The sequence below is a fragment of the Emys orbicularis genome, chromosome 25 (assembly GCF_028017835.1).
Source record: "Emys orbicularis isolate rEmyOrb1 chromosome 25, rEmyOrb1.hap1, whole genome shotgun sequence".
Taxonomy (NCBI): Eukaryota; Metazoa; Chordata; order Testudines; family Emydidae; genus Emys; species Emys orbicularis.
The window spans coordinates 1022117-1157941 of record NC_088707.1 but is presented as its reverse complement, the minus strand read 5'-3'; the positions used below and the strand labels follow the sequence as shown (position 1 = coordinate 1157941).

General features: G+C 56.6%; 10 protein-coding genes across 13 annotated transcripts in view; 7 read left to right on the top strand and 3 right to left on the bottom strand.

Moving 5' to 3' along the window:
* EZH1 (enhancer of zeste 1 polycomb repressive complex 2 subunit) overlaps positions 1-21770 on the bottom strand; it is a 22411-nt gene extending 641 nt beyond the window's left edge. The window contains exons 1-19 of the mRNA XM_065422489.1: positions 21715-21770; positions 18501-18621; positions 17781-17909; positions 17335-17454; positions 14569-14689; positions 13675-13848; positions 12838-12940; positions 11488-11651; positions 10631-10722; positions 9819-9999; positions 9066-9262; positions 7559-7650; positions 6239-6279; positions 5604-5729; positions 3048-3226; positions 2330-2425; positions 1516-1597; positions 451-531; positions 37-121 (exon numbers count right to left, since the gene is read on the bottom strand). Of these exons, the coding sequence (XP_065278561.1) occupies positions 37-121; positions 451-531; positions 1516-1597; positions 2330-2425; positions 3048-3226; positions 5604-5729; positions 6239-6279; positions 7559-7650; positions 9066-9262; positions 9819-9999; positions 10631-10722; positions 11488-11651; positions 12838-12940; positions 13675-13848; positions 14569-14689; positions 17335-17454; positions 17781-17909; positions 18501-18621; positions 21715-21725 (2195 nt within the window). The 5' untranslated portion in view covers positions 21726-21770. The remainder of the gene's footprint in view (positions 1-36; positions 122-450; positions 532-1515; positions 1598-2329; positions 2426-3047; positions 3227-5603; positions 5730-6238; positions 6280-7558; positions 7651-9065; positions 9263-9818; positions 10000-10630; positions 10723-11487; positions 11652-12837; positions 12941-13674; positions 13849-14568; positions 14690-17334; positions 17455-17780; positions 17910-18500; positions 18622-21714) is intronic.
* A 12838-nt stretch (positions 21771-34608) lies between these two features.
* Positions 34609-41786, top strand: RAMP2 (receptor activity modifying protein 2). The gene is made up of 4 exons (XM_065422805.1): positions 34609-34675; positions 37600-37722; positions 39509-39611; positions 41531-41786. Exons 1-4 carry the CDS (start codon positions 34609-34611, stop codon positions 41784-41786), a joined length of 549 nt encoding a protein of 182 aa, XP_065278877.1.
* Positions 41787-46477: 4691 nt separating this feature from the next.
* On the top strand, positions 46478-55596 carry VPS25 (vacuolar protein sorting 25 homolog). The gene is made up of 6 exons (XM_065422613.1): positions 46478-46565; positions 48199-48344; positions 52959-53012; positions 53451-53539; positions 54224-54299; positions 54907-55596. The coding sequence occupies exons 1-6, from the start codon at positions 46519-46521 to the stop codon at positions 55020-55022; spliced, it is 528 nt and encodes a 175-aa protein (XP_065278685.1). The 5' UTR covers positions 46478-46518; the 3' UTR covers positions 55023-55596.
* Positions 55597-68543: 12947 nt separating this feature from the next.
* WNK4 (WNK lysine deficient protein kinase 4) lies at positions 68544-92711 on the top strand. Its single transcript, XM_065422595.1, has 20 exons — positions 68544-69162; positions 80565-80737; positions 81385-81605; positions 81854-82011; positions 82921-83009; positions 83317-83536; positions 83899-84229; positions 84548-84687; positions 84788-84861; positions 85076-85217; positions 85668-85784; positions 85864-86037; positions 86463-86520; positions 86837-86992; positions 87224-87801; positions 88236-88332; positions 88523-88958; positions 89192-89394; positions 91227-91327; positions 91638-92711. Exons 1-20 carry the CDS (start codon positions 68617-68619, stop codon positions 91638-91640), a joined length of 4017 nt encoding a protein of 1338 aa, XP_065278667.1. The 5' UTR covers positions 68544-68616; the 3' UTR covers positions 91641-92711.
* Positions 92712-93872: 1161 nt separating this feature from the next.
* LOC135894580 (cytochrome c oxidase assembly factor 3 homolog, mitochondrial) lies at positions 93873-95137 on the bottom strand. Its single transcript, XM_065422706.1, has 2 exons — positions 94930-95137; positions 93873-94708 (listed from the first exon to the last, which is right to left on the bottom strand). Exons 1-2 carry the CDS (start codon positions 95135-95137, stop codon positions 94605-94607), a joined length of 312 nt encoding a protein of 103 aa, XP_065278778.1. The 3' UTR covers positions 93873-94604.
* A 1236-nt stretch (positions 95138-96373) lies between these two features.
* CNTD1 (cyclin N-terminal domain containing 1) lies at positions 96374-101692 on the top strand. The gene is made up of 7 exons (XM_065422478.1): positions 96374-96545; positions 96877-96952; positions 97934-98108; positions 99035-99197; positions 99900-100044; positions 100793-100889; positions 101537-101692. The coding sequence occupies exons 1-7, from the start codon at positions 96374-96376 to the stop codon at positions 101690-101692; spliced, it is 984 nt and encodes a 327-aa protein (XP_065278550.1).
* BECN1 (beclin 1) lies at positions 100703-108176 on the bottom strand. 3 transcript variants are annotated; one of them, XM_065422475.1, is made up of 11 exons: positions 107966-108176; positions 107429-107496; positions 107152-107210; positions 106323-106413; positions 105909-106045; positions 105529-105723; positions 105094-105240; positions 104432-104581; positions 104287-104347; positions 103654-103796; positions 100703-100895 (listed from the first exon to the last, which is right to left on the bottom strand). In XM_065422475.1, exons 1-11 carry the CDS (start codon positions 108090-108092, stop codon positions 100886-100888), a joined length of 1188 nt encoding a protein of 395 aa, XP_065278547.1. In that variant the 5' UTR covers positions 108093-108176; the 3' UTR covers positions 100703-100885. The 3 variants fall into 3 exon arrangements, with proteins under 3 accessions (XP_065278547.1, XP_065278548.1, XP_065278546.1); XM_065422476.1 differs by having other exon boundaries at positions 100703-100892; XM_065422474.1 differs by lacking the exon at positions 100703-100895 and adding an exon at positions 102329-103109.
* A 1823-nt stretch (positions 108177-109999) lies between these two features.
* PSME3 (proteasome activator subunit 3) lies at positions 110000-123572 on the top strand. Of its 2 annotated transcripts, XM_065422586.1 has the most exons (11): positions 110000-110139; positions 113743-113775; positions 114195-114257; positions 114684-114788; positions 115090-115138; positions 115694-115806; positions 116432-116500; positions 117150-117217; positions 117392-117446; positions 119626-119712; positions 120278-123572. In XM_065422586.1, the coding sequence occupies exons 1-11, from the start codon at positions 110098-110100 to the stop codon at positions 120356-120358; spliced, it is 765 nt and encodes a 254-aa protein (XP_065278658.1). In that variant the 5' UTR covers positions 110000-110097; the 3' UTR covers positions 120359-123572. The 2 variants fall into 2 exon arrangements, with proteins under 2 accessions (XP_065278658.1, XP_065278659.1); XM_065422587.1 differs by lacking the exons at positions 110000-110139; positions 113743-113775 and adding an exon at positions 113972-114013.
* A 3140-nt stretch (positions 123573-126712) lies between these two features.
* LOC135894661 (amine oxidase [copper-containing] 3-like) lies at positions 126713-128778 on the top strand. Its single transcript, XM_065422799.1, has one exon. The coding sequence runs from the start codon at positions 126713-126715 to the stop codon at positions 128390-128392; it is 1680 nt and encodes a 559-aa protein (XP_065278871.1). The 3' UTR covers positions 128393-128778.
* Positions 128779-130767: 1989 nt separating this feature from the next.
* The window catches only part of AOC2 (amine oxidase copper containing 2), a 14344-nt gene continuing 9286 nt past the window's right edge, over positions 130768-135825 (top strand). The window contains exon 1 of the mRNA XM_065422798.1: positions 130768-132491. Within this exon, the coding sequence (XP_065278870.1) occupies positions 130922-132491 (1570 nt within the window). The 5' untranslated portion in view covers positions 130768-130921. The remainder of the gene's footprint in view (positions 132492-135825) is intronic.

The window sequence follows — 135825 nt, the reverse complement described above, 5'->3', positions numbered from 1 at the left end:
CCCACCACGCACCCGAGTAGCCAGGCCCCGGCTCACCTGTAATCAAAGAAGAGCTCCTCCCCAGCCTGGATGGCCCTCTTGGCAAAGATTCCTATCCGGTGGTCTCCGTTCACCATCACCACTGCGGCAGAGAAAGGGGTCAGGGCTCGGCTCCCAGCCCGGCTTCCCCCAGCACCACGGGAATCGCCCAGGGGTCTGGCTGGCCAGCAGGCTCTGCCCCGGGCGCTCAGCTCCCACTGAGCAGCAGGAGGGCCTGGCAGAGCAGAGAGGACCCAACTGCAGGGGAGTGCCTGGAAACCCAACACTCGGCCTTTCCTTTGGGGTTCGGCCCCCCCAGAGCTCACAGACCCCGAGGATGCTTCCAAGAGGCTCAGGAGACCCCGCGTCACCCAGGGCTCCATGGGCACTTCCCGGATTCCCTGTCTGGCTGCGGCTGGGCAGAGCTCTCACCTTTGGCATAGCAGTTGGGGTTCACAGAGTGGTTGGCAAAGCGGATTTTGTTTCCTTTGCGGGTGGCATCAACAACGAAATCTATTAGGAAAGGAAACCACAGAACCCTGAGATTCCCGGCAGACCAAGATCCCACTAGCTCCGGGGCTCGGCTCGCCCCCTCCCCCTCCCGACTAGCTCTGGGGCTTGGCTCGCCCCCTCCCCCTCCCGACTAGCTCCGGGGCTCGGCTCGCGCCCCCTCTCCCCCCCCCCGACTAGCTCCGGGGCTCGGCTCGCGCCCCCTCTCCCCCCCCCCCCGACTAGCTCCGGGGCTCGGCTCGCGCCCCCTCTCCCCCCCCCCCGACTAGCTCCGGGGCTCGGCGTCTCCCCCCTCACTCCCCACTAGCTCCGGGGCTCGGCTACACTCAGCGAGTCGGGAAGCTCTGCCCCAGAGCCAGAGCAGCACAATGGCCTCTGAACTCAGCTGCTCTTCAGAGCTGGGCACACAAAATCCTCCTGGGCTCTGGAGGGTCTTTGCCGTAAGGAATTTATTCCTCAGGAAAAGCCAACGGGGGCCAGATCCCCCAGCTCACCCAAAACCTGTCGTGGAGTCATGTCCCTTGGCTGCTCCTACACGGATCCCAGCACCGCCGGGGGCTGATTGCATTCGCTGCCTGTTTCCACAGCCCGGAGCCAAGCCGAGAGCTCAGGAAGCGAATCCCTCTGGCCTGGCTGCTCTCCAGCCCTGCTCGGGGCTCACAGCTTTGCCTTTCTAGAGTTTGATTCTGTCCTCAAAACCACGGGGCAGCCACTGAGCCCCCGGTGCTGCCAAGTGCCAGGCGGTTACAGGGAGCTCAGACGGTGGCGTCACAGAGCAGCCTGGCCCAGGACTGCAGAGGCAGGCGTCCAGCAGCTGTGGCAATGGGGAGACACCCCAGGTGATCCCGAAAGCACAGTGCCTGGGCCAAGCCAGTGTCGAGCCTGGGAGACTCCTCCAGGCGCGGCTGCTGTCGGCTCCTCCCCCCCCACAGCCAGGCACTGCCCTGAGTGACACTAAGGAACCCGGGTCCCCGGCTGGGAAGTTACCGTTGTTGAGGTTGAAGAGGAAGCTGGACATGTACTTGTCATAGACCTTCCCCCGCCGGTCGGCCTCGTCCTGAGAAATAAGCTGGGAAACGGGCAGGCGTTACGCTGTGTCCCGGGGGACGGGGCTCTCCAGGGCCAGGGAACAGTCCCTCTGCATTGGGGCAGAGCCTCCCTGTGCTCCGCCGGCCAGCACGCGTATCGTAGCCTCCCTCTGCAGATGGCCGACCACGTCGAACGAGGCCTGGCTCACACGCTACACTCCTGCCATGCCGGGCACTCAAACGACACGCGTCTTCCAAGAGGCCGAGTGCTTTCACCCACCGAGACAGGAGCAGCTTTCCTGTTCCCAGCCCTTGGGCCTGAGCTGCCGAGGACACCGAGCACCCACAGCTCCCAGCTGTTTCAATGGGCGGTCGCTCGGTCCCCTCCGCAGACCGGCTCAGGCTGGACTCCTGAAAACTCGTTTCCCCAAACCAAGGCCATTTTCACAATCTTCGCCCAAGATCACCCAGTGAGTCTGGGCCAGGACCCAGCCCTGCTCCATCCCAGCCCTTCCCCTTAGCCTTCGCTTGGCCCCTGGGCGGTTAACGGGTCTCACTCATTGTTATGCACCTTTGAGGGTGGGAAAAGCTGAGAAAATCTTCTAACGGTTTCCTCTAACTACGCACATGAACTGTGCCCCACAAGCATGAGGGCAGGGACTGCTTGTTAACCGGTGCTGTGAAACCCGTGGGGCTGCGGCCCCAAGAACGGTAGCTAGGCACGTCTGCGTCACCCCGGACGGTTGGGGACGGGCCGAGATGGCTTTACTAACCTCACCACAATATTCAGAGATAAATTCATTCTTCTGCACCGATTCCTTGATGAATGTCCCCCAGCCAGCAACATCTGATGGAGCCAGCAGCAAATGCTAGAGTGCAAGAGACTTCGGCTGAGTCTGCAGAGCTGCTGCCCAGCAGCGTGTGCAATGGAAGGAAAACGCCCCGACGACATGCAGACAAGCCCAGTGCCCCCTGGGAATCGGCTCCCCTGCCCCCAGTGCTCCTTTAGGCATTGCTGGGATTACCGCTGCGTCTAGGAGCTTCGACCCATCACACCAGGTGCAGCACGCCCAGGGGGACACAGTCCCAGCCTCAGGGAGTTACCATCCCAAACGACAAACGCCCCGGACGAGCTGTTACTGTGAGCAGTGGCCCCGGCTCCTTACAGCCACTTTCCTTGCAGCTCCATTAGTCCTGTTGAACCCTGGCCTGTTTTCTAAGGATCTCACCCCTTCCCCTGAGTTCTGTTCCTTCCTGTGCTTCCCCAGGCGGCTCCTGTTCCCGGGGCCTCCTCCTGTGTCACTGTTAGTTCAAACCCTGCCTTTGAATCTGAAAACCCTTCGGGAGCTAGGGAACAGCCCAGCCACCCCCCGCCCCCTTCAGCTCAGGCCTGATCTCCGGGGAGGCTGCGGCCAGGGGGGACAGAGCAGCAGGGGTGGATTTGCTCCAGCCAAGCTGCTCTGCACACTGGGGGAGGGGCACAGCAAATACCTTTTTGAGGCCCCGCTGGATGCTGCAGTTCTTACAGGAGACCACCTTGCAATCCCAGTGCTCCGACGCCCCGCAGGTCAGGCACAGGTCAGGGTCGCACTCCCGCACGGCCAGGTAGCATGGACACTGCTTGGTGTTGCACTGCGTCTTACAGCGGCAGCCCGGGAAGCGGTTCTGACCTGCAGCGAGACACCCCCAGATTACACAGGTCAAGCTAGAGGAGCCCTGCTGGCCTCAAACCCCGGGGACACCCCCCGCTGGAGAGGCTGCTCGCTGCGGTGTGGCCTGAAGAACCCCGCAGTGGGTTCGCTCTCCCGTCCCAGCACTGCCTATCAGGCCTGACAAACTCACTACAACTAACCCGCCGCTTTCACAGCAGTTATTCCAAAGGGCGTGGGAGGTGTCCAATGACCACTCACATCAGACTGAACCTCATTCTCATTGCGGGAGGTACAGCCGGGTGATATGGCAGGGGCTGTGCGCGCGCTGAAAATCCGTCCCGAACACGTGCTCCGGAGGCAGCGCCGACAAACGAGTTTGCTGCCAGGCATCGGATGCTGATTCACCTGCCTTGGTTCAGATGGACATTAACCATTCTAAGCCAAACACACGGAGCTACGTTTGCACCCCAAGTCAACAGGAAAGGAGCACACAGGAAACCAAGCAGTGGGGCAAAGAGTTTTTTCTGGGGGTGCACAACCAAAGGATGCACTTCAAATACTGGGGGGCCAAGTCAGCACCATCCCCCCATCACTGAGGAAGCAGGAAGGTGAGCGCTGGGTCCGGACTATGGGAGGTGAGAACTTACTACAGACAAGGAATTCAGCCTGTTCAAGTTAAAACTCCAAGAGGCCTGTTATACTCTCACGTGTTTCCAATATTCACACTCACTATTCACGAGTCTTTGAAACTCTGTTCTTTGTTAATAACCTGATCCTTGGATTTGATTTTAAATCCGTCTCAGTGCTGTGGTATTAAGTCAAATGTGAACCCTCAGCTGAATCAAACAAGCTGGTGCGTAGACTGCTCCCTTGGGACTAGGGAACCTGGTAATTACTGACAGGGTTGGATACTACAGGGGGGAGTTTTGGAGGATTTGGGGGACTGAGCGCATCAAGTGTTAACCTGCAAGGCAAAGTGGGGGCTGGCATAAGAACATAATGGCCAGACTGGGTCAGACCAAAGGTCCATCTAGCCCAGTATCCTGTCTTCCGACAGCGGCCAATGCCAGGTGCCCCAGAGGGAATGAACAGAACAGGGAATCATCAAGTGATCCTGGGGAGATTGTTTGGGGGTGTCAGAGAACCAAAGGGTTAGAAGAGACTGCAAGAGTCATCTAGTCTGACCCCCTGCCAAGATGCAGGATGTGTTGTGTCTGACCATCCAAGAGAGGTGGCTAGCCAGGGGGCTGACAAACCGTTTAGAACCCGTGAGAATCACGTGGTGAGGCGGGGGGGTAACACGCTGAGAAAGTATCCCATAGGCAGAGACAGGTCAGCCTGCCTTTGCCCAGAGCTGCCCTGCCAGCCCACCCGATGAGGGAACAAAGGGAAGCGGGCCTGGGGCTCTGCACCAGTAAACACAGGACATGGTTTTCAGGTTTCTCAGCCATAAGGAAGTAGAGACAGCACTGCAAAGGGAATAATGCAAACCCCCGGAGAGCACCATTGGCAGCAGGCAGGCAGTTCCCTGCTCCCCTCTCGCCACCCGCCAGCGCCCCCCGCAGCTCGCCAGCAGTTCCCTGCTCCCCTCTCGCCACCCGACAGCGCCCCCCACAGCTCGCCGGCAGTTCCCTGCTCCCCTCTCGCCACCCGACAGCGCCCCCCGCAGCTCGCCGGCAGTTCCCTGCTCCCCTCTCGCCACCCGACAGCGCCCCCCGCAGCTCGCCGGCAGTTCCCTGCTCCCCTCTCTCCACCCAACAGCGCCCCCCACAGCTCACTGGCAGTTCCCTGCTCCCCTCTCTCCACCTGACAGTACCCTCCCGCAGCTCGCTGGCAGTGCAAGAGAGCAAAGCTACACTGGGAAGTGTTTAGGGCACCCGAAGTTCTGTAAACAAAGGGGCGCATGAGCACTGCAGTATGTGGCGGGACCCCTGTGGCACGGCAGAACCCTGGCATAGCATGAAAGCCAGGGACATTTCTCTTCCCTCGATCCCACAGAGAGATTCCAAAGGCGGAGGACTGGCCCCAGGCGGGGGAGGAGGATATAAACAGCGCTCTGGGAACAGAACTGTAGCACCGTCGAGTGCTGGAGACTCACTCAGCACGTCGAGCTGCTAGTAGCACAGCAGGGGGCCTGCGGGGCACTGCACACGAAGGTGCAGATGTGAGTTTCACTATGGAAGTGTCATTCCCTGCTGACAGCCCACGATTTACCACAGAACACACCACTTCCCCTGACTTGGGCAGACTGCTAGCCAGGCCTCGTGCACTTAGATTCCAGCCACCCTGCGTAAGCTGCCTGGAGGCGGGAATGCGAGGGAGCCCCGGTAACGTCCCGCTAGCGCCTCTGTGCAGGTAGCAGGGTGCCTGGCTTTGTGCCCAGCTGTGTCCTTACAGTCAGGATTGCACTGGCAGAACTTTTCACAGAAATTCTGAGTCATGATGCAGGGGCAGGAGCTGTCGCAGGGGTGGTCGGGGTGGTCGCAGGGCTGGTAGTTGTACACCTGGGTAGGTGAATTATCTACAAGAAGAAGAGGGGAAATGCCATGGTTACAACCCATGCCCCGCAAACACCCATAGACGCGGAGTTACTGTGCACCAGGCTCTGGAGCATCAGAGCAGGCCATTTCCAGATCTGCCAGCAGAGGGCAGGCAGCCGGTAAGCATGAACGCCTTACAGACGCTGCACTGGGATCACAAGCACATGATCTGTTTACTTCGCTCCTGATCAGCCCCCATCATCCCCCGGCACTTGCCTCCGCCTGGAAACGAGAGGGTGCCCCGAATGCTACCGCCAGGACGAGGCGGATGGAAAAGTCCCACCACAAGCGGATGGGAACTTCACAGGCTTCCCACATCAGCCAGACAAGGTGCAGCCGGGGAGCCAACAATAGCACTGGTGCCTGTGGCTGCTGCTGGCCTGTCGCTCCCAGCTCGAGCTGGCCGGCTGGTGGAGAGACTCTCAGCACTACACAGCGCCCTGATGCTTCTCAAACCCAGCCCCAGATCACGGCCAGCAACGCACGGTACCTTTCTTCAGCTGGATCTTCCTGCAGTGCGCAGCCCACAGCCTGAAAGAGAAACACAGATGTGGGACTTGGGCGCCTACCTGAGGAAGGTCCAACAGCGTCTGTGCCTGGACGTGCAAGGCTCCCAGTCAGCTCAGCAACTGGAGAGGTGAGATTCCATCGGCAGCTGGGCTGCCAGCTTCGGGCACCAATAACCACCAGCTACTGGTCACAGAGGCGTGCACAGAACAGAGCCAGGCGTCTGGGAGAGACGCTCCTTAGGGCAAACCCTAGCGTCAGGCGAAACCCCACGGAAGACAAACAGCTCGGCAGGATGGATTAGAACAAGTGCATGAGAAGCTGGTTAGAAGCCAACCATCTTCCAACCGGGCCTTGAGGGGGCTGACTCTCACAGGCAGCTGTTCCCCAGTGGCTACCAAGCTGCTGCTAGCGGCATGGGTACCAGGGCCCATGGATCCCACAGCAGCGGCAGAGAGAAGGCTGGGGGCCAATTCCCAGCCACCAGCACAAGCAGCTGGGAGAACGGGGAGCTTGTGCAGATGTGGGGCAGACGGGGATTAGCAGGAACACGGGCAGGGTGCGCATGTGCAGATGTGGGGCAGACGGGGATGCAGGAACACGGGCAGGGTGCAGATGTGGGGCAGACGGGGATGCAGGAACACGGGCAGGGTGCGCATGTGCAGATGTGGGGCAGACGGGGATGCAGGAACACGGGCAGGGTGCAGATGTGGGGCAGACGGGGATGCAGGAACACGGGCAGGGTGCGCATGTGCAGATGTGGGGCAGATGGGGATGCAGGAACACGGGGAGGGTGCGCATGTGCAGATGTGGGGCAGACGGGGATGCAGGAACACGGGCAGGGTGCAGATGTGGGGCAGATGTGGGGCAGACGGGGATGCAGGAACACGGGCAGGGTGCGCATGTGCAGATGTGGGGCAGATGGGGATGCAGGAACACGGGGAGGGTGCAGATGTGGGGCAGATGTGGGGCAGATGTGGGTGCAGGAACACGGGCAGGGTGCAGATGTGGGGCAGATGTGGGGCAGACGGGGATGCAGGAACACGGGCAGGGTGCGCATGTGCAGATGTGGGGCAGATGGGGATGCAGGAACACGGGGAGGGTGCAGATGTGGGGCAGATGTGGGGCAGATGTGGGTGCAGGAACACGGGCAGGGTGCGCATGTGCAGATGTGGGGCAGATGGGGATGCAGGAACACGGGGAGGGTGCAGATGTGGGGCAGATGTGGGTGCAGGAACACGGGCAGGGGGCGCACAGGTTCTGGCTGCATGTTAAGAACAAAACCAGTTTGCTGAGCACTTGCCTGTGCTTCCGTTTTTTCTTCTGGGACGGAGTCAGGAGCTCGCTGGTCGGCAGTTTCATTATCAGGGATTCTTTCACCGCAAACTGGAAGACCTATGAAAGAGTTCAGCTCGTTCAGCTCGTACCCGGGAGGGCAGGCCCGGCTGCCAGGCCCGGCTCCCATCGTACCCGGGAGGGCAGGCCCGGCTGCCAGGCCCGGCTCCCATCGTACCCGGGAGGGCAGGCCCGGCTGCCAGGCCCGGCTCCCATCGTACCCGGGAGGGCAGGCCCGGCTGCCAGGCCCGGCTCCCATCGTACCCGGGAGGGCAGGCCCGGCTGCCAGGCCCGGCTCCCACAGACCAGGCGCCCAGGGGAGAGTGCTGCTGCTGCTGTTCGTTTGGAAAGCAAACCCCTCCCTTCGCTGCAGAGCTGGTCCTCTGGGGCCGATCAGAAGCACTGACCCTCGCAGCTCCAGCGTGACGGCAGGGCAGGGACAAGCTGCCGCTGGCTGGGCTGGGGGCTGCAGTGATTTTCACCGTACGGAGCGTGTGCCCGTCGTGCCTAGAGCGGAGCGATGAAAGCTCATCCTCGTTCCCACGCTACTTGGCTCTGCCCCTGGTTCCACACGTCGGTGTGAACCCAGCCAAGACGGATGCGTGACAGCGCGCGCACAACTAGTGGAATCCAGCACAGGGCCTGGGGTCCCTAATTCTTCAGACGGGAGATGGGAAAATCCCCAAAGGGCAGCAATAGGGATTCCAGGCTGGGAGAACACACACAGAGTGACTTTGCAGGTGCTAAAGGGCCTCCAAAAAACCCACCCCCAGCTTTCTGCACACAGGCAGGCTGGAGCCTGAGCCGCTGCAGGGAGCCGGCAGGTACTTTTCTACGCACGGCCCTCTGAAAGCCTGGCCTTGCCCAGGAAAGAGAAGAGTCAAGGGAAGCCCTGATCCAGGCCTTGTAAATCCCTTCCAGTTTACTTCGCACTCAAAGGAAGCGGAGCACACAGGCTGGGCTGAAACCAGAGCCAAGCACACAGGGCAGTGGGATGGTGGAGGCGGACTGAACAGCATCAGGACACATTGGTACGAGGCACCAAATCCTCAGCTCTGCAGTGGGTCGGAGGCAGGGGCAGAAGCCAGGGCCTTGTAGTGCTCTCCTTAGGACAAGCAAACTACTCTGCAGCCGCACCACTGCAGGCTCCTCCCTCGAGACCGTGACTGACACGTCAAACAGGAACGCTGGGTGTGCGGGACGCTACCAGACCGAAGAGGCAGCCGGCATCCTCCGAGGCGGAGCAGAGGGAATATCAGACCATGGCACTCCAAGGAAGCAATTCCTCGGGCACCAGCCACCCGCACAGCCTGAGCGGATAAACGACGCGGTTACCTCACTAGGCCCCTCAAGGCGGGTTTCCGCTGGTCTCTCTGTGGCACAGAAGGCAAAGCAAGAGAGAGCACTGTTCCCAAGGCTCCCTCCCCTCCCACCCGCCCGCCCAGGAGCGGCCCCGCGAGGATGCCAGGCCATACCTGCTTGCAGGTTTTCGTTCCCAGCAGCCTGGCTATCGAGCAGAAGTTGTTGAAGTAGGTGCCGTGGAGCACGCGGAAGAGCGACTCCTCGGCCCCCGTCCACTCGACGGGTTCTTGCGGCGCTTCCATCACAAAGAGCTGGGAGGAGGCAGGGCTGCCCTTCTGCTTGGTGGGGGTCTGGCTTCGGGAGTTGGCCTCTAACAAGACCCAGATGACAGGAAACACAGCAGTCAGGGCAGCCACAAATACAGACTCCCACGCTGGGGAGCCTGGGTCTGCCAGGAGCCAGCCCCTCACTCCCATGGCCCCCTCCTTAGTCCTGCCTTGAACTCCTCCCACCCGTGGCAATCTCCCCAGCAGAGCTCCCGCCAGGGCCCAGCACCACCCCCTGCGGGTCTGTCCGTGCAGGGCAGCAGAGAAGAACGTGAGCTGCTCCCTGTTCCAGACCAAGCCATGGGCACAGCCGGCAGGGGACCACCCTAGCCCAGAGGAGGCCTGACTTGCGGTGGCCAGACACACAGAGCCGTGGCAGAGGCCTGTGGATCGATCCGTGGACAGAAGGGGACGCTCTGATGAGCCCGTTTGCTCCTGCTCCCCCTGCCTACCGGGCCAAGCCAAGGAGCAGGAGGAGCCAGGCTACCCGGTGCAGCCAGGAAAACCTGCCTTGGCGACTCTCCAGTGCCAGCTCTGCAGCAGCCCAGATAGATGGAAGTGGGGAGAGTATGGAAATGCAAAGGCTCCGAGGCATCATACCTGAGGAACTCGAGGCCCAGTCGTTGCCTGTGTCTCGGTCGCTGTCTCCCTCCCTCGTCTCAGCGATGGAGGAGGACGAGGGGTTTGAGCTGGAAGCACTGACCACATGGTGCCTACGGCGCCGCCGACCTGAGCATTTGGACCTGGGATTGTGCAGCACTGCAAACTCCTTGGCTCCCTCCTGCAATCAGACAGCACATGGCACGTGACAGCCACGCAAGGGAGGCAGAGAGCTCCATTCCACAGGCCCAGGGCTCTGCACTGCAGCAGGGACCCTCAGCTCTCCGGGGGGGGGCGCCACAGTCCCTGCAGCCCCCGTCGCAGTGAGACTGCTCCTGGTGAGCCTCTCACGCTGTGACCTGCCCATCTCCACTGCCTTGTGCTGCCAGCAGCCCCCGGCCTCTCCTGCAGGGCAGCTCCCCTGCTCCAGCCAGTGCAGCGTCAGCCAGAGGGTGAGCTCCCAGGGGCAAAGACCACGTCCCCTTGTATGCATGTTCCCCAGCGGGCTGATCTCATCTGCTGCCGAGCCATGTGCTGCTTACCAGGGCCCTGGCTGTGGGGGTTGGGGACTGGTGGCTGGATGTAGGGAACACAGCCGGGTTATTTTAAATACAGTTTCCCATGCTGAGCACTGCACGGTCTTGTGGTACCACCCAGCATCGCACGGCCTCACCTGGTTGAGACCAGCCAACGCTCCATGGCGGGTCTCGAGTGAGGACTTGTGCTCACCAACTCCTGTATCTGACCTTGGAAGCCACTGGGACAGTACAAAGGGCCCTGCAGGTAAGGCAGGAGGGATCCCAGAAACCTACCAGCCAGAGGAAACAGTCTGTCCCGCAGGGATCTGGCTCGATCTTGATCTCTCTGTTCTTCCGTTTATAGACATTAGGAGTCGCATGGAAAGCTGAAAAATACAAGCCACCTTCATCATGTTAGCACCAGGCACCTTCCAATGGAGAGGTTCATTTGTCCCCACAGTGGAGGAGGCAGCTGACGGCCCAGCACGTGTGGCGAAAGGTGCTGAAGTGCAAGGCTGACCAGGCACCACGGGCACTGACCGGGAGTCCTACGCTACCAGGGAACTTAGCCACGTCCCCTGGCCACCCCGCGCTCACCAAGGAAGGAAACCTAGATCTGTGATGTTGGGACACCCGAACACCTCCCAATTCCTGGAAAAGAGACTTAACAGGAAGTTTTACTTTTAAACTGACACACACATACCGAAGCATGGTTGTATTCCAGTGTTTAACAACAGAGTCGAGCTGAAAAGACTCCTGTAACTCCGCAGCGACCACCAGGAATAGAAAGGCAAAGCAATGCTCACAAGGCTTTAGCACGACAAGCTGGAGGAATGGGCCCAGCGACTCGTTACGACAAAGCAGTCAAACGTGGAGACGGGACAGACCACAGTGAGGTGTCAGCGTAACGTGTGTCAGGTCTGTGCGGTGCAGAACGGGGGGGGGGGCTCACTCAGCAGGACCGAATGCCTTTGTCAATCTGGCTCTCCAGGACTGCAACACTACACAGTGCAGAGCATCAGGAAAAGACAACGGCACCCGCCCAGTATAGTCTGGAGTGGGGGCAGCAGAATCACTGTGTGGGGCAAGGTAAAGAAAGGGGTGGAAATGGTGGAACCTCCAGGGGAGTTTCCAGCTGAGTCTCAACTTACGATGCAGAAAACAGTCATATTTGAAGCACCGTCTGCAGAAGAGCGTATGGAAAGAGTGCAGGGACTGCTCCCGCTGGACTGACTTTGCACATGGCCCATCAATGTTTGGAGTGCACTGGGGGGGCAGCACGTTCGGATCCGACTGTTCAGTAAGTTCCCTGTACCTGTTTTAAAAGAAACCATGCATGTGTATTTTCCCACACTGCTGTATGTCACTGCAACTAGCCGCTCGGCTCTGCGCGCTGATCGACTTGGTACAACGGGGCCGAGTTCAGGGTGTTGAAACAGTCAGAACTTCCGTTTTCTCCTAGCAAGCTCCCATTAGGCTACTTTCATTCTATTCCCCGGAGGCCTTTGTTCAGTGTTTCCCCATCTCCCGTAGAGACCATTTGTGACAGACATGGCGATTTATTGCCATATCCTGGGAGACCTTACTGCATTAAGTTTATGCATCTTTGGGATCCACTGTATGAAATGAATGCTTTAATGGGCCAGGATTGTACGTAACCTCTCCAGGGGGGAGATGTGAGGCCCGGGGGCTCAATGGATTATACTGAACAATGGGCCAGACAAGCATGGACCCTTGCAACAGTGTGAAGTGGTTTTCCTGTGGGAGGTAAATGCAAATTCCCCACCTCTGGTTATGCCAAACCCCAGCCTTTGGAAGCTGCACCGAGGGGTGGGCCATTGTCAGCTGATCACCTGTGACGTGAGGCCAAGCTACATAAAGGAAAGACTGAACTATTCATGGCTGTTCTGGTTCTGAAAATGAGACTGGTAACCCAGGGGAAAACCCAGCTGTGAGTTTTGCAGGACTGACACTACCAGAGCCCAAGGCTGGAGTTGGTGTGACCTCTAGTAAGCTTTAGCCTGTGTCTAGGTTCTTTGATTGTTTTTAGCATGTCGTCTTTGTAACGCTTTCACCTTAAGAAGAAAGGTGCTTGCTTATAAAGAGTGTGGGAATCTGTAACTGTGGCAATTACGATGCTCACTGCCCCCGGAGAGAAAGCAAAGCACAGACGCTGGCCTTTTAGGCAGTCTGGCTTGCTGGGGAGGATTTCATAGCACAGGCAGGGAACTGTGCAGCCTGGGAGAACCCGTCAGGAGGGAGAGAGAGACATGGGTCTCGATCCAAGAGAGGTGACGGCTGAGGAGCCGGGAGCCTAGTGGAGATGCCTAGAGGGACCACGGCGGGGAAATGCAGGTGCTGTTTCCCTGAACTCTGACGCTGCCCATGGGCAGATTCCGGTCTACTGCACTAATCAGACCAGCATACTAGTATTTGCTGAAGTATCTTTGTTAAAAACTGGAACGGATTTGCTAGACACTTTAACCAGGAACGTCTCCTACCGCTCTTTCATGTCTTCCGGGAAGCCGCTCTCAGGAAACATTGAAGAAATAGCACTGAAGATCATGTCATTTGGGAACTGCTTCTTTGCACACTTGTTGTTGCCTACAGCAGAATGACAGAAGACTCTTGAGTTAAGCAGGACTCGGAAGCGCCTTCCCCTTTTAGGGGTGGAGTTACTCCAGGGATGCTTTGGATCCCATTTTAAAAGGCAGAGAGATAATCACACAGTCATCCAACAGAGAATCCTTCCTTACTCTGACAGCTAGGATAAGGAACATACCGTCCCAGTGGTGCCCCTTCAGCAACGCCATCAGCGAGACTCAATGATGATTCATAAGGGAAAAATTACTACTTTGTGCTGCAAGGGGACTGAGTGCACGAAAACCCTTCCCCAAATGCCGGAGGGGATTTAGAGAAGCAAGACTCTGCTTGGACTTGGGTTTTACTCTTGGATGTTTCATAACCAGACTAAAATATCAGCAAGAAGATGCGTTACCTGCGATCGCCAGGACCTTACACACAATACTTTGGAGTCTCTGCAGCTGAGAGAGAGAGATTCTCTGCTACTGGTATCACTCACTCATCACTCAGAGCAGTCCGAGATTAAATCCACCACTAAAGCTTCCTGAGATTACACAGCACACGTGAAAATCCCACTGTTCTTGCTTCCTCCCACTGAAACCCACCCCAAGGAAACACTCCAGCTAACATCCCAGGGGGAGCAAGGACAGGCCATGGAGCTTTCTAAGTGGCACTTCACTACCTTTATTAGCAATCAACACGATGGGAGGATGGAGGCCACCAGACACTGTCCCAGCTTCTGCTGCCAAACCCACCTTCCATTGTGGTTCGCTTTCTTTTTCTTGTGACTGGCAGCTCCTCCTTCCCATCCTCCTGTTTACCCTCAGAGTCGTTCAGCCCTTCCTCTTCCTCATCCGAGTACTGATTCAGAGCGTCAACAAGCTCCAGAAACACAGCATCGCTGATAAGGACGGACCCTGTAATCATCTCTAGAACACAGAAATATCAGCTGCTTCGTGGGCGTGCTGCAATCTTCCAGCCTGGGGTTTGGTGGTAAGCCTAAATCAGCCACGGGACAGACTGCTTGTTAGGAACAGCGCTTCCATGACAGAATTTGCCAAGGCAGGGTGTGTCTGGGGAGGTGGGGGAGATGTTGACTGTGCATCACTCTTAGTCACACCTGGCAGCCAACACATGGAGCAACAGAGCCAGCCCCTCTTCCCAGCTGAGTAGTAATTGCTATAGACACAGACACTCACTAATTAAGCCATTTGGGGCATGGGATGGGAGCCAGCTTTTCATGTCTCCTACCTCCAGGCAGGGCCTTGTGAGGGGCTAGGCAGCTCGGTGGGAAAACACACAGGCTTTTCACCACTGAAGAACTGATTCAAGTCTTGGCTCAGGTCACAAGTGAAAGGAGTTTGCTGGTCTCACCCTAACCCTTAATGGATATCTGCCATTGTTATACAAATGGCAGTGAGAGGCCCAGGGCTGGACCTGCCTGAGGTGCCTTGGCAGAGCTGAGGGCAGGGAGACAGGACCAGGCCAGCGGGGGCGCTCTTGCTTTACATGCTCCCTATTCTAGGAGACCCTCCCCAGCGGCTGGTTATTGCTACTGCTCTTTGCCTCCTCAGCTGCTCAGAAAGTCTGGTCACGCTCCCTGCTTGCAAGCCGTTCAGAAACGCAGAGCACCCCTCTGCCCAGGTTACCTTCCTCGCCGTGAACTTTCCCGTCGTAGTTATTAATTAGCTCTTCAATGAAGGTTTCGTCTTCCTCCTTCACCTCATCTCCCATGTAGGGGATATTGCACAGCACAGTCTCATCCTCCACCTGCAAACAGGTCAGGCAGCCAGCGCTCACCGACAGCCAGCCAGAGGGCAGCCTCGCGGCTGCTGCTTCCCGTTCACACACGGTTCTGCAAGGACTCGCCCTTCCCAGACTTCACGGCTACCCTGCACACTGTGAGGCGCTCTGTTCATAACACCCCCCCTGCCCCAACAGAAGGGTCGTGTCTCCAGGGCCCAGAGGCATTCAGAGACACAGGAGAGAGCCGAGCAGGTATCGGGGGCTCATGAGCGGGGCAGAACTGGGCTGGCACCCAACGAAGAGCACACGGTAACTCATCCCTGTCTGAAGTACAGCGTACACTAGAGGAGCGTGCTCTCCTTACACACAGCGGGGACAAAGGCACTCGGAATACTCCAGGGCTACACTCAGTGTTCTGACAACTGCCGTCACTCCGTTCTGCCATAGCTGCTCCCCACTGGCCTTAGCGAGGTATTGCAGCAGGCAGATCTGTACACTCTTGCAGCAAGCAAACGGCCAGTAGGAAATAGCTGCAGATTGACGTTTGTTTCTTAAATAATTTTAACCAAGAAGCCAAGAAGGTCACAGCATTAATGCTGTGCCAGAAAGTGTATTTTAATCATTCTGTGCCGTCCTGTTCTCTCAACAGCAGCACCGTTGGGGTGGGGTGGGGTGGGGGGGTCAGTCACAAAGGTAGGCGCTGCCTAACTTATTTGTTGAATATTTAATTATTTTAAACTAGGGCTGTCAAGTGATTAAAAAAGTTAATCGCAATTAATCGCACTGTTAAACAATAACAGAATGCCATTTATTTAAATGTTTTTGGATGTTTTCTACATTTTCAAATATATTGATTTCAATTACAACACAGAATACAAAGTGTACAGTGCTCACTTTATATTTATTTTTTATTACAAATATTTGCACTGTAAGAAAAGAAATAGTATTTTTCAATTCACCTAATACAAGTACTGCAATCTCTTTATCATGAAAGTGCAACTAACAAATGTAGAATTATGTAAAAAAAAAAAAAAAAAAAAAAAAAGGGATTTAAAAATAAAACAATGTAAAACTTTAGAGCCTACAAGTCCATTCAGTCCTATTTCTTGTTCAGCCAATCGCTCAGACATACAAGTTTGTTTACATCTGAAGGAGATAATGCTGCCTGCTTCTTGCTTACAATGTCACCTGAAAGTGAGACTAGGTGTTCACATGGCACTGTTGTAGCTGGCATTGCAACATATTTACGTGCCAGATGCGCTAAAGATTCATATGTCTCTTCATGCTTCAACCATCATTCCAGGGGGACATGCGTCTCTGCTGATGACAGGTTCTGCTCGATAACAATCCAAAGCAGAGCGGACCGACGCATGTTCATTTTCATCATCTGAGTCAGATGCCACCAGCATTTTCTTTTTTGGTGGTTCGGGTTCTGTAATTCCTGCATCGAAGTGTTGCTCTTTTAAGACTTCTAAAAGCATGCTCCACACCTCGTCCCTCTCAGATTTTGGAAGGCACTTCAGATTCTTAAACCTTGGGTCGAGTGCTGTAGCTATCTTTAGAAATCTCACATTGGTACCATCTTTGTGTTTTGTCAAATCTGCAGTGAAAGTGTTCTTAAAACGAACATGTGCTGGGTCATCATCCGAGACTGCTATAATATGAAATATATGGCAGAATGCAGGTAAAACAGAACAGGAGACATACAGTTCTTCCACAAGGAGTTCAGTCACAAATTTAATTGACACATTTTTTTAATGAGCATCATCAGCATGGAAGCATGTCCTCTGGAATGATGGCTGAAGCATGAAGGGGCATACGAATGTTTAGCATATCTGGCCCATAAATACCTTGCAATTCAGGCTACAACACTGCCAAGCAAACGCCTGTTCTCACTTTCAGGTGACATTGTAAATAAGAAGCAGTCAGCATTATCTCCCATAAATGTAAACAAACTTGTTTGTCTGAGCGATTGGCTGAAGTAGGACCGAGTGGACTTGTAGGCTCTAAAGTTTTACATTGTTGTTTTCGTTTTGAGTGCAGTTATGGAACCAAAAAAAAATCTACATTTGTAAGTTACACTTTCACAATAAAGAGATCGCACAGTACTTGTATAAGGTGGACTGAAAAATACTATTTCTTTTGTTTATCATTTTTACAGTGCAAATATTTGTAATAAAAAATAATAATATTAAGTGATCGCTGTACACTTTGTAATAGAAATTAATATTCGAAAATGTAGAAAAATATTTAATAAATTTAAATTGATATTCTATTGTTTAATAGTGCGATTAATCACAGTTAACTCACGCGATTAACAAAAAAATTAATTGTGATTTAAAAAAATTAATTGTGATTAATCAACAGCCCTATTTTAAACAGAAACAATTCCACAGTTTAAAAGAAATCAGCCACTAAATCCAGGCACTAAATCCTGCAAAGGCAGCAGTCAGACTTGGCCAGCCCTCGGGATGTCAGGGGAACCGGCGAGCCAGCTCGGCTATTAGGGGATACAGCATCACACGAGACGAAAACGTTCCCTTCCAACGTCTCGGGAGCAGCGGGAGACTCAAAGGGAGCAGCTGAGGAAGGTATCTGCAACCTCAAACACGTAGGGATGACGCATTAATCGTCTCAAAAGTCTCACACTACAATGCGCTCTCACATACCATGAAATTCTGCTGAAGAGGGGACCAGGAATACATAATAGGCACCAACGCTACTGTGTTTAGGGACCTCATGAAGATGGTCTGGTTTGGGAATCCAGGGAAATTGCTCTCGACGGTACACTGGAGAACAAGCAAACACAGGGACAGTAAGGAAAGGGCAGCTCACACACAGCGACTGCAGGACAGAAACACACTTTGATCCCATCCCACAGGTACAGCTACTGATCTGCTGAGCTTTCCAGTCACTCACAGACTTCCCTGGACATTAGCCCCAGGCTTTTCTTTTTGCCCCCATTTCTGCAGCCTGGGGGGAGTACAAGGCACAGTAAGAGACTGACACGCAGAGAGCGGAGAAAGGTACAGCCCTCTTCAGCCTCCCCTGCAAAGCCCTGGGCTGTACTCAGCTCGTGTGGCTGCCCTGCCATTTCCACCTCCTTCTCCTGTACCTGTTTCAGGAAAGGGTGACCAGTGCCAGGCTTCATTAGCGGGACTGGCTGAACTCGAAGCTGCTTCCAGTCTTCATTCAGAATTTGAGTTTTTTCTTGAACCTTTGCAAAATTGGCCACAAACAGAGCCTGAAATTAGAAAGAGGAGTGCTTACAATCCTCAAAGCAAGTTTAGACTCAGATTGCTGAAATCCCTGCTGGGAATGTGTGACACACAGCAGGCTGTAGAGTCAACACAACTGCCACTTTCAGCAAAGGCAAGGAAGGATATTATTCCCATTTTACAGACAAGGAACTGAGCTTCAGAGGGACTAAGTGACTTGCCCAAGGTCATACAGAAAGTCTGTGGCAGAGCAGGGACCTGAACCTAGGCTCTCCAGTCCCAGGCTAGTGCCCTGATCACCAGATCACTCTGTCACAAGGAACACCAAAGAAAGATTCTCTACGTCCCACACAGACACTGATCACAGCCTAGTCTAACAGCAGAATGTGAACAATTAAAAAAACTCCACAGATTATAAAGCCTGAAGGGTCCATTCCCATGGCTCTTCTCTGAACCCTCTCCAATTTTTAAACATACTTCATGAATTACGGACACCAGAACTGGACACAGTGTTCCAGCAGCCGTCACAACAGTGCCAAATACATGTAATCTCCCTACTCCTACTTGATATTCCCCTGCTTATACATACGAGGACTGGCCCCAGAAAATACGTCTACCTTCGCTCCCATGTTTGCCTGAAACCTCTTGAGTTGCCGAAGACGCATATATTCAGACTTGACTTTCCTTTTCCAGTAAATGATGCACTTAGACGTTGGAGGAGGTGGGATTTCCATTTTCCTGAAAAACATCACAGAAAGGTAGCACCCAAACCACAGAGCGCTTCTTCGCAAACACAAGGGGGTTCCGAACACAACCGGTGTGCTGGGATTCTCAGCGCATCACCACGTTTATCAGGCAAAAGAAGTAACTGCATGCGCAGGCCACGTTGGTTCTGTTTGTTTAGGGAATAATTATGGTGCAGACCGTACCTAGGAGAGGCACAGAAAGTTCTTAGAGCCCAGAGGACAGAGCATTCATTGGCAGGGGTCTCACCTATCTGTGCCCCTAGCATGGCTGGTCCCAACAGCATGAGCCTGGGGGACCTCCTGTTTGACTAAATATTCTGAGCAGCTCCTCTGTTCCATTTGCCCTGGGCAGCAACAGACTGAAGGCAAAGGTGACACTGGCTTCATTATACACAGACTGGAATCACAGCTTGTGCGTCCAAGGTGACCCTCTTAGGTCGGCTGGGATCTTTCCCCCACTAGCATATTCCTCACAGCACAGAGCAGGCCACAAGTCTTTGCTTCTCCTCCTCAGGAGTGCACAGCAACGGGTTATTTATTAAAGATGCCAAACATTCTCTGAGGCAGCAAAAAATCAAAACTAAGAGCCAATCGCACACACCAAGAGGCGGCTCCGGGGCTGTTCCCAGGGACTGCAGGGTTACAAAACATACTTCTGCAGGGTTAAACCTCCTTAAAGTTCACCCAGTGCCAACCACGCACATTTCCTCTGGACCTAGTCTTAGGGGTGGGAGACATGATCACAACATGCATCTGACAATGGAAGAAGAGGTGTGTGTGTGTCTCTCTCTCTATATAACACACACAATGCAGCAACACTATACGAGACTCTGAACTCACGCAAACTATAGGTGCAAGCCTGATTGTCCCAGGGAGTCAGGTTAGCCTTTGCAGGGAGTTACAGTCCATTCCGGTTCATCATTTAACCCTTCTGTTTGCATTATTGTTGTTCCAGTTCACCCAAGAGCCTGGAGACATAGGTAGGGATCTGATCCCCTCACTTCCAAGCAGACCGGATCCCGTTGTAACAGTATGGAAGTCTTTGGACAATTAGGATTCTGAGACATACAAGTAAATTTTCAGGATTATACTTTTGTTTTCCTTTCATCTGCTGGGATTTAACTGTCTGATTCCCCTTGGGGTACAGTTTCAAAGTTCCAGAGGGGTAGCCGTGTTAGTCTGAATCTGTAAAAAGCAACAGAGGGTCCTGTGGCACCTTTAAGACTAACAGAAGTATTGGGAGCATAAGCTTTCGTTTCAAAGTTTCGTTTCAAACTTAAGTTTCAAAGTTATAGTTCCCCAGCATTCAAACATCTCTTTTACAAGAGGTACTGCTATTCAAACCTAAGAAACCAGACCCCCTCAGAAGCACCCTGGGCAGCTTTCCCTACTGCCTGGAATAAGCCTCCTGTGGGCGATGGGGTTAAAATAAACTACACGGCACAAACCACAGAGTTAGGCTGAGAAAAACATGTTCAAAGGGGCATTTAACTGTAATTAAGAGTCAGCAGCAGCATCAGCCACAAGCACAGTAGGGTGTTATGTGCGTCTGTGACAGAGGGGAGCATCATTCGGCTTCAGCCCATGTTCTAGCCCCAGTAAGTCAGGGAGCGAAGGAACAATGTCAAAAGCAGAACAAACACCTATTGCTCAGACACACGTTTTAGCTACAGATTGCAAATAAAGGAAATACGACGTGTGATGGTGCCGCCCCATTAGCTGTTGGCAAAACGATGGCACGCAGCAATCTGACCCCCAGCTCACCAACTCCCCAATACCCCCCCAATTGCAGACACCCCCTATTCCAGCACCCACTACCCCAAGCCTCCCATCCCAGATATCCTTAAACAAACCCCACAGATGAACCCCAAACCAATCCACCCCACATACTCCCCATACCCCAGCCAGACCTGCCTCTGCCAGTGCTCCCCACAGCCAGAGGCCCCCCAACCCCCTCTCCCACAGGGTGGTCAGCCCATATACCTGCTTCCCACACTACAGGAGACCCCAAGACAGAGCACCCCTCCCCCCAGGAGAGGGCAAGACCCAGAGCACCCCCCATCCCACGCCCCTCCCCCCAGGAGGGGACCAGCCCCAGAGCCCCCCTGGCCCACGCCCCTCCCCCCAGGAGGGGGCCAGCCCCAGCGCCCCCCCCCCCCCGCCCACACCCCTCCCCCAGGAGCGGGCCAGCCCCAGCGCCCCCCCCCGCCCACACCCCTCCCCCCAGGAGGGGGCCAGCCCCAGAGCCCCCCCCCGTCCCACGCCCCTCCCCCAGGAGCGGGCCAGCCCCAGAGCCCCCCCCCCCCCGTCCCACGCCCCTCCCCCAGGAGCGGGCCAGCCCCAGAGCCCCCCCCCGTCCCTCCCCCCAGGAGGGGGCCAGCCCCAGAGCCCCCCCCGTCCCTCCCCCCAGGAGGGGGTCAGCCCCAGAGCCCCCCCCCGTCCCTCCCCCCGGAGGGGGCCAGCCCCAGAGCCCCCCCCCGTCCCTCCCCCCAGGAGGGGGCCAGCCCCAGAGCCCCCCCCGTCCCTCCCCCCAGGAGGGGGCCAGCCCCAGAGCCCCCCCAGGAGGGGGCCAGCCCCAGAGCCCCCCCCGTCCCTCCCCCCAGGAGGGGGCCAGCCCCAGAGCCCCCCCAGGAGGGGGCCAGCCCCAGAGCCCCCCCAGGAGGGGGCCAGCCCCAGAACCCCCCCCCCGGCCCACGCCCCTCCCCCCAGGAGTGGGCCAGCCCCAGAGCCCCCCCCCCGGCCCACGCCCCTCCCCCAGGAGCGGGCCAGCCCCAGAGCCCCCCCCCGGCCCACGCCCCTCCCCCAGGAGCGGGCCAGCCCCAGAGCCCCCCCCCGGCCCACGCCCCTCCCCCAGGAGCGGGCCAGCCCCAGAGCCCCCCCCCGGCCCACGCCCCTCCCCCAGGAGCGGGCCAGCCCCAGAGCCCCCCCCCCGGCCCACGCCCCTCCCCCCAGGAGCGGGCCAGCCCCAGAGCCCCCCGGCCCACGTCCCTCCCCCCAGGAGTGGGCCAGCCCCAGAGCCCCCCCCGGCCCACGCCCCTCCCCCAGGAGTGGGCCAGCCCCAGAGCCCCCCGGCCCCGTTACTCACGCCTCATCCATCGCGCTCAGGTGACCTGGAGGCCGCAGCACCCCCCCCCCGCGTGCTCTGCGCCTGCGCCAACCAGTTCGCCCCGCCCTCGCCGCTCACATGCCCTGCCCCCTTCCAGGAGGCTCCTCCCCTCAGAGCCGTACCCGTGCTCAAAGCCCTGCCCACTTCCTAAGACTCCGCCCACAAGTCCGCCGCAACCCAGGGTCCCGCCCACGGAAAGAGACTCCGCCCCCTGCAGCGAACGTCCTCTTCTCAGCGCCTTGGGATGTACCAAGCGAGGGGAGGGGGGAAGGGATCGTACCACTAGGATCGGGAGGGGAGCTTGGGCTGTACCACTGCGGGCAGGACCCATGACAAACATTAGAAACAATCCCCAGAGTGTCCTGATCTCAGTGTCTCCCAGCCTCCTGCTCTAACCCACTAGACACCCCCAGCGGGGGAAAGAACCCAGGAGTCCTGGCTCCCACCCCACCCCCACTGGGGTCCTAGCTCACAGCCCCCATCCCCTCACTGGGGGAAAGAACCCAGGAGTCCTGGCTCCCACCCCACTCCCACTGGGGTCCTAGCTCACAGCCCCCATCCCCCCACTGGGGAACAGAACCCAGGAGTCCTGGCTCCCACCCCACTCCCACTGGGGGATAGAACCCAGGAGTCCTGGCTCCCACCCCACCCCCACTGGGGTCCTAGCTCACAGCCCCCATCCCCCAACTGGGGAACAGAACCCAGGAGTCCTGGCTCCCAGTCCCACCCCACCCCAACTGGGGTCCTAGCTCACAGCCCCCATCCCCTCACTGGGGGATAGAACCCAGGAGTCCTGGCTCCCTGCTCTAACCCATCTCAAAGTCCCAATCTTGCTGATGACCCACATGGGGTCAGTTAGGTTCCACGTGATGAAATTTCTGTTTTTTTATTATTATTATTATTATTATTTTAATTTGCAAATTACATACAAATAGTACGTTAGCAGAATGTTACGCTGGCAAAGCCAAGCACTCACACGTTGGGAAATGCCAGAATTCAAGATTGCTTGTGCAATCTTACCTCGGCCCCCATGTGCATTGTAATTCCTGTTACAGCCTTTAATGACATGATCACGTATTATTTTTTCCAGGGCTTGACTTTGCAGCTTTAGCATGCTTTGAAGCTAGTTATTGGGGATGTAATAGGGTATGTCCAGCCTCAAACCATGCAGAGGACAGTTTTTTTGGAACTAATGGGAGCCGTAGGAAATATAGTTTAGATTTTAGAAACCCTGGTTTGGGTGACTTCGGTACATTATTTCCAATCTGTGGGGCAGTTTCTATGGGCCTGACAACTACCTGCCTGGAAGATTCACAGGTGAAGGACTCGCAAAGTTTTTCTGCTCTTGTTTTTAATTCCTGTAGAGCAAGCTCTTGTTGAGACAAAGAGGGGATTTAAAGCCTTTCCCGGTTGCTGGCTGTGTGAGAGACAGACAATCTCATGATGTTATGGTAACACCAAATGCTTGGATTAACTCCAGTGACAACATGCACCTTTGTTAGAGTTCACTCTGGCCCCTGTGGAGGATGGAGCTCATCTCGTTTTTCTCATGTGTGCTGCCCTTCTGGTTGGTAGCATTAGAGGGCACATTGCACCAACTTGTTCCTGGCTTCCTCTTAGGGTGACCAGATGTCCCGATTTTATAGGCACACTCCCGATTTTGGGGTCTTTTTCTTATATAGGCTCCTACTACCCCCAATTTTTCACACTTGGTGTCTGGTCACCCTACTTCCTCTTGGCTTCCAGGTGCTGCCTTTCATCAACAAAGCCTGATGTGGCTTGTGCGCTGGCTATCTGAGAGACTCCTCTGATTAGGAGCCAGATCAGCCAGGACACTCGAGCGAACAGCCCCCAGAATCAAGCATCTGGGGGCTGGATGCAGGTTGTTCTGGTGGTTGCCAGGCTTGGCTCTGGAGTGCACTTCCTCCAGGGGTCTGACAGAGCCGAGTTTGTTGATCTTTCGGGCATGGTCAAGGGCCCATCTGTTTCCTTTGGCTTGTGTGGGAGGAGCGGAAGGGTTGGCCGGGCTGCTGTGTCAGGGATTCTTTTCCTGATAGGTTTTTGTTCCTAAGCTTCTATACTGCACGTTGCCCTCATGCCTGGAGATGGGGTATTGGGAGCATCCGACACACACAGTAATAACTATGCCAGGAAAAGGAATCGCACATCAAATCTGCTCACCCCCACCCCCACCCTTCACATGTCAGGTCAGAGTCACAGCTCAGCTATTGGGAATGCAGTTAGGGTGACCAGATGTCCCGATTTTATAGGGACAGTCCCGATTTTGGGGTCTTTTTCTTATATAGGCTCCTATTACCCCTCACCCCCATCCCGATTTTTCACATTTGCTGTCTGGTCACCCTAAATGCAGCTGAAGGCCGACGCCTCCTCTCCATACTCCTCATTCTGCTCCTTGTTAACTTCAGCCTCTGCCCGGCAGGAGCTGGATATTGCACTGAGTATCACTCCTGGCCTGTGCTGCACTGCTCTGTGTATTTCAAGACCCCTGTGGCCCATGCTCAGCACTCGACATGCACCTGACACATGCTAAGCTTTCCCCAAACCTAACCCATAGGGCTGCAGCAGGACTTAAGGGATGAGGGGCGGGGGGGGGGGGGGGGTACCAAGGCCTTGTGCTGGCCCCGCTCAGGGGTGAATTTCCCCCTGAATTAGGAGGTGAGAGAACCGGGCACTAGGGCAGGGTGTCAGCCATTCAGTTGCTGGGTAGCGAGAACTGCCCTTCTTACCTGGATCCCGCAGGGGGAAGTCAGGAACTGTCTCAAGTTTTGTAATCTGCCATTAAGAGACTCCTACTGGGAAACCTGAGCAGCCAGCGCTGAGCAAGCAGACAGGACGATTTCATCCTGGAGGAACCTGGCTCCCACTCAGAGTAATAATCCCCTGCCTTTCCTTGCAGAAACACTACACTCAGTTTGCTTTGGGGTTGGGTTTCCAGCCCGGTGGGCTGGGGCTGCGTTAGCAGCAGAACAAATGCTGATTAGCATCAGCTCTCCCAGGGAAACAGGAATTATTTGTGCTACGGTATCTCCAACAAAAATCTCCTGTTGTTTATATTTTGCTTTATCTTTATTGGCTTCAAAGCCCTGTTTTTCTTATGACCAGTTTGATATGGCTGAGCAGGGGGAATGTTTGTGCCCCTTAGCACGTTCCCGCTGCCTCGGAGAGCGAGAACTAGGCACAGCACTAGTAATGCTGCCGTGGCGCCGTGCTGTGCTGCCCTCGCGGCTCCCCAGTCTGCTCGGAAGTCAATGGGAGCTTCTGCCTTTGACTTCAGTGGGGACAGGAGTAAGATTGCAGACCTGCCGCATGCAGGGGCAGGGGGTTGGAGCCACACACACGTCCCTCCCATAAACCAAACAATCCTACAGGCTCTAGCTGTTCCTGAGGCCCCCAGCCTGGCTGGTGCCTAGTGACTTGTCATCCCATCTGCACATCTGTTCCTCCTGTGAGAGAGCTCTGCATCTAAAGCAGATCCTAGCTCCGTATTCTGCCAGCAGCAGGGATCTAAATGAGAACTGACTCAAGATTAAACAGCAGGCACTGCCCGAGCAAGCAGCTAAACACAGCTGCTGAAAGGGAAACAAAGGGATTGTGACTCCCAGCCAGAGGCCACCCCTGTATTCCAAAATCATCGGCGCTGCAGCAGCCTGCAAGGGTGGCCCTGGCTTTGGTGGTGGTGCCAGGGGCCTCTGGACAGGATCCAACCTGCATGTGGAGCCTTTTGGGGAATTCCATGGTGTGAGAGGAGCTCTTTGTGCTACCCTGGGCTGAGACAAACCCTCTTGTGCAGGGCAGGGAGTCCCAATGTCCTGTGTCGTGTCGCCCCCCCCCCCCCCCGTATCTCAGGGGTTGGTTGTGCTTGGAAATGTACCACAACAGCTATTCTGGACTGAGCACTCGTGTGGACACCCTTATTCTAGAATAGCTCCGTTAGTAAATTCCCAAGTGTGGACAGGTTCTCGGTGCAAGTGATCAGAGAGCGGGCGAGTGGGGGGGGGGTGCTGGAGGGAAATGGAGAGATCATTGTGTTTGCAGGGCCTCCGGGGGCTTGGGGCACGGCTGGTTAGAACCTCAAAGATAAGAATGGGGCTATGTGATCCCTGTCCAGTGTGAGGTGGCGGCTCAGAGCGGCAGGAGCAATGAACGGCTGTGGGGCTGGGACAGGCTGGCTGCACCGGCTGGCTGCGGCTTTTCTCATGAGCTGAGTGGGAGGCTGGGCTGGGGCTTGGCTTAACCAACCTTTGCAAGAACGGCCCCACGGTTCCTCTTCGGCCCCGCAAGTGGCGCCAGCGCAGGAAGCGCTCTGTGTGTGTGTGCGTGTGTGTGTGTGTGTGTGTGTGTGTGTGTGTGTGTGTGTGTGTGTGTGTGTGTGTGTGTGTGTGTGTGTGTGTGTGTGTGTGTGTGTGTCCGAGCAGGGAACATGGTCCCTGCCTCCCTGGGAAAGCCTCTGATCTCATGGAGCCGCTCCTGCCCTGCTGCTGGGCTGGGCTGAAGGTCACAATCATGCCGGGCTGAGATTCCAATCACAGCAAACTGGGTCGGATAAGAGCCTGGCTCAGGATGCAGATAAGAGCTAGAGAAGTTAATGGAGGACAGGTCCATCAATGGCTATTAGCCAGGCTGGGCAGGGATGGTGGCCCTAGCCTCTGTTTGCCAGAAGCTGGGAATGGGCGACAGGGGATGGGTCACTGGATGATTCTCTGTTCTGTTCATTCCCTCTGGGGCGCCTGGCATTGGCCACTGTCGGCAGACAGGACACTGGGCTAGATGGACCAGGGGGGAGGGATAGCTCAGTGGTTTGAGCATTGGCCTGCTAAACTCAGGGTTGTGAGTTCAATCCTTGAGGGGGCCATTTGTGGATTTAGTTGGGGATTGGTCCTGCTTTGAGCAGGGAGTTGGACTAGATACCTCCTGAGGTACCTTCCAACCCTGATATTCTATGAGTGAGACCACTCCCTTCTCCTAGACCATATGTGAAGGCTGGATTCTCATCTGCCGTGAGTGGCCGTGTTCCTCTGGTGACGTGGGTGGCCCTGAGCCACTTCACTCCAGCCAAGGGTCTGGCCCCCTGGGTTTGTTTCCTTGCTCTCCCCTCTTATCCCTGTACTGGTTTGTCATCACCCTTCTTTGTATGTTTTGTTTGGACTTTCCCTTCCTCTCTGGAGTGAATCAGGGCCCTGCTGATGGTCTCAGCTTTACCTGCTGGAGCTGGTTGCTTTTGTTTGCGCTGCCCGGGATTTCTCCCACAGGGAAGGGGAGGCGCTCCCAGCTGCTGACATGGATGGAATCCTACCTCTGAGCTGGCCCCTCTCCCCGCTCGGTGGCGCATGCAGCTGCCCGGTCAGCAGTTTCAGGGCATAGCTGTAAGGCATTGCGGGCTGCAGCTAACGGAGAGCGAACTCCCCTCCCGCCCGATCCCTGACTTATCGTGATGCCCGTTCCCAGGAGCTGGAGAGAATCCTGGCCCAGCCCAGTTAGGTTCTGGTGCCGCACATCACCGCAGTATTAAGCACCCCTATATAACGTGTGTAGCTGGGGGTGGGGGGCAGAGGGGTCCAAGCATCAGTTTGAACTACCTGGAGCCCGAGTCTCACCTACCCTCCGGCCCTCCTATGCTGCTCTGGCAGAGTCCTGGGGCATTAAAGTGGGGAGAAATGGCTCCCCCACTCGCAGCACCTGGGCTCTGCATGCCCCTGCTCACAGCCCTGATGTAAGGGGCATGTTGGGGGCACTGCCAGAACACATCACACTGCGGCTCTCCGAGGGCATTCCAGGGGCAGGGCCCTCGACTAGAGAGAGTGCAAATGGGGCTAGACAACTCCCCATCCCCGCCCCAGGTGCAAGAACCCGGTCCCAAAACATTGTGTAACGACCAGCTGAAATCCCAGTAGGGCCAGCCCAGCTCTGTGTCTTCCCGCGTAGGGTGACCAGACAGCAAGTGTGAAAAATCGGGATGGGGGTGGGGGGTAATAGGAGCCTATCTAAGAAAAAGACCCCAAAATCGAGACATTTGGTCACCCTATTCCCGTGGGAGACAGATTTGGTATTGGGAGATTTTCCGTGGGTGGGTTTCTCACCCCCCAATTGTCTTTGCTCTGTGGGGCTGCTCTGCTGCCCTCAGCCAGTGCCCCAGCTCTCCAGGGGCTGGGGCTGTTTTCCTAACAAAATCCATCCAGCAAAGAAGAGGCAAAGCTAGGAAGACCTTGGAGCGGGTGAGCAGAAATGCCTGGCACCAGTCAGCCATCAGCCTGTCCCCCAGTCCCGGAGCCTGGAGCGCTCCCTTGCCAGCCCCCCAGACCCCTGCCCCATCCCAAGCAGAGGAACCGGCTCCCTCCCTCCCTGTACAGTTACCCGCAGCCTGGAGATCTCACTTGACCTCTTATCTGATGACTTTGGAGGCTGGAAGATCCAGCCCCTGGGAGAGCGGATGTTTTCCCTGCCCTCTTCCCTCCCATTGGCTGGGTGGCCGCCAATCGCCCAGGTGCTAGATGGGGCGATAAGTGGCTGGGGGATATCTGGGGAAGGGCCCTGCTGTTCCTCTCCTGGGGAACTCTGCGCCCTGGCCCCACAGGTGGGGAGAATGCCTGTCCAGCCCCGGTGCCTCTGCTACTGGCTGCTAATCCCGCTCCTGCAGTGGGGTAAGGGTCCTGCTTGTGGGGCCAGATTTCCCAAAGAGCCCAGGCCTGGCAGCTCCCGCTGGGCCCCTGCGGTCTGATCCCCAGCGGGTTGGATGCCGAGCCTGGCTCCAGGCCTGACATGCTGCCCGGGCAGAGAGAGGCCGACCTGCCAAACCACCCCGGCTCCAGCTGCTGCATTTGTCTCGTCTCCCTCGCCCAGGGCAGGTGCTGCTGCTTTGTGACCCACCTGCTACTGCTCGGCCCTGCTGGCGGGGATGGACTGAAGGGAGACGTGTCCCCTAGGCTGGCACCCCCTGGGGACGGTCCAGCTGCCTGGCATTGCCAGCATGAAGAGCCCAGCTCCTTGGGGAGCCGGTCCCCATCCCAGCACCCTGGCTGGTCGCCAGCCCTCCCTGCTGCTCCGGGGGCACAGGTGCCCAGTGGGGTCCCTGGCGCAGGCCCGGGGTTCATGCAGCACCCGGCCGTGTGCACAGACCATGGAGTCAGACGAGGCAATGTAAGGGCGCGTCCCTCGGCCCATCGCTGCCTCCCGCACAGGCAGCCCCCGCCCGGCTCCTCTGACGCCCTCAGCACCCAGCTGGGAGGTCCGAGCGGGGGGCACGAGCGCTCTCCTTGTGTCCCGTCCCTAGGGCCCCAAAGGGCTGGGCGGGGGGTCGGCTGCGTCGGGCTGACGCCTGTCCTGAGGGCTTGTTACCGTTTGGGAGGGGGTACAGCCCATCTTCCCCCCCTGCCCCTAGCAGGGCGCTCCTGGCTCTCGCGTCTCCCGTGGGTTTGGGTTCCTTTCTGCCGGGCTGTCCCGTGGGACCCCTCCCCACCCCAGGAGCCCTGAGCAGAGCGGGTGCCAAGCAGCTCTGAGGTGATTTGCGGCCAGTCGGAGGCCCCGGGGGACGATCAGCATTTCATGCTCCCAGCCAGGGCCTCTCTTGCAGTGCTGAGTAAGCCCGTCCCGGGCCAAGGCACCGAGAGCCACTGGGGCTGCGCTGGGGGCCCTGGTGGGCTAGGGCTGGGCTCAGTGCATCCAAAGTCCTTGGGGGTGGATGGGAATGGCCCCCAGGGGTATGAGTGGGCGTGTGCCAGGGAGGGACACGCCAGCTCCTCCTGTGGCACGGTCAGTCCCTGGGCATTTCCATCCTCTGCCTCCATCTCCGCCCTGCTAGACCCTCGCCCCGGCTCCGCCCCACCCCCGGGCCTCGGAGCCGAGTTCGAGGTGATATTTGCTGCACACCTTCCTCCGCCCAGAAAATCAATCTGTCTGCTCAGGAACCAGCCTGTCGGTGCCAGCGCCCCTGATGTTGGAGCCCGGCCCCCGCAGACAGCCCGGCTACAGCCGCGGGAGGTGCATCGCCTGAGCGCATGGGCCCTGCTCCCCACGGGGGGGTCTCCCCAGGGCCCAGGGGGAAGCCCCAGCCCGTCCCCTTCGGCATCTCCCTCCAAAGCCGGGGCCTCCCCTCCGCTTGGGCAAGCGACAGGGCTGGGTATGGCATGGCCTGTGGGGGCCCAAGCCTAGCTCTACTGTAACCGCTCTCATCTCCTGCTGCAGGGCACGGGGAGCTGACCTACGGAGACCTCGAGGATGAAAGTAAGAGTCCCCTGTATTCGCCTCCCAAGGCGGGACCCCGGGAACAATTCTGGGGGCCTGATCCTGAGCTCCCCTCCTTCACCCTGTGCCACAAATAGCACCTCCCCCCTCACACCCTCCCGGTGCCCCCCCTCCTGCCCCTGAGGTGGGCGCTGTCAGGGATGCTGAAGTGCAGGCACCTGGGGGGTCTCCCCCCAGCAGTAACCTGTTTCCCCAGAGCTCCCACCCAGTGCTGAGGGCACCCAGCTCTGTGGGGACCCCCTGCTCCTGGGGTGCCTTCCTGGAGGATTCCCCAAGGTCTTGGCTAGCGGGTAGAGCAGCCTGGGCTGGGGTGGAGGGAGACGGTGCCCAGCACTGCTGATGGTGCCCACACAGCTGAGACGGGGGCTGGACAGATTCACCCCGGCCAGGCCCCGCTGGCTCGCCCCCTCCCTGCTCTGATCCTTCCCCTTTGCTCTTGCAGGTCATTACCTGTATTTGGAGGAGGAAGGTGAGTGACGCCCCCCTGCACCCATCATGCCCAGGTGTCGGTCCCCCCAACAGGACTGGGGGGCTCTGCACGGGGGCACCATGCACCACAGAGACACCCACTGCTGCTAGAGAGCAGCCGATGGTGCCTGGAGCTAACGGGCTCTGGCTCAGCCTGGGGGCAGGCCCCCGACCCACGAGCTGCTGTCACAGCCCCGTGCCAGCAGCCAGCTCACACTGAGACTTGTTCTCCGGGCCCCAGCCCTGCTAGGAGGCAAGGGACAAAGGCACTTTCCTGGATCCACCCAGCCCAGCCCAGCCCGGACTGTGGGAGCTGAGTGTCTGGCCAGGCCTCTGGGATCTCGTGTCTTAGCTGGGGCTCTCAGAACAGCCTCTCCGGGGAGCCAGGGGCTGGTTCTGATGCTGCCGGGCCGAGGCGAGGGGCACGCTCTGGACTCCGCTGGGCTGTGGGAGGGGACGGGAGCTGCACTGCAGGGGCAGAGCTAGTGGACGGAGCTGCGGGTTGGGGTCCTTCATTCCCCCAGCCTATGTGCCTTGCCAGGAGCCGGGGTAGAGCAGGCTAGGCCGGCATGGCAGTGCCGGGGCCTCCGCCCCGCCCAGAGCTCTGTCCCGGCTCCTCCGGGGTGACTAACGGGCAGATCTCTCTCCCTAGGCCCCTTTGCCGAGGAGGGCGGGTCGGCCCACTGCAGGGACACCTACCTGGAGTGGATCACCCTGTACTGCTGGACCACCTTCCACGCCACAGTCATGGCCACGCCAGAGTGGAGCCGGTGTCAGTGGGAGCAGATCGGCAGGTCTGGATGCCTGTCCGCCCCCGACAGATCCATGCTTCTGAGGCACTCTGGGGCTGGGAGCCGAGTGCATGCAGTGCTGGGGCACGGGCAGGCGCCGGGGGAGAGCATCGCCTCGCTGGGGTTAGCTCTTAGACGGGCTCCGGGACCCCGAGCACCCCGGCTCGGTAACGATCCCGTGGGGGACGGGGATTTTCAAACGAGTCAGCGCTGCCGTGTGTCCTGTTTCCCTGCGCGCAGCTGTCAGCATGCTGAGAGCAGGGCGCATGGTGCAGTGCCTCTGGCGCGTGTGGCCTCCCGCATGCGGGGGGTGTGCAGCGCACCATCGGCGTCCCACGTGCAGGGAGGTGTGCGGCGCACCATCGGCTGCGTGCAGCGTCCCGCGTGCGGGGGAGGGGGTGCGGCGCACCATCGGCTGTGTGCGGCACAGGCTGCGGGCTGGTGGCTGCTCAGCTCCCAGCAGTGGCTGCATTGCAGGGTGCTCAGTGCATGCGGTTTGCGGCGCATGAGGACCCTGCGGGTGAACGGTGCCCCTGTCACTGCCGTTACCGGATGCACAGTCAGTGCCCGGCTTGGGGCTTGTTTGGGCCACCTCGCTGGCTGCTGCTGAGCCCGGCCAGGCTCAGCCTCACGTCCCCTCTTCTCCCTCCCCAGGATCTACAGTGACCTCTCCAACTGCACCGTGCTGATGGCCGAGGCTCTGTCCTGCCCCTGGCCCAGCCCTGCTCTTGACTCCTTCTTCCTGCAGATCCACATGGAGTATTTCACCAACTGCACCGTGCCTGCCAGCTCCCAGCCCAGCCAGCCACCTCTGGGGCCCGTCCTAGCCATGGCCGCCGTGCCTGCCTGCCTGACCCCTCTCGTGGTTGCTCTCACGCTCCGCAAGGCCAGGGAGGCTGAGCCAAAGCCAGACCGGCCCCTCCCTGCGGCACCATCAGTGCTCAGCAGACAAAGGGCTTCTTCTCGCACGGTCCTGGGCATCAACTGGAAAGGGAGAGAGAGTGTCTAGTGTTTGGGGGGGGGGAGGTGCTGGGAGCCAGGCCTCCTGGGTTCTATCCCTGGATCGGGGAGGGGAGTGGGGTCTAGTGGTTGGGGGGGTGCTGGGAGCCAGGACTCCTGGGTTCTATCCCTGGATCGGGGAGGGGAGTGGGGTCTAGTGGTGGTGGTGGGGTGCTGGGAGCCAGGACTCCTGGGTTCTATCCCTGGATCAGGGAGGGGAGTGGGGTCTAGTGGTTAGAGTGGGGTGGGGCTGGGAGCCAGGACTCCTGAGTTCTGTCCCAGCTCTGGGAGGGGAATGGGGTCTAGTGGTTAGAGTGGGGGGGCTGGGAGCCAGGACTCCTGGGTTCTATCCCAGCTCTGGGAGGGGAATGGGGACTAGTGGTTAGAGTGGGGGGAGGCTGGGAGCCAGGACTCCTGGGTTCTATCCCAGCTCTGGGAGGGGAATGGGGACTAGTGGTTAGAGTAGGGGGGCTGGGAGTTCTGTTCCCAGCTCTGCCCTGGACTCCCTGAGCCCCTCGCCTCGCTGTAACAGGGGCAAGCAATGCTGCCCGGCCCAGGGGGCGGCTGGGCTGGGGAGGGGGAGTACTCAGGGCCCTGCGGGGGGAGGGGCGGAGGGACAGTGGGAATGTTGGTTGCTTTCCAGGCCCAGGGGTGATTAGAGGAGCTGAACCCAGACCCCTGCAGCCTTGGCCTGTCCAGAGCACTCAGCCAGTGCGGACACACCTGGAGCAGGTCCCAAGTTCAGTGAAGCAGCGATCGCAGGCTCTGCCCCACTCCCACAAGCTGGCTTCTCCTCAGCAGCCTCCAGCCCCTGCTACAGCCGTCCGCGTGCCCTGCCCGGACTCGAATCCCCCGGGGCAGGAGCCAGAACAGGCTTTGGCTGGCAGAATGTGGGGGAGCGAGGGGGAGCTCCGGAGGAGAATCACATGAGCAAGTGACAGCATGGCCCTGTCTAAACTCCAGCACTACAGCTGACATCAGTGGGTGTTTCCTTGGCAGGGAAGCTATCCGCCGAACTCCAGCCTCGGCTCCAGACAACAAAGAACAGGATCCAGGGGCTCTAACCCTGAATCCACCCCGGGCAGCTTCATGCGCTGGGGCGTTATCCGTTCCAGATGTGGCTGCTTTCCAGTGAACGGCTGGGAGCTTCCTGGAACGAGCTCCGATGGTGCAGCCCAGCACTAATTGGCCAGTGACTCAAGGACATTTCCAATGAAAGCCTAATGCACAGAGTGATAGGATCTTCCTAACCGCGAGCCTTTTGCCCTGTGATTTACACACAGTATGGGAGTTCCAGAGACTGACTTTTAAAGGGGAAACGTTGGAATCAAATGCTGTCTTAGGCCACAAGTGACATGAGTTTGGCTGGTCTCAGCCTGATCCCTGCAGGAGTGCATCACAGACCTACCGCACCATGTGGTGTCATTCTGAAGTGTTCACTTCTGCTTGGGGGTGCCCAGGGCTGGGCTAGCAGGGGGGCTGCAGGTCGGGAGTGAGGGGCACTGGCAGAGCTGTGGGGAGCCCAGGGCTGGGATAGCAGGGGGGGGCTGCGGGTCGGGATTGAGGGGCACTAGCAGAGCTGTGTGTGGAGGGAGCCCAGGGCTGGGATAGCAGGGGGGGGGCTGCAGGTCGGGATTGAGGGGCACCGACACAGCACATTTGTCTTCACTAAGCAGCTGTTAGCACCCCACCCCCATTTTGGTAACTTCCCTTGGAGGCCCCGGTGGTGCTGTGAGGCCTCCTGGCACCCCGGGAAGGTGTCCCAGTGCTGCCCCATCTCGCCCCTTTCCGCAGGGCGGTGGGGGGACTGGCTCTTCCCCAGGCTGATGGGGCGTGGGCAGGTGGTGTTTGGAAGGGCTGGGCACATTAGCCAGGCCGTGCCCGCGGCCCCACAGCTCGCTAATGGCAGTGCCCATCCTGGGCTAGTGCACGTTTTGTATTCGCTCCTTGGAGCCAATGGATTTCACAACCCAGCCCAGACGGGATTAAAGGGAAATATACAAGTAAACAAACAGCAGGCCTCGTAAACGCTGCTGGGCGGTGGAGGGAGCAGAGCCTCTCCCACCGGCCCCAGCTGCGAGGGGTGACGCGGGGAGCTGTCCGGGGCTGGCGAAGGCTCGGTGCCCCCGAGGAGCCATGCCCAGCTGGTGCAGCACACACCTAGCGGAGCCGGGTCCGGCAGGCGGACTGTTCTGACGGGCGTCCCACGGGGAGGTCTGGTTTAAGGCAGCACTGAGTAATCTCATTTTTCACACGTCTCCTGTAGTCACTACCAGCCCTGTCAGAGGAAAGGAGTTGCTTCCTGTTATTTCCGTTGAAATAGCTGTCCTGGCCATTAGCAGGCAGGCTTTGCGGGATGGCACTTTGCAGACAGACCGGCTCTGGCAGGCTCTGCCCCGGGCTCCTGCTGCTGCTGCTCTGGGGTAAGTGCTGCAGGCAGGCTGGGTTTGCTCCAGCTCCAGGAGTTTGGGGGTGGGGAGGCTGCAGATTTGGGCCACTTGGCAAAGCAAGACTTGGCTCCAACTTCTGCAAGCCAGACCCCTCTGGAGCCCCAGGGTGCTCTGTGTGCTGTGGGGGGGGATCCAAAGGGGCTCATAGCTAGCACTAACCCAGCCCCCAAGGTCTAGCTCCCTAATGCACACGAGGTCCCGGGGCAGGAAGTGGCTATTGGGCTCAGAGTGACCCCTCCGCCCTGGACTGTGTGAAAGGGGGGGCTTGAAGGGAGGGCTCTGCAGCCTGTGCGGAGGATGAGGCCTTAGGGACCCCTCCCTGCCGTGCTGGGCGCCCAGGCTCCTGGCTCCATTCCCAGCTCTGGCCCTGGCTGCCTCTGCATCCTCGGGCAGATCCCTGCCCTTTCTGTGCCTCAGTGTCCCTGTGGGTGTGATGGAGGTTGGGGTCCAGGAGGGACTGGGGGATTGGTAGCTGGGTTTTGTGCAGCGCTGTTATAATGCACGTGACTGTGCCCGGGACCCTGCTCTTGGAGGGGCAGGCGCGTGTCTGCGAGGAGATGCAGCTCCCTGGGAACGGCTGGGATGCCCCTCGCTATTCCGCGCCCCTGGCTCTGGTCAGCGCTGCACTGGCACATGGCGGCGGCGCGTCACCACCGGACGGTTCTCTTGGCTCAAGGCCTTTGGTTCTTCCCTGCTAATTAGTGGCACAAACACACACGGACCTTAACGAAGCTCAGACTGGCAGAGATTCCCAGTCAAAGCGGGAAAGGCCCCATGACGGACGAGCCAAAGGGGCTGCATGAAACGGCTGCCCGTGGCCTGGCCCGAGAGGTGCTGGAGACAAGTGCGACAGGGCTCCTCGCCGGCCGGCTGCCCAGCGCTGTCGCTGGGCTGGACTTGCTCCTACACCAACATGCTGACGGGAGCAAGAGCCGCTTGCTGTGAGATCCTGCAACTGCAGGAACAGATGGAGAGACAGCAAGGGGCCAGTCCCAGCCCCACAGACCAGTCCCCAGCCCTGCTGAGCTCTGGACCAGCCCCATTGTCCCACGGACCAGCCCCACTGAGCCCCAGACTAGCCCCCAGCCCCACTGAGCCCCGGACCAGCCCCATGGACCAGCCCCCGAGCCCCATTGTCCCATGGACCAGCCCCCAGTCCCATTGTCCCATGGACCAGCCCCACTGAGCCCCAGACTAGCCCCCAGCCCCACTGAGCCCCGGACCAGCCCCATGGACCAGCCCCCGAGCCCCATTGTCCCACGGACCAGCCCCCAGTCCCATTGTCCCATGGACCAGCCCCACTGAGCCCCAGACTAGCCCCCAGCCCCACTGACCCCCGGACCAGCCCCCCAGCCCCATGGACCAGCCCCAGTGAGCCCCAGGCCAGCCCCATTGTCCCATGGACCAGCCCCCCAGCCCCACTGAGCCCCAGACCAGCCCCCAGTCCCACAGACCAGCCCCCAGACACACTGAGCCCCAGCTCAGACCCTTAGCTCTGCTGAGCCCCAGTCCAGCCCCACGGACCAGCCCCACTGAGCCATGGACCAGCTCCAGCAAATCCCAGACCAACCTCCAGCCCCACTGAGCCCTCGACCAGTCCCCAGCCCTGCCATGCCACAGCCCAGAGCCCCTCCTCTTGCAGTCTGTGAACCCCTGGCCAGACTCTCGTCTTGCCCTGGGGACGAGCTGGGGTGACTCCAGGTTCTCCCCGGGGGTCACCACACTCCCAGCCTGGCCCCAGACGGTCCGGGAGTCATCAGCACTGGGTGCCACAGGCTCACAGAGCCCCTCTGAGTCGAGGTATTTACTGCCCTGCCCAAGGACACGGACTCAGCCCCATAGTCCCTGTCCCAGTCAAGAAGGGGTGGGGGGAGGGGGAGCAGCTGGGAAATTGAGGGGGGCCAAAGGGGAAGCCGAGCAGGTCGGCCTACGGAGTGAAGTCTCTTGTTTGGGGCCCCAGGCCCTTAGCACCCTCAGTGGAGCCCCCCAACGCCGCAGGGACTCGGAGATCCCCAGCCACAGCCAGCCCTATGGAAGCCGCTACCAAACTGGTCACTGGGGCCGTCTATACATCACCCAAGCTGGAACTGCAGGGGCACCAGCCCCCGCCCCACTCCCCACCCCCAGACCAAGGGGGAGGCTCCTCCACCCCACGCCATGGCAGCTGGCACCATGGGCAGCCTCCACGGAGAAGCCACGGACTGCACAGGCCACTGAGACCAGCTCCCCGCTGGCCCCAGGGGTCCCAGGGGAGGCACTGATGGGGCAGTGCGTGGGGAGCTGGCAGCCAGGGCAGAGAGCAGGGGGGCAGGGCCCCTGAGCCCTCTGCAGTGGGGTGGGGTGATCCCCGCCTGGGGAGCTGGGCTAACCCATGTGCAAAGAGGAGAGGCGCTGGTGGGAGGCACCGCCCTGCCGGTGGCTCCAGCCCGCACCCCCTTCGCTTCCCCTTTCTGCTCCCACGCCCACCCCTGCTGCAGCTGCCTGGCTGGGCTGTGGGCGTGTGGCGGGTGCTCAGGCCAGCGCACTGACAGGGCTGTTCCTCCTAGCCCTGTGGCCTTGCCGCCCTGGCTGCTTCCTAGCCAGGAAGCCCTGGGGGGTCCCAGGGGGCGTTGGGCTGAGCGATGGAGCCGCCAGAGGTGGGAGGGGTGGGAGCCGAGGTGTGTCGGGCTCAGACCTGCTTCTAGCCCACACAGATCACCCCAGCGCTGCCCCTTCTCTGGTGTCTCCTCTAGAATCGAAAACCCCTCACGCCCCATCCTGATTCCTGGTTAAAGGGACCCAGGGACCAGCCCAGGGATGTCGCTGCCCCCTGCGAGCAGCCAGTTCGGGGCAGGGCACCTGGCCGGGCAGCAGCAAACCCGTGGGCTGTGTCTCACTGAGGTTCCCCCCTCCTGCAGCGGCTCTCGGGAGCGGGCTCCATCCCGCAGGCACTGCCACGCCAGGAGCCAACGAGTCTCTGGCTGAGCGCCAGAACTGGACAGTGATTGAGCCTGAGAACCTGCTCCTCAACCTGACTGCGGGTAAGTGTCAGGAGTGCCCGGCCGCGGGCGGGGCAGTGAGACGGAGCTCGCCGTGCTGGGACCAAGCCGGGACTCCAGGGATTCCTCTCCTGGCGCTGGCTAGTAAGTCTCCGCCCGGCACCCGTCTCCCTTTGTCAACAAACGGGCAGCGCAGCTGGGCCATCGCCCCGGGCGTCTCCTGGCTCCGTCAGCGCTGGTGAGGGGCTGGGAACCACTGACCCGTGTCGACTCAATGGCTTGTGTGTCCTGCCCCACCCCACGCCCTGCAGGCCTGAGAGCCCCCAGGGAGGAGACGCTACAAGGGCGGGACCGGGGACTTGCACGTGGCACCTGGAGACAGCGGGGATGGGCACAGTAACATGCCCTGAGAATGCCAGGGTCCCTGGGCACATAAGTGCTGCTGAATCCCTCCAGCCCTCGCAGGCCCCCTCCCCAGCCCACCGCCTGGTGCCATCCAGCCAGTCCCTCAGGCTGGGGCTTTGCCACCGGGCAAGGTCCATACTGCACCGCCCTGCGCCAGGGCCCACCCTCAGCCCTGTCTGATGGAGAGCCTCAAGCTGCCTGCAGTGACTCCGGGGCACGAGCACCAGCCTCAGGGCACCGCGCCGGATTGGCTGAGCTCCATGCTTAGATCTCACCAGCCTATTCTCCAGTGTAGCTCCTCCGGCACCATAACAACCTTAACGGGGAGTCACAGACAGTCCCCTGGGGTACCCCTTGTCTGGCCACCCAGGGGCACCTGCCTGTGGGAGAGATGGTCCCTTGCACCAAGAATCATAGCAATATTCAGTTCACTTACCACCTCAGATCTCACACCAAAGACAACGCTTGTAGCCAATCCGATAAGAAACTACATGAAGTAGTTCTTATAACTAGGAAAAAGGAAACACGAGAGTTATTCACAAGGTTAAAGCAGGTAAACACACATGCACAAGCTTATGTTTCAAAGGGTACTAGACGCTTCTATAATAAGCAAGCTCTGTATGTTCTTTAGGACTAATCCAGGCTAAGCAGCTGGGGAAGCCCATGCTTCTGCCTAGAAAATTTGCCCCAGAGTCCAAGCAGCATGGAGACCCAGTTCCTTCTTGTCAGGGGTTTTTATTCCCCTCTTCCCCTGTGCTCTGAGCTGCAAACTCAGCTGATGGGAGGAATCCACTTGCACGACTCATCTCCATGGGGGTCAAGAGCAGAGCCACAAAGTCTTCTGTCCTCTTTAACATCCCACAATAGTGCGTCTGGGGTCGCTGGACCTGCCCTGCCGGGCAGAATGTAACCCCCGTGCTACAGATCAGCACGTGGCACTAGTGAAAGTCTCTCTCCTGGCTGGGGATTTACACGGTCAGAGAGGCTCTCCACATGGCGGCTCAGCTATTCCCTTACAGACGTACGTGAGATCGGTGCCGAGAGCCGCTCACGAGCATCCAATAAACACAAACCCCCATTCTTATAGCTCTACTGCCTGCTTGAACCCTACGAACCCCCAGGGGAGCCCCGCTGTGTATTTGTCAGTGGTCAGTTGAGACATGGGGACCTTGGCATGAGCTGGCACCTGGCCTGCCAGCATCACAGAGGGGGTCCCTAGAGCCACCCCTGCTGGGAGTTGGTGTGCGAGCAATGGGGAGGGGTAGCTGGGAAGGGGGGAGCTGCTTGAATCAGTCAGAGACCAGCCTTGCCAGCTTTGTCCCGGTCGCTGCCTGTCCCAAGGGGTGGGTGCTCTGCCCAGCGGGTAGCACTGGGCTCCAAGGCCCAAGCCAGCTGCCAAGAGCTTTGGTTTTCTTCTTTCCAGATGAGATGTATAGTCTGAAAGCCTTCATGTGCTGGGCCAATTTCAGTGACTGGATGATGAACGTGACCAGGGTGCAGCTGTGTGAATGGAGAGTCATCAGCAGGTACCGCCGGGGCCGGGGCATTGGCCAGCCCCGGGCATGAAGCCGCAGGGTGGCGTTTGCTTGTTGGTTCCCAGCAAAGCCCTTTCCACCATGCACCAGCCTGTGAGCTGCAGAGAGCCCCAAGCAGCCCAGCAGAGGCACAGGGGGCAAAGCACACAGGGCTCTCAGACCCGGGAGGCTGGGAACCCAGCAGAGGGCAGCTGCCTCTGGGTGATGCCATGTGGGGTGGCAGGGGTGTGCGTCCCACTGGCTGTACCGGGCCCCACTGAGCCCGACACCTGGCTGGGGCTGGGGATTGTTTTCTGTGGGGAACAATGAATGAAAGGAAAAGGCTGGTTTTGTTCCCGATTTCCGATGCGCCGGCGCTAACCGAGCGGAACTGTTAGTCTCCAGCCGTGTGGCCACCGGGACGTGCCAAAGGGGCATGAGGTATTTGGGGAACAGGCGCAGCTGGTTTGAAAAGCCCGAAATCCCCAGCAGCCCCACCCGAGCAGCCCGAGGGTCCAAGGTGCTGGAGCCTCTTTCCCCAGGCTGGGGCCAGCTGCCCTGCCTCCTGCCTGGCACCCGTGACCCGCTGGCCGCTTGGACCTGTGAGTTTGCCGAGCACTCGGGTGTGTTAATGGACACTGATTTCCAGAGCCGTGTGGAGCACCTAGCACCACAGGGAGGGGGCGAGGAAGGGGGGGTCGGGATGGCAGGGGACGGGGAGGGGACGTTGGGATGGGGACGAGGAAGAGGAGAGGGAGGGGGCGAGGAAGGGGGGGTCGGGATGGAGAGGGTCAGGATGGAAGGGGGATGGGGAGGGGAAGTTGGGATGGGGACGAGGAAGAGGAGAGGGAGGGGGTAAGGAAAGGGGGGTCGGGATGGGGATGGAGAGGGTCAGGATGGAAGGGAGACGGGGAGGGGACGTTGGGATGGGGACGAAGAAGAGGAGAGGGAGGGGGACTCCATCTGGCAGGCAAAGCTGAAACACAGGGTGGGTGTCCTTGTAGCTAGTTCCCAAGGCGGGCAGCACTTCGGCTGTGTCTGCCTCCCAACAAGCCCAGCCCCGGCGGAGCCCAGAGCTGTCAACTGTAACCTGCTCCCCAGGGGCCTGCTGGCCCTCGGCCCGGCCCACCGAGGAACCCAACCCACCTGCTGCTTTGCTCAGCGCAGGTCTGGCGTCAGCATGGCCTGTGGAGAGCCGGGCGTGGCTGAAACATGCGGCACTTGCGTGTTCCCTGCCCCCTGCTGCCCCCCAGCTCCTCTCCAGCCCCCCACGCGCTCCCACGGCACAGCTTGAAGGCGTGTGCCTGGCTTTGTGCGTGCCCTGTGGGCAGGGCTGGGGTGGGGTGTGGTTCTAGTGGGCAAGGAACCACACCAGGACTCGGGTCCTGGGTTAATTCCCAGCTCTGCTGCATGATCTTGGGCAAGCCATGGCCCTTCCCGTGCCTCAGTTTCCCCATCTGTACAAGGGGGCTAATGAGGCTGCCTCCTTTATGCAGCTCAGTGGGTGAGAGGAGCCAGGCTCTAGTATTATTATCCACACACCCTGCCCAGCCAGCCCCTGGCAGTACAACCCAACAGGCCAGTCAGGGAGTCTCACACATGATAACTGATGGGCTCAGTTCCCTGCGTTCCCCATTTCCACCCGTGCAAAGCAGCTTCAAAGAGCTGCCGGAGCACGCAGCAGCATCCTGCCCACGTTGCCTGGTGCCCGTGGCTGTGTGAGGTGCAGGGTAGCGGGGAGTTGGGAACGAGGCGATTGTATGCTGGGGGGCAGGGCAAAGCAGCCAGCCCTGCGGAAAGGGACCGTCCTGGCACAGTGAGCCAACCCGGCTCCTCAGCTGCGATTCTTGCTGGTCCACAGCCAGTTTGCAGCACCGGATAACGCCTCAGTCCCGTAGGAAACTCCCCAGCTTGTCCCCTCTCCCCCCCAGGCCATACAGCGACCTCCGCCACTGCCTGGAGACCTTCGCAGAAAAACAGAATTACGGTTACCCCAACAGCATCGCCGAGGAGTGCATCGTCCAGAGCCACTACACTTACTTCCTGAACTGCACCCAGGAGCACCCCGTCTTCCTCGACCCACCCGAGGACGTGCTGCTGGCCCTCATCGTCACCCCCATCTGCCTCATCCCTTTCCTGGTCACCCTGGTGGTGTGGAGGAGCAAGGATGGCAAGATGCAGTCCTGAGCGCCGCAGGGCTCCGGGGGTGCCAGAGGCATCGCCAATGTGTTAGAGAACCAGACCTGGCTCGAACCTCTGACCCGACCTGACCTTGCCCCACGGGAGCCAGCCCCGGGCCTTCGCCTGCTGGCTGAGCTCCAGCGCTGGAGAGGCTGGGAGGCCCGAGTGCTCCACCCCTACCTCTGCAGCACTCGCTTCCGGCTGGGACTGGAACCACTGCTTCGCTCCCGCCGCTTCCAACCTGGCCACAAGCAGGAGCCGGCAGAGGCCCCATCGCGCAGGCCCTACAGTTCGGAGACGCTTGGAGAACCAGCCTGGAGCAGCCCCCTCCGAGCCCCTGGAGCATCCTCCATCTCTGGCTGAACGCCCAGGGTTTGTACCACGCTGTGCCCGCTCAAATGAGGTTACAGCGCTGGGCTTCCAATCCCAGGCCTCTAGACCCCGCCGACGCCGGCAGGAGGAGAGAGCCCCGTGGGCAATTCTGCTCTGGATCTCACCCCTACGTAACCCACTGCCGGGGTCCCACTCGCAGCTCACCGCAGCTTAACAAGTGCAAACCCCCTCCAGGAAACGGGCTCTGCTGAGTCCCGGCAGTCCCAGCGCCATGGAGAGTTCGCCCTCCTGTGTCGGTCCCTGATCTGCACTGAGCAGCGGGCGGGGGAAGCCCGGGGGGACTGACTTACAGAGCGGCTCCAGTTCCATGCGGAGAGGGGTCACGTCCTCCAGAGAAACCCCCTCCCCTCACACGGTTGCTTTGCCTTCTAGGCCCCACCAGCAAGCAGAGGTTACTATGCCAGGGCTGGCGTCATGGGTGCATGAAGGGGGCCCCTCGCCTTGCATTGCTGAGAAAGCCTTGTGTTTCGGGACAGGACGTCGTGCCAGGGCAGCGGGTTTCCCCTGCCCTGTTTATGGGGCTCTGAGGCCTGGGGCAGGCTCCCTCGCCATGTGACACCAGAGGCTGCGTGCCTCTTTTACTGTCTTTTTCTGATCCCCTTTGCAAACAGGCTCCCTGGTTAACCAGCTGGAGATTAAAGACCTTCCCTTCCCGAGCCCCGGCGCTTCCTTTCGCCGTTCGGTTTCTTGCCTTGGCTGCTGCAGACACGTGGGAGTTAGAGACAAACCCCAGTCCTTCCCCCCCTGCCAGCTGGGCAGTGCCCCCCTTGGTGCCCGGGGCCACAGTCCCACCGGGAGTTGGCTGGAACTAGATTCTGTCTCCCCTTCAATTTGTGGCACTGAGCAGGGACTCGGGGCCGGTCATAGGCTCCTCCGGGGCCAGCTGGTGGCTTACAGGCCTCTTGGCCCATGGCACGTTGCTGGGTGACATGTGGGCCCCGCGATTCCCTCTCTTGGATAATGACACTGAGTCCAGCGACCTGCCCCGTGAGCTGCCAATGACCTCGTCGTGCAGGGGCTCCCTGATTGCCTTGGCCTGGGTCCCTCAAACAAAGCAGCACCGGGAAAGTGCTAGGGGAGCTGGCTCCCCTCCCATCAGGGCTGGAGCCAGGCAGACTCCGGGGTCAGGGTGGGACCAGGTTCCCTTGGAGCAGTGCAGAGAGCAGGGCTGGGAGAGAATCGGTGCCGGCTGAGGCCTGCGCAGGTTACTTGTGGGCAGGTCTGTGTTTGTGCAGGACTCGGTCACGCCTGCGTCTGGGCACATCTCGTTTGCTAAGACAGGAGAGAGAGAGAGAGAGAGAGTGTGTGTGTGCGTGTGTGTGTGTGCACGCGCGTGCACCCAGCCTGTCGGATAGCTGCACTATACCTGGCTCTCCAGTCTGGGGAGCCGTGGCCGGTAGCCCAGACCGGACCTCTTCTCTCTTGCCAGCCCTGCTGCTCTCCCTGGCCTAGTTGCTGGGCGGCCTATGCCCTGAAAATGCTGCTGGTTTAAATGTCAATGCCTCCTCCATGCTGAGCATGGGACGTGTGGCTTAGCGGGCCCCTCCTGTCCGCCTGGGCTGCTGCCAGTCCGGGTGGCACCCGGAGCCAAGGGGGAGGGGAGCGCCTCCGCAGCAGCGTTGCTCTCAGATCCAGACCGAGAGTCAGTCCCATTCCGGCGCGCAGCCTGGCCCCAGTTTGCCACAGGCCCTCGAACGTGTGGGTGGTGGCTCCAGGCAGGAGCGTCACAGAGACTGGGAAGCACCCACGGGGGTCCTGCCCCAGCTGGGCCGCTTATCTGCCTGCATCCACCCGGTGAGGTGGGGTGCACCCACAGTCAGCTCCCCCCGGGTTCAACCCCACTTCGCTCCCTTTGTGGGGCCAGGCGGTAGCTCGTTCTTGCTGGGGTTAGTGTGTAGGGTGGGCCGTGACTCCCTGACTTTGTTCCCTAATGCTCCCAGCCTCACCAGGCTCCCAGTACTGTCCCCTACTGTCTGGGCTTGGACAACCCTTGACCAGGAGTCGCTCCCGAGGGCTCTGGGTGGGCACCAGGCCTCCCTCCTGCCCAGCAAGGCAGCAGCACGTGTGCAGGAGGGAGATGAGCCTGCCGCTGCAGTTCCCTTTCCTGCCCAGACAGTCGGGGAACAAAGCCCCCAGGCCCTCTCCGCTGGCTCCTTCCTTCCTCCTCTCGCCCACCGGCCGCTCCTCGCAGTGAACAGAAGTGCTCTGGGATGCGACACTGGGGTCTGGCCAGGTCTCTGCAGCTCCCAGGAACACCCTGCGCTGTGTCCCTCTGGGAGAGCCTCTGCTTAGCTGACAGCAGGGGCCCAACATGGCCTCAGAATGACCCCTCGGGCAGAGGAGGGGGGAAGGACCCAGTGAGCATTTCCAGAGGGCCCTCAACAGCTCTGCCGCCCAGCAGTCAGGGCACAGTCTGCCACAGGGGATGGAGGCTCTCCAGGCTGGGCCCAGCCTGTGTCACCCCATGTCCCACTCTGTTCTGATCTGAGAGCAGGGCTCCCTGCTGGCACCTGGCTCCTCCCAGAGCCGCGGGCCAAGGTGATGAGGGGAGTAAACGCTGCTGCTGTCAACCCTTGTGCATGAAGCTCACTCTGGGATGTGCAGGCCTGCAGTGACGGCAGCGTGCAGGGGCCCAGACAGGGCAGAACGGGCCAGGTACTGGCTGCTCTGCCCTCCTCATCGGGCACATGGACTGCCCCCCCCCCCGAAGGAGCCCGGGCTCCGAGCACTGCCGGCATGGCCACTGCACTGAGGATGGGGACAGGCTCCAGCTCCCAGGCAGCTGCAGCCTGGATGGACCATTTGGAGAGTCACCATTCGCCTCGCTGCAGTGTCCCAGCCCAGCCGCGGCCCTCAGACAGTGCCATGCAGGGTCAGTCACCTCATCCCCCACCCCGTCTGCCAATGCACCATGCTCCGGCTGGGAGGGCAAGGCTGCCCCTAGTGACCAGTACACCCCAGTGCTGCCAACTGTCCCTGACGGGGGAGAGCAGCTCCCTGGATTCCTGCCCCTGCTGTACTCCCCACCCCAGGGGTGATCTGGAGGCCTGGTGGGGGCAGGAAGGGAGCCAGGGACAGCGAGGCGCCGGAGGCTGTGGGGAAGAAGCAGGGTGACTCTGCAACCACCCAGGGGAATCCTAGGTCTGCGCAGCAGCCTTTGCGGCACCCGGTCAGGGATGAGGCCACGCTGGGATGGTGCAGGGAGCGTGGGGACTTGCCCCATTCCAAGCACCTGGAGGGGCCATCTCTCCCAATGCCAGTCGCTGAGAGCAGCGGGTGCCCCTCCCGCAGAGCACCAGGGGACTTTGTGAGAGGGAATGAAGCAGCCGTGGCTTCACGAGAAGAAGGCTGGGAAGGAACAGCGAACAGGCAAGGGGCTCAAGGGCACCTGGATGGGTGTGGGCAGAACTGGCGGGATCAGTTTGAAAAGTGCCCACCTGTGACCCTGCCATTCCTCCTCCCCAGGATGGCAGCAGTCCTGTCACATGGGATAGGGCAGTTCAGAGAGACAGTAAACACCCAATAGAGACCGGTCTGCCAGGAATGGGATTGCTGTGCAGCTGGGCACATAGGCCCCAGCCCTGCCCCTGCAGACAGGCCTCTGGGATGGGGCTGGGAGCTGCTGCAGCTGCATTTCCAACCTGGCCAGGACGAGAGAAAAAACTGATGAGAAACCCTCTTCCCAGGATATTCACAAGCTGGTTTCTAACCCCAGGATACTCGTCGGTTCATTGATCTGCCAGGCCAAGGCCCACGTGCCGGGATCCAGCTGCCTCTCCCAAGCTATGAGACTGATGCTTGGCACAGTCACCCCACATGCACACAGCTAGGGCCCCTCTCCTCGCCTGCAGCTCTGGAGTACCCTGGCTGATCTGAAGCCAGAGGCACATGTCCAAGTGCCCCCCAAGGCCGAGCCGCTTTATGGCCTTTCCAGGGCAGCTTTAGGAGCGGATCTTAATGCTCTGCGCAAACATTCGTGTATCCTCACACTGCCCCCGAGCAGTCAGTCCCGTCCACGCTGTGCAGCCGGGGAAACTGAGGCAGCGAGAGGCACTGGGACGTGCCCAAGATCACAGAGCATGGCAGAGACCCCTGACGTCCTGGCTACCAGAGTGGGGCGTACCCCACAACTAAATAAAGCTTTGTACTGACCATGCCACCCACCTCCTGCAGCCATAGCTCACGCTCCCCGCAGCCTCCCCAGGCAGACGGGGCGGAATGGACCCTGCCCGGAACCTTCCTTCCAGGCTGAGGGCGGGACGGAAACCGATGACGCGGACCGGAAGTCAGTGCAGAGGACCGGAAGTCGGTGAGGCGGCGGTTCCGGGTTCGCTGGGTGGCGGAGATGAGCTTTGAGTGGCCCTGGCAGTACCGCTTCCCCCCGTTCTTCACGTGAGTCCCCGGACCGGCCGCCGGACCGCCCCCGCCGGAGCCCCCCCGCCCCCTCGGAACCGCCCCCGCCCCCACAGGAGCCCCCCGCCCCCACAGAGCCGCCCCCGCCCCGACGGGGTCCCCCTGAATCTCCCCTGCCAGCCCCGCTCTGGGCAGGCCCCTCCCACCCTTTGAGCCCCCCCGCCGCGCCCCCTTCCTCCTGTCACCCCAAGGCCCCCCGTGCCGGGGCCCCGCGCTCTGCCTCCCGCACCGAGGCGCTACGCGCCCCTCTGGCGTCTGCATGGACCCGGGGCCGAACTTGCATTTTGGTGCCCATGGGCTCTCCGGCCTCCCGTCCCCCCAACCCCTTCCCCTCCCTCCTGCACCCCAGCCCCTGCACTGTGCCCCGTCACTCCTACCCCTGCACCCCTCTCCTGAGCCCCTAACCCTGCATTCCCCTCCTGCACCCCCCTGGGGAAACTGACCCACCTGGCACTGCTGCTCCTCTGCCCCGGGCACCCCCTGGGCTGCATACGGAGAGGGCAGGAGAGCAGCAGCTGCTGATGTCTCAGCACAGCCCAGGTGGGGAAGTGACCTGAATGCAGGAAGCCCTGGTGTTGTGTGTGTTGTGGGGAGTGTGTGTGTGTGTGTGTGTGTGACAGTGTGTATTGTGTTGAGGGGAATGTGTGTGTGCCTGAGTGTATGATTGCGCTGTCTCTTTAAGAAAGCACTCAGAGTCAGGAGGGAGGGATAGCTCAGTGGTTTGAGCATTGGCCTGCTACACCCAGGGTTGTGAGTTCAATCTTTGAGGGGGCTACTTAGGGATCTGGGGCAAAAATCAGTACTTGGTCCTGCTAGTGAAGGCAGGAGGCTGGACTCAATGACCTTTCAGGGGCCCTTCCAGTTCTAGGAGTTAGGATATCTCCATAAATTATTATAATTATTATTATTAAGGCTTATGTTCAGACACAAGCAGCCTCAGGACCCATATAGGCAGCAGCATACACAGATTCCCCCTGTCCCGTCACTCCAGATCAGTGGAAATCAGGTGCATGGGTGAGGGGGACACCCTGACAGCACCCCCCCCTAGCAGACAGGACACTGCTCCCAGTCTGGAGTGGCCTGGGGTGGCTCTGGGGAGGAAGTGGGGGACAGGAACAGCAGTGGCTGCACATGTGGAGGGGGGGAACCCCTGCTCCAGAGGAGTCACCTGGCTTGGACGGCTGGTTGTCCGGTTGTCCAACTGCCCCCTGCAGCTCCAGTGTCTCCCCCCTGCCCTGTCCTGCCCCCTCTCCAGCGCAGCTGCTCTCCTGCCTGCCACCTTTGTCAGCCCAGCTGGCCTTCAGCAGGTCAGGTGGGAATCCAAACCCTGCGCATGGTGCCCTCTTTGGTGGCCCATCCTGGTATTCCGCCCAGGTGGCATCTGGAGTGGGGGCAGGTGTCAGGAGCACTGCTGGAGGTTTGCCTCGGGATTCATCTGTTGATGTAGCCGCTGTTTGCTGAAGCTTCAGGTTCCACTGACATTATGGTGAGGTTTGCCTGGAGGAGTGGCTTGTCTGACTGCATTTGTCACCCCCTTAAACCTCTTTAAGCCCAGATCCTGCTGTGCCTGGAATCAGATGTTGATCAGAAGCACCTCTGTGTTTGTTTCTAGATTGCAGCCCAATGTGGACACCCGGCAGAAGCAGATGACAGCCTGGTGCTCCTTGGTGCTGTCGTACTGTCGCCTCAACAAGCAGTACACGATGACGGTCATGGAGGCCCAAGAAAGCCCACTGTTCAACAACAGGAAGCTACAGCGTATCCTTCACTCCCATGCTGTTTCGTTGCCCAGGTTGCTGTGGTGGCTTTAATCCAAACTAGGGCTGTCAATTAATCGCAGTTAACTCACGCGATTCACTCAAAAAAATTAATTGCGATTAAAAAAATTAATTGGGATTAATCACATTTTTAATCACACTGTTAAACAATAGAATACCCGATTGAAATTTATTAAATATTTTGGATGTTTTTCTACGTGTTCATATATAGTGTATTCTGTGTTGTAATTGAAATCCAAGTGTATACAATTTTTTATTACAAATATGTGCACTGTAAAAATGATAAACAGAAGAAATAGTATTTTTCAATTCACCTCATACACGTTCTGTAGTGCAATCTCTTTATTGTGAAAGTGAAACTTACAAATATAGATTTTTTTTTTTGGTTACATAACTGCACTCAAAACCAAAGCAATGTAAAACTTTAGAGCCTACAAGTCCACTCAGTCCTACTTCTTGTTCAGCCAATCGCTAAGACAAACAAGTCTGTTTACATTTGCAGGAGATAATGCTGCCCTCTTCTTATTTACAATGTCATCTGAAAGTGAGAACAGGCGTTCGCATGGCACTTTTGTAGCCGGCATTGCAAGGTATTTATGTGCCAGATATGCTAAACATTCGTATGCCCCTTCATGCGTCAGCCACCATTCCAGAGGACATGCTTCCATGCTAATGATGCTCATTTAAAAAAATAATGCATTAATTAAATTTGTGACTGAACTACTTTGGGAGAATTATATGTCCCCTGCTCTGTTTTACATGCATTCTGCATATATTTCATGTTATAGCAGTCTCGGATGATGACCCAGCACATGTTCATTTTAACAACACTGTCACTGCAGATTTCACAAAACACAAAGAAGGTACCGATGTGAGATTTCTAAAGATAGCTACAGCACTCGACCCGAGATTTAAGATCTGAAGTGCCATCCAAATCTGAAAGGGACGAGATGTGGAGAATGCTTTCAGAAGTTTTAAAAGAGCAACACTCTGATGCGGAAACTACAGAACCTGAACCACCAAAAAAGAAAATCAACCTTCTGCTGGTGGCATCTGACTCAGCTGATGAAAATGAACATGCGTCAGTCCACACTGCTTTGGAGTCTTATCAAGCAGAACCTGTCATCAGCATGGATGCATGACCCCTGGAATGGTGGTTGAAGCATGAAGGGACATATGAATCTTTAGTGCGTCTGGCACATAAATATTTTGCAATGCCGGCTACAACAGTGCCACAAGAACGCCTGTTCTCACTTTCAGGTGACATTGTAAACAAGAAATGGGCAGCATTATCTCCTGCAAATGTAAACAAAGTTGTTTAAGCGATTGGCTGAACAAGAAGTAGGCCTGAGTGGACTTGCAGGCTCTAAAATTTTACACTGTTTTATTTTTGAATGCAGTTTTTTTGTACATAATTCTACATTTGTAAGTCCAACTTTCATGATAAAGAGATTGCACTACAGTGCTTGTATTAGGTGAATTGAAAAATACTATTTCTTTTGTTTTTTTTACAGTGCAAATACTTTGTAATCAAAATAAAATAGAATAAAGTGAGCACTGTACACTTCGTATTCTGTGTTGTAATTGAAATCAATGTATTTGAAAATGTAGAAAACATCCAAAATATTTAAATAAATGGCATTCTATTACTGTTTAACAATGCGATTAATCACAATTAATTTTTTTAATCACGTGATTAATCACAATTAATTTTTTTAATCACTTGACAGCCCTAATCCAAAGCAATAATTTGAGGTGGATTTTACTGTCTCTGTAAAGCAATCGGTAACCACTGGAGGGAATCCTGGAGAACCGTTTGGGTTGGGACCAGGGTGTGCTGAGTGGCACAGTTCCCTACAGCAGTAGATGGCTGCTGTGTCCAGGACTCCATGAATACAGCGCAGGGACTCTCAGTTACTTCTGGCAGTTACAGAGCAGAACTGTTTGCAAGATACACATTCTTCCAGGTCAACAGCTCTGCTCCTTGGCCCCAGACCAGCAGGCTCATTCCTGCAGTGTTAGGCAGTAAATAACATTGTATCATCAGGGGCAGGGTGTTCTGCGTTGTAATCCTCCTTTGAGGAGTCGTGTCTCTGTGCTGCTGTCTGCATGGACATTAAACTTCACAAGGACTCCATGTAAAAAGAGGGATTTTTCTAAGTGTCATTGGCCAAAATTCCCCCTTCCAGGGCCAGCTTTAGGGAAAATGGCGCCCTGGGTGGACTTGAATTTTGGAGTCCCTGGCGCCCATGGGCGCCCCCCCCCCCCCACCACCATTGCTCCGGCCCCCATAGGTGCCCCATCACTCCTGGGCTCTCACCTCCGGGCCCTGTAGCCTCTCCCCAGTGCTTAATTTGTTTTGAAAGAGGTAAGCGCTAGCTGAGTGGCCAGAGTGCAGCAGCTGCTGGCTGGGTGCCCAGCTCTGAAGGCAACGCCACTGTCAGCAGTAAGGCAGAAGTAAGGGTGACATGGTGTATGGTGTGTTGCCACCCTTACTTCTGCACTGCTGCTGTGGCCCATGGCGCCTAGCACTCAGCCTGTGGCTCAAGGTGGGCTTCGCGCTATCACATAGGGGCTGCATCTTGCTGGAGCCCACAGCCATCCTGCAGCCTTCTGGCCACTCCTGGCTCACCAACAGATTTTGGTGGGAGGGGCAACTTTAACCGTGATTCCAGGGCCTACTTAGGCACCTTAAAACTCTAGGGTTTTTTCCCCCCCCAGATAATAACAGTGCTTCTGTCAGCTAATTTCGATCTAATTCCTATATAAAGAAAGAAAAAAATATACAAACACCGATTAAAGCCATATTTTCAGTTTAGAACAATCAGGAGATAATACAGCAAGATATTCCCAATCCCTACCCTAGAGGTATCAGTTCTGGAGCTTCAGAAACAAGTTTGATACTTTGTACACTATCTTTAGTAGAGAGAAATAAAAAATACATAAAATCTGCTTAAAATTTGCTTACTTTCTCTAACAGACAAACTCTGTGTTACTGCCATTATCTACTCTGTTTCAGTCAATTGTTTTTCACTCCACTAAAAACATATTTACTTAATTTTAACAAACGTGATTGCCGATTTCTTTTCTATTTTATTAAGAACGGGAATTTATTTTTCTAATTATTTTGGCATTTATATTTACCGATCGCAGTCACGTATGTGACTTACTAACATTTGACTCCATCATGACTATTAGTATCAGACTTGGAACCACATTTATTTTCGTACAAATTTTAAGTTATTTTACAGATATAACTAAAAGTACAATTTGAAAATAAGCGACTTTCATCTGCCCAGTGTCTGAAGTTGTGTTTAGCTAATTGTTTTTAAACTGGCACTGCTACGGTGAGTAAAAGCAAAATTTACATTCTAGAAGGATACTGTTATTTGATTGTAGCACTGTAAATAATGAATGACAAAGCACAATATGCTAATAATAGAAATAATAATTACTCCAGCCAGGACAGGTTAGGCATTTTAGAACTCGCTACTCAAAGAATTAAATTTAAGCATAAGAAAAAGAAAATGATGAAATGCACAGACCAGTCAAAAAACTAAAATAACAGCACAGTAATCTTTAACGAACTTTGAAAGAATAAAATGACAGAGAATATATGTGCATTGTGCATTTTGACGGGAAGTACCAAGAAGTAACAACAATAATAATAGAAGTGTGTGTGTGTGTGAGTGTGTGTGTCAGTGTGCTGTCTCTTTAAGCAGAGCCCTCACCAACCTGAACGCTTGTTCAGACAGCAGCAGCCACCGGCAGCAGCCACTCCTGACCCAGAGGCAGCGGCACAGACAGGGTTCCCTTGTCCCCCCTCCCCAGCTCATTGGAGACCGGGTACATGGGCGGGGAGACACCCCGACATCAGTGCTCTATGCAGCAGACAGGAGGCAGGCTCTTGATTCCGAGCAGCTTGGCCAGAGACGGCTACAGGGGGGGGGCCAGGAGCAGCAGAGTCTGCAGATGGCAATGGAGCAGGAAGGGGGAGGAGGGGCTCCCCTGTTCCGGAGCAGTTACTTGGCTGGTCCAGCTGCCCCCCTGCAGCCCACGTTGTCAGTCCGCCCTCGCTAGATGCTGCCGCTCACCTGCCTGGCTGCCTCCATAATCCCAGCTGGCTCTCAGCAGGTCAGGTGAGCGAGACCACGCAATGCACCTCTGTGCTGTGCAGGGTGCCCCGCTGAGCACGGCGCCCTGGGTGATGTCCTCCTTTGCCCACCCCTAAGGCTGGCCCTGCCCCCTTCCCCCACTTTCATCCAGCCTGTTCTGTATTTGTCATGTGCTGCCATCCACCCCAGAGGTGGCTGCATTTTGATGGGAATGTGGTTTTTGGCTTGTATGCGGTTTGTGAGGCGCGATGGAATCCTCAGTGCTGAAAGGTGCCTGGAAATGTTACATGGATTTATTATTTTAGAGCTTTGCTTATTTCCGTTATTTAGGACTGTCAGGGCATGCCTTGCGTTCGGTTCCTTCCCCCAGCCAGTTTCTGCTGTGAGCCATGTTAGAGATGGTCACACATCTAACATCATCCTCTGAGCTTTGCCTGTGCTGCTAAATCGCACTGAATGTTTCCTTAACCCAGAACCAGGGAAACTCCCCATGGAATCCATACAAGTTGTGTTAGAAGAACTCAGGAAAAAAGGTGGGTGAAAATCTCTGCCGAATTGTCTGTGACTGTTCATGTTGCCTGTGCTGGGTGTGTCAGCAAGACCTGTGTCTAATTTCCCTCCTAGTGCTGAGAGTCGGGCTGTGCGACTGTCCCAAAACAGTCTGGGCACGGATGTACCACTCCTATTGGACTCTCCCTGAGTTCCAGTTGTTTTTCAGTGTTGTCTCTGTTTTCAGAGTTCCTTGTCCCTTTCCTTATGCAGCATCGCAATCCGCTGCACTGGGAGAGGGAGAGTCGGGCCCAGAGGCAGGAGAGATTTTTGATTTGAATGTGGGGGTGGGTAGGAAGCAGGTGTGAGTGACAGGATGAGGTAGAGATGGAGCTACATACAGACATAGCGTGCACCTGTAATGAGGTGTCATTCTTGATTTGGGGCCCTGTGATAAATACACCCTTTCCATTGCATTTCAGGGAACCTAGAATGGTTAGACAAGAACAAATCCAGTTTCCTGATCATGTGGCGGAGACCAGAAGAATGGGGAAAGCTCATCTATCAGTGGGTGAGGCCACAGAAGCTTTGATACTGTACAGCCCATGGTCCATTTCTGTGTATTGGGGGGGGGGGGCAGCTCTCATTTCAGACTCGCTGCAAAAGGGTCTGAACCAAATTGCTGATTTGACATCTCACCCGCAACCAGCCCTTTCTAACCGACAGTCCCACAGGTGGATGGACGCTGACAAATGGTCTGGCTTGTCATTTGTGAAAAATGCAACTGTCAAATGTTGGTGCCCTGATTCCCCACTGCCTTTACCTTTGTGGGTCCCATTTCCCTCTGCTGCAAGGAGGTGTAGGGCTCTCGCAGTGGTGCACACCTTACATTATGTAAAAAGCTGTGATAGGCAAGTGAATACACTGTTCACACCCATCTCCCCGTGAGTGTGGTTGAGAGTTCAGTAGTGAGCACAAAGCTGCTGTTGCACTCCCCTCCATGACACGAGTTCTCATTGTAAAAGTCGTTGTCAGAGTTGGAGAGAAGGAATAAAGGATGGCGGGACAGCGACAGGGGTTGGACTGCTTTCTCCACAGTCAAATCTCCTTGTCTGAGGAGTTAGTTTGTTTGCCAGTAAATACTGACTGGGTTCCACTCCATTGAAATGAAGATCCAGCACTGATCTCTGCTGGGAATCTTAATTGTTTGTAAGACACAAAAGTGAAATTCTCTACATTGCTCTTGTTTTTCCAGGTGTCTAAGAACGGCCTGACCAACTCTGTATTCACACTCTACGAGCTGTCCAATGGAGATGACACAGAGAATGAAGGTAACATCACTTCTTGTGTGTTCTGGGGCTGCTTTCCAGAGCACAACAGTACTGTAAGAACAAATAATTTGTACTGCCAGGTGACAATTTTAATGGTGAAATTCTTTACAGTTGCTTGTAGTTGCTGTATGCTCTCTCTGTATTTTGGGGCTCACATTGTTCACCACTGAGAAGCGGGGCTGTAAGCTTTATTCGCTACCCACCCTGAGATCTCCGTATCATTAGTGTGTTTTCCCTGCCTGTCACCGAGCCTCTCTCCCTTCACCATACCAAAGCTCTGTCCTCTTGTTCCTCTGGGTCCAGGGGGGTTGAGTTTTCTTCCTTGTGAGATCTGCCTGGCTCCCTTGCAGCTTTCAGGTCTGTGCTGAAAGCTGCATTATCTGTTCCTTCTCTGTTTAACAGCACCCAGCTTATCTCTTTCTGACGTGGTGGCAGCGGTGGCTTGGATTAATTGTGCTCTTTGTTACGCTCTTGGGGTCTTTGAAAGGTGCTCTGTAAGGCACCTCCTAGTTTGCCATCATTAGTCGCAGACTGCTGTGCGTTGTGTTGGTTTTGAGGTGTGATTCTTATGGTTTCTATTGACTAAGGGTGTTTCATCCTTCCCTAGAGTTCCATGGCTTGGAAGAGTCCATGTTGCTTCGTGCCCTGCAAGCCTTACAACAAGAGCACAGGGCTGAAATTATCTCACTCGACGACGGCCGAGGCGTCAAGTTCTTTCAATAGGCACCCCTCCCTTTCCATCTCCTCTGACTGCTAAAGTGTTTCTAGCTTGAAAGGCTCAGTCTTCAGGCCTGGAATCGAGCAGTGACTGGAAGCAGCTGCATATTCTGACCTTCTTGGGGCAAGGAGAAGCTGTGAAGCCTTCCGAAGACATGACTTTTTCTTAGAAATCTTCAGAGATCTTCTGTCGTTCTCTACTCCCTGTTGATTCTGTTGATCTGAGGGGTTAAAGCTGCTCTAGGTAGATTCAAGAGGAACCGCTCCAGGAATGATGCGGAACCACTCCAGTTATTGACCCTAGTTCCCGTGAAAGTAGCTGAAGAGCAGGCACTGGCAAGCCAATCACACGGCTCTTCAGCTGGACGCTGGTTAGTTGAGTTTGGCTGTCAAAGGGCAGATCTCTCGCCCCGTTCCGGTCACAGAGTGCGACGAGCAGAACCACCGAACCGGTGACAGCTTTTGAGTTATAAAATATGTCAGCAGAAGAACGAGAGGCGTCACTGTGAAGCAGACGGAACCGGGGAGGTGCCTGGGAATTCATTTGGCATAATTAAAAGAAGGTGTATTTATAGAGCAGCACTGGGTGGTTTTTTTGCTTCATTGGTAATGAAACTGAGGGTTGCTTTTCTGTCAGATTAGTGGCCTTACATTGTAATTCTGCGTTGAAAAGGCTGTGAAGATGGCAGCCTACTGGGGAGAGGGGAAGGGTTCCCAGCGAGTCTCTCTCGCTGATTCCAAATCCAGTGGTCTGTCTTTGTAAGTGAAAAGATGCCTTTTCTAACTGCCAGCCCCACAGACAGTCTGGGCTCTTTCCAGCCTGTGTCCTAGGGTGTGCAGCATCACCTGGGCACTCCTGCCTGTGGCTAGAGAGATGGAGCAGGTGTGACAGGGCTGCTCTGTAGCAGTGATGGGTAGTGGGAGGGGACAGTTTGGTGTTCAGACCCTCTGCCCTGGTGACGATGGGTGAAACAGCAAGAGCTCAGCTCAATTCTGCTGGACAAGTCTTAGCTGTGTTTTCTGGGGCAGCACAGGACAGTTTGCCCTTCCCTGCCCTTGTCTAAGCAGCATTCGGCACTGGTTCAGCTGCAGCCCTCGCTGACACCCCTTGTCAACAGCAGGTAATTTTCAGTGCTGACAAGGTGCTAGAGCCCGACCTGAGTTTGTGGGGCTGGTGGCGAGAAAACCCTTCTGCACTGTAATGGGAACTCATGTGACTTGGAGTCAGTGGTACACACGCCCTCGGCTCACATGCTGTCCTTCTCACAGGTGCGTCTGTGTCGACCTGCACTTGGGGGCTTTGGTGTGACACCTCAGTTCTGGGGCCGTCTCTTACTGCTGCCCTGAGTGCTGCTTTGCTGGTAGGAGGTGTAGTCAGATGAGGCCCTAAAACATAAACTCTTGTGTCAGAGGCCCAGTCTGAGGCCTGAAGCCCGAACCAAAGCACTTCCAGGCATTGCTAAGCAAAAGCTGGGCTGTGAGCCAGAGGCAGGCCCCACTCACAGAAGTTGGCGAGAAGAGGGCTGCTAGAAGCTGGTGCATCCACACATAAGTGCTAATCAGAGGAACTTGTGCCAAGATGGCATCAGAACACGCCACAGAGATAACAAGGAACAGGCAAGTGCATCTTAAAGACAGGGTCAAAAGGACAGCATGATGGATAGATCTGTTTAAAACAACATGATCAATGGAGGAGCAGCACCCTAATACGTCAGTAGGGATAAGTAATCTGTCCTGTAACTGTATAAAAGTAAGTCCCGGAGTGCGCATCTTTGTCTGGCCTAGGGGGCAGTGAAAAGTCCCGCCACTGACTGAGCTGGTCCATTGCCAGGGGGCACAAATTCGTAGTATGTCTTGTAAAGTCTACGGGAAACTATTACTGTGCTCCATTTAACAATAAACCTGGTGCGGGTTCCTTCGTACCTTACTAAAGTCTGTGGTCTTTGGGGGTTCTCTTGGGGTCTGCTGTGTCAGCGATCCGCACAGAGGGGACACGCACACAGCCGACTGTTGTCATCATTGAACAAGAGCAGAGCACCACACCGGTAGCTACTGACAACAGGAGGCCTGGCTCCTGCAACCTAGGCTCTGAGGGAATAGCTCTGGCCTCATTCCTCTGCACCAAGGCGGGCGGTTTACACAGGGCTAATGCGGTCTCCAGTCCTGTCTGGAGCTGATCATCTCTCCGCAAGGACTTTCCTGGGCTGTGAATAAACAGCAGGATAGCACAGTGCCCTTGCATCCCCCTCCCCCAGCAGCCAGGACGGCTTGTTTCTTGGACAATGAAAGCCTTAAACAATTGGTTTTATTAGCCGTAACCTTAACCCTTTGCTTCCCAGTGCTGCCTCGTTGTTCCTCTCTCAGGTGGTGGATTTTGACGGCTGTTTTGACGAAGTGGGTTGTGACTCCTTATTTAAGGCACTGATGTGTGGGCATGGTGCTCTCATGTGACTTGCCACCCACCCCATCACATCTCCCCTGAAACTCTCAGAGAGGCAGCTGAGACTAGGAAACTTCTTGGTCTGTTTCCCTAAGTGCTCACAGTTTCCATCTCCCCGCAGCTGACGTAAGTACTGAGCAAAAATAGTCCCCCTTCCGCTGGAGCCTGGTAATGAGTGGGTAAGGAAAACAGACCCGAGCCCACCGTTGTCTGTGAGCCGCAGCCGAGAGTCACTGTGCTGGGGGCCGACGGGCGCCCTGGCTTGGCGTCTCTGGCTCCCGTCTGGACAGAGCCGCAGTGGGTGGGTGGTTGTGCTCCCGAGCATCAATTCGACAAGTCTGGTTTGTTTTGCCCAGCAGAGGGAGCCAGTGCACTCCCTGCAGAGCCCGCAGCCAGCGCCTCCAGCCCCACACTGCCCTAGGACAGTGCCCCACTCACTATTCTTTGGTTAAACGCGTTTTCTCACTGGCTTCCAGCCCTCCCCCAAGCTGACTGCAGACCAGATGGGTGCTAGTGAAGATCTCTACTTCAGGGTCGGCTTTGGTTCCTCCCTGTTCTCCCCTCACATCCAGGCTCCTGCCAGTCTCTGCTGTTTGCCCTCTCTGTCCTCACAGCTAACGCTGTAGCTCCTGCACCCTTCCCCTCTCCAGCCCCTGTGCCCTCCTCTCTCTGCTCCCTTCCACACACGGCAGCAAAGGTTCTCTTCCTTGGTGGCTCTGTGCCTGGACAGCCCCGGCTTCCCCACATGCCTGTAGTGGGGATGGTACCAGCAGGGTTACAAACCTTCTTGTCTGTGACCCTGAGCCGTGAGTCTTTAACAAACAGGCCCAGGGTGTTTGTGTGTCTTTCCTGTTCACGTGGCTCAGAGCTGCTCCGGGCCTTGCATTCCTGCTAGAGCTGCCTTCCCTGTATGTACCCTTGCTCTCCATGACTGAGTCTGTGTTCTTAATTAAACAAGCTGCTGCCTCAGGAAAGAGCTGATGTGGCTTTAGATAACCCTGTAGCCAGCACGCTGTATTCCCTTTTGTCCAGAGTGCTCCGACACCCCTTCCCTGCCCGGTTCCAGTCTCCCAGCTAGCTAGTTGCTCGTCCCCTCCATCACATCCAGTCAGCTCTAACCTGGATGGCGAGTTCCTTGGGGCAGGGACTGTCTGTATTCTCTGACCAAGAGCCCGACCAACTGCCCGTCCCGTGGAGGAAGGACTGGACTGTCTGAAGGGGCCAGGTAGAGCAGCACTGTGCACGGTGCAGTCCTGTGACTCAAACTGCTGCGGCCAGCTGGTATCGCCATGTCCCCCGGAGCCCAAAGACCCTTGCAGGATCCCAGCGGAGCGACTGCTAGCCTTGGCAATGCAAACAGAGCCGGCGGCGGGAGGGATAATAACCAGGCTTTTTATTGTCATCAGACATTGATTGTTTGGCATCCTTATCTGTGTAGCGTGCTTGACTTGGCAGTGACATTAGAAGCAGCCTGGCTTGCATGGGTTGGAGTTGCTTTGGGAGCCCCCAGGTGCTGCGTGGAGCTGGAGGAGATCTCGTACAAGTGCCAGGAGGGAAATAGCTGCATATGCATCCGAAGAAGTGGGTTGTAGCCCACGAAAGCTTATGCTCTAATAAATTTGTTAGTCTCTGAGGTGCCACAAGTACTCCTGTTCTTCTAGCTGCGATTGCTGTGCTGTTAGCTAGGTCAGAACCATGTCTCCGCAAACAGCAAATGAGCTACTCAGCCAAGCCAGGGGTGAGACCAGGCGTTTGGCTTCCCCAGCTGCCTGTTTTCTCCCCCTGCTGTGCTGTGTCTGACACCTAGACTGCAAGCTGTACCACACCCGCCAGCTGGATTGCTGTGGGTTGTTCTCTGGCCTGGGTTACACAGGAGGTGAAACTAGATGGTCCCCTCTAGCCTTAACATCTATGGAAAACATCATTATTGTCATTTCCAGATAAGGCCTGGAGAGCAGAGACTAGCCCATGGTCATGCGGGAGGGAACAGAACCCAGGCGTCCTGACACGCCGGGCCGGCTCTAACTACAAGACTCCACTCCCTTCCCTTTATATTTCTTGACAGCCGAGGAAGAACTCCAATGATCTTCTGTGAGTAAAGCAAACGAATTGGTGCACATGGCGAGTACAACCTCCGCCCCTGAGCTCGGAGGAGGAGAACTGCAGTGTGTGCGCTGCAGGCCAGGGCTGGGACTAAAGCCCAAGTAGGGGGAGTGCTGTCAAACGGCGGGGGAAGAGGGAAAGAGCAAAGCTTGAAGAATCACAGCGCCTTCACGTTGGGCTTTGCCACAGAAGTGTCAGAAAGTTGCCCAAAGGGGCTTCTGCTTCCTTGGGCTAGAAGAGCGAACCAGGAGCAGGCAGATAACAGGCAGCCAGTTCCGACAGCTCTGCTGCGGAAACCTACACTCAGTAGTAGTTGAAACGATGGCGAGGATACCTCTCCGTGGTCCATGGCAGGAGGGTACTCTGCCTGTACAGGGGTTCGGCTGCTGGCACCCAGGCAGGGAGCCGGCAAAGCCCAGCTGTGCAGAGCCTGCCGGGTGGCTGTGGGGGATGGCTGCCAGGGAGAAGCAGCAGTAGGATCAGGTTTCACCCATTCCCACTGTAATGACACAAGAGTCTGGGCTCCGGATGGGGGATGGGGGCCCCACACTCAGACTCAGCAGTGTGGAGCCTGTTTGGAGCCTCCCTGTTCACATTGTGGGGCAGTGAGCCCTGGCTGGCCCTTTGGACACTCCCAGGGCAGCGGCTTGTCAGCTTCCAGTGGAGGCTCTGCTGCTGCACCAGGGGCTGGGGTTAGGCAGGTCTCTCTGGGGCTGATCAGGTGCCCTGCAGCTCTGAGATCACGGCTGCAGCTGGTCCCACTGATTACAGGCTATCTGGCCAGGGAAAGGTGGAGCGTAAGGGGCCCTGGGCTGAGATAAGGGCACTATCAGGCCATGCACACCCAGCTCAGACCTGCTCACGGGCTTGGGGCTTTTTTTTAAATGCCATCGGTTATGATCAAGTGTCGTTTCAGTTTGATCAATTCTGACCCCTTGTCTCTGGGGTGCCCTGAGTCTGCACTGGCCCCAGAGCTGTGTTCAGGGCTGGAATGATGCGTCTGTCTCTAACTCCAGGCTAAGGAAGAGTCAGGAGAGGAGTTACCTGGCTGGAGTTGAGGGACCTCCCTGGGTAGGTGCTTTAGGGGACTGATCGTACATAAGATCAGGGCTTGAGCTCCAGGAGGAAAGTGACCCGTGTCACACCCAGGAACTGAGAATGGGAAGCTGAGAACTCCCCCAACCACACCCCTGGAAGCACATGGCTCCCTAGTCATTATCCTCATCAGGAGCTCAGGGATTCCTCTCTAGCGGTGGGTGGCATCACCAAGCCCCCAGCGCACGCAGAGCAGGGAGCACACCCTGCCAGGAAGCAGCAGCGTCAGGCAAGCATGACACTGCATGTTGCCTGGGTAGGCGAGCGACTCTGCTGTGGACGTGCAGCTGGGACCTGCTTGAATTTTTCTGATCACGCACAGTTCTCCTGACATCCAGTCTTGTGCCATTCTGCTCCGTCAGCCTTGCGAAAGGGTTCAGATGGACTGGACTTTGAGGCCCTTCTCAGCAGTGTTGTTAATTTTGAGTCTCTAATGGGATCTGTCCACCCTCAAGATACACATGGCAGGGCCAAAGCCTTTCCCATATGTGCAGAGGCTGGGGCGAGCCCAGGACGCTACCCCGCCAATGCCAGCCCAGCCAGATATGTGGTTCCCCAGAGCGTGTAGTTGATTGAAATGTGCGTCCCAGTCTTGTGCAGGGGAGCCCTGGGGACCATGACCAGATGCTGAGAGGCGCTGAGTTCAGTGGGCGCTCAGACCTCCTCCCTGCTCAGCCCCATCGCAGCCCCTCTGTCTCCCTGCCATGAACTCCGAGCTCACAGGAGATGGATTCTGGCAGCATGGGAGCTAATAAGCAAGACAGTGGAGCGCTCAGCGGAGCAGCGTTCCCTTTGATTAGTGACCTAATCCCCCAGGAGAGCGACGGCCCAGCTGGCAGCCGAACACATAGGAAAGTAGGTTACGTTGCTTGATTAGAGCGGGCCTTCAAAGAGCAGGGCTGGCACCGGCACTGGCACGGGCACCAGGGGCCACGGAAATGTCACCCTGATAAGACACTGAGTGTTGTGTACAATCCCTGAGCTCTAGGGACCAGCTCTCGATTAAGGGCTGGGAGTTTCCATTCTCAGCCCACGTCAGGCTCCATGTGGTGCCCCAGGGTTAGGTCAAGAGGAGGTGGCTGGAAGGTGCCCGTCTCCGGCTGTATTGTTCCTCCACCGTGCAGCAGCCACACCCCTTTCAGCTGTGGCGAGTTTGGGGCTGGAGTCTGAACTCCTTGGGGCCTCCCCAGAGGTGGCATGATGGGACAATGCCAGGGCAAGCTCCCTTTGCCCTGTCCCTCTGCCAGCATGATTCCCCCTCACCCGCTGCGACCTCCGTGGGTGGAAGAGGAGTGTTCATTCTCCATGTTCATCAGGGCTTGGCCCCTCTGCTGAGGCTGCTGGCAAGAGGCCTGATCCCAGAAGTGGCTTTTGTGATGGGGACGACCTGGCTGCCAGAAGCTGAGCTGAGGTCCCCACCCGATTCAGTGCACACAGACCCCTGAGCCCTGGCAGCCGGGGTGGCTCCCAGCCAGCTCCGGATACGTCCCAGTGACCTGGAGGCAAAGAGGCCTGGTGCCCCAGTGCCAGCCCTTCCCTGCAGCGTTAACACTGACATCCTGTTAGCTCTGGAGCTGACCATGTATCCCAGGAGCTCAAATGCCAGGTGAGCTCCCAGTTTTCCACCTGGTCATCAAGCCTGGGCTCTGTACAGCCTTCTAGACCTGCTCTGGATTTGGTCCCATTTCCATGCACTGGGCCAAGCCCCATAGCTTATCTAACAACATTCACCCAGTGCTCGGTGGTGGTGTCAGTGCTGAGAAGGGAGCGGGGAGAGGGAACCTGCTTTTCCTCTGCCGGGGGCGTCTGACATCTGTCTGTGGCAGAACTGGTTGTGCAGCAGGGTGAACAGCACAACTGGCCCTGCTGTGCCTGCGCCATTGGGAGGTGGCAGCAGTCCTGACTCTCTCGCAGGGTTTCTCTCGCAGAGGATACAGTTCTTTCCCCGTGTGATTTTGGAAGCAATTGGTTTGCACCAGTTGGTGCCAAGATAAATATCCTCCTCTCCCTCCCCCAGCCCTGAGCCGCATGGTCTAGTGTCCCTGTCTCTGAGCTGCAGATGATTCTCCCAGGACAGCTGCAGAAAAAGCCACCCAGGGGCTCCCCCACCCTACCTGTGTACATCAGGCTGAGGATCCCTGGCTTTGCTAAAAGCCACTGCCAGGACAGGAGAAGAGTGAAAGCAATTACTGGCCTTCCTGAGCAGGGAACTTTATAAACCTGCCATACGCTGCAGGAGCAGGGCAGCTGCAGCCTCATTCCCGCAGCTCTGCCGGGTCCTGGAGGGAAGGCAAAGCTTGCACCAGGCATGCTGCTTCCTCTGGCTGCCCTTCACTGCGGGCAAACACCCGCGTGGCTTTGTGCCCAAACAGGGGTATTTGGCAAGTGAATCCGCTGGGAAGGGAAGCCGGGCCAATGCGTATCTGCCTACGAGAGGGAGCTGTGTGAGGGGCAGGGATAACCTACCCCCTTGTGGTGGATCTCAAGAAAAATGTCACCTCGTGTGTGCTTCCTCCGCCCAGGAGGGAACATCGTTCTGCAGCGCTGAGCGCCCAGGTGTGTGGTCTGTCACAACGAGGTCCCCTCTCTGCCATAAGAACAGTGTTTGCCACACTGGATCCGACCATTGGGCCATCTGGCACCCTGGCTCTGGCTTCAGAATGCAGCGACACCTTCCTCCCCTGACCTGGCATTGCTGCAGGGGGAGTTATTCCACACACGTTTCTGCAAGGTGCCCATGCCTGTTCTCCCAGCAGCACGTGCCCCTAGGGAGCAGAGGCGTGGGGTGATTTCTTCTCCCAGCTCACACACCCAAGCTACACATTAGCAATTTTCAAGCAAGGCGAGAGAGCGGGTCTCAGCAAAGGGGGTGCTGGCGGGAGAAGTTGTGCCCAAGCCACTTGGTCACTGAGCAGGGGGGAGGTGACGCTTTCGGGAACCCGCCAGTGTTCAGGGGATTTGCAGTTTGATCCCGGACCTATCCAGGGCTTCTGCAGAAACAATATTTCATTAAATGTTTCTCGACCCCTCCCCCCCCCCCCAGTTAAGGGGATTTGCAGTGCTGCACGTTAACTAGTGCTGGGTTGTGAACTTTAGCCGCTGCTCCGAGGATCTGTGTATATTGTCCTGGAAATGGGGTTTAGTGGCTTTAATCTGGGTGGAGGACACTGCTGGGCTGAAATCGTTTCTCTTATCGTTTAGTAGAAACAATCTGACTTTAGGGGAAATAAATTAATCTGAGCTACAATTGCTTTGTATTTTGTGTCAATGTGTTAAACAAACGGAGAGCACCCCCCAGTTTAACTGTAAAGGCAACAGACGCTTGTCCGTGTGCAAGATAAGGGCTGCTGGTCCCGGCCATACACTCGTTAATAGCTCACAGCTTAATGTCTTTATTGCACGCGCACTTTGCTATTTTCACCAGGAGCTAAAGCAGAGCTGGCTGCAGACAGACACAAGGGCCCGATACCTTGAATCACAGCTGCACAGAGCAGGAGTCGGCTCCGGCAACTTGCAAGAGGGAGGCAGCTGCTGCTTTCCAGTAAACGTGATGCTCTGAAGCCTCAGGTTAAAAGCGGTAAATAAATGACGAGAACAAGCACTTTGCTACAGCTCAATTACACCTGCGTCACCCCGCTGCCTGAGTCATTTCACACCATAATGGAGAATGGACTGAGGGCCTGGAGCTAGCTGGGACCCAGTCTGACTTTCCCAGCTCTAGAAGGAGAGGAGAGGAGAGGCATAAATTAAGCTCCCTATAAAGGATCTGGTCTGATCAGGGCCGGCCCTAGACCAAATGGCGCCCTAGGCGAGGAGCATCTTTGTTAAACTTTTGAATACCTTATTTTTTACTGCATTTGTAGCCCATTTCATGAGTTAGATGCATGATTTAGCCCTGTCACATAAGACGATAAATTTGCACGCTAGGATCTGTAAATCTATGTATTCATGCCATATGTAAGCAAATAAAAATAATTTGTTTCCTCTAAATGTATAGAAACTTTTTAATTTTAAGAGTAATTGAAATGTACTAACATCAAGAAATTGAACTGTGCACCAACATTGGGTGGACATAATAACATAAGAGCGGCCAGACTGGGTCGGACCAAAGGTCTATCTAGCACAGTATCCTGCCTTCCGACAGTGGCCAATGCCAGGTGCCCCGAGGGAATGAACAGCACAGGGAATCATCAAGTGATCCATCCCCTGTCGCCCATTCCCAGCTTCTGGCAAAACCAGTAATAAGTAGTGTTCCAGTAGGTGACAGCCTTAGAATGTTAACCCTAGTCCTGTTCTTTTTGCGGATACAGACTAACACGGCTGCTACTTTGAAACCTAGTCCTTTAGTGCCAAAGGTCGCTTTTCTCGCCTTTGCCCTCACGAACTGAAGCAGTGTCAGATCCAAAGACAGGCCAATGGCACTTTCAAGCGCTAAAATAGCAAGCGATGTCAATCTCTCATTAGCCATCATCCATCGAAGATATGTTTTAATGAGCCTGAGCTTTGAAAAGCTGCACTCACCACTTGTGACTGTCATTGGCAGCATGAGCAGAATCCTCAAAGCTATACACACATTAGGAAAAGTGTCCTCCAGCTCTGCATCATGCATGAATTGGAGAACTTGGAGTGGAACGTGCTTCCCGTGTGGCAAAATGGGATGGCTGTTGTCCAATTCGACATAGAGGTCTTTAGCATTGATGTCCGAACACTCCCCATGTGTCAGCGTCCGCTGAAGGTCCAGTGAATTGTTCAAGAGTCTTTTCCTGTCCCCTGGCAGCTTACTAAGGTCATACAACCCTTCCTCCCCCCCCCCCGCCTTCTTTTCATGGTGCTTCATTTGTCTGAACCTTTCTTCAATGGACACTCATGCAGTGTCAATGAGTGAGCAAAAAAACTCCCTCGTGAATTTTTCTTCCAAGCTTCCCATCACCTCATCTCTGCCCTCGTAACCAAACTGTCTCTTCTTCTGATGAATACAAGTTTCCTTGAAGACAGGCTCAAATCCTCAGTTTTCCACCATTTCTTTGGCACTAGTGATGGCATCTTCCAATCTGTTGTCTCTGTAGGCCTCAATGAAATCAAGGCAGCTTCTCATTAAGGTTGCGATGTCGGAGTTTGTAATGCCTTGCTTACAACATTTTCTTGGAACAGGATATTGGGCCAAACCACAGTTGAGACCAGAAATTTGAAGTGAGTGATCTGGTTTGCCAGGCTTTGTGCCTCATGTCGGATTCTGGCCCTGGCTTTACTCGACTGCGCCGGTTCCACTAGGGTGTCATAAACCTCAGTCACTTGGTACCACACTGGCCTTATGCTGTCTATGCAGCTCTCCCAGCGAGTGTCACTTAGCGGTTTCAGGGTTAGATTTGAAACATTGTCCGTGAGGATCTTCCACCTGATCGCTGATGCTGAGAACAGGGCATATATCCTTTGCAGTAGTCCGGAGAAAGAGATTGAATCTAAAGAAGATGACGCTGCGTCTGACACAACTAGGTTGAGGGAATGGCAGCCAAAGCTGTTTCTGTCATCACGCGAGGCTGATTCTTCCTTATCCTTTCTCTCCTTTTCATGTAAGCCAGATTTTTCTCTATTACTCCGCTTGTCACGTGAGCCACACTCTCCTTCACGCCGCCAGGAAACCTGGACGATTCTCCATCACTTTCCTCCCATTTCCATTCCTTATCTTCAAGTAAATCTGCTAATTCCTTACTAACAGGAATTCTGTCATTTACGCTTCGCTCCTCAATTTCTTCTGCATTGGGACAATTGCTACTGCCTAAAGCCCTGTCTGTGTTGTTCTGTTTCAGATATTTTCCCATCAAATTTGCCCCTTGCTGCAAACTAGATTGCAATTGTGCTTTTCACTTCCTATACTGAGCTCCTGAAGGCTTCTTCCGGGGCATCTTTTATTTCCTACGGGGGAAAACAGACAGTATTAGGGAGAGCAAAAGTCCATGTTCTGCAGTCCCATCAAACAGTACGTGTTAAGCATAGCAAAAGAAGTAACTATTTCTTTTATATTGCTGCATAGATAGGGATTCGATAGATATCTCTGGTGTCTCATTAAATATGTCCTTTATTAGGCGCTACTTATACTCTTCAAGTCTTAAAACAAATACACTTTCACAGTTACACAATAAAGCAAGATTCACAATATCGCAGCTGGGCTTTCACTTCATTCTTGTATCTCACTGACTGACTGGCGACGCCACGCCCCGTGAGGGCTGGGCTGACAACGTTCTTGGAGGTTCGAGGAAAATGGAGGTATCTCAGAAAGTTTGGAAGGTTCCACGAGATTCTACAGAAGTCCAGAACATTCTAGGAGGTTAGTGAAAAATGAATCCACACACGGAATACCTGGAACATTTTACTTCAAACGTTCTATTTTCCCTTTTGTCACTAAAAACAAAAACAGCCTCCCCAAGCCCGGCACGCCCCAAGCCCAGCACCCCATGCAGTCGCCTGCACCTAAATCCGGCCCTGGTTCTGATCACTGCGCTGTGACAGCGCATGGCTGGCTCTCCCTACTCCCCTCACTGAGCACTGGAGAGTTACAGCCTCAGCAGAATAACGTGCAGCCAAGTGAGGAAGACGTGACCAGTGGGGACTCACACAGGTTAATTCTCCTGTTTCCCTGCAGCACCAGCATTTTAGGGGGCGCTTCCTTGGTGTGGAGGTGTCTGGGTTTGTGGATCAAGCGTCTCCTCCAGCAGGAACACCCTCCCCAAGTGCGCTGCAGAATAGACAGCCGAGGAAGGACCCCTGTCTAGCAAATGGCTCTGCGCTGCATACAGGAAGGAACTCATGCCATCGCAGGGCAGACCTGTGTGACATCTATGAGAATAACAGCAGCACTTGTCATCCACAGATCTCAAAACACTTTACGAAGGAGGTCAGCAACATCATCCCCATGGGACAGACAGGGAAACTGAGGCCCAGAGAGAAACAGCGATTTGCCAAAGGTCAGTGGCAGAGTCAAGAACAGAATGCCCTGGACTCCCCAATCTAGGCCAGTCTCCTGCCTCTCCCAGACATTAATGCTGCACATGTGGGAGGAAAGGACTTGGTCATTAGTTGTGCGCCCTGGTCTGACGTTACCCCGTGATGTGGGTCTGTCCTTTAGCTGGGGGCAGAAGGCAGCTGGCCCACAGGGCTCATTAGCCCACAGTGACCCGAGAGGTCTTTGTGCCCAAGTGCTCCCATCCCAGTGTCGGTCTTTCTGCAAGGAGGATCCGTCTCTTTGGGCTTTACCATCCCAATATTTGGGGCTTTCCTTCTGTCAGAGCAGTGCCACGGGAGCCCTCTTGGGACCAAGGCACTGCTGTGCTAGGGGCTGTACAAAGAACAAAGGCAGGCCCTGCCCCTGTGCAGGTTTGGACAGAAGGCCGGGGACAAGGGGCAGCACCTATCGCGTGGCCACCACAGCCGGCTCGAGGCCCGGAACAGCGGGCTAGGGAGGTGGATGTGAGGATTGGACGGGGGCGCAGAGGGTCCGGCTGGCCAGGCTCCTCCTCGGGCTGCTTGTTCTGGCTCGGTGGCGCTGTTATTGTAGGGTCACTCCCGGAGCTGCCCCCCCGGAGAGCGGGAGGGGAAGGCTCTGAACTGTCCCAGCCTCACCAACACCTGCGTCCTCCTGATGGTCGGGAGCAGAGCTGGGGGGTGAGTGGGGAGCCCCGGGCGGGCCTTGCCCCCCACTGCTCCCAGCCCGGGCAGGCGCCGAGCCTGCCGCTCACCCCGCTCCCCTGCCGGCGGGGGCGGGCCGGGGGCGTGCGCTGCGCCCGGGGAGGGGGGGGCGTGCGCTGCGCCCGGGGAGGGGGAGGCGCCAGGCAGGCGGAGCTCGGCTCCGGGCAGCCCAGGGCCGGCGCCGCACAGCGGCTCCCAGTCCGGGCTCGGAGGCTGCTGCGCCTCCAGGTGCGAAGCGGGGAGCCCGCCTGGCCCCGGGCGCGGACCCCCCGCACCCCCATGCTGATGCTCCACGTGGCCGGGCCCCCCGCGGCCGGAGCCATGTCCCAGACCGAGGTGGATCTGTCCGGCTGCGGCATCGCCCTGGAGCCGGGGACCCCCGGCCGGGCAGCCCCGCTCCGCAGCCGGGGGCGCGAGAGCCGCCGCGGTTCCTACAGGTTCAGCCGGCGGAGCTCGGCCGAGCTGGAGCGGCTGGGTTACGAGGGGCCCCCGGGGTCCGGCCCGGCCGGGGCGCAGGAGGCGCGCGGGGACCCCCGGGCTCTCCAAGGCGCAGAGCCCGCGGCGCGCTCCGGCTCGGGCAGCGAGAGCGGCGGCCAGACGCCCTCGCCGCCGCCCCCCGGCCGGGTCTCCCCGCGCGGCGCCCCCCCGGACGAGAGCCGCCGGGCGCAGGAGGAGAACGAGGAGATCGAGACCCGCGCCGTGGCCACCTCCCCGGACGGCCGGTTCCTCAAGTTCGACATCGAGATCGGCCGCGGCTCCTTCAAGACGGTGTACAAAGGGCTGGACACCGAGACCACCGTGGAGGTGGCCTGGTGCGAGCTGCAGGTGGGTGCGGGCCCCGGGCCGGGAGCCCTCAACGGGGGCGGGGGTTATCGGGGCCAGGCGCCCTCAGGCAGGGGCGTGGGGAGGGCTGAGAGACACTGAACCAAACTGTAAACCCTGGACATGATGGAAAGCGCCCCCAGCGCCCCCCGTTCCAGCGCCTACGCCCTCAGGTGGGCCGGGGGGTCCCCGGGGCCGTCTGCTCGCCAGTGGTCACTTTGCTGCACAGCCTGTAGGAGGGCGGGGTGCTACAGAGCCAGGAGCCCCCAGTCCCTTGGCACCTGGCTGGCCTGTGGCGGGGGGTGGGGGAGAATGGGGTCTCCTGAGTTCTGAGCGGGGAAGTGGGTGCCGCGGCTCCCGGAGGTGGCTGGCTGGGCAAGGCGCAGTCCCTTGGGGAGGAGGTAATGTTCTGCAGGGTCAGGAGCCAGGGTGCCTGAGAGTGGGGAGTTGGTTGGACCCTGATTTCTGACAAACCCCCAAGGTTCCCAGATCAATGGGGCTCTACTTCAGGTTAATCAGACGCTGCGCTGGGGCACAAGGCCGCCCCTTGGCACTCAGGCTCCAGGGGTGGGTCGGGGGTGAGGGCTGTGTGGGAGTTTCCCCAGCCCCTGGCCCTGAATTGCTGAGCTAGGCAGGTTGGAGTGAGGAGGGACTGACCAGCAGGATGGGCCTGGGCCCTGGGTCAGTGCTTTGGCGCTGCCTGTGGTGTTGGCAGGGCTAGGGCAGGCCGTTCGGCTGGGCCAGCTTTTCTGCAGGTGCCAGGTCAGTGGCTCCTTTCACCAGAGGGGTTTAAGAAAGTCTGGGGTTTGTGGCTGGCCCAAGTGCCCCTTTGATGGCCCTGGGACTGAGCCGTGGGTCGGGTTGGGCTCTCCCGGACCCCCAAAGCTGAGTTCAAGACACGTCTCAGACTTCAGGTGGGGGCATGTGCGGGATGCTTCCCCCAGGTCCCTGCCCCCTCGTTTGGCTTCAGCCTCTTTCTTATTCCTTGGGCCTCCCATTTCCCAGAGATACTTGTGATACTGCGGCAGACTGGGGAAGAAGGAGCTCCGAGAAGGTGTGTGGGGGGATTGGGGCCACATCTGTTCATTTCTCCGTTATCTCTGGCTCCTGCAGCCCCAGGTCTCTCCGTAGTGGCCTCCCGTGGCTGGCACGCTAGACCTGTGATTTCTCTTACGTAGGAGAGCTGGCAGCAGCAGCCATAGATACTGAATTACCGTAATTCATGGCTATTCCCATTGGTGCCATTTCTGCAGATGGACTGCAGCAACCAAGCAACGCATGCCCTTGCCTACCTCCAGCATGGCTCAGATCCGTAGGTGCCCATGTGCTGGGATCTTGCTGCCGTGCCAGATCTGCCATAAGAACGGCCAGACCGGGTCAGACCCAGGGTCCATCTAGCCCAGTATCCTGTCTACTGACCGTGGCCAATGCCACGTGCCCCGAGGGAATGAACAGCACAGGGAATCGTCAAGTGATCCATCCCCTGCCGCCCATTCCCAGCTTCCGGCATGTTGGGCCCTGGTGTGAAATGCTCCCAGCATCTCGCTGCCCAGCTGCTCTGGGCTCCTCACAGCTCAGTTCTGCATCAGTTGCAGCTTCCTGCATGGCTCATTCTCATCCCTTGGTGATGGCAGCGCCCGCAGCCAGCATGCTAGTGCCGTGCATGCCAATCCCTGCCCCATAGAGGTTGTAGTTGTGTATCAGGCCTTAAGTGCCAGGCTCTGGGCTTCCTTTTCTGCATGCACTGCCCCGCCCATCAGAGGGGCTGCTTCAAATGCCAGCCTTGCCCCCATTGCCAGCTCGGTGCCGTGGTCTACAGAACTGGCCCCTTCAGTTTCTGGTTTCGGGGCACTGCTGGCAGGTGTTGGAGGTGCCTCTGAAGTGTAGATGGGGGGTACGGTTCCTCTCAGGTTCTCCTGACAGAGGCTAGTGTGGTGCCGGTGGCTTAATCAACAGAGATTTGTTGGTGGGCACCCGTGGCCGGTTTGTGTGACGCTGCCGGAAGCTCTGTGGTGCCCTTAGGGGCTGGATGCAGGAGCTGCTTGAACACACCCGGACCTGGCGCTTTCTGGTCTCCTGCCAGCTCTCCCATCCCTTCCTCCTCCAACCCCAGCCTCCCTCTGCTGGGGCTGGGGAGCTTGTGCTGAGAGGGGACTGGTTTCTCTAGCCCCCATCCTCCTTCCTGCTGCAACCAGGAGCAGGGCTGTATGGGGACTATCCCTTCCGGAGGACCCCACATCTCCACATAACCCCTTGGGATGGGCTTCGGCTGCAGTCCAAAATCTCTGACCACCCTCGTCCTTGGGGCGGCTGGTGCAGCTGTGAGTTCCAAGTCCTTGTTTACACAGAAAAACGTGTCTTGCGAGTTTGTCTCCTGCCCCTGAAAGCAGCGTGGGGCGTCGCTGTGTGCACGCGCCGACGGCTGCGTCTCCGGGTGGGCGGAGGGACTCCTGCGTGGTTCTGGGAGGAAGGGGCATTGTGCCCTGAGCAGCAGGCTGGCCCTTTGTGTCTGCCCACTGGAGCTTTGCTCTGTCTCCCGGAGTTTTCTCCTGAAGCTTCCCACCTTGCACACAAAGCAGAAGCCCCTTGGTATTAGTGGTGACGCTTCCCGGGGTCAAGCATTGAGGTCCTTTGCCCAGAGGTCACAGTCACGCTCTCCGCGGTCAGCCCCATGGTGCCTGGCTTTTCCTGGGTGTGTAATTTGTGTCCCCCTCTGTGGGTTTGTCACGTGCTGTATCCTGTATTTGGGCTGTGCCAGGCATGTGCGTCCCTGGCCCGTTCTCCGCGCTCGCTGCTAGCGCAGCCTGGGGGGCATCTGGCCACCTGTCTTGGCCCCAGGTTGGTTCTCAACCCTGCCCCAGTGTTGCTGCTCCAGATTGAGTTGCCAGGCGGATCCCAGTCTCTCTCCACAGGCCACGTCAGAGGGCGCCCGTCAGGCTGAGAGCACGGGCCGTTTGCAAGGCTGAATCTGAGGTACCCAGCAGACGTCCTGCAGCCCTGCTGGGGCGGGGGGAGGGGGCTGGGGGCTGTTTGTGTTGGTCTCTTAGCCTGGCTGGCAGTGTTTGGCGCGGCCAGGCCGGCTGTCGTGGGGATGGTGCCAGACGGCTTTCTGGTGTGCTTACAAAGTGATGCTGATTTGGGGGGCCACCGAGTGGGGGGCCTGTCTGCAGGCATCAGTGCTGAGCAGTGCCAGCCGCTCCATGTGGGCTCTGGAGGCCAGCAGGCTGCATCTTCCCAGGAGGAGGCAGGGGGATACACAGCTCCTGCTGCCCCTTGAGTCCCAGGAAAGCACAAGAACAGTCACGTGGGTCAGAGCAAGGGTCCGTAGAGCCCAGTGTCCTCTCTGCCGCCAGCCGGCAGTGCCAGGGGCTGCCGAGGGAATGACCAGAACAGACGGGCATTGAGCGCTCCATCCCCTGCCGCCCGGTCCGAGCTTCTGCGCCAGCCCTGGCTCGGCTGCCTCCTCCAGCTCTGCTGATACCCCTCGATCCTGATCTGCCCCCCGAGAGCTGTGCCAGTCCCCTCAGCCCCGACCCCCCTGCTAACTCCACCCCGAGAGCTCTGCCAGTCCCCTCAGCCCCGACCCACGGCCCCCCTGCTACCTCCCCCCCACAGAGCTCTGCCAGTCCCCTCAGCCCCGACCCACGGCCCCCTGCTACCTCCCCCCCACAGAGCTCTGCCAGTCCCCTCAGCCCCAACCCACGGCCCCCTGCTACCTCCCCCCACACACACAGAGCTCTGCCAGTCCCCTCAGCCCCGACCCACGGCCCCCCTGCTACCTCCCCCCCACAGAGCTCTGCCAGTCCCCTCAGCCCCGACCCACGGCCCCCCTGCTACCTCCCCCCCGAGAGCTCTGCCAGTCCCCTCAGCCCTGACCCACGGCCCCCCTGCTACCTCCCCCCCGAGAGCTCTGCCAGTCCCCTCAGCCCTGACCCATGGCCCCCTGCTACCTCCCCCCCACAGAGCTCTGCCAGTGCCCCTCAGTTAGGATTTCCTCATTCAGCATCTCTTGTCCCAAGCCCCCTGTGCCATGCAGAGCCAAGGAGCATGTGAGCAGACTTAACAAGCCTGTTTTTGAGCCCTAATCCTGCAGAGAATCAGCCGCTGTGGTACAAATATAGGAGTTTGTACCACAAATAAAAGTGGTTGTGGTTGTGCCCTTTCAGAAATAGCTTTGTCCTGCATTTGTCACACAGTTGTCATTTATTGCTTTTAAAATATAAACGGTCACTTGACCTCAGCCCTGACCCGCTATTCCAGTCCTGAGCTTCTCACCCAGCTGCCCTGCCAGTGCCCCTCACTCCTGACCCGCAGCCCTGCCGGTGCCCCTCACTCCCGACCCGCAGCCCCTGCTAGCCCAGCCCTGCCCCCCCCCCAGCTCTGCCGGTGCCCCATAGTCCTGGCCCAGAGCCCCCTGCTACCCCAGCCCCGCCCCCCCAGCTCTGCCGGTGCCCCTCAGTCCTGGCCCGGAGCCCCCTGCTACCCCAGCCCTGCCCCCGCCCCCCCCCCCCCCCAGCTCTGCCGGTGCCCCTCCGTCCTGGCCCGGAGCCCCCTGCTACCCCAGCCCTGGGCTTCCCACACATAATAGTCTTGGCCTGTCACATTTCTGGTTTCTGAAATCAGGTTTAAAGCAGTGTTTTTATTGACCGATGCCTGGGGGATGCTGGGAGGGGCTGGGGAAACCAGAGGCCCAAAGTGGGTCCAACTGGTAAATATTTGTTTATCATGAGCGGTTTCCTGCAGGACGACCCCCCCCCCCTCTCCCCCGCCGCCGTGGGCAGTGGCGCAGAGCCAAGAGCTGGAGTTGCCTGAACTGGCCAGGGCGTGTCTGCACGCTCTCTCCTTATGCACCGAGTGCTTGTCCCTTCCCCAGAGCCCGTGCTGCTGTGGGCGGAGCAGAGCTGAGGAAGGGGGGCTGGTGAACCCAAGCTGGGCCCCCCCAGGTGGACGTGAGCCCTTCAAGGGGGCAGGGGCCTCTGGGGTTGCTGTTTTACAGTGTCTGTGGTAGTGCCCCTGTGTGCTGGGCGCATCCCAAACACTGGCAGGACAGGCCTTGCTCCTGGGGCTTGTGGTCAGAGGCCGGGGGGGCCTGGGCTGGGACGGCACGGGGAGAGTGTCCGGTGGTGACCCAGAAGCCTTAGCTTGTCTTGTGCTTACAGGCCTCTCTGTACTGGCGCTGCACGGCTGGGGGTCGCGTTACACCCCAGGGAGGGGGGGCATGGGCTCCTGGTGCGTTTCAGGTCCCTGGGGGCAGCCTCTGCGCCCACATGCCCAGCTGGGAACGCAGCTCCAGGCTGTCCTAGTGGCCCTTAGGTTCAGGGCAGGTGGGTAACATCTCCTCTGGTTACTGCTCCACTGGCCCCAGCGCAGGCCCCCCCCCCCCCCCCCCCCGGTCGTTCTGGGTGTGAGTCCATGCAGCTTCTGGGTGGCAGAGCCCTGAGCCGGCCTCCCCATGGGTAGCAATACAGTGGGGGAGACCCCACACTGGCTGCCCAGGCAGGGTGGACTGGGGCTGTAGGCTGGGCTCTTGTTTTGCGCCTCAGACTGGCGCATGCTGGGACAGTGCTGCCCAGGTGCTCTGGTCACGGCCTGGCCCGAGAGGTCCTGTACTCCCCGGTTACGCTGCGTGGTGTGGGCACCGCTGGGGGACCTGTTGATCTGTGGGAACGCCCCATTCCCTGGTCCAGGCAGTACCATTCCCTCTCCTGGGGGACAGACCTCCCTTGAAGTCTTGGCTCTAGCAGGGCTGTCAGTACTTGCCTGACCCTCGGGGCAGGGCTGGGTGTGTAAGGAGGTGCCAGGTGCTGCTCCTTGGCTGCCTGCTGACGAAGCAGCCTGGTGCTGCTCTGGGAGCCCCTTTCCGCCTGGCTGTGGTTGGGTTGGTGGGTTTCTGCCCCCACCAGACTGATCTGGGAGCCGCTTGTTCCAGGCCTGGTGGTTCCTGGTACATGTTGGGGCTGTTGAGCTTCATGGGACCTAGGAAAACGATCTGCCCCCTGCACCCCACTAGCTGAGCAGCCGTGGGAGGGTTCGGCTCCTTGCGCCCAGGGGTGCTCTGACCGTGGGTGCCAGTCAGGAAGTGAATGGAAGAGCTGAGTTGTTTTCAAGCTCCTGTGGGATGCGAGGGGTGAGGGACACAGAATCGCTGTAGACATGGAGGCTGGGCTTCTGCTCCCAGCCTGGGAGGAGGCTCCGTAGAGGCGGGGGCTGATCTCTTCTCCAGGCGGCAGTTCTGTGCCAGCCACGCTCTTTCCCGGGTTGCTGTTTCTCTGGGGCAGCAGCAAGCTGGCTCTAGCTGGAGAGGTCTGTGGGGCCAGCCCAGGTGGGGATTTATGGCCGGGTGCTATTTCAGGGCCAGGCTGCACTCGCTATGGTGGCCTGCAGAGGCTTTTAGCTATAAATGCACCATAATTATGTAAATTGGTCCCCTCTCCAGGATGCTGGGCCCTGCACAATGGGGCTTTCAGAGGCTGCTGCTTGGCTCTGCTGCCCAGGGCATCACAGAGCTGGGTCTGTAGCCAGAGCCTCATAAACACCTTTGGAGAGGAAGAAACGTGTAAAAATACCACACCACCTCCCCCAGCTCCACCTCGGCAGGGGCCAATGAGAGCAGCGGGGCGCCCGGGCTGGCAGCGGGACCTAGCAGTGAGAGCCCGGCCGGCTCTGGCACTTGGGATTCGGTGGCTCTGGGTTGCTGAACTGCTGGGACCCCTCAGCTGGGAGTTGGGGCGGGAGGCAGACGGTGTCTGCAGAGCCCTCGGGGAGCTCAGTGGCGCTTCTCCAACACACGGCAAATCCCCGGCTTTGGGCTTTAATTCCAAGTGCTCATTGCTCGCCCCGGGTCCTCTCCTCATGTGCAGGACACACACTTACTGCAGCCTTTCTCCTGGTCCCGGCCCCCCTGCCCACAGGGACTGGCCAGAACTCCCTTGGTTCAGCCTCGCCCGGAGGAGGCCAGCCCTGCCTTGGCAAGCGGGGGGGGGGGGGGGGGAGGGGGCTTCCATCCCAGCTTGTTAGACGGCTCCAGCGTCTGTGACCCAGAGCGTCGTACTGCTGTGCACGAGGCGGCTATTAGCGAGGTACATTGTGTCCCTGCCCTCCGGGCTGAGCGAGGCTGCTGGAGCTGGGGGGTGCATCACCTGCCGGTGCATATGCTGAGCAGACGCCTTAGGGGCCCTTCTCAGTGAGTGGAGCCGGGGGGGCGGGGGTTGCTGCTGGCATTGCTTGGCAGCGCCCTCCTGGGGCTTGTTCGTTGGGCACAGGCCATCTTGGCCTGTGTGGAGCTGCTGGGGCACCTGGCCCACAAGGTGAACTTTCACCAAACATAGTGCTGCCGAAAGGGTGCCAGGACAGAACCCAGGCATCCTGGCTCCTAGCCCCTCCCTTGCCCAGTCGTAGCCCCCACATCTCAATGGTAATGTATCAAGAACGCTAAGCAGCGTGTGCCCGCCTGGTTATTGCCCTCCGGGCATGGGGGGCACAGGACTGGAGGGCAGGCTGTGCCCTCGCAGCTCTGGGGGTGGCGCGATCCCCCCTTGCATTCTAGCACTCCATCTGGGGGAGCCCGTATGCTCTGTCCAGGCACGGTGAGCCCCTGGGGTGGGGGGCAGCGTGGGGCTCTTCCTGTTCTCTCAGCAGCAGCTCACAGGCTTGGGCAACAGATTCCGGAGTTCCTGGATCTGGTTCCTCGTGAGCACCTTGGGAGACGTGTGGCTTCCCGGAGCCCAGCCCTGTGCCAGGCCAGACCCCTCCCCTCCCCCCTCTGGGTCTGGAAACTGGGGGTGGGGAGCTGCCCGGGGACTGTCTGGGGCTGGGATGCTCTCAGGCGACTCCCCAAGTGCTGAAGGACCAAGTGCTTCCGGCTGCTGTTTGTAATTAACTGAGGCTCAGTTGGTCCCTGACGAGTTTGCTGGGTCTCAGGTTGGTGCCACTGGATGTGTTGGTTGCTATTTCAGTTTGGGAGCACTTGTTCGAGAGAAGCCAAGGCTGGAATGGTGGTCTCCTTCTCGGTTGTACTAGCAGGGGCTGCTATGGGTCAGGACTGGCAGAGGAGGGGCTTGGAGATCAGTTCGCTTGCCCTGGATCTAAAAGGTGCCATTCATTGGTCTCGGCGGGTTCCCTGCTCTGGGCTGGGCTGGGTCAGGGCCCCGAACGTGGGTTTGAAAGGAGGGGATTGTGCACAGCCCCATGTGGGGCACTGGGCAGCTGCAACCCAGCCACGGGGCCAGTTATGATGCAACGAAAACATTACGAAAGATTCCCGGGCTGATTTATGGCTCCTGCGAGCCAAGGGGCCGAGCGCACGGCTCCCTGGAGCCAGCAGCTTCCAGTGTTTAGGAACGCGGCAGCCGCGAGCCGTTGGTTTCTTTGGCTGTCAGTGCAGGGATGTGGAGAGCTGTCCCAGCCGGGCAGCTCCGGATCCTGCCTGCGCTCTGCCTGCTCGCTGCCTGGCGCTGGGGCAGGGGGGGGTCAGCCCTCCACAGGCTCCCATGGGCCCTGCTCTCATCAGGGAGGGGCAGAGGGGGGTGCTTGCTGTCGGATGTAGGGCTGCAGCCCCCCAGGAGCAGTGTTCCCGCTCCCAGCAGGCAGGGCCCTGCCAGGAAACGCTGCCCGCGCGGCACATTCGGCATTTCGAGCGCAGGCCAGGAATCGACCGGGGGCCGTGGATGGAGTCAGCTCTTGCTGCTCCAGGCTCACGTCATTTCATGCGCCTGCCTTAAAGATACGCCAAGGCAAACTGGGCTCGCAGCGACTGCTGGCGTATCTCGCCTCCACGCCAGGCCCGGCTCCCCAGTATTATCACTGGCCAGGGCCAAGGAGAGAGCTGTGGCCCCGTAGCGCCCTGCGGGTGGGGGAACAGGAGCTCTGGCCCCTGTCTAGGGAGAGAGTGCCACAGGCCGGGCAGTGGCTGGCGCTGGGGGAGTGGGATCAGCCCTCCACTTGTGCCAGTTTCTCCGGACAGTGCTGGGTTCTGCGCGGGAGCGAGCAGGGCAGCAACTCCAGGGCCTTGGGCACAGTTACCAGCATGCCAGCGGCCAGGCACGGCTCCAGGGGAGGGTTTGGTTTGTGGAGCACATGACAGGAATGCATGGGGACTCCAGATCCTGGACAGCATGCGGGGAGCGCTGTGGGGTGGGGGGCTGGAGGGGGGAGCGTGGGGGAGGCAGTGGGAGAGGGGGCGGAGGAAGGGGTTGTGTGTGTGCTGAGCAGGACTCATGGGCGTTTGCCTGGCCTGGGGGCGGAGGGGAAGCTGTCCTGGCTGGCGCCAGCAGCCCTGGTGAGGGGATGGAGCTGCCAGGCTGAGCCCTAGGGGGCAGGTGCCTGTGCCCTCCCTGCTGACCTTGGGGCTGGGCTCTTAGTCACGGTGCTTTAAGCCTCTGTCAAAGCTCCACTTCTGCTGCCACTTTAATTAACTTGAGCAGGAGGAACATGGAAAAACCGGGCCCAGAGCCTGACGTGCCTGTGCTGCCAACAAAGGCGGCATTGAGGCTCGCGTGGCCCCCTGCCATAAAGGTGCCCTGTGTCTGCACTCGCCAGCCGCCCGCCCGCTCTCCGAGGAGGCAGCAGGAATTGTTCCTTGTGTACGGGTGCAAGGATGGCCCGAGGGGCCGTGCTGGCTGGGCGGGAGACACTGGGGGGGCTATGCCAGGTGGAGGGGGCAGCCCAGGGCAGGCTGCCCCTGTGCACACAAGTTCTCTCTTGGCCAGGGCATTGGCTGGCAGGAGCTGTGCTGGGGCGCTGAGCGCTCCCTCCTGTCTCTTGTCACAAGTTCTCAGGCTGCGAATTGGGACCCAACTACCTAGGCCCTGCTGAGCCGCGGGGTGGGGGGTGCTTGGCACCTGGGGGTCACCAGGCCTCGGCCCCCCCTTGTGCAGGGGCTGGTGACTGATGCCCCAGGACTGCTATGCTGGGGCGGAATCCCCAGTGGAAACAAGCCCCCGCGCGAACGCAGGTGCGTGCCCTGAGCTGGGGCACAAAGGCAGGCTGGGTGGGCTGCTGGGGAGGAGTCGGGTTTGCCCCCCCTTGGATAAAGGTTTTAATCAAAAGGTGGCGCCGATCTCCGGCCCTGCACGGCCCACAGCTGCAGCAGGAGGTGCAGACACCGGTGGCTTTGTCGGTGACACTCCGCGTCCACATGGGCGCATGCCCAGCGCCGTGCGAGTGGGCAGCCTCCTCTGGCTGGGCCCACTGGGCGCAGGAGGGAGAGGGGCCCTGCGCTGCCTCACCAGCCAGTGACCTGCGTCCTCGCTGGAGAATCTCAGCGCTGGGCGGGGGGCGGCTTCTGTCTCACTAACACCCCAGCGTGCTGCGTGGGCACCGTGCCCCCTCCAGCCAGCTGCTGAAATGCTGGCCCAGCCCCTCCCTCCATCTAGCATGTGGCTTAACAGGGGAGCAGCAAATCCAGAGTAAGCCAAAAAGTCTCACCCCTGCCCTGTCCCTGCCGGGCCCCTCTGCTCCCTGAAAGGGGTGGGGGAGACATGTCCTTCCCCTGCGGGGGCTGGCACACAGGAGGCTTGGTTTGGCCCCGGCTCTCTCTGTGCAGAGCCCGGCTGTTTGCTGGGCAAAGGGTCCGGCTGTCCCTGCTTGCTCTCTGGGGCTGGGAGGTGAGTGAATTTCCGCTCTTGTGCCCGCAGCCCCGGGCTGCTCTGTCCTCCCCCGACACTCCATGTCCATCCTGACCCAGATACGGGCTGTCTCTGGTGCTGATAAGCTGGGCCGGGGCGTTCTGGGGGAGTCTGGCAGCTGGGCTGCACAGTGCGTCCAGCCGGCGCGATTAGCGGCTGCCAGCTCCCCAGCCCTGCGCTGGCTCCAGGGCGTGGGGGGGGGGAGGACGCTCTGCGTGGCCTTGCTGGTGCCGTGGTGCTCGTCTCTGCTACGTGAGTAATGCTGCTGCCCTGGGCAGCGCCAGCAGCACTCACGGGGCTGCTGGGACAGGCCATGGCTGCTGTCTGTGCGGGGCACCGGTGCCCACGCAGCCAGTCTGGGCTCCGTACTGGGAGCTTGGCGTGGCCTTGCTGCCATGTATGTGGCTGGCAAAGGGAGCCGGGAGGATGGATAGGGGAAACAATAGGGGCTCCATCTCTGGGTGGGAGCATGGAGGCTTAGTGGCTGGGTTGTTTTGAGGGGCTCCGTGGCAGGGGTATGGGGGAGCGAGAGGGGGGTTCCGTGGCAGCGGTATGGGGGAGCGAGAGGGGGGTTCCGTGGCAGCGGTATGGGGGAGCGAGAGGGGGGTTCCGTGGCAGGGGTATGGGGGAGCGAGAGGGGGGCTCCGTGGCAGGGGTATGGGGGAGCGAGGGGGGGGCTCTGTGGCAGGGGTATGGGGCTGGCTCAGGCCAGGACCGGTCCCTTGTGCCAGAGGGCGCCCCCCAGTGGCCACTCATGCCTCCCCTGTGGGTTCCTTGCAGACTCGGAAGCTGTCGAAGGCTGAACGGCAGCGCTTCAGTGAGGAGGTGGAGATGCTGAAGGGCCTGCAGCATCCCAATATTGTCCGCTTCTACGACTCCTGGAAGTCGGCCATCAAGGGCCAGATCTGCATCGTGCTGGTCACTGAGCTCATGACCTCGGGCACCCTGAAAACGTGAGTGGGGCTGGGCTGGCAGGGGGGAGGGCTCCAGGTTCTGGCTGGGTGGGGGTTGTGTGGCAGGCGGAGAGGGGGCACTGGGGCCTGTGGGGAGAGGGGGTAGGGTCCTAGCAGGTGGGGGGAGCCTGTCTGGCCTGCGTGTGACAGCTGTGGTTGCTGGCACAGCGAGCTTGGCCGGCATGTGGGCCAGTTGCATTCCAAGCCGCCCCTGCCTGGCGTGAAGGGGCCGGGGCAGGATCCGGGCAGAGCTCAGAGCTCCTCTCGGCCAAGCTGGGCTGCAGCCGCATACCGGGGTGGGCCTGAGAACTGGTGGCGGTGCTGGGGCAAAGCCCAGGGCCTGCCAGGCGCTCCGCGACCCCTGAGGCCCCACTGCACAGCGTGTCGCCCGCCGGCTCAGGAACAGCTGTCAGTGCATCCCGGGCGCCCTTCTCTCGCCGCGCTGCGCTGCACCAGGCAGCTCCGGCTGCTCGCCGTCGCTAGGCCATGCTTGGCCCTTGGCACCTGCGGAGCCAGCTGTGTGTGCTGCCTGGGCGAGAAGAGTCTCCACGCAGCCTGCGCCGGGACCCTGCTGCCCAGCTCCGTGGCGCCTGGCCGGGGGCAGCAGCTGCAGTCGCCCCCTCATGCCGCCCGTGTCGCCCTCGCAGCTACCTGAAGCGCTTCAAGGAGATGAAGCTGAAGGTCCTGCAGCGCTGGAGCCGGCAGATCCTCAAGGGGCTGCACTTCCTGCACACGCGCTCGCCCCCCATCATCCATCGCGACCTCAAGTGTGACAACATCTTCATCACCGGCCCCACTGGCTCCGTCAAGATCGGGGACCTGGGCCTGGCCACGCTCAAGCGGGCCTCCTTCGCCAAGAGCGTCATAGGTACCGGGGCGCTGGGCGTGCGAGCGGCCGGGCCCCTGGGGCGGGTTCCCCGGGATAGCCTGGCTGAGGGGCCACTCGCGGTCCGGGGGGCGCCCTGCGCCATGGGACCTCTGGGGTGGTCAACACCAGCCTGGCTCTGCTAAGCACAGCCTCCTCTGCAGCCAGCCCCCCCCCCCCAGGCCGGCAGGGTGTGGCTAGCCAGCCCCAAGGAGCAGCTTGGTGCTGAGTTGTGTTCCCCGCGCCCCCAGGCACCCCGGAGTTCATGGCCCCCGAGATGTACGAGGAGAAGTACGACGAGGCGGTGGATGTGTACGCCTTCGGCATGTGCATGCTGGAGATGGCCACCTCGGAGTACCCCTACTCGGAGTGCCAGAACGCCGCCCAGATCTACCGCAAGGTCACCTCGGTGAGTGGCTGCGTCTGCGCCTCGATGCGGGGACCCCCCAGCCGGCACTGCTCTGCCAGGGAACCCCCCCCCCCCCCCCCGGAGCCGCTCAACCCCAGCCTGGCCCTTAGCTAAGACGTTCCCTCCTTCCTGAGGCTGCTCTGGGAGCAGCTCCACGCCCAGACACTTGGGCAGAGATGCCCAGGCCAGCCACGGCTGAGCTCTTGGGTCCCTTGGCTGGGGACAGAAGGGGGAGCCGAGCGGCTCTCCTGGATGCCCTTGCAGGCGGGCCCCATTCCCCCATAGCTGTGTCTCCCAGCTGCCCCCTGCTCTGCTCCCCGCCGCAGGTTTCTGTCTGGCGGAGGCCGCGTGGCTGTCCACGCGCTGCTCCCTGGCGTGCCGGGACCTGGGAGCAGCAGCCTCCAGCGTTAATGGGGTGGAACCAGGAAGCTCTTTTGAACCTGGTCCGCTCCGCTGCCCTGGGCCAGCCTGCAGCCTTAACGACCCTGAGCCGGCCAGATCTAGCATGGTGCCGGTTTGCTCCATGACCTCCCGTCCCCCCGAACTGCTCTGCCCCCTCGCTTGGGGCAGGGAGGGGCATGGCCAGGGACTGGTGCTGGGTGGTTCTGCTCACTCTGAGCCACTGGCTCTTGCCTGCCTGAATCAGGGCTCTGTCCCCGGGGTGAGCGGTGTTTCCTCCCGGCCCCTCCCTGTGGGGTCCCTTCCAAGCTCAACTTGCGGGTACTGGGAGTCAGGTCCCCGGAGCCAGAGGGCAGCCCCAGATGTCACTTGCTCACAGGGCCAGTCTCACCTCAGTCCGGCCCCCTGCACGTTCAGGGACGTCTGCTCGCAGCGCTGCAGGGGGTGTCACAGCTGCTCGGGCACAGCCTGGCCTGGGACCTGCCTGACTGTCGGGATGTCTCCCTGCAGGGCATGAAACCCAACAGCTTCTACAAGGTGAAGGTGCCAGAGCTGAAGGAAATCATTGAGGGCTGCATTCGCATGAACAAGACTGAGAGGTGGGTGCGGCAGGGCAGGAGTGTGGGGCCACAGGGCTTGGGGGGGGGGGCCCTGAGATTGGGTGGGGTGGGGTGGGGCAGGGCTGTGGGGCTGGAGGCCTCTGGGGTAGAGGGGTCTGGCCGGGTTGGGCTGGCGGCCCGGGTTCCAGATGAGCTAGGGTGCCCTGGTGCCGGCTCAGTCCATGTGCCGGGCTCTGTCCCGTGGTGCCAGTTGTGCTGGATGGGGTCCCTGTGCCGTATGGGTTCCCCGGCTGGGCAGCGGCCCCCCAGGGTGCCCAGGCTGCGCTGACCCCGACCTGTCTGCCAGGTACACCATCCAGGACCTGCTGGAGCACTCCTTCTTCCAGGAGGACACGGGGGTGCACGTGGAGCTGGCCGAGGAGGACGACGGCGTCAAGTCCGGCCTCAAGCTCTGGCTGCGCATGGACGACACCAAGAAACTGCACGGCAAGTACAAGGACAACAACGCCCTCGAGTTCCTCTTCGAGCTGCACAAGGACGTGGCCGAGGAGGTGGCCCAGGAGATGGTAGGTGCCCACGGGGGGTGGGGGAGCAGCCCTGCCCCCGCCTGGGATGGGGAGACAATGATCTGGGCCAGGCCCGGTCCCCTCCGCGGACCCACGCTGCCCACAGCTCTGGCGCAGGGGAAGCTGCTGGGATCTGTGCTGCTGGCTTGCCGCTGCCTGTAGCGGGCGCTGCTGCCTTGTGCAGGGGGCAGGGTCCGTTCTGGGGCAGCGATCGTCTTACCCTCTGCCTGGGCTGCCCCGGCGCAACCGAGCCCCATCCCTTAGTCCCCCCCTCCCTTGGTGCCCTGACCTCACCTGTGCCCGGATCGCTCTGCCAGGCTGGGCCGGGGCAGGGACTGACGCGCCCACCACACCTCCTGCAGGTGACCCTGGGCTTTGTGTGCGAGGCGGACTACAAGCTGGTGGCCAAGGCGGTGCGGGACCGCGTGGTCACCATCAAGCGCAAGCGGGAGAAGGTGAAGCGGGCGCAGGATGAGCTGCGGCGCCAGGAGCAGGAGAAGCAGCCGGGCGTCCTGCCCCTGCTGGAGGAGCTGAAGTGCCCCCCGGTGCCTGCCACCCCCCAGGCCTCGCCGGCCACGCCTGGCTCCGGGGACTCTGTCTTTGGGGGCACCTTCCCCCCAGAGCCTGAGGAGCCCGAGGCAGATCAGCACCAGCACTTCCTGTACCGGCATACCAGCTACTCCTCCACCGCCTGTACGTAGCCAGTGCGTGGGCACCGCGGGGCGGGGGGAGGGGTGTGGCTGGCATTGGCCTGCGTCTCCCTGGGGTGCAGAGAGAGCAGCTCCCAGACTCTCATTGGCATCTGCGGCTGGCATTGTGGGGAGCCTGGCAGTGATGGCTCGAGGCAGCTGCTCCTCTTTCTCTCCCGTTCTCCCGGGGAAGGGGGGCGAGAAACGGTAGCTCCTGGGGGGAGCCTGCCCTGGCCCTCCCCCATGGGCTGGGCAGCTGGCGGCCAGGATTTGGTGGGCTGGGCCCCTGGGCTGGCCACTCACCCTGCTCTCTGCTCCCCAGCTGACTGCGAGACGGACGGGTACCTGAGCTCCTCTGGGTTCGTGGACTCGCCCGACCTGTCCCTCTGCCACTCGGGCACCTTCTCCACTGGGGACCCTTCCAGCCCACCAGCTGCCCAGTCAGAGAGCTGCTTCCCCGTGGTGAGTGGGGCCTTGCGCTGCCACAGGGGCACCTGGCGCTCCCCTTTGGGGGGCTGCTGGGGGTGCCATGATGCCCCCTCACTCCGGCTTCTCCCCGCAGAGCATTGCAGTGAGCTCGCCCATGGAGCGCCTGCCGTCTGCCCCGGCCAGCGAGTTCTCTTCCCCAGTGGATAGGTACGTCTGGGCCCTGCTCCGTCAGCGCCGTGCCCCCAGCCCCTTGGTGGAGGAGTCAGCTATTGCCCCCCTGGGAGGTGGTGGCTGGGAGGGGCTGGAACTGGTCGCTGAGAGGGGGATCAGGGTGGGTTACGGGGGATATTGGGCTGGGGCAGGTGGGATCGGCCATTAGTAACTCTTGCCCCTGTGCTGTGGTGCTACGGCCTCCCCCCAGCTACGCGTCTGACGTGGCGTCCGGCCTGAGCGACGGCTGCGAAGGGCTCTCGGCCAGCGAGCAAAATGCCAAGCTGCCGGCCAAGCGGGCCTCGGGGAAGCTGCTGCGGCGCCGAGCCAGGTCGAGGCTGCGCATCACCAACGTAAGCGCCACCGGCACCTGCCCTGCCTTCGCCCACAGGCTCCGAGGGGCGGAAGTTGGCTGTGAATGGGAGTGTGGGGCGGGGGCTGTCGGGGGCAGGTCAGGGTGGCAGGGAACGGGGGGCCGATCTCCCTGGTTCCTAGCTGGCCCTGGCCCCATGGGGGCACCGCGGCGGCTGCTCCAGCGCCCCGGGTCCCGCTCTCCTGCCCTGTGTGGACGTGCAGTTCACAGGGAACGACGCGGGGGGCAGAAGCGCCGATCGGCCCTTCATGTTTCCATTGAGGGGGCAAAAGGGCCCCCCAAACCCACCCATCTGCACAGGCTGAGAAGCGGGGCTGGCACAGGCCTGGTACCGCAAGCTCTGGCCCCTCCCTGTGTGTTACCTGGCTCCCAGCGGGGGGTGGCGTGGGGGGGTCTCCGCAGCTGCCTGTGAGCTGCCCCTGCCCCGCAGATCTCGGACAAGAGCGACCGGGTGGTGGAGTGCCAGCTGCAGACCTACAACAACAAGATGGTGACCTTCAAGTTCGACTTGGACGGGGACAACCCGGAGGAGATTGCGGCCGTCATGGTGAGTGCAGGGCCTGGCCGGGCTCGGCAGGGTTTGGGGGGCCCACGCCCAGCACTGACCCACCTGCTCGGCCCCACAGGTCAATAACGAGTTCATCCTCCAGTCGGAGCAAGACAGCTTCATCCATCGGATCCAGGACATCATCCAGCGCGTGGAGACCCTGCTGCGCAAGGACGGGCATGGTGCCACCGGGGCGGCTGGCAGCCCGCAGCCTGAGAGCCTGTCGCCCTCTGCCACCAGCAACGGCCTCCCGGTGAGCCCCCCCCGTCCCCCGATGAGCCGCGCCCCCCCCGTCCCCTGGTGAGCAGTGCCCCCCCGTCCTCCCCCTCGTCCCCCGGTGAGCAGTGCCCCCCCCCCCGTCCTCCCCCTCGTCCCCCGGTGAGCAGCCCGCCCGTGGCTCACCCCCGGTGAGTGCCTCTCCACTCCCCTGTGAGCACCCCCCGGCCCCCCGTTGAGCAACCCCCCCCCCCACCCTCCGGCAGCCCGGTGAGTGGCCTCCTCGCTCTCGGTGAGCAGCCTTCCCGGTGAGTGCCCCCCCCCCCCCGTGCATCGCTCCAGAGAGCATGTTCCAGCTTCCCAGGCTCTGCCGGGGGGTCCCGGGGGGGGGTGCGGGGGGGGGGGGCAGAGCCTGCCGCAGCCCCAGCCTGGCCCATCACAGGCCCTGTCTCTCATTGGCAGGCGGAGCTGCAGCTGCAGGATCTCTCGCACTCCATCTCGGCCTCGTCCTTGCTCAGCGGTACGTGCCTGCCACCCCCTGCCCCCCTCCAATAGGGCGCCCCAGCCCTGGGCCTGCGAGACCCCCTCTCTGGGGGGCTGGGCCAGGGGGCCCTGTGCTGCCCGCTGGCTTGTGATGGAAGTATGTCTGCCGTGAAGGGCGGTTCCTGCGGCTGGCTGGGTGCCTGCAGCCCGGGCAGCGGTAGCCAGGTGGCATTGCCCTATGCAGGGAGAGGCCTGCGCTGCCCCCTGTCCGGCAGCTGCAGTGGGGGGAGGGCTGCTGCTCTGGGGTGTCGGGGCTGCGCGGTGTGGGGACTGACTCTCGGTCTCTGTCCCAGACCTGGGCTGCAGCAGCCCAGGCCAGTCGGAGCTGGCTCCGGTCCAGCCCTCGCTCAGTGGCTCCCCCTCTGAAAACGACGTCTTCAGCCTCGCAGACACCCCGCCAGGGACCCAGCCCATTGGGCTGCAGCCTCTGCTCCCAGCAGAACCGCCAGGTACCGGCTCCGACACCGGCCTCCCCACCTTCCCCAGGCCCAGCCACGGCCCCCAGCCGAGCTGCAATGCCCACGCTGCAGCCCCACCGAGGGAGCAGCTAGCTGCAGGGGGGTGGGGGCAGGGATGTGGGGACCCTAGATGAGAGGGAGGGGGAGCACCCAGCTGTGTAGTGGGGACATGGTTAACCCCCCCCTCCCCCCGCCCCATGCTCATCCCTTTCTCCTCCGCAGGTTCCCCCAGTGCACCTGCCTGGAGCTGGCCCTCCTTCTTGATGGCACCTGGCCTGGCCCCGTACCAGCCGCCGACGTCCCAGTCTTTCCCACAGACGGCCGGGCCCGGGCCCCAGGCTGGGGGCTCCCTGCTGCCCACCACGCCACCCAGGGGAAGCCTGGGCCCCCTGAGCCCACCCATGAACAGCACGGCCCCCACTGCACCCCCCTGGTCTCCTGCCACCTCCCCCTTGTTCTCGCTGGCTGAGATGTTCTCCCTGGCAATGATGAGCATGGCCCAGACGCTGCTGCCGTCCGTCTCCTTGGCTGCCCCCCCGCTGGGTGGGCCCCTGGCCCCTGCACCGATACCTCGCCCGCAGTCGCTGTACCTGGGGCCGGCGCACTCCACCTCCCCTGGCCCCGCAGGCCTGGTGGAGCCAGCGCCATGCTGCAATGGGACCCAGGAGCTCACCAGCACCCGCGTCACGGGGGACTGGGGGCCAGCTCTTGCCCCTCAGGGCCTGGGAAGAAGCGGCACCGGGGAGAGTCCGCTGTCATCGGTGAGAGCTCCTGCTGCGGGGGCGCTGGACAGCGGCTCGGTAAGCACCCCCAGAAGGGGCCTGGGCGCTGCAGCGTGAGGTGGGTCAAACAGCTGCCAGAAGGCCCCAGGAATGTGGGGGCACAGCCAGGACATGCCCCCAGGGGAGCCCCCAGGTGGCGCGAGACCCCAGCTCTCGGTGTAGGGCTGGTGGGAAGGGGCTGGCTGCGGTGGAATGGCCCCAGGGGCGGGTGATGCTGGGACCAGTTAGAGCAGCCCTGGGGTGGTGTTACTCCGGGGGACGAGCCGCTGGCTCGGCGCCAGGCCTAGAGCAGCCTGTTAATCTGGAGGCTTGGGCCTGAGCCAAGGAGCCGCAGCTCAATCCCCGGCCCATCTGCTGCCGGGGATTAGATGGCCCTGGATGTTGCCGGGGCCAGGACCCTGCATGGGGGCGGCTTGGTGCTCCCTGACCTGGCTCACCGGCTTCTCTCCTAGGTATCGCCCTGCTCCCCGAAACCCAGCAGCCACCTGATCGTCTCCGAGTCGCCCGCTCCTGGCACGGCCAAGGCCCGGCTGTCCCCCATCAACGAAGGTAAAGGCCTCCAAGCAGCGTTCAGGGTGGCAGCTGCTGGCTGAGCTGTGTGGGAACAGGGCTGGCATCGCAGAGTGCCTGGTGACAGCTCTCCCACCAGTGCACGGAGAGCCACGCCCAGTGCTCACACCTGCCCTGGCCCAGGCTGAGCTGGCTCCCTGCTAACCCGCCCTTCCCCGTTCGTTCCCAGAGGCCAAGCCCCAGATTCTGGGCCGGTTCCAGGTGACCGCGTCCAAGGACCCAGCCAACAGCCCCCTGGGGCAGCAGAGCCAGAGCGACAGTGAGCAGAGCGGCCTGGAGCCCTGGGAGGGGGCGGCTGGCGCCTCCTCCCAGCCCTCGGTGCCCAGCTCCTCCGCCACGGAGGGCAGCACGAGCCCCGACTCGGACTCTGTCCCCGACACCCCGGTGCAGGACCCGGACGAGCAGCTGGCCGAGGAGGAGACGCCGGTGGCGCTGGCGGAGAGCGACCAGGAGGGGCCCGGGGAGGGCGGTGCCGAGAGCCCTCAGCAGGCCGTGGTGAGCCAGGTGTGGATGAGCTACGCGCGCAGCTTGTCCTATCTGAGCAGCGACGACACGGAGAGCGAGGACGAGGAGATCTGGGAGGAGCTGCAGAGCCTGCGCCAGAAGTGAGTGGGGGACCCGGCTCGGCCTTTCCCATGTGCTGCTCTGCTGGGGGGGGCGGCAGGGAAGCAAGCTGGGCCCTGTGCAAGCGCCTCCGGCTCCAGGGAGCTCTCGGGGGGCTGCTGGCCAGTGCTGGGGCGGGGTAAGGTAGCTTCCTGCCAGTCTCCTCCCTATGGGCAGCTGGGCTAGAAACAGGCGTCTGGGCCCTGCTCTGCCTTGACGGCCCTGCTGTCCCCAGGCACCTCTCTGAAGTGCAGACGCTGCAGGCTGTGCAGAAGAGGGAGATCGAGGAGCTGTACTTCCGGATGGGGAAGCAGGCCCCCCCCGGCATCGTCTCCCCAGCTGCCATGCTCTCCAGCCGCCACAGACGCCTCTCCAAGGGCAGCTTCAACCCGTCCCGGCGCAACAGCCTCCAGCGCCTGGAGCTCTCGCAGCCCCCAGGTACCCGGCCCACTGCTCCCTGCTGGCACCTAACCCCCCAGACACCCCCCCCCACTGTCCTCTCGCAGCCCCCAGGTACCCGGCCCACTGCTCCCTGCTGGCACCTAACCCCCCAGACACCCCCCCCACTGTCCTCTCGCAGCCCCCAGGTACCCGACCCGCTGCTCCCTGCAGGCACCTAACCCCCCAGACACCCCCCCCCACTGTCCTCTCCCAGCCCCCAGGTACCCGACCCGCTGCTCCCTGCAGGCACCTAACCCCCCAGACACCCCCCCCACTGTCCTCTCGCAGCCCCCAGACACCCGACCCGCTGCTCCCTGCTGGCACCTAACCCCCCAGACACACCCCCCCCACTGTCCTCTCGCAGCCCCCAGGTACCCGACCCGCTGCTCCCTGCAGGCACCTAACCCCCCAGACACCCCCCCCCACTGTCCTCTCGCAGCCCCCAGGTACCCGACCCGCTGCTCCCTGCAGGCACCTAACCCCCCAGACACCCCCCCCACTGTCCTCTCACAGCCCCCAGGTACCCGGCCCACTGCTCCCTGCTGGCACCTGACCCCCCAGACACACACACACCCCCCACTGTCCTCTCACAGCCCCCAGGTACCCGGCCCGCTGCTCCCTGCAGGTACCTAACCCCCCAGACACACACACCCCCCCACTGTCCTCTCACAGCCCCCAGGTACCCGGCCCGCTGCTCCCTGCAGGCACCAAACCCCCCAGACACCCCCCCCCACTGTCCTCTCGCAGCCCCCAGGTACCCGGCCCGCTGCTCCCTGCAGTCACCTAATCCCCCAGACACCCCCCCACACTGTCCTTTTGCAGCCCCCAGGTACCCAGCCCGCTGCTCCCCGCTGGCACCTGACCCCCCCGCGCTGTCCTCGGCTGCTCCCTGCTGGCACCTGACCCCCCAGACACCCCCCCCCCACTGTCCTCTCGCGGCCCGCAGGTACCTGGCCCGCTCCTCCGCGCTGGCACCTGACCTCCCCAGACATCCTTGGCTGCTCCCCGCTGGCACCTGACCCCACCCCCTCCCGTTGTCCTCAGCTGCTCCCCGCTGGCACCTGACCCCCCCCAGCCCCTCCCCCCACTGTCCTCTTGCAGCCCGCAGGTACCTAGCCCGCTGGCACCTGATCTCTTCCCCCCCCCCCCCCCCCCGGGCCGTCCTTGGCTGCTCCCTGCTGGCACCTGACACACACACCCCCACCGCTGTCCTCAGCTGCTCCCCGCTGGCACCTGACCCCCCAGCCCCTCCCCCGTCCTCTCGCATCCCGCAGGTACCTGGCCCGCTGCTCCCCGCTGGCACCTGACCCCACCCCCTCCCGTTGTCCTTGGCTGCTCCCTGCTGGCACCTGACTCCCCAGTCCCATCCCCCCCCCCCCAACTGTCCTCTTGCAGCCCGCAGGTACCTGGCCCGCTGGCACCTGACCCCCCACCCCCCGCCGCCATCCTTGGCTGCTCCCTGCTGGCACCTGACCCCCCAGCCCCCCCCCCTCGCACCTGACCCCCGTCCCCGCCATCCTTGGCTGCTCCCTGCTGGCACTTGATCCCGCCCCCCCGCTGTCCTCGTTCTGTCTGGGACCCCCATGTGGCTTTAGTGCCCAGGGGCATGTGCTGTGGGGAGCTCTCTGGTGGCCACACCCTGGGCTGCACGGAGGATCCTCCGGTCTCTGTCCTGGGGGAGGTGGCGTTAACCTGCGTGTTCCATGGCAGGGGAGATGTCCCCACATGCCAGCCGAACACCATGCCAGGCTGTGCAGCAGGCACCTGGGGGGCGGCTCAGGGCCCCCAGCCCGGTGGCCCCCTGGCCACTCACCCCGTCTGGCTCCCAGCAGGGATCATGCGCAGGAACTCGCTGAGCGGCAGCAGTACTGGCTCGCAGGAGCAGCGGCCGAGCAGAGGGGTGACGTTCGCCGGAGACCTCAGCCGAACGGTGAGGGCGGGTGCGGGGGGGGGGCTGCTGGGGGGCCTCCTGGGCTGTAGCGTCCCATCCCACCGAACCCCAGGGGTGGCACCTCCTCATGGGCCACGCTCCCTCTGGCACAGAAGGAGTTGTGTTGGAGCATGTGCTACAGAGGCACTGCACACCCCACAGTGACGGGCCGGGTTTTCCTGGGGGGCTGGGCACGCGGCTCTGAGCCCCCGAGTGTGCGCACGGCTGGTTCCTGCCCATAGGCCCCTCAGGGTGAGTGCCCCCTGCTGGGACCAGCGCCGGCTTAGCCCCCTTCTCTTTCTCTCTGCAGTAACCGGCCTGCCAGCACCGATTTTCATGGACTACCTCAGTCATGCGCCAGCTGCCCTGGAGGGGTGGTGAGAGGCCCTGCTGTGAGCTGACCAGGCAGCACCCTGCCCCACAGGCTCTTCCGGGTGTGGAGACAGCACTGGCGACTCCTGCCCTTGTGTGCCCCTCCCAGCTTTGTCCCTGCGGAGCCGGCCCCATGGTGTCTGCTGCGGGTGCCACCGCCTGGAGCGTGGCCGCCAGACTCCTGGCTTTGTCCGACAGCCCCAGGGAGGATCTGCATTGCCCCCCACGGGCCCCTGTGAAGTCTGATGGTGGCAGCACTAGGGTCCCGCCCAGCCTGGTTCACCTGCTCCCCAGCACGGGCTGCAGCTGGACAGGAACCTGAGTGGGGCAGGGTAATGCCCTACCACCATGGGGAGCCTTGCTTCAGAGCACCCCCTAGTGTCAGCTGAGAAATGCTTCCTGCTTAGCTGGGTCCCAGCCCTTCACTGACCCCACATCCCCACTCTTCAGACACTCCCAGAAAGCACCAGGGCCACCCCCACCCACAGGGCGAGTGCCAGGGACGCAGGCCCAGGCTGCCTGGGGCCTCTGCCTGGACTCATGCCCTGGGTGGAGAGCACTTCACCCCTGACACCCTGAGCTAGGCCCCTGGGGTCATGTTTGCTGAAGGCAGGGTGTGGGTTATAGGAAATGCACGTGCAGACCCTGTCCCTCCCCTTTATGGCAACTCACCTCTGTGCTTTACTCCTCGCCAGGAGCCGCCAGCCCCATTGCAGTGAGGGGGGTGCTGCCCCCTGCGCAGGGGCTGAGTTCTCAGTGCCTCTTTGCCCCAGAACCATAAACCAGCAGCATCGGGCCAAGTGCTTTTACACCCTCGTGCCAAGCCATTCTCCTGGGCAAGAGGCATCAGGCTTGTACTTGCTGGGCCTTGGAGCTCGGCTTCTGCTCTGGCCCCCTAGCGTCAGTGAGAAGCGCTGCCCTTGCCCTGCCTCGCCATAGGACAGACTGACCTTGTTGTAAAAGGCTTTTTAGAGACTCTGTACAGTGGTTGTGAATAAAACAGATCAAATGGAGATGGCTGACTGCACAGTGCCAGTGGGGTGTGATTACAGCAGCTGGAGCATCAACCAAATCGATTCTTCCTGTAGGACAGATGCGGGTGGGAGGCTTTTCTCGTAAACTATTTGAGAAGAAACCCTGCTGTGTCCATGGCGGGGTGGGTGTGGGAAGGTGGCCACCAGGTAATACACCTGCTCTCCCCTCTCCTCCTGTGAATTCAGGACTTAATCCAATGAGCTGGAAAATCTCATCCCCCCCCACCCAACACTCTTTAGCCTCTTAGGTGAACGTGTGCTTCATGGAACAGTCCCTGAGGCACTGAGCTGGCCGCCTGCCACCAGCTGCCTTAATAATCTACTTGGAAGCACAATTTCCAGAGGCATTTATTGGAATATGACAAAGGCAAAGATAACTGCAGGCGCTGGAGCTCTGCCCTTCCCAGGGGCAAAGGAAGGAGGGGTTCCCATGCAGGCTCGGCCAGGGGCATTAAGAGCCACCCTTTCTGGGGGAGTCCTTCCTGGGAGTGAGGGGGGCGGTTTGTGCAGCACGTCACCTTTGTATCTAATTCAGTGGGTCGTGGAGGCAGCATACAGGCACCTTCCCCACATCACTTGCAGGGTTTTTCCTCTCCCTGGAGTATCTGAGCAGGCGCACAGGCATCATTAGCCGAAGGTCACGCAAGCAGCTCACCACAAAGTTGGTTTTATTCATATCCTCAAAGTTGCATCGCCTTTTAAAAAATGAGTCACTGCCTTACAGGTCTAGTGCCCACCCCCCAAAGGCCCAGTAAGGTCAATGCCTCAAACACCCTGACCCGTGGAAATGAGGGCAGCCTAGGGACCAGGGCTGGGTGCTGGCTACTGTGGTGCAATGCAGATTAGCCATTCCAGGCTGTAGATTGAAGGGAGAGAGCATTGCTCAGCCAGAGGTGAAGCACAACTCACTCCAGGGAGCTCTGCAGCCATGTACTAGCTTAGAAAGGCTGAGCAAGTCCTGTACCTGCAGGACTCAAATCTCTCTCCCCTAAGGCCAAGGAGGCACATTTCCATGTATCAGCCTCTCCCAGGGCTCTACTCTTCCCCCCACACCAGGGCATGTGCTGAGGTCAGTGGATAACTGGGCTCATCACAGCCTGGGCCGGAATCACTCCCTGCTGCATCCTCCTCTTCCTGCAGGTGGTAAACATGCTGGGTGGCACCCCCAGGCCAGGTACTGCCCCTGGCTTCCTCTCAGCACCAGGAAACAAGGAATTCATGATGCAGCCCCAAGGCAGCCGTGTTCAGCCCAAGAAACACTGGCACCCCATCTGCAGCCAACAAACTTGGTCCTAGACACTTACTATTCTACCACCTTTCTCCATTTGCTCTTAAATAGCTACAAACCACCCCAGGGGCTGCTGGGACAGACCTGGGAGACAGCATTTAAGCTTCCCCCGTGTGTATTTTCACCAACAAGAAGATATTACAGGGATGTTGCACTTACCCCAACTTATCCTTCCAACCCCCATCCCAAGTGCCCCCCAGCAGGCCCCACTGGGGAGGCCCAGGGCTGGCATTTCACACACCCACTCTGGTGAATCATTTACGGGTTTATTGAGGCCCTGGCCCACCTGCTGCAGGGGGTGAATAGCAGATGAGCATGTCAGGAAACAAACCTGGTGCTGTTGCACCACAGTCTGCAACTGCAGCCGGAAGGTTTGACTGGAGTTAACAGGTGCCTGGTCCCCACTGGGCACAGGGGACCCCCCCCTTCCACCGAGGGGGACTCAGCCCACCATAGGGAGTGCCTGGCATGTCAAAGGCAGATGCAACCCAAGAGGAGTCGGGCTGCTGAGGGTCCCTGGCACAGGCCTCAGTTCCAGCTGGATCCATCCCAAGTGGGGAGCAGCGCCAGCCTGCTCAGGGGCTCAGTTCACTGGGGTCTTAGCAGCCTGGGCCTGGGCAGCCTCGACCTCCTGCTCCAGCTCATCCAGGAATCGCTCCTGGGAGATCTTGTAGAAGGTGTAACCATCTGGGATAGTGCCGCTCAGGAAAACATGGGGGGGGGGAAATCAGAGACACCCCCAGAGCCCCCCCCCCAGTGGCCCTTCCCTGCTCCACAGGGCTGATCCCCCCCCCCAGAATCCCTCCAGCCCCCCCTCCTCCGGGGGGCCTCTCCTCCCACCCCCACCCCTCCTCCTCCGGGGGGGGCCCCCACGCCCCTCCCCCTCGCCCCGCGGCCCGGCCGGATACAGATGCCCAGCACCACCGCGCCGATGCCCAGCCCCGTCAGCAGGTTGCGGCCCCGGAGCCGCCGCTGCAGGGCCCGCTGGCGCAGCGCCTCCTCCGCGCGCTGCATGACGCGCCGCTGCTCCGCGCTCAGCTCCGGCTCCCGCGCCGGGTCAATCCGCTTCGCGAACGCGGCCTCCGAGTCCCGGCCCGGCTCCCGCGGCGCCGCCATCTTCCCCGCGGAGCCGCGCCCACCGCCCGCGTGACTGACGGGCCGGCGCGCGGAGGCTGCCGTCATATCCGCTTCGGGCAAACGCGCGACCCCAGCAGCGTCGGCGTGACTCCGCCTACGTGACGCCATGTTCGATGAGGGCAAAGTACCCATCCGCGAGAGCGATGGAAGTTCTGATTCTGGCCAATCACCGCTAGGGGACCAGGTGCTCCCGCCCGATTGGTTACGCGGGCCACGTGACACTGAGCGTCCATCGAGCGTCTCTTGCGATTGGTGGTCAGTGACTTTACGTGATCCGGAGAGCTTTTAGGCGGGAAGAAGCGACTAACTGAGGCGTCTCGAGCGAGTGGGAGAATGCCACGTGACCAGATGGCAACGGGCTATGGCGTCGTGTGATTGGCTGAGAGACGGCATGTGAGATGAGGTGATGAGGAGGGAAAAAATATCCCAGAGCAACCGAGGCCTCCAGCTCCCACCATCGGCCTGGGGGGGGGCTCGACCCCCCCCCGGGCTGGGACCCCCTGACACCTCCCTTCCAACCCCCCCAGGCCCTGCCCAGGCTCAGACCCGGGACAGCGGGTTCCCCAACTTGCCCCTTGACTCTGCTCTGGGGGAACGCCCTGGCTGCAGCAGCGCCCGCGTGTGGCCCCCGCGCTGACGGGGTGGTGGTGGCACGGGTAGCCAGCAGTGAGCCGCCAGCTTCCTCATGGGGGACAGGCAACCCTGCCTCCGCTACGGACCCACGCCCCCTCGGCGGGCGCTAGCGGGGTAGCCAGCGAGTTCGTTTTATCGTCTGTTCATCAGCGACGCCCCAAACGGTGGTCGTGTGTTCCATAAAGCCCTGTGGGGCGTGGGTCACGCGTGGTACCGGAGGGCAGCTGGTGGCTCTGCCCTGGGGTTGGCATGTAGCTAACAACTGTCGAGGGAGCACCAGGGCCGACTGAAATCCCGTTCTCCCGCCTGTGCCTGCGATGGCCCCTGCAGCACTGACACAAGTGAGCACTTGTACAAGCGTACGTGTTACCTGTTACTAACGCCAGCATGATTCCGAACCCACGCAGGGAGCACATCCAGAGTACAGAGGTGTCATTTTTCCATAGCAAAGTTTCGGATTATACTTGTTCCGTGCACTACCTGGTGCCCTCTCTGATAATTACTGTAGTGGGTACAGCTGCAACGCTATAAAAATAACACTGTTATTATTTTATTGTTTGAGAACTGGCCAGAAGTGCTGAGATGAGCTCAGAGGCACAGGCAGTGTCCAGGTTTCGCACCCCGGAGCCAGTCTTTGGAGTTGTTGCTCCCGAGATCATTGAAGATACTTTAATTTGTTTAGCTACAGAAAATGAACAATATCTGAATGAGCTGTCGGATCAAGCAGGATGCTTCAAAGAGACCCAGATAGTGGGTGAGAGATGCAGATCTTTGTCAGCCTGTGTATGTTTGTGTGTCTGTGTCCACGTGCCATGAATGCCTGATGTGTGCATTTGTGTGCACCTTGTGGCACCATAGAGACTAACAAAGCTTATGCCCAAATAAATTTGTTAGTCCCTAAGGTGCCACAAGGACTCCTCGTTGTTTATCCTCTGCATAAACTCCCATTAGTGGCCTCTCTACAAAGGGTGACTCAGTTTTCATGTCTGATTCCTTATCGTCTCGCTTAGTTACTTTTATTTTTTGATAAAGTGTGTCCATCTTATCCATCAGTTCCAGTTATGATTAATTGCACTTTTTTGCAGAATTTGTATTTCTTCTGTGTGAAAAATGGTTCCTGGACCAATCTGCACGATATCAAGCAGTTGAAATATTTGAAAGGTAACTTCCCAAGCAAAGGCAACACGCAATTCTTATATCTGTAGTACAGTTATATTGTATGTATTCTGCACTGCTCAGGCAGAAGATATGGAGTATCTTTATAGCTGCAGCTTTGTCTTTCCTGTCATTTAATTACTCTCAATATACATACCAATTATACTTGTAAAGTATTCTGAATACAAGTTAGAAGGTACTTTTCTTTTTGTTAGCAAAAGGCAACTTTTTGGCGAGCCGATCTTTTACATATGAATGGTCCTGCTCGGCAAGCCCAGTGGTCCATCTAGCCCAATACCCTGTCTCTGACAGTGGCCAGTGCCAGATGGTTCAGAGGGAATGAACAGAACAGGGCAATTTCGAGTGATCCATCCCCTGTCATCCAGTCCCAGCTTCTGGCAGTTGGAGGTTTAGGGACACCCAGAGCATGGGGTTGTGTCCCTGACCATCTTGGCAAATGATGGACCTATCCTCTATGAACTTACAGATCCTTTTTTGAACCCAGTTATAGTTTTGGCCTTCACAGCATTCCCTGGCAACGAGTTCCACGGGTTGACTGTGCATTATGTGAAGAAGTACTTCCTTTTGTTTGTTTTAAATTAATAGGCAACAGGTTTAATCAGGTGACCCTGGTTCTTGTGTTATGTGAAGGGGTAAATAGCACTTCCCTATTCACTTTCTCCACAACATTCATGATTTTTATAGACCTCTGTTGTATCTGTACTCTTCTCTTTTCTAAGCTGAACAGACGCAGTCTTTTTAATCTCTCCTTGTATGGAAGCTATTCTATACCACTAATTCTTTTTGTTGCCCTTTTCTGTTCCGTTTCCAATTCTAATATAGCTTCTTTGAGATGAGGTGACCAGAACTGCATGCAATATTCAAGGTGTGGGTATACCATGGATTTATATAGTGCCATTATATTTACTGTCTTATCTATCCTTTTCCTAATGATTCCTAACATAGTCAGCTTTTTTTTCCTTGCAGGTTTATGATTAAGCATGTAGAAGAGAGCTATAACTCTACCAAAAAGTCAAGGACAAACAATGAACAAGGAGAGGGCAACATCTGGGGCACTTTGAAAGCACAGATGTGTGACACATTTGTGCTGCGGCTTGTCTCTTGCATTCAGCTTGCAAGCAAACTTTCTTTTCACTACAATGTGAGCAAACTAACCACTTTCTTACACCAGATTTGTAGTACTACAGTATATTCTTTCTTACTTAGATTTTGGTCTTATCTCAACTCCGCACCAAAGGAGTTACTGTTTCAAAGGACAGCAGTGACTATGTAATCCAGGATAATTTGGGCATGGGAGAGCTAGACCCTCTTGCACTCAGGCACAGTAACTGTTATGCCTCTGGAAATCGTACACTGCACCTTCACAATGAAAGACGTTAACATAATTTTATTATTTAGAGTAACCATGACCTGTACCATTTGGTTGTTAAGCACACCACAATATCAAAACCCAGGATTGTTTTGGAGGGAGTCGCCAGATGATGCCGTTACATAGCTTTACAAGTTAATTTTCTTAATGTGTGATGCCCTATTCAGTTTGAAGAAATGCTGTGTTGTTGTTAGTATTGTGATGTATTTTATTTTTGAGGAAAATATTGAAAGCAAGAGAGTTTTCTCTCTGCTTTAATCTCTCTAATTGGAGTTGACCCTTGGGACAAATATACTTCCTGGGAAGTGGGCAATAGTGTTAGGGCTGATATTGCAGGGGGAGGGCTTTGCCTTTCTGCCCTGTGTGACCACTTCTGTTCCAAGACATGTGTATATTGTGTAAATAAAAAAAGTTATACTGATCAAATACCCAAACTCAGCATCCCTGCTTTCTGCTCCAATGGGGCACAGCCCTGTAAAACCCCAATATGTGCTACTACCTGGCAAAGGGTAATAATTTCAGCTTGCATTTTCCATTTTTAGCTTAGAAGGCAAGTTAAACAAAAATTCTATTAGTTCTCAGCTCAAAAAGAAACTATTAACAGCATATCATCATGCAGGTGAACTTCTGGGATCTTGAGAGAACACCTCTTACTCACAGCAGCAGTTTTAAAAATAACCCATCACTGTTTTTTCCAGATAATTAACAATAACACAGTTCTGAAATTTCTGCAGTCCTTAGACTATTCATACACAAAACAGAACTTGGTGGAGTCAGAACTTGCCATTCTGAAGGCTCTACGCTTCCAGATCAATGTGCCAACTCCTTTTGCCTATGTTGAGTTGCTTCTGGAGGTGTTAGGTAAGAGTATTAATAATAAGAAGTTGTGTAAAAATTAAAAAAGACTAAATGCAGTTACCACTAGACTCTGAAACAAACAATCTCAGGTTAATGGTTTGTTGTAGAGGTAAAATCAAGCATGAAGTGACAGAGAGAAACTCGCCCGTGTGGTTATTATTAATGGAAAGCCCAAAGCTTCAAAGTGTTCTCCCTACTCTGGGGTGTTTCCTAGGGTGAGTCCTGGGCCTCATTTTACCTGTCAAATGATAGAAATCTGCACAAGAGCCTTCCACCATTGATTGACACAAGCAAGAAGCTTTACACATCACAGAGCAAGGAGCCCAGCAGTTAGCGTCCAAGAAGAAATGCATCTGGGTAACTGGTCTTTTGGCTGTTTGGCAAGATGTTGTTATAAGACTCATATTTTTATTAAAAGCAGTTATATAAGGCCACAATTTTTCCAAAGTGAATTGTGATTTTTTTGGGTGTCCTACTTGAGATCCTTTAAAGGGGCCTGATTGATAGAAATTGCTGAGCAAAGTCAGACCCTTTTATGGAGTCTCGAGTTTTGGGTACCTCACCTTAACGTGGTCACTACTGAAAATCTTAGCCATAAACAACTCAATACACAAAACTGCCTTGGTCATAATGGCTAATATTTTTCATAATCTAGTTTTATGGATCAGAAAATATATAGCTGACCATGTATAATCTCCACTTTAGGACATAATGGCTGCTTACTTCCTATGAAACAGTTGCATAAGATGTGCATGCACCTACTGGATTTAACTTATCTCATGCGGAACATCATCTATGATACTTTACTGAAGATTTCTATTGAGAATTCAACACCGAGTGAACTCCAGATGTAAGTACCACCTATGCCCCGGGACACATTTGAACTAGTATTGATTTTATGCTCAGAGGGAAGGGAAAAAGCTTGTGAGGGTCACATATTCTTGTGCCTTTACCATCCATCTGTTGCAGTTTCATAGTTGTCTATTTGACACATTATGATACAGCAGATACAGATTAGAAAAAGTGCTTAGTGTACTGAGAAAATACAAGTCACAATTATTTGCAATACAACTCAACAGACCATTCTTTGTGAACTAAGAATCTGGGACTGAGGTTTCGGGATTTAAGTTGCTAATTCTATGAAATGTCAAGTAGTATACAAAGTGTCCATAGTAAGTAGTATTTGGGACTAATCGGTTCTAAGAAAGACTAACTTAATTTGCCAAGTTTTGATCCCAGCTCTGACAGAGAATGTTTGTCATCCTGGGTGCACTGCATCTTTCTCCATCTGCAGAATAGTGATAAGTCAAAATGCTTCAGCAACTTTGCTGTAGAATAGGCAGACTGAGAGGATCTCTCTTATCTTTAAGAAAATGTAGCCAAACTAAGTAGTGGGAGATTGGACTTTAAGTTGAAGGTATTAGTATCAGCCCGAAGTGGCTTTTAAAGGTGTTAATTTGTACGTGTGTTTTGTACATTAAAATGCCACTAAAATTGTTTACCTCCAAATACACAGTATCAATGCTACAACACTTAGCTATTGAAATACAGAACAGCTTCATTTTAAACCAGATATTACTACTGTTTTAATTATACAGAGCAAAATTTTTGCCAGTAAAGGAAGATTTCATGCTCTTGGCAGTTGGCGTCATCAGCACAAGCGGTTTCATACTAAATCCCGAATACTGGAATCAGGTACTGCTAGACAAGAAATACACAGTGCAGTTCTTAGGCTTACATGAACTATTTTTTTTTTGCATCTTTTACTGTTTACGGAGTACAGGGAGACAGGTGTGTTGCACTGGGAGTATATTAAAGGTGGAGTCCTTTAATATATTAGTACTGCAGGGCAAGGGGAGGTTGGGAATTTAACATGAGTGTCTCATTACTTTGCAAACCTATTCTGAGAAGCCTGCAGCTTTCTTACTCCTAGAACATGCTGTATCCAAAGGCTTCCATTGGCAGAAGGGGGGGAGGGGGAGAGTAACCCCACAAGGCACCAATCTCCCCCCAACAGCCAGCCTGTGTTTTATAATATAAAAGAGAGGTCCTATTTAAAATTGTCCTCTCACAGCAGAAGCAGTTAGTTGCTTAAAAAAAAAAAAAAAAAATTCCTCCCCTGTAACGGAGAAAGATTCCACTAACAGGATCCTCAACTGGCTAATTGCAGAGGGCTAGTGTTTTTTTTTATGTATTTGTATTCCCATAGCAGCTAGATAGCACAGTATTGGAGCCATAGGGTGGACTATAATCATGTTTTTGTTTTCCTTTACAAATACTCAAAGATTTAAGATCTAGAACTACTGCTCTGTTGCCCAAAATAAGGAAGATTTTTTTTTAAGGTTGTGGAGCATTTAAACTGCATCACTGGTATTACCACACAAAGCATTTTAGAGTTTTCATATGCAATACTGAAGCACAGTGTTGGCACCACTAATCCAAGGAAGAACAAAGGAACTAGATCTTCAGAGAACTATGTTGTACCTGCTACAAAATAAACTTGGCTTTTCCACTGCAACCTTTCCCATGAATCGGTGTCCTCAAAGCCATGCTCCAGCCACTAACCTTTTGTAATAGATGCAGGTGGTTTTGACTTGTAACTCACGTAGGATGAACTTTTGTTTAATTGCTATGTAGTAGCTGTCAAATATGGCATTTAAAACTGTTAAAATTGGCCTTTGCAAACTATCCCCTATACTGAAGTAGTGACATCGGAGTAAAACGCTGCCATTGTGAAGTGTTTTGCTTTCGGAAAAATGGTTATAGAAACGGCAGCAATAAGTCTACAAACCGTTTTACTGTATACAAGTGCTACAAGCCGGGCCAGGCTTTCTTCACACAGTTGCTGTTGTGCAGAAGCAGTGACTGTCTTGAACAGTTTACAATCTCAAGGTTGTTCCTTCCTATATTCCTTTCCTTCTTCCCCCCAGATCTAGTTTCCCCACAGCTCAAAAAGAAAGTCAGTTAGGTAGTCTGCCAGTGTTAACACGGAAATGCAAGTCAAATCAAGCACCAGTTGCTTTGAAAGCTTGATTTAAATCTTACTTGGATGGAAAGCTATTCAGAATCTACATACCAGTACACAGGATGCCATGCTGTAGTTAAGTGTATGTGGAATGGAAGCACTCAATTTGTCCAGAATACAAAGTATTTTATTACAGTGTTATTCAGTGCACCTTTGTGCAGTAACAGGCTGCAGGAAATATTTGTTTTAAATAGCTGGCAATGTTTTAAACAATATCAAACCCCCCATAAAGTTCAATGGCACCAAGTTAAGTGCTCATCAGTTCTGATTTAAAGAGAAGATACTAAGTTTCAAGCATTAGTCAACATTTAGGGTGATCAGGCAGAGCTTCCATAGGCTTTGCCCACAACACAGTTCTCACTGTGTCACTAATATTTCATCTTTCTAACTGCATTCTCTGTTAAATTGTAATGAGATTACATCAGATACCTACTGGTGCTGTACAGCAAGTTTCTGACTTGTCTATAAAACTCCCAGATACTTGCTAACTAGCTATTTCATAAAGAGCTGAATTATATTCAAATCTGCTCAATAGTACAATTTTACATATTGCTTTTCTATGCACTACTTGTCAAATTAAATTTTAAAGTGTCTTGTGGATTTTTGGTATTGTAAACATGTTGTATTGGTTAATATTAAGTGACAATTTATGACATTCTCGGGAAGAAAAGAAAAGCAGATACTCTCTAGCAATCAGGACAAGTTCTTCACACACACTCAGTCATTTGTTATAAAATTGGGATGAAACCCAGGCAAGACCCCATTTCAGGTTAGTTAACATGAATTTGAGTGCTTTTGTCCATTGCTCTTCAGAGTTAAACTGTGTTTTAATAGAGTAAGAGCCACCACTGCCACCTGTATCTTCGATCTTGCCTTTCTCCACATCCATTCTGTATCATATAAACAGAGGTTTATTAACACATTTACATTTCAACATAAATAGTCACCTCTGATAAGCCGCTAATGCTGTGTAATCTTCTCTGTGTAACTTCATTTAAGCTAGCTTGATTCCACTGATTTTGAAGCAGTTATTTCTGTAGTTGGGTTTGACATCTGAAGTATCCAAGTACTGTATTTTCAGACCCTTTAATCTCAGAATTATGAATCTTACATGACCGCTGAACATTTTGTCTAAGCTGTGGTCTGATCCCCTATTTTAACAAAGGTAATAACCAGCTTTTAAAAAAACTATGCAGTGGCCTTTCATTGCTGAGTAACTAGCTTTAAATCCCATATAGGTCAAAAGAGACAGAGCCCAGGAAATGGTTCTGTGCCACTCTCCACTCAAGCACAGAATCATCAGATGATTTGGCTGAAAGTAAGACAAGCCTGGAATAGCAAAGAATGCTGTGGCTCAGGATAGAGGGGCACTGGCAGAGCTGCATGGGCTAACATGCACTATGTTACAGAAGCACTTCAGATAGAGACATTTACCTGTAAGGCAAACAAAAGCGAGTTTCGCCTTTCTCCACCTCCTCTTTGAATTGCTGCACGCAGTCCAGGAATGCCACCATTGCATGATCAAATTTATTGTCCCAAAAGAACCTTAAACCTCCAGAACAATACAAGGGCAACTCCTAAAAGAGAGAAGTTAATTCTAGGCAGCCGAGAGAGACTCCAGTTTAGAAACTCTCACCACAGGTGCAGGAGATGGCCCTAGGGATTCCTCTGCCTTCAAGAGCCAAGCCCCATTGCGTTCCACTCATCCCAGTCACCATTCACCACCTGGACAGGACTCGAGCCCGTTGACACACCTCAACTGGCCAGAAGAATGACTTTTAAATAAAGCAGGGCACCTCCTCTGCTTCTTTGCATCCCCACCCCCCCAGGGGAGCACGAAGCATAATACTTAGTCCTGCCTTGAGTGCAGGGGACTGGACTAGATGACCTCTTGAGGTCCCTTCCAGTCCTACAATTATTAGAGGTAAGGCAGTTACAGCAGCAATTGTATTGAGCCTGTAATAAGATCTAATCGTGAATGGCAGGATTTACATTTTCTGCTCACTCGTATTAGCAGGAATAGAGGGAATTTAGCATTCCAGGCAGATTATTTTTGGACTTTCTTACCTTCGATTTGTCTGTGAGGGACTCTAAATATGAATGGTTTCCATAGGGAACGAGACGGTATCTGAAAGAAAAGGCAGATAAGTCTGTGAGTGCCTTTTCCCATGGCACAATAGCCAGTACAATGTGTATAAAGAACTGCTCTTACCTTTGAAATTTCAGGCCCATCTTGTTAGCAAGTGCATGAAGCAGTAGCACAGTCTGCCCCCAAGCTGCATTGATCTCATTCCATTCTACAGGGACGCTGGGGAGGCGGCCAAGTCTGAAGTTATTAATTGTGCCAAATTGCCCACTGTGCCTGTGTTACGAGGAGAAGTTGTAAGTAAGCTCTTTGGGGCAAGGATTGTCTCTAGGGCACCTAATCCCCATTGCTGCTGTAATGCAAGGTAATAACCCTGCAAGCCATCAAGTCTCTTTACGGAGCTCAAAGACAATGGAGCAGCTTATATTATCTTTGTGAAGTTCAGGATTCAACATGGCAAGTGCAAAAGCTCATGCAGAGCTGTTCAGTTAGGGCTCAGCTCTGGGCTCCACGTTGTCCCAGGTTTGACAGCCTAGAGATAGCACCTGCCAGCTGCTCTCCATTTGCAAATCTCCTCACACAGCCTGGGTAGAGCACGTTTCCTTTCCTGCCCTTTCAGCTGCCACCATGAGGAGATCTGATCGCCTGCTCTCAACTAAGAAGTAGATTTCAGCCCTGCTTAGCACCTAAGTTGCCAAAAACCAAGCTGCTGTCTTGGCAATGATGCTGTAATGCAGAATCACGAAAGCTTCAGCAGCTCTGCCCCTCTAGCCCAGAGCCTACATTACCAGATATGGAAAGTTGCATTGAACACATTGGTTTTCCTCAGTTTATCCAACTGGATCTGGGCATAGCGCATCTGGTTATCAACACTTTTCAGTTCATCGTCCAGCTCCAGTTGCTGCCTCTTGAATTCACTGTACTCCTTCTGATACCTTCAAACAGCAACAATGAGAAAGCTACCAACAGAACAAGACAGCAAGAGACCAACTCCTACATGCACCACTACCCCAGTCAGACCCTGTCTGTGGAGAGAGACCCAAGTCACTCTAACTAAGTAGGTACCAGATCCCCAGTTTTGTAATAGAGGAATCCACTTGTACCCAGACAGTATTTGTGAGTGATTAGAAGTACAGTACATGTTTACCCACAACCCAGTCTGATACACCCACTTGTCCATATTTGTCACTCCTGCCATGAAACAGACTTTGGCTAAGACTTACTGTGCTTCCTCCTGATCCAGTCTCTCTGCTTCTGCCCTGACTTTCTCAAAGTTTTCTGCTACCATCTTGCGGTTCTTCTCTACTTCCTCCAGCTCCTGGATCAATCTCTCCTCTTCCAAAGCAAGTTCTTTCAGCTCCATCTGCAGCTTCTCCTTATCGTCCTCATTCATTTGTTCCAAGATCTCCAGACATCGTCTACAGGAGACAGTAGGTGGTTACAAAAGGATACTTAAGGCAATTCTCAAAGGATGAGATTTGGAGAACAGCCAAATGCTCCGTTCAGGGACTTCTTTATATCTATATTCTTTCCCTGCTCTTCAGACTAAGGCTACTGGAAGTGATGATGGAGTGCTCCAACAGTTCAATAATAAATCACTCACTTGTAGTTCTGGCATTCATTCTCTGTGATATTGAGTTGTGTGTCTAACTGGTCTAGAAGGGTGTCTGTGCATTCCTCACATAGAGGATGGTCCACATCCGTCTGTCCTGACATAATGTCAAAGAGGTCACCAGTAACCTAGAGAAAGAGTTCACTCTTAGTACAGAAAATTTAGAATCAGCTCCAGGTTCTGCTCAATATTAAATGAAAAACCAAGTCTTCAATGGACAGACTTGTGCCCACTAAGAGAACAGCAATGTGCCATTTTTCACAGCCGAAGCTTCATAAACTGAACAGATTTTAAACTTTTACCTTTATTCTACACAAATATTTGAAGTCCAGAAATATGAGTTACAGCTCCAACTCGCAAACTACCCCAAAGAACTTACACTTTGTCAGTCAGCACGAGACTTGCCTTCAGTCTTCTGCTGAGATTTTCCATGGTGCCCCCATCAGAAGCCTCTCCAATCAGAGTAAAACTGTTGGCACTTTCTGTTGACATCATTCTTGAAGAGAAAGGGATTTTATTGTTGTGAACTGATGAAGAATGTCAGAACATCACTGAATTTCTCTCACTGGGCTATTATGTCCCAAAGCTTCCTCACAGAGAAGCTTCCTCCACTGTGCCTTTAATTCTGAGGTCTTGTGCAGTCCTTTCTCTTTGATTTTTGAACAAAGGTTTATCTATCTATACACTGAACTTACATGAAGGTCAGTGGGAGATTTGCAGTCTTAGGTGGCAGTGCACAGGTATGAGTTCTGTGCCATCCCTTGGGTGGTAAATAATGTCCCAAGAACACCACAAATGCAGGAGTTAGAGCTGCTACATGAAAGGGGGGATGGGAATAGCAAGGTCCTGAATGGAATGGATTAAAAAAGCTTTTGGGACCCTACTGGATCCAGTGAATACCCCAAGTGCCCAAGGAAGCTGAGGATCTCAGCATAAGCCTAGGTGAGGTTCACCGCAGCAAGGGAGAATCTGTGCTTAATGCATGACTTCTGTGGTCAACCACCCACACCCAAAGCATGCAAGTTACACTTATCCTTCCCCAGATGGGAGTTCTTTTGGCTTTCATATACTACAGTGGAGTGTGTGATAAATAAAGACTGAGTAAGATTTATTCTGAAATGAAGCCGGCAGCCACAATGTCTTCCATCATGGCAGCTCTTATAGAGATGAATCCATGTAGAAGCAGGAGACCCCCACAATGTTTCAGAAAATTTACTGCAAACACAAGTGATACCTGGCTGGAGGAATGAATCTCCTGGATACACCATCCTGACGGTTTTCTGTGAAGGCTTCCTGGAAATTAAGGCAATACACCATCAGCCTATTAAATGCCACTCATGACATAGAAGTGTAGAATCAGCTTCCTTTTTGATTCTCTCTCAAAAGAAGGATTATCATCCTCACAAGACAAATTAAAGCTCAGGCTAACCTGTAGCCTCCAAGAGACAAACTAGCTTTATCACAGGACCTTGGATAAAAGAATGAAGAGATATTCAATGCAAACCTTTTACCTCTGTTAAGTTGGTCTCTTCTTCATGAATGTCTCCTGGTTTTGCTGGAGCTGTGGTAAGTAAGGGAGCTAAACAAAGAACAACAATTACTAGGGGACTGAAGAAATCGTGCACGATAAACAATGAAACTATTTCACAGAGCTGCAGGTTTCTGAATGAATTGGGCTGTATAGTCAAGCCCCCACTTGTGGTCATCCCAGCCATTTTTCACAAAGGGTTGTGTTAACCTCTGCCCTACTGACATTCCAGACAGCCCCTCTGCCTCCCTAAACCCACCCCCAGGGCATTTCAGGTAGGCAGGAATCGTCCTAACCGCCTGATCAGCTGAGTGTTGTGAAAACACCAAACCTTCTGTGCTTACCCCGATATCAGCCCGGCCCCCGCCGCCAGAGTCCTTTCCCTGTCACCCCCAGACAGTACCCCCGCTCCCCGCCACCAGCGCTGGGACAGGGACCCCAGCCCGCTTCTCGCCAGAAGCCCCGGCCGATGACCCCCCCGCGGGCCCCGCACCGGGCAGCGGCCCCGGCCCCCCCTTACCTGTCAGCTCCTGGATGGTGACCCGGTCGAGGATCTTGAAGGAGGTGTCCAGCTTGAGCGGCTGGCTGCAGCGCTGGCACACGAAGCTCACCTGCATGGTGCACGCCGATGACTTGGAGCCCTCCATGCCCGGGCGGGGAGCGCCCCGCGCTCCCGGCCGCTCCGACTCCTAGTGTGGAAACGAGCTCCCCGCGCGCTCGGGCTCCTGGCCGAGCCCGGACCCGAACCCGAACCCGAACAGCGCCCGCGTCACTTCCGGGCCCGCGCCGCGCATGCAGCACGTGACGTAATGTCCCCCTACATGGCCTGCAGCGCCCCTAGCGGGAAGGGGGGCTACTTGGGGCCGCGGGGTGATGGCAGTCTGGAGAAACCAGCAGGAGGGGGAGGAGCCATCAGGGGAGGGGGCAGTGTGGCGGGGGTAGGGTGACTAGACAGCAAATGTGAAAAGTCGGGGCAGGGGGTGGGGGGTAGTAGGAGCCTATATAAAAAAAAAACCCCAAAATCAGGACTGTCCGTATAAAATGGGGACAGCTGGTCACCCTAGGCGGGGGGGGGGAGGAAGAGCCAGCAGGGGAGTGGGCAGTGTGGTGCGGGGAGGAGCCAGCAGGGGAGGGGGGGAGGAGGCAGCATGGGGGTGCAGTGGGGTAGGCCTGGACTGTGTTGTCAGAGCACCACCATGGGTTCGGGCCTGGGTTCGAAGGCCCCCGAAGGGTCGGTGTGCGGCTCCCGGGGGTTGATGGTGCTCTCAGCAGCACTTCACAGACACTGCTGTTTATCCCTGGCTCACACCAACATCTTGCCATGTCATCAGAAACCGACCAAGTCAGGGTGGGTAAAAGCGCAGGCAGGGCCTCAGCACTTGGCCTGCCCTGACCAACGGTTTCACGCCCTTTGGAGGAGCCTAGTCCACAGTCAGGCTCATTCCAACCATGCCCACTAGTGAGTAAAACTCATCCTCCAACGTAGGGTCAAAGGCCAGGGGCAGAGGCTTGTTCATCTCTCCCATAGAAGGCATTTCCTGCCTGTGAAACAGGCCAATTACTACAGAGAATGGAATCCACCTATTGCCATAAGTGCCCTCTATCCCCATAGGTACCCCTTTATTCAGAGAGAAGGGATGGACAGCAGCTATCTGACTATCATACATACTCTGACTCTCACACACACATTGGGGGATCCCAATGCCAGTTTCCTAGATCTGATGTTTGGCTGTTAATAAAAACTCCTTGCAAGACTCACACCCAGACCCCCTTCCTCCCCGAGATGTGTCTCCCTGCCCCGCATGTGCTTTGCTGTTGTGGCTGCGGGCTCGTTAGCATCAGGCTGCACCCTGGGAGGGTCACTCACTGCTCGACTCGTCCCATAAGGTGCCCATTACCGGGAGTGGCAACAAACGCCACATGCTAGTGACCTAAGCACAGGCCTGTGGTGCTGTGGGGGCAGGTGCAGGCAGTGTCAGGGCTAGTGGGTGGGGTGCTCAGCGTACCAATGCCACGGTCACCAGGGCAACCATCGCCCGTCTCCCTGGCCCATAGGTTGCCAACACTCCAGGATTGGCCTGGACCCTCCAGGAAATAAAGATCAATCTTTTATTAAAGATGATGTCATGTGATGAAATCTCCAGGAATGCGTCCAACCACAGTTGGTAACTCTAGGGCCACCCCATCCCCCGGTCGTCTCCCTGGCCCCCTCTGGGCGCCCCCCCTTCCTGGCTGTTGCTGCCAGGTACCACGGCGGAGGCAGTCCCCTTGAGGGTCCTGGAAGATAAAACACACACTTTATAAGGGCGAATCAAAACGCCTGCTCCGCTAACCAACCAGGACCTACGGCTTCCAGTCTCGCGTCGGCGCCGGGGGCATGACGTCATGTGGGGGCCGGAAGTCGGGCGGGCGAGGTAAAGGCTGAGGCGGCCATTTTTATTCGCTCCCTCGCTGCTGCTCTGGGGCCCTGCTCCGCGTGCGGCGCATGCGCGCCGGGAAGAATGGTCACGTGGGGAAGGCTAGCTCACGGATTGGCGGCGGCTATTGTGAGGTCAGTTCCGGTGGCGGCGAAGCCGGTGGTTCGGACGGGCGCGAGTGAGACCCCGAGCGAGAGCGAGACAAGGGGGCGCCTGGCCCAGCCCCCCCCCCGCCATGGCCTCGTTGCTCAAGGTGGACCCGGAAGTGAAGCTAAAGGTAGCGATGCCCCGGGGGCCCCGCCCCTCCCCCACCCCACGTACCCTCCGGCCCGGATCCCGCCCACGGGCCCCTCCCCCCCCGTCCGGCCCGGATTCCGCCCCCACGTGTCCTCCCGGCCCGGCCCGGTCCCCTCCTGCGGCCGCCCCTTTCCCCCCCCACGGGTTTTCTCTTCATGCGGCTGCTGCCCCGACCCCCCCCCCCCCCCACGTGCCCCTCTTCGCCGGCCGCTGCCCGAGGAGCGGTGGAGGGATCGGGCGGGGGGCGTCGTTGACGCTGAAGCCTAACGATGACAGGTCAAACCTGCTGCTTTCCTCGTGTGGCCCCCAGTCACCGCAGCAACCCCCCCCCACCCCCCATGCCTGCAAATCCCCGCCCGCCTGCGGGGGGGCGAACCTCTCCTGGACCCTGATGCTTGGCAGTGTCCTCGCTGGCCTCAGCATGAGCAGACTAAGCAATTGCATAGGGCCCCGAGCAGCTCAGGGGGGCCCCCATTTGCTTTTTCTAGCATGTGTTGGGGCAGCGCAAAATATTCTTGCTTAGGGTCCCTAATGGACTAGCACCACCTCTGTCCCCAGCACTGCTGGACGCGGGCACCTGCAGCGTACATGGCCGTAAGATACAGCTTAGTTGGTGGCCAAATGACTAACCCCGGGGGAGGGGCTGATTGAGTGGCTGCATCCTTCTCGCTGTATCTCATTCAATGCTGACCTTCATCTTACTTGCCATGACTCTGCCTGAGAATTTCCAGCCTGCCAGTCGCCCCGAGCTTGGGTCCCGCTTTCCCTGCAGTGTACAGGTCCCTGAGGGATCTACACTTAAAAACTAGGCTGTGAAATGTTGTGCACTGAGTGCCGTAGTTAGGTCGATCTAACCCTCGGTGGAGATGCAGCATCAACCTAGCTACTTACCGCCTCTCTGAGAGCTGGATTAACAACATCAACAGAAAAACTTTTTCAGTCAAAGTAGAAAGTGTCCACACCACAATGTTATGGTGGCAGGGCTGCAGCGTAGATAGACCCTGAATATCAGGCTGCCCTGTTGCTCAGGCTGGGTGGCCATGTGCCTTCGCTTGCTACTTTTTGTTTTTGCTTAGTAGATAATGACAGCAGGTGTTAAATGTCTTGCTGCTTTGTCAAGGAATTCACTCCTCTGAGGAGCAGCCTGTTAGGTGAGATGCCTACAGTGTGGGAACACTTGCCTAAGCCTGGGGATTGGGGGAGAATGTTGGGGGGGGATTGTCACTGGGGTCACTTTTGTTGTAATTAACAGTCAGGTCTGTGGGGCCAGATGAACGACGCAGTTATTGTTTATTGCACCTCTCAGATGGTAGATTTGGGCTCTCATGCTGCACAGTCTGCTCTAGAATAGGTCTGAGTCTGGAAAACCCTTTGCCCGCTCCAAGTCATCCCCTTCAGCCAGGGCCGGCTCCAGGGTTTTGACGCCCCAAGCAGCGCAAAAAAACGTCGCGATCTGCGGCACTTCGGCGGCGGCGCTACCGCCGCTGCTTCATTCTTCGGAGCCGGACGTGCCGCCCCTCTCCGTTGGCCGCCCCAAGCACCTGCTTGCTGAGCTGGTGCCTGGAGCCGGCCCTGCATTCAGAGAGGCTTTAGATTGTTCTCTGAAATACTTGTAAGGGCACTGTCAATTTCAGATTTCACTCTGACTGCAATGTATTGCACCTTCTATTGTCAGAGCAACACCTCAGGTTATAAAAATGGAAATATTGGCATTTGTCCTAGTTTGTTTCCTTTGCTTGTTTGACTGTGCTTTGTGCATAGTTGGTAGCACCATTTCCCTGGTATAGTCAGGTTCCCTGTGTGGGGGTCAGTCATGTAGCAACATGAGAGTAAAATGTTTTTTAAAGAAATAAGAAAAGTGGTCGTCAACCCCCAAATTGGCAAGGGGCTGAAGTTCATGTGTAGGACCCCAAACTACTTGTATTTTAAATTGACTAGCCTTCAGGTTGGTGAGGCCCCTTTCAATAACCAGACTGCACTTGTCTTCAGATTCTTGCCCTAGCTGTTACTCTGCAGGCCTGTGGTTTTGAGCCAGGGAATGTTGAGTTTCCGGTTTTTTGATGGCAACCAACAAATCCTCTCACCATTGGGGAGCATGCCCACTTCTCTCCCCAGAGAAAGGGACTGAATTGATGGGACCCTTATGTGGGGTGAGAACAAGGGCAAAACATTTCAGTAACTGATAGCGTTTACTGCTATGGCAACCATGGGCTTCTTATGCAAATTATCAATTATTACCAGACCCTCCACCCCCTCAGTGAACAGTGAGAGCTCTCACTATCATTCAGACCTCAAGAGCAAAAGAAGTGTCCGGAGTAAGAATAAAAACCCACTTGGCCTAAAGCGAAGCAAAAGGAATACGTCTTGCAATGTGCATGCCTGTGAGGTGGTGCAATTTCTCTGTTCTTCCAGTGCCTCAGATAGGCAGCTGTTCCGCTGCATTTCTGCTTTATGATCAGTCAAGCCAGGCGTTAGGCATTTGACCAAGTCAGCTTAACAGCCAGATAAAGGAGAAGGGCTCGGCATAATTAGTCGTAACACTTGACAATGAGTATTCGGCTGGTGGTGGCCTCTGTTCCAGTCCAGGAGTGCTCCGCATAATGTGCATGTTTCTGAGGCTTCATGGGGACCTTCTGGAGTGCACTTTTTGCCTTGTCGATCTAACAGCAGCAACTTCAGCCTCTGGTTGTGCTTCGCCTGCACAGCAGCTTGCTGTGTTCTCCATCCCCAATGGTAGCAGTACAGGGATGGGGAATGTTAGACCTGCTGTCCCTGCACTGCCAGCATGGGCTCTGTTTACTGAGGTTGCTGAGTCTGACAAACAGGGATTTTCCCTGTCCTGGAGTAACCGCTTCTGCCTGGAATATCGAGTCTGGAGGCCTTTCAGCAGTTGGTAATAATGACATCCTATAAAGCTCTGTCGTCTTTCCCGTTGGCCACCCGCCCCTCTACAGTATCATTCTCACCCTGGGTCTCCATTGTAAAGGGGCCATTTACCCTATGCTGAGGCTCTGTGTGCTGCAGGGCAAACTGGACCTAAATTCTGCATCAAGGGCCCCAAATTCTGGGCACTTAGGAGACTCTGGGAGCTTCAGATACATTCTGAAAACAGGGTTTCTTATTGGATTCAATATGCCATGGCTAGGATGGTCAGGGAGTGGCCCCACTGCTTAATTTTAGGATAGAGTTCCATTTTTAATGCAGGCCTTGCATTTCCAGTTCTCACACTGTCCTCTTCATGCTTCCATGCAAGCCCATGAAGATGAGTAGGTCAGCTCACTCCTCTCCGCTATTGTTTGAGGCTGTCTGCAGACGGGCAAATGACCCTGGGTCATACCTCTCGTTCTGGTTTTCAGGCTAGCCCTCAGGAATGCAACAATGTACACCTCTAAGAGAGCTGGAATTTGGGGTCCAGCTCCGAGGCAGGGGATGAGTTCTGTAGCTGTGGAATGAATATGTAGGGCTTTACCTCTGGCCCAGTGCCTGGCACACCTGGGCTGCTAGATCAGGAAGAACTAAGGCTGGCTGTGAACTGTGCTGTTTGGGAGCAGTTATTCTGAACTGTTGTTTTCCTCTTTTCTAGGTTGACTCTTTCAGGGAGCGGATCACAAGTGAGGTAAGTGTTCTCGCCCATCTCCCCAGAATGGAACCTGGGGGCAGAGTGAATGCAATGTTGGGATCTAGCTTTCTGTTGGATTGTGCTATGATCTCTGAGGTGCAGCAGAACCTTTCTTTGCAGGCTCCTTGCTGGCACTCGGCACTTCAGTCACTTCCTGAGTGTGGCGAGTCTGTAGCCCTGTTGTTCTCCAGAGCCTTGGCAGAGTGGAGGGCTGCCAAGACTCCTCAGCCTTCAGGTGGGAGAGTTTGACTCCCTCTGAGTTCCCCCCCCCCCCCCGGCTTTGAACAGAGCTCTACACTTGGCCTTTTGCAGTAGCCTTGGTTTCCACAGTGTCCTTGCGTGCTGGCTAAGTGCAGAGGTGAGGGCAGCCTGAGGTGCTGCTCTCGTGTAACCATCTGCTGCTCTTTCTCATTCAGGCTGAAGATTTGGTGGCGAATTTTTTCCCAAAGAAGTTGTTAGAACTTGATGGGTTCCTTAAGGTAAGATATGTGCTGTTGCCTGCTTCCCCATTCACTTCAGTGTCCAGCATGCAATCCTGACCCTGGGGAGGGGTTGTCTTTAGTCAGAGCAGAGAGTAAAACAGAGGATAAAACGCTGAAAAGCAGTGTCCCAAACTTGCTTTATACCCATTTGAATGCCATTAGCCCATGACACTTGGCCCGGTGTCTCTTACGGACTGTGATAGTGTATGGATCCCATCAGATGGGCACTGGATAGAAACCTAACGGGTTCGGTCCCAAACTTACAATCCGTTTTCCTAGTCCTCTCAGTCCTATCTTCGTACCTGCCTCTGTTCTCGCTTGCCTGGTGGCTGGATGAAACCTGAGGTCTGGAATCTCCCATTTCCTGGCGATTAACATGACAAAAGTTGTTAGATTTGTATGTGACTTCTTGTTGTTTTCCAGGAGTCCATCCTGAATATTCATGATCTCACCCAGATCCACTCAGACATGAACCTTCCTGTCCCTGACCCGATCCTTCTCACTAACAGCCATGATGCACTGGACGGGGTAAGATTCCTCCCTTGGCTACGTTAATTAAACCTGCATGGCTTGCTGTGCATTCGGTTAGGCTGTTCCCTGTTAACGACAGGCCACAGCCGCCCGTGAGCATGTGAGAACTGGTCTCTTCAGCCCGTGGATCCTGGCTGGAGCTGGTGCTGTGTTTGCTCTGTAACCCATCCCCAGTTGGAGGGGGAAGGCTGCTCTGAAATCAGGACCCTCGAAGACGTTCTGTAAGGAATTTCCTCGCTGCTGTCGCGCTAAGTCCCGGGTGGTTGGGGAGTAAAACGTTTTGTTGTGTGTATTTTAGCCAAATATGAAAAAGAGGAAGCTGGAAGACTGTGAAGAGACCTTCCAGGGTAAGAGTCCCCAAGTCTCTGTGCTGCTGCCTGCCCGCTGAGCCAGCGCTCCGTGCCTAGGGGTATGAAACTGCACAAGCTCCGCCTGCCCTCTCCCGACTGCCACTGCCCTACCCAGGCCTGTCCGTCTTTCCTCTTACAAGCTGGGGCGTGTGACTGAGTCACGGAGGAGCCCACTAGTGGTTCTGCTGAGCAGAGCTTGGCCTCTCCCAAGAGACTGGAGTAGGGCTCATGAGAGCTGGCATGCTGCTGGAGGGAGCAGACTTAGAGCCGCATGACCCCTTCGTGGAAGGAGGGAGCTGCCAGGCCTCAGGCTGCATTGAAACAGAGGCAGCTCCTACGTGTGGCTCAGGGAGCTCCCTTTGCACCCTGTTTCTCCAGTTTGGGTTTCTTCCCGGGTCTTGTCTCTCTTCCCCTTCCCGTGTGGTAGTCTTTGTAATAGCCGGTTAAATATCCCTGTCCCCATGGCGATCCAGCGTGGTTAGAACACGTGCAGAGCTGGCGGTCTCTGATGTGAGATGCTGTGAATAACTGACCTTTCCCCTCTGGCGCTAGGTACCAAAGTGTTTGTGATGCCCAACGGGATGCTGAAGAGTAACCAGCAGCTAGTGGACATCATTGAAAAAGTGAAACCGGAGATCAGGCTGCTGATTGAGAAGTGCAACACGGTGGGTGTGGGCCTGAGCATGGGGCAGTACGGTGATCAGCCCCCAGACCCAGCTGTCCAAATTCCTTCCCCATAGCATCAGGGCTTCTCAGGGATCCATAAAGAGTGGACTGGGCCTCCATCCTACCCCTAGGATAAGGCAATGTAGGACTCCGCCCCTCCCCCGCTTCTCGTGGTCTCTGAAGAGGATGCTGCTCAAAGGGGCAGGTGCATTTCCCAAATGTGCTTGGAGCTGCCCTGACTCCAGCTCCTGAAGCGGGCGCTGTCACTGCAGCCCTCAGCTAGCTCCCTCCTGCCAGTCCTTTGCTTGGAAGGGCTTGCGGCTCTGTGACGTTGTACAGCACCAGGCACGCCTGTGGCAGATACTTGCTGAGTGGGGCTTCAGTAAAATCGAGGGACAGAACCCTCCCTTAATGCTTGGGTGGATGTCCTGGGTTCCCAGGAGAGGTCAAGGCATCAGGCCTTGTCCCCAGTCCCCGCATGAGCCAGGCCCTGAGACGGTCTTGGGATGAGCTGCTCGAGCGAGAGTTTCCGAGGGCTCCCAATAAGAGGTCCTGATTTAAAGGCAGGTCCCTCCAGTGCTGTCTGCACTCAGCCAGTCACAGGGTCATTTTGCGTCCCTCCAGGTCAAAATGTGGGTGCAGCTTCTGATTCCCAGGATAGAAGATGGAAACAACTTTGGCGTTTCTATTCAGGTAAGGCGACCCGTGGCCACATGGCTCCTTTATGTGCCACTGCCCCAGACACCAGGGCATCTTGGGCTCCTGAGGAGCCTTTCATTAGAGCCACCTGGCTCTGCCTCCAAAGGGCTCTCTTTGAGGGGTCGTTCGGCTAGGTTTGGTGTTGAAACCTGAATCCTGCCCGGGCATCTAAGAGGAGGGAGGGGCAGAGAGGGCCTAGGAGCCGTGCCATAGTTTTGCAAGACCCAGTAACGCTGAGCCATGTTTGAGGAAGGCTGTGTGCTCCACCCAGCACCCTAACCTGGCAGGATCAGGGTGGTTGTGTGAAGCTATTTGTATTGCTTTCTTCCCTGAATCGCCCAGGAACTTGTCTGCCTTGCTCAGACGATCAGCAGCCTAAATTTTTAGGGCTGTGTGGGGCTGGTGCAGGGGGTCATTATGGCCAGGAACTGCTGCTTCCTGCTGGCTCCTATGTTCCTGTAACCTTCGCTAACTGACTGAGGCTTGAGACCTGTGTCTGATTCTACCCTGACGAGTAGCTGTTGCAACTTTAAAGATGGCCAGAGTCTGAGCTGCTGGACCCTGGGTGGCTGCACACATGAGTGGGGTTGGAGTTTCTTGCTTCTGCTGTGAAGCTCACTCTGTGTCCGTGGCTCCCTTGCAGGAGGAGACGGTGGCTGAGCTGCGGACTGTGGAGAGTGAGGCAGCTTCGTATCTGGACCAGATTTCTAGGTAGGTGGGGGTGGGGAAGGGGTGGCTATGAGCAATCTTTGCTGGGTCCCTCTCTGGGGAGGCTGAGTGTTTTTGGGTAAGGACTTGAGCCCCGTGGCTAAGGCAAGGTCTGAGAACACTGCTTTGCTATTTTCTGACTATTTTTTAAATCTACCCTCTTCCCTTCCCTTCCAGATACTATATCACAAGGGCAAAGCTGGTTTCCAAAATAGCAAAATATCCTCATGTGGTAAGTGGAGCATCTCTTTGCTGAGCGTTTGGTGGGGTTGGAGAGAATTAATTGTCTTTCTTTTTCTGTGGATAGCCCTCTACTGGCTGTTTCTATCACTGACTCCCTTAAGCAGCAGCTTCCAGAGTCCTGTGGGGCCTGGGAGCCTGGAGGGTTGGCGGAGGGACCCTGTGGTGGCTAGGAGCCCTGGGAGGGGAGCCTGCAGGGCTGGAAGGATCTGGCTTCTCTCAAGGGAAAAGAAAACTCATAATAATAAATATAAATCAGAAGTTAGGAATTGTAGAAAATCGATAAGGGATGCAAAGAGACACAAGGAGAAATCTATGGCCAGTAGAGTAAAGGGCATTAATGGGGAGTTTTAAAATATATGAGGAACAAAAAGAACCCTCCAATGGTATTGGTCCATTACTAGATGGAGATGGTAGAATTACCAATAATAATGCAGAAAAGGTGAAAATGGTCACTAAATAATTCTGTTCCACATTTGGGGGGGGGAAAAACAGACCATACAGTCTCAGCGTATGGTGATAACACTATTTCCACTATACTAGTATCTCTGGAGGATGTTAAGCAGCTGTTAGTAAAGTGAGACATGTTTAAATCAGCAGGTCCAGATAACTTGCATCCAGGAGTTTTAAAAGAGCTGACTGAGGAGCTCGCTGGACTGTTAATGTTGATTTTTTTCAATCAGTCTTGGAGCACTGAGGAAGTTCCAGAAGACTGGAAGACAGCTAATGTTGTGCCAGTTTATACAGGGTGAATGGGAGTACCCGGGTAATAATAGGCCTGACAGCAATCCCAGGCAAGACAATGAGTGTCTGATAGGGGGTTTGATTACTAAAGAACTAAGGAAGACAATGTAACTGATGCATATCAACATGGTTTTATGGAAAACAGATTCTTTCAAACTAACTTGATACATTTTTTATAAAATTACAAGTTTGGTTAATAAATGTGATCGTGTTGATGTAATATACTCAGACTTCTGTAAGGTGTTTGACTTGGTACCACACGACATTTTGATTAAAAAACTAGAATGAGATAAAATTAACATGGCCCACATTAAATGGATTAAAAACCAGCTAACTGATAGGTCTCAAAATGTAATTGTAAATGGGGAATCGTCATTGAGCGAGTCTGTTTCCAGTGGGATCCTGCAGGGATCAGTTCTTGGCCCTGTGCTATTTAACATCTTTATCAATGACCTGGAAGAAAACATCAAATCATCAGTGATAAAGTTTGCAGTTGACAAAAATTGGGAGTGGTAAATAAAGAAGAGGACAGGTCACAGATTCAGAGCGATTTAGATTGCTTGGTAAACTGGGTGCAAGCAAACCATATCTGTTTTAATATGGATAAATGTACATCTGGGAACAAAGAATGTAGGGAAGCAGTGACTCAGAAAAAGATGTAGGGGTCATGGTGGATCAGCAGCTGAACCTGAGCTCCCGGTGTGATGCTGTGGCCAAAAGAGCTAATGTGATCCTAGGATGCATAAGCAAGGGGATTTTGGGTAGGAGCACAGAGGTGATTTTAACTCTGTGTTGGCACTGGTGCAACTGTTACCAGAATCCTGTCTCTAGTTGTGGGGTGTCCACAATTCAAGAAGGAGGTTGATAAATTGGAGAGGGCTCCGAGCAGAGCCGCGAGAATGATTAAAGGATTAGAAAACCTGCCTTATGGTGAGAGACTCAAAGAGCTCAATCTATTTAGTTTAACAAAGAGCAGGTTAAGGGGTGACTTGATCACAGTCTATAAGTACCTACCGGGGGGACCAATATTTGATACTGGGCTCTTCAGTCTAGCGGAGGAAGGTCTAACACGATCCAATGGCTGGAAGCTGAAGCCAGACAAATCCAGACTGGAAATAAGGTGTGTGTTGTTAACAGTGGGAGTAACTAACCACTGGAACAATTTCCCGAGGGTCGTGGTGGATTTTCCATCACTGTCAATTTTTAACTCAAGATTGGAGGTTTTCCTAAACTCTCAGCTGTAGGAATTATTTGGGGCAGGTCTCTGGCCTGTGCTGTACAGGGGGTCCGACTACATGATCACAACGGTCCCCTCGTGCCCTTGAATGCATGAGATTGAACAGGAGAGAGCCCCCTTGATGTTTGTAGAGGGAGGGGCAGCCTGGCGTTTAGGCTATTCACAGCCACGTTCTCCCTTCTCTGTGTAGGAGGATTATCGCCGCACGGTGACAGAAATTGATGAGAAGGAATACATTAGTCTGCGCTTAATCATCTCAGAGCTGAGGAATCAATATGTGAGTGAGAGTCGGGACCCCAGCTCATGCATTCCCCTGTGGAGAAGCACCCTTGGGATCCATCCCACCTCAGAGCCCTGAGAGGAAGCTGGCCTGGGCCTCTGCTTTCCCTTTGCTCTTAGCAAGCAGAGAGAGCGGCGACTCGCTGCCCTGGAGAGTCTGGTATTTCCCGCCTCTGTGCTGAGTGCTGGCACGTCCTGGGGCATGCAGTTCATTGCGCTCTTTGCCGGAACCTTCCGTCCCAACCTCTCCAGATGGCGTAGGCCAATCCTGGGCTCTGTTAACTAACTCGCTCTCATCGGTGGGGCTTGCAGTGGCCAAAACATGCCGGTCTCTTCAGAGTGCAGACAGGCAAGGCCTTGCCTAAGGTGCTTACTGCCTGACATGAGAGATGACGCGCTGCTTGAGGGCAAGGGCTGGTGAGGTGGGGAAGGGCCAAGGGGCTGTAACTAAGAGCAGCCATTACTCAGGTTAGGCCAGTGCTTATGGTGAGAGTGAAGTTAAGTCAAATCGTGGACGTCCCACTCTTGACATGCATCCATGGTCTTTCTCCTCCTCCTTCCAGGTCACTTTGCATGATATGATCCTTAAAAACATTGAGAAGATCAAGAGGCCTCGGAGCAGCAACGCTGAGACTCTCTACTAAGTGTCAACGTTTGAACTTGAGAACTGTTCAGTCAACTCAAAGACCGTCATTGCCTTGGTTTGTTACGTGACTATCGAGATGGGAAACTGGCTGGAAATAGTATTGCACTCTTAGTTAAACTCTAAAGAAACCCTCGCCTAGTTCTGTGATTGGTTTTGTTCAGGTCTCAGGAACTCTCCCTAATGTAGTAATTGGTATTGAGCAGGCCACTGCCATGGGACGGGAATGCTCCTTCAAGCCTTTCTTCCTACCTAGGTGGGAACTGGATGAGAGACCGAGCCCTAGGGTTCTCCCCCTCACCCCCATCTGTCAGCTGCAGGGTTTCCTTGGGGTCCCTGGGAATGGAGGAGATGCAGTGTCTTCAGCACTAGACTGAGTCCACAGAGTGTGTGCTGCCTGCGAGAAGCCAGCTGCTTCTCAGTGCCATCTGCGTGACCCCTCTGCTGCTAGTTGTCTTATGCTTGTTAACTGCAAGGCTGGGAGGAAGTACCCCTTTGGAGCAGGCGGCTCCCTTAGCCCAGGCTGCAGCCACGCTCAGCAAAGTGCCATGGAGAGATTGTTAGGTTTGAACAAGCCAGGAAAGAGCTATCTTACGTTCGATCCCACCCGGTTTGTCCCTCTCCCTTGTGAAATCAGCTAGATCAGTGCAGAGGTCTATGTGGAGCCCCTGTCACTAGAGCCGGTTGCCACCAGCCACGTCCCACTGGGCTGGCAGGTTCAGAGCCCGGGTAGCTTTCGCTCCTGTGTGTAGCTTTCCTCTTGGCTCTACCAGAGCAGTTTTCTTGGTTAAAACCAATGTTAATCTCTCACACATCTCCTTCGGCGTGAGGCATTTCTGTCCAGAATGAAGTTAGGGAGAGGCCTGAGCTCAAATTTTGAAGTCCTCATAGTCTCCACTGATGCTAAGGAATTAGCAGGTTGTGACGCACAGCCCCCTGCCGAGTGTACTGGGGGGCAGGGTTTGGCAGGCTGGCTGCAACGGCTGATCTTTTGGAATGAGGACGGCCAAAAGCAGCCACAGCAGATCAGTATCAAAACCTCAGCACCCCGTGAAAGGTACCTCGATTCCTTCTCCCGTGCCCAGGAGCTCCTCCCAGGCCATTGGAACGTTTCGTGGTCCATTGCAAACCCCATGGGAAACGGTCGGTTGCATGGTCAGTTTTTGTATGTGTGGGAAACGGGCTCATGACGCTGCAGGTTCCTTCTACATTTTCTTATTTATGGTATTTTTACTTCACACCCTCCTTCAGGGGAAAGCTGGGTCAGTTGGTCCTGGACCCCTATAGCTTCCATGGGTCTCACTGTCACACCTGTAACTTCTTGTGCAGTAGCCTTAGAGTTGTTAGTTGTGAGAAATGGAATGAACGTCCTCTCCTTCCCTCTTGCGTTCTGTTGCTTTTGTTTCTTCTTCTATGCTGAAGAGCCACGTTGTCTCTTGCTGGTTTCCCAGGGGTTGCTCTGAGCGTGGAGGGCCCCCTGCCCTTTCGATAGACTCCTTCGTTGTTGTTTGTAGTAAGTCCAATCTTCGTCTTCCCGTTAATAAATATTCAGTAACAAACCAACTGCGTCTTAGCTGCTGCCTGGGAGCAGCACCTTCACTGTGTGTTTCTTTGTACTGATTCCTTTTTATTTGTTGGACTGTTCAACTTTCCTTGCCAGATGAACGTATGTAAAACTTTTACCATGTCAAGAAATTAAAATACAGGTACTTTGAATTCTTAAGTGGGACCCTTGTGTGATGCTGCGTTGTCAGACATGCTCTGTCAGTGGCTAGGCCTCGCCTCTGTCCCAGTCTGGCCCTGCCTCTCTCACCTCCACTCGCTCCACCCTTGTACTATATCATCTCCTTTTCCTTCACCATTTCTCCAGACAGTCTGCTGCTGTGTGGAGCCCGGAGGTTCCATTAGCATCCAGCAACCTAGTACCAAGGCCCCATGTCCTTACACTGCCATTACTCACTTCTGCGTGGGGCGATTGGGAGTTGCTAGAATCATTTGGAATAAAATGGGGGCACTGGGGACCAGGGACTGGGATAAGGGAGCCTCCAACTCTAGGCAGCTGGTGCCTGGAGCGTTTTCCTTGGGCCATGGCTGCAGCTCTGTGTCTCCCACGTCAGGGTTGTCAGTCTCAGTGGTGAGGGCTGGATTGACTAGGCCCTGCTTGTGGGAGAAGCTTCACCGTGGCTGCCTGCTGTTTTAGGGCTAGAGAGCATGCTCCAGGGCTCTCACCTGGCCCCTTCCACTAGGCTGGAGACCAAGGGAGGAAAGATGCGGGCCAATTGCAAAGCTCAGCAGCAGTGCCCCTGGCTGGCAGAAGCTGCCACGCCATGGTTCTGTCATTCCACTTCCTGCTCCGAGTTCAAAGCTACTGTGGTCTCAGGATGCTGACCTTTTCTTTTCCTTTCCTCCCTTGTCTCGCATTTCTAGCTAGCAGCCCCATCCTGGGGCTAGAGACCTGCTCCTCTGCATTAGTCTGCATGCATGCTCCCTCCTACCTCCACCACATTCTCCAACGGCAACCGATGCTTTCCAAGCTCCCTCTCCCATGAGCTTGAGCTCTGAGGGAGGATTGAAATCTCCCCCTTAATGCTGTCTCTTGAGACCTTAGTGTCCTAGAGCCAGGCTCCCCCCTTGGTGAAAGGAACCTGCCACACACTCCACTTCAGTGTGGTGTCAGGTATTTGCAGTCCATGTAACCCCCTGGACTGGGTGAAGGGGGGACGTAGACAGTTGATGCTGAGGATCTGCGGTAGTTAAGGCTGCTTGATCTGAGCAGGAGTCTGTTCTGTACAGAAGCCATCCTCTCAAGAACACACGGAGGGGTTCCCCGTCTGGAGCCAACGGCCACTAGATGATGCTCTTGCTCCAGCCACCGAACAGTGGTGCGCCCAGCCCTGAGCAGCTGGCGCCTATGCGAGCACACTGGATCTCATCACAAATCTTAGGAACCACTGAGGAATGTGAGAAACGGCTTCTGGAGAGAGTCTGAGTTTCCTGCTCCCCATGAGGCCCCCTCCAGGACTCTGCTCCCTGTGGTGTGGGAAATGCCAAAGGCCTACTCAGGCCAGGCCCCCTTCGCAACAGGAGCAAAGGACTGTGGCTTAAAATAAAATTCCCTTGTTTGTTGTGAGGCCGCAGGAGCTGGGGGTCAGCGTGGGCTGACGCTGAAAGAACCTGACTGTGAAAAGCACCCGCTCTTCACTACCACAGAAAGAAGCGTTGGTGAGTCTTAGGAGGGACCGGGCTGCTTGTGTCAGAGCTGGAGCAGCTTCCTGGGCGTTCACCCTTGAGCTTGGAGTAGCTGTTTTGCTGTGCTCACAAGGAAGCTGGTAACATGTTGCTAGGGCCTGAACTGATGAGTGTGGGGGGGAAATATCCCAGGTTACCTAGGTGAGTGCCCATCAAAGGGCAACAAGGCACAGCAGCCAGTTGCCCCATCCCTGCAGACAATATAATGAGGGTGAATGAGCATCAAGCAAACTTACTTTGACATTTAAAATGATGTAACTAGCGGCCAGGTGAAAATGGGAGCAAGGAACGTAAACCTCCCTGCAGCCGGAGTTCTGCCTGCAAGTAGACAGGCCCAGCCAGCTCCCGGGGAGTCGAGTAATGTGCTCCCTGTCCAGGTGGCTGGCATTCTGGTGCTGCCGCTGGCTGGCTTTGGGTTTGGTTCCAATACATTGCAGAGATGGATTGTGCAGCTGTACTTGTTGTGTGAGCTGCACAGTCTGCTCTCCTCAGAACAACACAAAACTCTTCCCTTCTCACTCCTTCAGGGGGGCAGGGAGAGGTGGGCAATTTACCAAACCCAGGATGTAGCAATAGGTGGTTCCAAAAAGGAATTAACTAGCTAAAATAAACCTCAGCAGGAAGTGAATTCTCTGGGGCAGGGCTGCGAGAAGTTCCGTACTGCGGCTGGATAGGACGTGTAGAACGGGATACATGCTCTGAAACGGAATAAACAAGTTGTGTTGCTGCTAGTAAGAAGACTGGATACTTTCTACGTTCCGAGTTAGCTAGCTGCTGGAGGTGTTCTCTTAGTTGAGACAAAACCAAGGCCTTTAGCACTTGTGCTTCTTAAAGAACCCAGCTCACTTTTCGTAAGAGTCAGAGTGTTTGCACAGGTGTCCCGGCTGTGCTGCTGTTCAGTTCATTTCATTTGCTTCCTGAAATTTCCCTTGCAGTTTGAAATGGATTCAGGTTTGTTCTCCACTTATTCTGAAAATGGCCTGCAGTGGGGGGCTGCTGTCATTCTGGAGAACTTTATTAAATGCTTTCAGATCCCTCAGCTGGAAAAGTGCCACAGAAGTAGACGGTATCAAGTACTGCACGTTTAGACTGTGCGCTGCACTGGGACATCCTCGGGCACACACACAGGCTTGAAACTCGGGGGAGCAGTAGCAGAGAAGAACAAATTCCCTCCACGTTGGCCGTATCCTTCCTCACCAATAGGCTGCTCATTAGCGTGGGTTGGTTGGTTTTTACTGTGGGGTAACTAGTGAGCTTAGATCTATATCGAAACACACCGAACAAATCCCAATCCTTTGTGTTCAGGCCATCCTGAAGCTCCCTCCGCGCTGGATCCAGGCGGGTGTAAAGCTTCTCCACCTTTCTTTAAGCACTCGCTGTCACTTAGCAAAGCGCTGTGTTTGCAGCCTGGGCCTGGCTTTAGACTGCTTAGAGGAGATGTAAACTGTCATTGCATCGCTCTTAGCCGGCTGCTGTACGTGCCACTCCTGGATTGTCTCCTCCCTGGGTTCATGTTGTCTGCAGGGGTGATACTAGCGAGTCCGACAGAATGGAAGATGCATGTTTCTGGGGTAGCCATGTGTCCAATTCTCCTGCCAACAGGCCTTGTGGTGAATGGTGACCGCAGCGGATCCTGCCCTCGCCACAGCGCTAGACTAGCTGCCAAGGACTCAGAAATGACATGAGTCCGCTTGTGTCTGTCTTCAGGCCAGAGAAGGCTGCTGGGATGATGTAGGTACTTTGTCGAGAGCAGCACTGGCTAAATGCTTCTCCATAGGGCAGGGAGATGGGTCCAAACCCAAGGTGAGGGAAGCTGTAATGGAAGAAGTAAAGGTGGAACTGCCTGAGGAGGAAGCAACCTGCCCCCAGCAGGAAAGAGTGAGTGTTGCCTGCAGGAGAAGGGAGGCAGGGGTGAGGCAAGGTTGGCAGCAGGAATGGAAACTTGCTTTGATTCTTGGTTTCCTTGTGTGTTCAGCACAGGCTGGAGATCCGGCAGGGCTTGTGCGCCCCAAATCTCTGCTCTCTGCAGAGCAGTCTCAGGCTGCTGTCTGTGTCTCACCAGCACATTGTGACACCCGCGCCTTTCTGGAGGTTCAGGGAGACCAAGGAAAACAGTAACTTATTAAAATGAGTCCGGAAAAGTCATGCTAACCTGTGGGAGTTCCAATAGGAGGCTGCCAGCGCCATGCTCAGTCCAGGGAAAATGTGCCTTCTATTTTCCCTGAACCCGCCCCTCCGGTACCAAGCTGGTCACCAGTGTGTGGCCAGGCAGCCTGGGGAGAGGGATGAGCACATGGTGGAATCCAGGGACTCCTGTGTGCTAACCCTGGCTCTGCCTCTCCTGGTGCCCTGCAGGAAGTCATCGCCTCTCGCCCCACGAAGCAGGGCTAATAATGACCCTGAGTCATCTCATGGGAGTGTGACCAAGATTGGCTAATGACAGGCTGTGCAGAGGCATGATGCTGGTGCTAATTAGTAATTGTGATTTGGGTGCTGAGACGAAGGCCCTAAACGACCTGACTGGGGCTGCCCCATCCCTTTGGCTATTACATAGCTGGGCATGTTCCTCCACACAGGACCTGCTGCTGGAGGTCAAACTGGGAACCAAAACCACACGGCCAGGACGTGTGTGTGGAAGGAAGGAGCCTGGGAAATTAGGGAAACTCAGTGAAATGCAAAGAGGTGAAATTCTAAGCTGTGGTGGTGAAATCTCCACTCTCACAGGCTGGTAATGTGCCCACCTCCATTCCCTAACCTGATGCTGACAACACCATCCCAGCCCTCATGGGAACCTAAGCAAACTGGCCAAACTAAAAAAAGCGACATAATGATGTGAAATTTGTCTTATGAGTCACTGGCCCTGCGGCTCCAGTAGTTTTCCTAATGCAGTGCTCTTGGAGGCCCACAGAGCGTGCTGGATGGGCTGGGAGCAAAGACCTTCCCTTTCTAGTCCCCACAAATTTCAGATCTCCTCCCCCAGCCTCTCTCCACCTTTCATGTTTCCTGTACTAACCATCCAGCCACAGTCCAAACAGGCTGACGGCAGCCGCTCTGGCAGCTGCTGTAAAGCTCCAGGAGTCTCCTCTGCCTTCGTGGCTGCAGCAACATGAACCTGAAAACTGTCCTCATCCTCCTGGTCCTGGCGCTAGCCACAATCTTCGCTTTGGTTTGTGTGTTGCTGACGAGAGGAGTAAAACCAGCCAGCTGTGAGCCGCAGAGCCTGAGCAGCCAGGGGGGAGAGCACAGTGACCAGAGCCTGGTCTTCGCTGATCTGACGCCGGAAGAAATGGGGCAAGTGGTGAGGTACCTGCAGCGCAGCCTTGGGGTGCCATTGGTAGACGCCTATAATGCAAACCCCTCCGATAACTGCATTTACTACATCGATGTGCAGCTCCCCACCAAGGCAGAGGTGCTGGGGTTCTTGGATCGTGGGGGCAGGCGACCCCCCCGGCAGGCGCTGGCTGTGGTGTATTTTGGAAACCAACCAGATCCGAATGTCACGGAGTACGTGGTGGGTCCCCTGCCCAAGCCAACAACTCACCAGGACATCACGGTGCAGAAGTACGGAGGGAAGCTGCCGTATCACCGCAGACCGGTGCTGGATGCTGAGTACAAGCTGATTGCTGGCTATTTACGGAGGACGGCATTTCCCACAGCTCTAACCTTCCTGAATCAAGTATTTGGTTATGATGGAACTAATTTAGCAGCTATGACCACAGCCCCCCGGGGGTTCCAGTCCGGAGACCGCAACACCTGGTGTGCTCTGTTCCACAACGTGAGCGGCTACTTCCTGCACCCGGTGGGGCTGGAGGTGCTGGTTGATCACAGCAGCCTGGACGTCTCCCAATGGCGGGTGAGAAAAGTGTTCTATAACGGCCAGTACTACGGGGACTTGGTGCAGCTGGAGAGCGAGTTCAAGCAGGGCCGTGTCAAAGTGGACCCAGTTACGAGAGCCCCACCCGACGGGGGATTCTCTTCCATGCAGCCCCGAGCAGCCCCCAGGGCTCCGTTCCCTCTGCAGTACGAGCCGCATGGGCCCCGCTACAGTGTCCGAAACAACCAAGTCGTCTCCCAGGCCTGGAGCTTTGCCTTTGGGGTGAACGTGAACACGGGGATGCGTCTCTTTGACATCAGATTTAAGGGGGAGAGGATTGTCTATGAAATCAGTGTCCAGGATGCTATATCTGTCTATGGGTCCAACTGTCCTGGAGGGATGTCAACCAGGTACATGGATGGGAGCTTTGGCATCGGGAGATTCACGTACCCGTTAGTCCGGGGGGTTGATTGCCCCTATTCAGCCACCTACGTAGACACACACTACTTAGCTCAATCCCCAAACCCTAGAATTAATAAAAACTCCATCTGCATTTTTGAGCAGAACTCTGGGTCTCCTCTGAGGCGCCATTACTCCAACTTGCAGTCCCTGTACTACGGGGGTCTGACCAACTCTGCTCTGGTCCTTCGGTCAGTTGCCACTCTGGGCAACTATGACTACGTCTGGGACTTCATCTTCTACCAGAACGGAGCGATCGAGGCCAAAGTCCAAGCCACAGGCTATCTGAGTTCGTCCTTTCTGTATGGTGACGGTCTGGACTATGGCAATAGGGTTGGGGATCACACCCTGGGGACGGTACACACCCATTCCATCAATTATAAAGTGGACTTGGACGTTGGAGGTAGGTCTCTTGGTGATGTTTCTTTCTCTCTCCTGTGCCTCTCACTTATTACGTGCTACAGGCAGTCCTCGGACTTAGGACACAATTGGTTCCTGAAAATTGCGTCGTAAGTCGAAACGTCCTAACTCGGAACCGCAATCCACTCTATTGCGGGACCGAGCATCCTAAAGTTGAAACTAATTGTCGTAAGTCGAATCAGGGTGTCAATTCAGAAACGTAAGTGCTGTTCGTTGTAAGTCGAAGGTGGTAAAGTCGAGGACTGCCTGTATGCTGTAGAACTGCAGGAGTGGGGGCTGCCCCAAGATGCAGAACTCTTGCAGATGGCCAGCAGCAGCTTCCCTGGTCACTTTCTTACCCTTAGAGCTCTTTGCAACGTTATTTATTGACTTATTCAAATTAAGAGTCAGGGAACGTCACAAACCCCAGGAGCCATGCGAATCCCAGCAAGAGACAGCTGGTGCGGGGAAAACGGGCAAGGTAGCAGTTTGGAAATGTGTGTCTTTTTCTTACACCCGTCAGTTGCCAGGCTTAGGCTTGGTCTACACTTACCCCCCAATTCGAACTAAGGTACGCAACTTCAGCTACGTGAATAACGTAGCTGAAGTTCGAAGTACCTTAGTTCGAACTTACCTCGGTCCACACGCGGCAGGCAGGCTCCCCCGTCGAAGCCGCGGTACTCCTCTCGTCTAGCTGGAGTACCGCAGTCGACGGCGATCACTTCCTGGTTCGACTTATCGCGTCCAGACAAGACGCGATAAGTCGAACCCAGAACTTCGATTCCCAGCCGCCGAACTAGCGGCTGGGTGTAGACATACCCATAGGGTGGGAGCCAGGGTCTTGCTAGTTCTAACCGCTGCCTCTCCCTGTGACCTTGGGGTTGTCACCGTTCCCCAGCGTGCCTCAGTTTCCCCAGTGTAAAGCAGGGATACCAGCGACTGTGGATTAGCTGATTAGCTTGTGCAGTGCTAAGCATGTACTGATCTCTGGGAACGTTTGTGGTTCAGGTCCCAAGACTCGGACCCCAAACTGGCCTCCTTGCGGCTGCGGAATTCCTCTTGCTTCGACGCAGCCAGGCATGTTTTCCAGCGGCAGTTATTTGAGAGTTATATAACGTCCTACACTCCAGGGTGGTTTGGTGCGACTGCGCGCGCCATCTGCTGGCTGAAACAATTGGTGTCGTCTAAGGCTTGGTCTACACTTACCCCCCAAGTCGAAGTAAGGTACGCAAATTCAGCTACGTGAATAACGTAGCTGAATTCGACATACCTTACTTCGAACTTACCGCGGTTCAGACGCGGTCCACACGCGGCAGGCAGGCTCCCCCGTCGACTCCGCGGTACTCCTCTCGCCGAGCAGGAGTACCGCAGTCGACGGCGAGCACTTCCTGGTTCGATTTATCGCGTCCACACCAGACGCGATAAATCGAACCCGGAACTTCGATCCCCAGCCGCCGAACTAGCGCGGCAGTGTAGACATACCCTAAGTGTCTATGCTCAGGGGTCACTGTAGCCCCATTCGTCTCAATGGGGCTAAGAGACCAGGTCGCAGTTTTCTTGTCGGAAGGTCGGTCTGTCGGGCTGCAACTCAGCAAGGCGTCAGTTCAGCAGGGACTCTGGGAAAGCACCAGGGGAGCAGCAGCATTGGGGGGAGGGTCTTTAAATTAAAACGTCTTCTGCAAAAAGGGAACAGTAAAAAAGAGACACTTTGCACCCGCCCCCAGCCAGATATGGCACCGGTAGGAGCTGGATCCCCTGCCTCCCCTCCATCCCACAAGGACCTGCTTCATGTTAGCAACCCAGACATGCTGACTCCTGGAATTGTGTGTGTGTGTGGGGGGGGGAATGGAGGCCTTGTCTGTTAGAGATGTTACCCCAATGCAAACCCCAGCATAGGCCCCTGACGTCAGCTGTGCTTCATGGCTCCATTAGAGGACTGCACCTCTGTCGATTCCCTTTGTGTAGGCAAGGCCTGAGAGTGCGCATTAACATCCAAATCCTCACCTAGCGCCTAGCTCCTTCCGCCACATTTGCTGTGTCCCTAGGCTCTAGTCTTTGTCCCAAACAAGCGTTGGTTAATCCAGAGCCACAGTCAAGATGAAACCCTTTTCAGAGATAACAATACAACCACCCTGCTTACCAAGGAAATGCAAGAGCAAATCAGACTGAGAACCAGAACCTAGCAGCAGTGTAGAGAGTTCACGAGAACGGAGCCCCAGGAGCAGTCCAAGTTCAGTGAGTCGGGAAGGGATGAAATTCTGCACTAGAGCAAAAAATCTCCAGCCTTTTGAAGATTTGGTTTCACCCCCCTACTGATGCTGAGTGCTTAGATCACAACTTTTACAGGCAGCCTCTGGAAGTTGGTCTGAACAAACAAGTAATGGCGCCTGTTCTGTAACTGGTCGTCTGTATATCAGTTACGCTGTAACACAGAGCGTGCTGGACGGGCTGATAGTGAAGACCTGCCCTTTCTGATCCCCACAAACTTCATATCTCCTCCTCCCACCTCGCCTCCACATCTCATGTTTCCTGTACTTAACCCATTCAGCTGCAGCTTAAACAGGCTGCCTGTAGCTGGGAACACCACTCTGGAAGTGGCTCCTGAAGCCTCACAGTCTCCTCTGCCTTCGTGGCTGCAGCAACATGAACCTGAAAACTGTCGTCATCCTCCTGGTTCTGGCGCTAGCCACAATCTTCGCTTTGGTTTGTGTGTTGCTGACGAGAGGAGTGAAACCAGCCAGCTGTGAGCCGCAGAGCCTGAGCAGCCAGGGGGGAAAGCACAGTGATCAGAGCCTGGTCTTCGCTGATCTGACGCCGGAAGAAATGGGGCAAGTGGTGAGGTACCTGCAGCGCAGCCTTGGGGTGCCATTGGTAGACGCCTATAATGCAAACCCCTCCGATAACTGCATTTACTACATCGATGTGCAGCTCCCCACCAAGGCAGAGGTGCTGGGGTTCTTGGATCGTGGGGGCAGGCGACCCCCCCGGCAGGCGCTGGCTGTGGTGTATTTTGGAAACCAACCAGATCCGAATGTCACGGAGTACGTGGTGGGTCCCCTGCCCAAGCCAACAACTCACCAGGACATCACGGTGCAGAAGTACGGAGGGAAGCTGCCGTATCACCGCAGACCAGTGCTGGGTAAGGAGTATGAGCAGATTGAAATCTTCTTACGGAAGAAGGCGTTCTCAACAGCCCCTACCTTCCTGCGTCAAGTATTTAATTATGATGGGACCAATTTTGTATCACTAACCTCAGCCCCCCGGGGGTTCCAGTCCGGAGACCGCAACACCTGGTATGCTCTGTTCCACAACGTGAGCGGCTACTTCCTGCACCCGGTGGGGCTGGAGGTGCTGGTTGATCACAGCAGCCTGGACGTCTCCCAGTGGCGGGTGAGAAAAGTGTTCTATAACGGCCAGTACTACGGGGACTTGGTGCAGCTGGAGAGCGAGTTCAAGCAGGGCCGTGTCAAAGTGGACCCAGTTACGAGAGCCCCACCCGACGGGGGATTCTCTTCCATGAAGCCCCGAGCAGCCCCCAGGGCTCCATTCCCTCTGCAGTACGAGCCGCATGGGCCCCGCTACAGTGTCCGAAACAACCAAGTCGTCTCCCAGGCCTGGAGCTTTGCCTTTGGGGTGAACGTGAACACGGGGATGCGTCTCTTTGACATCAGATTTAAGGGGGAGAGGATTGTCTATGAAATCAGTGTCCAGGATGCTACATCTGTCTATGGGTCCAACTGTCCTGGAGGGATGTCAACCAGGTACATGGATGGGAGCTTTGGCATCGGGAGATTAACATACTCGTTAGTCCAGGGGGTTGATTGCCCCTATTCAGCCACCTACGTAGACACACACTACTTAGTTGAAACAGAGACACCAGAAAAGCATAAAAACTCCATCTGCATTTTTGAGCAGAACACTGGGTCTCCTCTGAGGCGCCATTACTCCAACTTGCAGTCCCTGTACTACGGGGGTCTGACCAACTCTGCTCTGGTCCTTCGGTCAGTTGCCACTCTGGGCAACTATGACTACGTCTGGGACTTCATCTTCTACCAGAACGGAGCGATCGAGGCCAAAGTCCAAGCCACAGGCTACATGACTTCGTCCTTTCTGTATGGTGACGGTCTGGACTATGGCAATAGGGTTGGGGATCACACCCTGGGGACGGTACACACCCATTCCATCAATTATAAAGTGGACTTGGACGTTGGAGGTAGGTTTCTGTGTAACTTTTCTTTCTAATTTTGTGCCCATCCTTTTAGTTTCTCAGCACCTCCCAGGTACATTTAGATTTGCAAAATAAGGTTTCTCTTGGATGCGGGAGTGCTGCTTTTCTCCTCTCTCTGGTATCAGAGGGACCTGCCTGGCGTGTCCCCCATCAATAGTGTTTCTCTATCTCTGCCCCCTTTTGTGTCCTCACTCTGGTTATGGTGAGGAAGTGTTAACTTGCTTTGCTGCTGGTCAGACTCCTTAATAGCTGGGAGGCTGCTGGGTAACCGCTCTGATTCATAGCAAAGTGAGAGAATGGAGCCCTGAGCTGGCATGAAAAGCAAAGGCAAGGCTGGGGAATACTGGTTATTTTACAGATTTCCACGGTTGAAGGAAATTAAGTTAAGGAATCTCTATTCGTCAAAATCTGAAACCTGATCAACAGTGAAGAGTTCTAAAGACAACCACTGAGCATGTTTCAGTTGTAAATCAATAAGGGACATCCCAGAATTGCTCTGGTCTCATTACTGCTGTTTGTGTATTAGCTTCCTCGATGGAGATGTCTGCTCTCCGCTCTCTGTAACTCCTCCTGCTTGGGGGAATTGGCCACGTAGGCTGAAGGGTTACAGGGAAAGGCTGTTTATCCCCTAAAATGTAGGTAACCAAAATCGCCTGCTTGGGACTCATTTGGATAAGACCCAGGTGTCTTTATCTCCCAGCTGCGGCTCTTTTGTTTCCTTTCTGTCTTAGGGCTGGTAATGCAGAACTCTCTGTTTCTAATCATCCCTCTGTGTCAAACATAACACAAAGAGGGAAAACACAGTGCCCAGGCCCACGTTCCAATCCTAGGCTATCCCAAGAGTAGTGTTAGGAAAGGGAAGACAGGAATGGTGTGTGTGTGTGAGAGAAGTTATAATATTTGTTTGTAGCGGAGGTGTCTCATCTACCCTCCTCCTTTCTCCAGAGTAAAATCTCTCATTCTGATCTTCTCTTTAGCTCTAGTCTCCACTGGGCCTTTTGAACATATCTGGCCAAAGTGCCAACCCCCCCGTGAAAGACGCTGTAGGGTGTGGATCGACACCGTGGGCTGCCAGCGAGCGAGGTCAGTCCCGTGGGCTGCCGGAAAAGTTGCACAGCCCGAGACTGAACGTGGGGTGGGTGGACACAGGTATAAAGGCAACAACCCCTCCCTTTCTGGATGAAATGGGAGGTCACGTTCCTGGACCCTCGTCCACTGTGTGTTCCAGCCAGGAGCGTGCATGGGAACCCAAGAGGTTTTTATGTGAAGAATCTTAACGGCAGGTTCAAGCTAGTCCCAGAGCCTTAGTGGGTACAGAGCCCAACAGCTACTGGGTCACCATTAGAATTCTCCTCTTGCCCAGGGGCTGCCCCCGGTAGCTCAGGCCATTCCTCCCCTCCGCCCCCGGGAGTGCTGAAAGACAGTGCTCAGATCTTTGTCTGCAGTTACAAGACCCCTCTCCCATGTTAACAGGCTGTGCAGCTCCCTCCCCCAGGCACCTGTACCTGTACTACCCACCATCCCCGAACGCTGGGAGAGGGATGCGGGCACCTCGGATACAGCAGCCTGCGTTCTGCTCTCGGGTACCTGTGGCTGACTCGCTGAAGTCAGGGCAGTGGCATGAAGAACAGGAATTACTTGTGGCACCTTAGAGACTAACAAATGTATTTGAGCATAAGCTTTGGCAGTGGCATGAGTGTAACTGGCCGACTGTCTGGTTCAGCCTGGCAGCACAACGCTCAGCCAGCAGAGAGCAGCATTAGAGCACCCAACCAATGTAAATCATACAGGAGACGAGATGCTGGCAGATCCGTTTCTAGCAGTCACAGGAACCTCACCCGACTCCCTGGGCTGGAACATTGGTGCTCACCTTCTAGCGCTGAGGCTGCTGTGTGCAGCTCCCAGGCTCGGGGAGAGGCACCGGACATGCACAAACCGATTTTAAATAGCCTCTTACGTTTCACCCATTTCTCACAAGCCCTCTGGGATTTTGCCGAGGGTTGAAGCAGCCGTAGCAAGCTCAGGCATGGTGGGTCTGGGGCGGGTTGTTTAAGAGGCCTGCATCATACACCCTTGTCTGTCTATGCTCTGCACGTGACTTGCAGATGTCCATCAGATGAATAGGTTAGAAGTCTGCCCTACCAGCTGCTTTCAGCAATAGGCTCTGGCCTGAATTCTGGTACCAGCAGCCCCTGCACCCTTCCCAGCGCCAAACGAACTGGAGTTTTGGGGTTCTGCAGAGAAAAGCCAGCCTGCTGAATTCCAGCCACTCGACAGGGACAGAAAGGCAGAGAGCTCCTGGCGGTGGGGAGATGAGGAGAGTGACTGACAAGAAGCGGCAGATGGGAAATACTCTAGTGCAGTGGTTCCCAAACTTTAACAGCCCGCGAACCCCTTTCACTAAATTGTGAAATCTCGCGAACCCCCTCCTAAAAATGAGTATTTTCAGGGATTTAAGTTTAAATTTCCTCAGTGTGATGGATGCCCCAGCTACCCGGCCCCCGCTCTTCCTGGGGCTCGGGCTGGGGTTCGGGCTGCCGGCTCCCCCGCTGACCGCCGGGACTCGGGCTGCCAGCCCCAACTGCCCGGCCCCGCTCTCCCTGGGGCTCGGGCTGTCTGCCCTGTAACCGGGTCCCACCTGCTGTCTCCAATGCCCGGGGTCCTCTGTCCGCCATTAGTGAAATTTTTCTGGCAAACCTCCAGGGGTTCGCAAACCCCAGTTTGGGAACCACTGCTCTAGTGCAAACTGCCGTAGTGAGCATGCATCGCACGTACATCAGACCTTCAGTCCTAGCTCTTGAATTGCTTCGCAGAGCTGGGTCAACCGTATTGTTCTCACTTAAACAGGGAAACTGAGGGGACAAGAATACCAAGCTCAGAGAGTAACTGAAGTAAGACAGAATCCAGGTCTGCTGCTTCCTGCCGCAGTGCCCAGGGTGATGACCCATGCTGACTTGCACTAGACTCCATCAAGGTCCTTCCATTGGTCGCTGTTGGGGTCAACAGGGGACCACTAACCCTCCAGCTGGAAATTCCACTGGACAAATTAAAATACTATTGGAAGCGGGAGCCAACTGTCCTTTCACAGAGAAATGGCCCTTGTCCAACATGGCATGATAAGATTTCTGGTGGGGAAACAGGGAGAGGGAGGTTCTCCATTAGGAGTCTGTCTTGAGGGATAGCTCAGTGGTTTGAGCATTGGCCTACTAAACCCAGGGTTGTGAGTTCAATCCTTGAGGGGGCCACTTAGGGATCTGGGGCAAAAATCAGTACTTGGTCCTGCTACTGAAGGCAGGGGACTGGACTCTATGACCTTTCA

Excerpts from the sequence above, each read along its gene's own strand:
- PSME3 (XM_065422586.1), top strand. The coding sequence starts at position 110,098 with ATGGCCTCGTTGCTCAAGGTGGACCCGGAAGTGAAGCTAAAG. Across the intron at positions 110,140-113,742 it reads ACCCGGAAGTGAAGCTAAAG|GTTGACTCTTTCAGGGAGCG; the intron begins GTAGCGATGCCC and ends CCTCTTTTCTAG. Across the intron at positions 113,776-114,194 it reads GGGAGCGGATCACAAGTGAG|GCTGAAGATTTGGTGGCGAA; the intron begins GTAAGTGTTCTC and ends TTTCTCATTCAG.
- RAMP2 (XM_065422805.1), top strand. The coding sequence starts at position 34,609 with ATGGCACTTTGCAGACAGACCGGCTCTGGCAGGCTCTGCCCCGGGCTC. Across the intron at positions 34,676-37,599 it reads CCTGCTGCTGCTGCTCTGGG|CGGCTCTCGGGAGCGGGCTC; the intron begins GTAAGTGCTGCA and ends CCCCTCCTGCAG. Across the intron at positions 37,723-39,508 it reads GCTCCTCAACCTGACTGCGG|ATGAGATGTATAGTCTGAAA; the intron begins GTAAGTGTCAGG and ends TCTTCTTTCCAG.
- BECN1 (XM_065422474.1), bottom strand. The coding sequence starts at position 108,092 with ATGGAGGGCTCCAAGTCATCGGCGTGCACCATGCAGGTGAGCTTCGTG. Across the intron at positions 104,582-105,093 it reads AATGCAACTTTCCATATCTG|GCACAGTGGGCAATTTGGCA; the intron begins GTAATGTAGGCT and ends CTCGTAACACAG. Across the intron at positions 103,797-104,286 it reads CCCTCACAGACAAATCGAAG|GAGTTGCCCTTGTATTGTTC; the intron begins GTAAGAAAGTCC and ends TCTCTCTTTTAG.
- WNK4 (XM_065422595.1), top strand. The coding sequence starts at position 68,617 with ATGCTGATGCTCCACGTGGCCGGGCCCCCCGCGGCCGGAGCCATGTCC. Across the intron at positions 84,230-84,547 it reads CAGCTACTCCTCCACCGCCT|CTGACTGCGAGACGGACGGG; the intron begins GTACGTAGCCAG and ends TCTGCTCCCCAG. Across the intron at positions 86,521-86,836 it reads GGCCTCGTCCTTGCTCAGCG|ACCTGGGCTGCAGCAGCCCA; the intron begins GTACGTGCCTGC and ends TCTCTGTCCCAG.
- CNTD1 (XM_065422478.1), top strand. The coding sequence starts at position 96,374 with ATGAGCTCAGAGGCACAGGCAGTGTCCAGGTTTCGCACCCCGGAGCCA. Across the intron at positions 96,546-96,876 it reads CAAAGAGACCCAGATAGTGG|AATTTGTATTTCTTCTGTGT; the intron begins GTGAGAGATGCA and ends ACTTTTTTGCAG. Across the intron at positions 96,953-97,933 it reads GCAGTTGAAATATTTGAAAG|GTTTATGATTAAGCATGTAG; the intron begins GTAACTTCCCAA and ends TTTTCCTTGCAG.
- VPS25 (XM_065422613.1), top strand. The coding sequence starts at position 46,519 with ATGAGCTTTGAGTGGCCCTGGCAGTACCGCTTCCCCCCGTTCTTCAC. Across the intron at positions 48,345-52,958 it reads CAACAACAGGAAGCTACAGC|GGAAACTCCCCATGGAATCC; the intron begins GTATCCTTCACT and ends ACCCAGAACCAG. Across the intron at positions 53,013-53,450 it reads AGAAGAACTCAGGAAAAAAG|GGAACCTAGAATGGTTAGAC; the intron begins GTGGGTGAAAAT and ends ATTGCATTTCAG.
- LOC135894580 (XM_065422706.1), bottom strand. The coding sequence starts at position 95,137 with ATGGCGGCGCCGCGGGAGCCGGGCCGGGACTCGGAGGCCGCGTTCGCG. Across the intron at positions 94,709-94,929 it reads CGCGGTGGTGCTGGGCATCT|ATGGTTACACCTTCTACAAG; the intron begins GTATCCGGCCGG and ends GCACTATCCCAG.
- LOC135894661 (XM_065422799.1), top strand. The coding sequence starts at position 126,713 with ATGAACCTGAAAACTGTCCTCATCCTCCTGGTCCTGGCGCTAGCCACA.